Source organism: Pyrus communis, chromosome 2 (assembly GCF_041283825.1).
Source record: "Pyrus communis isolate YQ-2024b chromosome 2, ASM4128382v1, whole genome shotgun sequence".
Taxonomy (NCBI): Eukaryota; Viridiplantae; Streptophyta; class Magnoliopsida; order Rosales; family Rosaceae; genus Pyrus; species Pyrus communis.
The window spans coordinates 18,967,937-19,091,647 of NC_142566.1; the positions used below are offsets into that span (position 1 = coordinate 18,967,937).

The 123,711-nt window shown below is 36.8% G+C and overlaps 7 protein-coding genes and 1 non-coding gene across 21 annotated transcripts; 3 read left to right on the plus strand and 5 right to left on the minus strand.

Moving 5' to 3' along the window:
• Positions 1-30,103: 30,103 nt before the first annotated feature.
• LOC137747053 (protein transport protein SEC24 C) lies at positions 30,104-43,754 on the minus strand. Of its 2 annotated transcripts, none has more exons than XM_068487056.2 (25): positions 43,302-43,754; positions 42,194-43,137; positions 41,319-41,552; positions 41,017-41,091; positions 40,772-40,870; positions 39,787-39,898; positions 39,276-39,403; positions 39,034-39,153; positions 37,833-37,913; positions 37,354-37,431; positions 37,124-37,216; positions 35,788-35,842; positions 35,109-35,185; positions 34,159-34,230; positions 33,930-34,013; positions 33,529-33,648; positions 33,352-33,420; positions 32,942-33,019; positions 32,605-32,743; positions 32,120-32,284; positions 31,394-31,542; positions 31,139-31,318; positions 30,706-30,794; positions 30,580-30,611; positions 30,104-30,478 (listed from the first exon to the last, which is right to left on the minus strand). In XM_068487056.2, exons 2-25 carry the CDS (start codon positions 43,121-43,123, stop codon positions 30,369-30,371), a joined length of 3,369 nt encoding a protein of 1,122 aa, XP_068343157.2. In that variant the 5' UTR covers positions 43,124-43,137; positions 43,302-43,754; the 3' UTR covers positions 30,104-30,368. The 2 variants fall into 2 exon arrangements, with proteins under 2 accessions (XP_068343157.2, XP_068343158.2); XM_068487057.2 differs by having other exon boundaries at positions 41,319-41,516; positions 43,302-43,731.
• An 11,324-nt stretch (positions 43,755-55,078) lies between these two features.
• On the plus strand, positions 55,079-60,574 carry LOC137748831 (uncharacterized). Of its 7 annotated transcripts, none has more exons than XM_088685477.1 (4): positions 55,079-55,306; positions 55,849-55,950; positions 56,088-57,912; positions 58,441-60,574. In XM_088685477.1, coding segments are annotated over exons 2-4 (3,939 nt in total). In that variant the 5' UTR covers positions 55,079-55,306; positions 55,849-55,948; the 3' UTR covers positions 60,553-60,574. The 7 variants fall into 7 exon arrangements, with proteins under 7 accessions (XP_088541603.1, XP_088541609.1, XP_068345121.2 ...); XM_088685483.1 differs by having other exon boundaries at positions 55,081-55,306; positions 55,843-55,973; XM_088685479.1 differs by having other exon boundaries at positions 55,087-55,306; positions 55,843-55,950.
• A 15,971-nt stretch (positions 60,575-76,545) lies between these two features.
• Positions 76,546-80,618, plus strand: LOC137748519 (uncharacterized). 2 transcript variants are annotated; one of them, XM_068488684.2, is made up of 10 exons: positions 76,546-76,928; positions 77,439-77,546; positions 77,663-77,779; positions 77,924-78,460; positions 78,541-78,902; positions 78,994-79,093; positions 79,259-79,318; positions 79,509-79,592; positions 79,736-79,852; positions 79,957-80,618. In XM_068488684.2, exons 1-10 carry the CDS (start codon positions 76,857-76,859, stop codon positions 80,260-80,262), a joined length of 1,863 nt encoding a protein of 620 aa, XP_068344785.2. In that variant the 5' UTR covers positions 76,546-76,856; the 3' UTR covers positions 80,263-80,618. The 2 variants fall into 2 exon arrangements, with proteins under 2 accessions (XP_068344785.2, XP_088541627.1); XM_088685501.1 differs by lacking the exon at positions 76,546-76,928 and adding an exon at positions 77,081-77,165.
• A 1,361-nt stretch (positions 80,619-81,979) lies between these two features.
• LOC137746772 (uncharacterized) lies at positions 81,980-95,382 on the minus strand. 2 transcript variants are annotated; one of them, XM_068486778.2, is made up of 25 exons: positions 95,237-95,382; positions 94,894-95,039; positions 94,415-94,524; positions 93,337-93,502; positions 93,015-93,115; positions 92,803-92,875; positions 92,524-92,659; positions 91,767-91,927; positions 91,348-91,472; positions 91,163-91,262; positions 90,039-90,135; positions 89,291-89,342; positions 88,924-89,025; positions 88,699-88,845; positions 88,402-88,564; positions 88,075-88,302; positions 87,829-87,983; positions 87,144-87,272; positions 86,907-87,024; positions 86,622-86,817; positions 86,326-86,437; positions 86,094-86,248; positions 83,379-84,816; positions 83,093-83,287; positions 81,980-82,821 (listed from the first exon to the last, which is right to left on the minus strand). In XM_068486778.2, the coding sequence occupies exons 2-25, from the start codon at positions 95,024-95,026 to the stop codon at positions 82,345-82,347; spliced, it is 4,869 nt and encodes a 1,622-aa protein (XP_068342879.2). In that variant the 5' UTR covers positions 95,027-95,039; positions 95,237-95,382; the 3' UTR covers positions 81,980-82,344. The 2 variants fall into 2 exon arrangements, with proteins under 2 accessions (XP_068342879.2, XP_068342877.2); XM_068486776.2 differs by having other exon boundaries at positions 95,228-95,379.
• A 5,799-nt stretch (positions 95,383-101,181) lies between these two features.
• Positions 101,182-101,380, minus strand: LOC137749077 (U2 spliceosomal RNA). Its single transcript, XR_011070154.2, has one exon. It is a non-coding gene; the product is annotated as a U2 spliceosomal RNA (small nuclear RNA).
• A 3,970-nt stretch (positions 101,381-105,350) lies between these two features.
• LOC137748553 (uncharacterized) lies at positions 105,351-107,256 on the plus strand. Its single transcript, XM_068488722.2, has 3 exons — positions 105,351-105,954; positions 106,313-106,406; positions 106,522-107,256. Exons 1-3 carry the CDS (start codon positions 105,559-105,561, stop codon positions 106,818-106,820), a joined length of 789 nt encoding a protein of 262 aa, XP_068344823.1. The 5' UTR covers positions 105,351-105,558; the 3' UTR covers positions 106,821-107,256.
• A 5,134-nt stretch (positions 107,257-112,390) lies between these two features.
• LOC137748571 (uncharacterized) lies at positions 112,391-116,300 on the minus strand. Of its 5 annotated transcripts, none has more exons than XM_068488740.2 (10): positions 116,004-116,300; positions 115,664-115,781; positions 115,434-115,495; positions 115,294-115,345; positions 115,087-115,192; positions 114,758-114,856; positions 114,552-114,666; positions 113,849-114,404; positions 113,687-113,763; positions 112,391-112,899 (listed from the first exon to the last, which is right to left on the minus strand). In XM_068488740.2, the coding sequence occupies exons 1-9, from the start codon at positions 116,239-116,241 to the stop codon at positions 113,748-113,750; spliced, it is 1,362 nt and encodes a 453-aa protein (XP_068344841.2). In that variant the 5' UTR covers positions 116,242-116,300; the 3' UTR covers positions 112,391-112,899; positions 113,687-113,747. The 5 variants fall into 5 exon arrangements, with proteins under 5 accessions (XP_068344841.2, XP_088541635.1, XP_088541637.1 ...); XM_088685509.1 differs by having other exon boundaries at positions 112,391-112,902; XM_088685511.1 differs by having other exon boundaries at positions 112,801-112,937.
• An 819-nt stretch (positions 116,301-117,119) lies between these two features.
• LOC137747159 (CDPK-related kinase 5) lies at positions 117,120-121,468 on the minus strand. Its single transcript, XM_068487190.2, has 11 exons — positions 120,516-121,468; positions 119,879-120,009; positions 119,740-119,781; positions 119,496-119,604; positions 119,159-119,237; positions 118,777-119,073; positions 118,586-118,698; positions 118,296-118,403; positions 118,153-118,215; positions 117,891-118,058; positions 117,120-117,688 (listed from the first exon to the last, which is right to left on the minus strand). The coding sequence occupies exons 1-11, from the start codon at positions 121,071-121,073 to the stop codon at positions 117,548-117,550; spliced, it is 1,809 nt and encodes a 602-aa protein (XP_068343291.2). The 5' UTR covers positions 121,074-121,468; the 3' UTR covers positions 117,120-117,547.
• Between the last annotated feature and the right edge of the window lie 2,243 nt (positions 121,469-123,711).

Consider the following 123,711-nt stretch of genomic DNA (forward strand, 5'->3'; position numbering starts at 1 on the left):
AGAGATTATATTTAGAAATAGTATTTTAAACTTTAATTAGCACTTTAGAAAAGAAAATATATATTACAACAAGTTGGCCACTATAGACAAAGGGAATCGCAAGATGTATAGAAAGCTGCAGATGATTCAAATTTAAGAGTCAAAATAGTCTCCATGTGCAACTAGTTAGCTCCCAGTTAGTTGTGACAGTCTTTTACAGTTGTGATTACGTATAATAATAGTATTGCGACCTTTATGTAGTTTAGTTTTTATTAATATATAAGAATCTTATGGAGCTAGTGGCACATAACACATAAGGTTAGCAATATGATAACAAAGCTGGTTAAATTATAAATATTTTAGGGTTTGGCCATAGTGGCATAGGGTAGCTAGGCCGAAAGAATCCCTCTCCACATTGTTGGGTCAGGTGGGACTGAATCAAGTACCAACTTGTTCCACCTTTCTGTCAATAAACAACAGTATATTTGGGAGGGAGTGAAGATTCACACTTTCACTAGCTAACTAGCTCCAGCTATATATGTAGTATGTACATATACTTCCCAAGACCAAAAGGAAAAAAAGGCGATCGAAGAAACTAAAATAGCAAATGACCAAAGTAAAAAATGTTGAGAGATGTTAAAAGTAGCAAGTATCTTCTTATTGCAAGAAAGGCAATGGAAACCAACTCAGTATTGAAGGTATGTGGGCGCGCGCGCGCTTACGTACGTTGACAAGCTGATTTTTGAAGGTATGCGGATGCATGTACAGAGGAGTATACTTGATGCGAATATGTCGGGTACAAATGCTTTGAACATAACAATCAGATGCATGTTGCCCAAAAAATATAACAATCAGATGCATTTAACATGCATATTATTTTTTTAATGTTGTCTGTCAGCTAAACATGACCGGCAAAAGTGTTCAGAGACAATGTTTGGAAATATAGCTGGAAAAAAAAATGTTCTACTCATTACACCAGACAAAAGGGTCTTTCAAGAGTGGAAAAGCACGTTGTTAAGCAATTTTACATATACCTTAGAAATCAAGGATACAGAGGTAAGATCCCATAGAACAGATCATGTTAAAAGTAAGGTCGAAGAAATTTTACATATACCTAGAACACAAATATCCTGCTTACAGACCACTTCTCTAAGAAGTGGTAGTTAGTCTATATTAACTCCATCACCCAAATACTCATTAAGGTGATGTTGGGTGAGAGACTTCTAGAGGAAGAAAGTCTTAAAAAGGATTAGAAATGCACACATAATCATTACAAGTCTCATATACGTGTCTTTATAATTCTCATGAAGTACACTTTTTATCTCCTCTATCTAACATTTTCTTTATTAATTTGGCTTCAATTCTCTGAGATTTGGAAGTCTCTCGCCCAAAAAATGTCACAGCATGTGGGATCTTAATTTAAAAGACAAGAACGCACCCATAAAGGACCCTGATAACACATTTCTTTTCTTATCCTTTTGTTTAGGGGAAGGAAGTTGAGATTCCTTTATAAAATCAATTGGTAACATATATAGGGAGCATTTCAACTTTTTATAAATACACACAAGGTTTAGTAAACTTCTAATATGGGGCATTTGTTCACATCCTCACGCACTATCTGGGATGAATTTTCAAGCCTAACATGTGAACAACACAAATTGAGTGACGTGGAGCCCATTTGGCCATTGGTTTTCACACGTGTTTCAACCTACTATATACTATAAGAAGAAAGTTAATTTCATTATAAAACTAATTGTCAACATGAAAACTATCCCAATTTCTTATATATAAATACAAGATTTAGTAAACTTGACATTTCTTTACGTCCTCGCCTTAGACAACAACTTTTGATTTTCGATCCATTGTTTTAGTTGTGGCGCAAAAATTACATTAATTTTACTCATAAAGAACAATTATGACACAAATGCTTTATGTGCACATAGCTTAAAACAAATATGCTTTGAACTCAAAACCTACAACCTGATTCTCATCCATCAAAATAAACAATGTAATTCGAGCTAGAACTTGATTACAAATGTAATTATGGTACACCTACCGTGACAAATACTAATTTAGTAAATGATAAACAGTGAGAGCTTCATATTACAGACAGACAGAAAGAGTTCAAAAACTACAGTAGTATTTAATTTCTTTAGTGTCGTGGAGAGATATTTCAGTGTACCGACAACATGTTCCAGTATACGACTACACGTGGTTGGATACTTGAAAAACATAAAAAATCTTAATTATTTGTATTATGACATTTGGTGTACCGGATTGTTTATAGCACACTGAAACATTTCTCTGAGATTTGGAAGTCTCTCACCCAAAAAATGTCACCAGCATGTGGGATCTTAATTTAAAAGACAAGAACGCGCCCATAAAGGACCCTGACAACACATTTCTTTTGTTATCCTTTTGTTTAGGGGAAGGAAGTTGAGATTCCTTTGTAAAATCAATTGGTAACATATATAGGGGGCATTTCAACATTTTATAAATACACACAAGGTTTAGTAAACTTCTAATATGGGGATTCACATCCTCACGCACTATCTGGGACGAATTTTTAAGCCTAACATATGGACAACACAAATTGAGTGACGTGGAGCCCATTTGGCCATTGGTTTTCACACGTGTTTCAACCTACTCTATACTATAAGAAGAAGGTTAATTTCATTATAAAACTAATTATCAACATGAAAACTATCCCAACTTCTTATATATAAATACAAGATTTAGTAAACTTGACATTTCTTTACGTCCTCGCCTTAGACAACAACTTTTGATTTTCGATCCATTGTTTCAGTTGTGGCGCAAAAATTACATTAATTTTACTCATAAAGAACCCTGATGTACATGCTAATTATGACACAAATGCTTTATGTGCACATAGCTTAAAACAAATATGCTTTGAACTCAAAACCTACAACCTGATTCTCATCCATCAAAATAAACAATGTAATTCGAGCTAGAACTTGATTACAAATGTAATTATGGTACACCTACCGTGACAAATACTAATTTAGTAAATGATAAACAGTGAGAGCTTCATATTACAGACAGACAGAAAGAGTTCAAAAACTACAGTAGTATTTAATTTCTTTAGTGTCGTGGAGAGATATTTCAGTGTACCGGCAGCATGTCCCATTATACGACTACACGTGGTTGGATACTTGAAAAAAAAAAAAAAGATCTTAATCATTTGTATTATAACATTTGGTGTACCAGGTTGTTTCTAGCACACTGAAACATTTCTCACTATCGTGCATCTCACATTCTACAAGGTGGGGCTCTTTTGTTTTTTTTTTTTTTTTTTTTATCTTACTTCTAGGATTAGTTTTTCATTATATTCTTAGATTAGTTGTTGAATCTATTTCATGCTCTGCTTATTCAGTCTATAAATACCCTTCAAGGGAGGGATTCTAAGTATCTTTCTTAAGTCTCTCTCTCCCTCTCAAAAAGCTTGAGCTCATTACAGTATTGTAGTAGGCATTTTTATAAGTCTAATATTTATATACATATATATACACTTCTTAGATCGATCACACTATGGCCAATGCTAGTTATATTTGCTTATTTTTTCTACTAATGATTTTCTCCTATGAACTCACCTGTATTGATGGGAGGAATTTGAAAGTAAGTAAGGAGTTGAAGTGTGTGAAATGCTTGAATCCGGATGCAAAAATAATGGCCGGAGAGACTACTGGAGATCAAAACACTACTCAGACTCAGAGCCCAACCCCTGGTCATGTAGAATCTTTCCGACCCACAACCCCTGGCCACAGTCCTGGAGTTGGTCATTCTATTCATAACTAGAATCATAAACATCATCTTCAAATTTGTACTACATCATTTTCATTTAGGGTTTTCAATTCTCAAACCACAAAAGAAAAAAAAAATTGTATTTGTATTCACTGTGGTTCTTTAGCGAGGTTTGTGGCTTGTATATACGTATGTTAATTATTTATTTAATTAAAGAATCTGCTTGGTTTCTATTGCATTAAACTGTTGTCTCTTAATTAAAAAATATATATATACGTAATATTAATTGCAGAACATAGAAAGTTCTCTCTGTTTATATGTTTTCTGCAACTATATAACGTAGTTATGCAGCTGGCTGGTTGTCTCGGCTTTCTTGACCTTTTAGATTCGATTCTAATCAGAAAACTCTATGTGCATGGATGAATATCGAAAGTTAACAGGATTTTTATCGCAATGAAAAGTTCTATATGAATCATGCATGGGATTCTAAAACCACCACCCTTAGTGCATGTTTGCACGGTGAGAAAGACATGAACGTAGAACACGTGTGAATTTTGGCATAATATTGCTTTTAACGAATATTGTATACTATAAGACACTTAGCATTACGATTTAATGATATTCTTCTTCATTTATAAGTGAGATATTTGAACCACATTACTGCTAACTCATTGTGAGGCTTAGCCCATCTCCTCATCCTCAATGTAAATAATATCATTTGTTAAAAAAAAAAAAAATATATATATATATATATATATATATGTTGTATAATAGAAAAGTTCCTTTCAAATTCTAAATTTCCAAAAAACCCACAAAAGTCAATGGTCAAACTTTTGATTATTTAGTTCTTAATTTCTATTTTCCTTTTAATTATTTAGTTTTAGTGAAACGATAGGAAATTTCATAAATTAGAATTGAAACGTTTTATCGATCTAGATATGGATTAAAAAAACCAATCTGAAAACTTCATATCCTATCTATCCATTATTCTTAGTTACAATTACAAATGCAGCCAACAAGTACACGCTCCGTTGCATCGTCGAGAAGCATTTGGGAACTAATACCATCTATGTTTGTATCAGTCACTCTTATGTTTACAGCATCTTTTTCTATAAACTAACAGTGTCTATCTATATCCATCCTAATTAACACTAGTAGAAAAAAATAGCTTGCGCGACAAACAACAATTCGTCGCACAAGACGCATTTGCGCGACGGAAAAACGTATTTGTCACGCAAAATAGAAAACACTAGAATTTGTACCCACGCGTTGCTGCGGGATTGAAAACTATATGAATATCCATAAACATTTTATTTCCTTGCAACTAATACAACAACATATAAAACACACTACATTCAATTTGGAATGAGAAAACAAATGATTTTGTTCATGCAAAATTCTAATTCCTTTCTACAAATGAAAAATCCAATTACTCTGACTCGAAACAAAAAAATTATACTTAATCATATTTCATCCAAAAATTGTCCACAAAATAAATTTTTTACCAACTCAAAAAGAACTCCGAAATATTATACGAAAAGAAGGTAATGCATCTCAAATTTCTAATGGTATTCAATGTCTTCTAGTTTCTAGTTTCTTGATAGACAATAAATTAAATGCCATTAAATGTGTTCTAGTATCTTGCTAGGTAATAATATATGCATGCATTCATAATATATGTTATCTTTTAGGAATTTCTATCTTTAATTGAAGAGGAAATAATACATGCATGCATTCATGTCAGCATATATATCCTTTCTATAAAACCATGAGCTCCAAATAATGTCAAATGGATTATAAGTAATGTAAGCAAGTGTTAGAATAAGGGACTAAAAGCATTGTGCATAAATATGTAAAAACTATAAACCTAAAACATGTACAAAGTATTTACATAAAATATATAGTAGTTGTTCACTAACTCCATTATATGTTGGAATTAATTATTTGCATATATGTGTAACAGTGTAAGTATGTTTTTGATGATGAACTGAAAGAGCAATTGATGAAGTTGTTGGAGGATGCGTTGGAGGGAGGTTACAATTGGTGGCGTTATGAAGTCTTGCGGAATGGAGCAGGATCATCCAAATTGTAGTTTAAAATTTATGTTTTGTACGACAATATTTAAATTTCAGTTTTTTTTTCCTATTTATTTTTAATTTATGTATTTGGACTTAATTAGGTTTCAATTCTTGTTGAGTTTTTTTATTGAGACCTAATGTAGGTACCTTAGCTATCCTCGATTTATATATGTTTTTAATCTTTAATGAATATCGTACTTATGCTGAAAATAATTGTATGGAATAAGCCATTAATTATTTGTAGAATAAATATTTAAGGTATTAACTATTTATAGAATAATATTTTAGGTATTAATTATTTATAGAATAAATATTTAAAGTATTAATTAATTTCAAAATAAATATTTAAGGTATTAAATAGTTTGTGAATATTTGTTTGTAATTATAAAGTTTACGTAAACATAGATATCTATGTTTACGTAAACTTTGTAACTGTTGCACAATATATTGCGCAACGGCACCTTCATCGCTCAATATATTGCGCAACGATACTTTGTCGTGTAAAATATTTTTGCGCGACAAATCCATGTGGTTGTCGCGCAAAGCACGATCATACTGCGTTCAAACCTTCCAATTTATTGTGTATTTATGACACATTTTGTGCGACGGACTTAGAGGTTTGCGTGACGAAAGGTGTCATAGTGCTATATAATCAGGGTTTCAGAGGCTTAGTTTTCAAATATTTTTTTTTTTCAAAAAGAATGGCCGATTATGGAGAAGTTTCTAACAAAAAGAAAGTTGTTGTGTGATTAAAAAGGTATAGACGGAACCAAGTGCCGTATTTTGAAGGCAAAAATTTGGTTGAGGTGTAATTCGAATTTAAGTATGACATTGGGAATTTGGTGCGGAGAGATTGTTCTGCTAAGTTTGAGTCTTGGAAAAAGGTTCCTAAGGAGTTGAAGAAGTCCATGATGGGAGAGTTATCGGTAAGTTTGTGGTAAATAATGAACAATAATTTTTGTTAAAATGTAATATTTTTTTAAATTACTAATTTATTGTTATTGGCATTAATGTGGGTTCATTGAGATGTTGATGAAACTAATGAGAAGCAACGGATTTATGTGGATAGGCTTTTCAAGCAGAGTTTCTGGTAGTGGAAGTTTGATGTGTTGCGGGTGAGGGAGGATTGAAGTTGATGAGAGTTGTTTTTTATTTTTTATTTTTAAATAAGATTTTGTGGACTTTATATTTAATTTAATGAATAAATATATGTTATGTGGATGAGTATTGATATTTGCATTAATTATAATTTCTATTTGGGATAGTAAATTAGTTTTGTTAATTAACTTAATGTTTAATTAGGTTTGAGTTTTTTATTTATAATAAAATAAAATTTTAAAATACATACAAATAAAAAAGAAAAACATAAAAAATATATATGCATTGTGCGACGAATGTTTCTTTTCGTCGCGCAAAGATATCTTATGTGACGAATTACATGTTTCATCGCACAAAATCGTTCGTCCTTTTTAATCTAGATTTAGTCATGTGCAGAGGTAAACTACAAAAAAATTGCAGATTGTGCCTCTGTACTCATCCCTTCGATTTTGCTCAATCCGACATCCGTCATTTCCATTTTCTCTTAATTTCATCATCTAGTACTCCCTACATCTTTTTCTCTAGGTTGATCAAGCTATCTCGATATGTCTGGTAAGCGGTTTTTGTCGTTACAGTAAAAGTATTAATGTAAATTCATACTAACACAATTAATTTCGTTGTCTATGGGGATATTGTGTGTGATTAGCGATTGGTGGAGAACGATTGAGAAGGTATTTTATTCGTTTTATTTTTTAAACGTATAAAATTAATTAAATTATGTTGAACTTAGTTTGTTATGTTTATATTGTGTTATGAAATTATATTTATATTATGTTGTTAAATTTGTACGTGACGTACAAATATGTGTTGTGATGTACGAAGTTAATTGAAATTAACTTCGTACTTGTTTTTTATTTTTAGTATTTAGTTTCCCATTCGAGGATTAGTTGGATTTCTTGCATGGATGCGAAAGCATGACTGCGGTCCAATTAATTCTTGAATTGTCCCATTATTTGGATAGTTTGGGAATGCACAATTATGACGCGTAGTTTATGGTTGAAGGATTAGGTTTCAGGTGTGGAGATTTCAGTGTCATCTCTGTACGTTCTTTGGGTCGTACACCTAAAGAACTGTATCGAGATGCTGCCGAAATTCATCCACGTCGAAATCTAATATGATGTAGCCGTAAATTACGTAACATGACTATGCATTCCCAAATAGGATAGGGCCCATACCGGAGTCATAAGGTAACATTAACATTTTGTATGAAGTTGTTGTGATTGTTGTATTGTTATTGTGGTTCTAGGAATTATGGACAGGATGTGGATACAAAACCCGAATAAATGCGCGGACGAACACTTGGATGGAATCAAGGATTTTATTGACTTTGCACGTGCACATAACCCAAGTGCAACTAGAATCCGGTGTCCTTGTAGGAGGTATAACCACGCGTTAAGGGAGACAATTGAAAATGTTCGATTTCATTTAGTAAGGAATGGAATGATTGAGACATATAATACTTGGAACCATCATGGGGAACAATTAGACAATGCTTCGTCTTTAAACGTCACAAGAGTGAATAATGTTGAACGTATTGTGGATCCTAATGAACAAGTCAAGGATATTATAAATGATGTTTTTCCATTTGCATTGACAAACACCAATTAGGAAGGGGAAGATGACGTGCCTACACCAATGGACAGTGCAGAGTTCGAACAATATGAAAAACTATTAAAAAATGCCAACCAAGTGTTATACTCGGGGTGCGAGAGCTATTTCGTTCTCACGGCCATTGTGAAACTAATGCACGGAAAAATAAAGTATTGTATGTCAAACCAGTGTTTCGATTACTTTTTGGGGGTTTTCCAAGAGAATGCTTCCAAAGGACAATTGTTTGCCGAAAGACTATAGACATGCGCAAAAGGTGTTGAATGGTCTTGGATTGGGTTATGAAAAAATTCACGCTTGCAAAAGCAATTGTATTTTATTCTACAAAAAGTATAAAACATTGGATAAATGCCCTGTATGCAATGAATCAAGGTTCAAAATGACATCTCAGAATAGAACGACTAAGATCCCACAAAAAGTCATGCGTTATCTGCCCCTGAAACCTAGGTTGCAGCGATTGTATATGTCAACGCATACTGCCACAATCATGAGATGGCATAAGGAAAAATGGGTAGACAACGATGTGATGCGGCATCCTACAGATGGGGAGGCATGAAAAGAGTTTGATCGAACGTTCCCCGAGTTTGCTGCTGATTCTCATTACGTTAGATTGGGACTTGCCATTGACAATTTTTGGTCTCGCAAGTTAGGCCTGGCAATTCCTGACACGACCCGATAACCCGACACGACAAGTAAAATATTAATTTTATAATTTTATAATCCTAAAAAAAATACTATAATAATTCTATATATTTATTTAACAATTTTATACCCCTAAAAACTATAATAATTATAATATATATATATATATATATATTAAATTTAATTTAAAAAATTGGTGACCATTGGATTGGCTTAAATATACATATCATTCAACTTCTTAAGTGTTATACGTACAAAATAAATAAATTTATATCTACTTAACATATATATACACACATACACGCACACAGACCATTGAACTTGATGGGATACGCGTTCTATGAAACTAATTTCAACGATCCAACCACCAAACTTGTTTGTATATGGTTCGAGATCACATATGCCAAAAATCGCAAAAAACAAACATTCAGAGATCAAGTAACGGGACAAAACTTTTCGAAACGAAAAATCACAATTTAACGGTTATTTTAACTCCGATTTTGATGATTTTTAGAGTTACACTCCTTGACCCTATATGGATACAATGAATGAATTAGATCTTCAATTTAAACTATTTACACTAGTGGATACCACAAAATCTTATGTTATACTTAATGAAAGTATAAATAAACTCTAAGTGTTAGTGAATCTATCTTTTTTATGGGATACACATTCTACGAAACTAATTTCAACAATCCAACCGTCAAACTTGTTTGTATATGGTTCGAGATCGCATACACCAAAAATCACAAAAAAAAAAAAAAGCATTCAGAGATCAAGTAAAAAGACAAAACTTTTCGACGGTTATAAACGAAAAATCACGATTTAACGGTTATTTTAAATTTATGCGGGAATATTGCGCGACGAATACATATATTTCGTCGCACAAAGTATATTTGCGCGACGAAATATATGTATTCGTCGCGCAAGTGTTTGAAATTTCAATTAAGGCGTTTTTTTTTTTTTTTCGCAGAAAGTTTAAAAAACTTACGCAATGATTTTTTAGCCTTGCGAGACAAAGGCTCTGTCGCGCAAGATTCAACCTCGTCTCTCCTTCTTCCCCTCACTTCCCTCTTATTCTTTTTTCCCTGCGTGATACCCTCTCTCTTCTTCCTCTGTATCTCCATCTGTTTCTCCGTCCCTCTCTCTGGCCGTCGTGACTTCGTCTCCAAGAGGTAATTTCCTCTTCAATTTTTATTTTCAATTTTCTTTATTTACATATTGGGGGTTAGAATTAGGGTTTTTTTGGCTTTTTTTTCTTTTTCAAATTGAAGGTTAGAATTAGGGCAATCGGGGTTAGATTTAGGGTTCGTAAATTGCAGCTTACATTTAGGTTCTTAAATTAGAGTTTTTAGGGTTCTTAATTGGCGTTAGATTTAGGTCTTAAATTAGGGGAACAATTTTGGCAGTGAAGTTAGATTAGGTTTTCTTAAATTGGGGGTTAGATTTAGGGTTCTTCACTGGGGATTAGATTAGGGTTCTTAAATTAGGGGTTTTATAATTTCAAGTAAAGGGTTAGAATTAGGGCCTTGTCTCACTCTTTATTGAATTTTTCTTATTACCATGCAAAGTGATTCAGCGTGTTGAGAAATAATGGAACTAAATCAACTTACAACTATCTTTAGCTTTGTTCCTTGGTTTTCCAAGTGGGGTTTTTGCTACTTTGTTGTTGGATTTTGGAATTTTTCTTATTAAATTGTGCACATTTGTAAATGATTGTAAACAAGATGAGGTTTGAGAAGCCAATGTTCTTTCCTACAGATACGATTATTCAATAAAGTATCTATCTTGCAGTATTGCTAATTTGGGAGTTTTGCATTTTTTTTGGATTTCCTTCATGTTGAAGTTTATTTGGAATTGAAAATTTTCTGCAGTTAAAAAATTAAGTGGCACTCAAAACGATCTATCTAAGATGGGATACTTGACCTTTGTCAATTTGTGGAATATTTTGAATCATCAAATTGTTTTTTCAAAGGTTCAACCATTTCCTTTCTTTTTTCTCAATGTAATTAAAAGGTTGCCGATTTAGGTTGTGCTTCAATCTCAATTCCCATGTATGCTTTCTTGGCTGAATTTGGATATATTTTAGAAACAAGGGGAGACAGAGTCGGATGGCATTTCTTGTTTTTCTCTTTTGATGTATTCATTGTACGTGATCTACAGAAACCTGTGCGTAGGTCTGTATGACTGTAAACTTGAATTTCTGACGTGTAATTTTGTATCCTAAACAATTTTGGCAAGTGTTCACATTGCACTTGGGGCATACTTATAATATAAATACATGATCACCATCCTTACGTGCTAATTAAGAAAATACTAAGAACTAAATGGATTCCTTAATGACTTCTCCTAAGCTGCTCTTCTCCCTTACTATTCTTACTTTTTTGTTGTCCATTTCTCCTCCGTCTTGCTCTTCTGTTGAAGATGATCATGGCATTGATTTGCTGATATGTCTATTTATATCCAATAGTCATATGATTTCTATATGTAATGTGGATGTTTAAAGAGACTGAGAATCACTTTATATGGTCCTTTTCTCATTACTACCTATGAAACTATTAAGTAATTATGTTGCTTAGTACATACACACACAACACACACACACAACTTGCATACATGAACACACACACACACACACACACACACACACACACAGTACATGGAAAATTAGCATACATCAACACACACACACACACACCCAAAATCAGCATATATACATGGACACACACACAAATAGTATATACACACACCCACACACACAGAGCACGTACATACAGACGGATGCATACACTCATAGGCTATGATTTTGCCTCCAAGTACTCCTTTATGTTAGTTTCTTCTTATAAATTATAATTGATGGGTCTATATCCTATCTGAATTGATTAGTTTATGTATAGTATATCATTTTTAAGTTTTGTTTCTGCCAAACTTGAATTGGGTTTAGAATTAGGGTTTTTAAATTTCGCTTTAAATTTAAGTTGAAATTACTAGCATGTGTACGGTAAGTTAAATCTTTGTGTACAAAACAAATTGATTTTCAATTTTGTAGATGTCTCACCTTATTAGAACCCGGAGGCCGGTGACTTCTACACCTAATCCGACGACTACACCTACTACTGTCGCCACTGCTCCGGCAAAGATTGACCATAGGCCGATCAATACGATTGACCCAGTTGGTCCTCCAGTCCTACAGGCGCAGGCATCGTCGACTTCTTCGGTGTCGTTACCTGTTAGCGCCCTACGTACTAACCCGGGCCCCCACACTACAGACCAAATGTCGTCATCAGGATCCACAACTGATGCATCGGGTACACAGCCAGGTATACAATCCTAATTCACTCCCTCATTCCCATGTTAACTAAGTTTTGTTATTTTAGATTCAATTTGTTATGTCATGTAAGGATTAAAAAGTTGTCATCATTCGGAACCTTTTATTAAATTGTTATGATCATTATGTTGGATACGTATATTGTTTATGTTATTTCCAGGGTTTTGGGAAATGTTTTAATTATAGGGGAGGTTATGCCGAAATTTTAGTAGGATTTGTTATTAGTTTTGGGTTAATGATTTTTTTTTTCATCTCTTTGCAGCGAAGAAAAACACCTGGGGACCTTGTCAACAATTGAAGACGGCGAAGGTCACCCGGGTGACTAACGATCGTATCCCAATCGGATACGATGAACGACATCAAGCAGCGCCAACAACGGAGCAACATAGTGCATTGGCCCATGATGTTGGGCGTGTCATACGGACCTTTTGCCCTATGTAATGGAAGTCTTGGAAGGCGATGTCGGAGGAGACGAAGAACAGGGTGCACGATCAATTATCCGTAAGTAGTGTCGCCTTTTTAATGTTTTTCATATAAAATTTATATATTTATGTTTATTAGTGTCTTTTATTACTAATACTTTCAAAATATTTGTTACATTGCAGACAAACTAAAATTTGGAGGACATGGACGAGGACATGTTCGTGTACCTTAATCGGCTTTTCTCTTAACGCTACAAGTAATGGAAGAGTGACTTGCACCAATGTTTCCAGCAGTTTGATGATTCGTAGGTCACTCTCAAGGAGGGTTGTCTAAAAGAGTTGGAAGACCGACAAAATAGTTGAGTTTGGCTTTGAGGTCATTTTCAGGAGCCGACCATATGGTGCGTTTTTAATTATGACTTCTTTCATTTTACTTTTTCTAATTTTCTTTAAGTATTACAACTAATACGTTTATTTTTTGTATAACAGAAGAAGGTGAAGGCGAACGAGATCAATCGAGAGAAGAAAACTCTTCTTCACCATTCGGGTTCAAGGCCTTTCTCCTATAGGATGGAGGCGCGACGGAAGGTATATATTACAACTTTCATTTCCAATTTTAAAATGTCGTTAATAATTTTTTTTTTTTCGTACTAACATTTTAGGAGGGTTCAAAATTTCCGTAGATCGACATCTTTGCTGATGTTTATGTTCAGCCTGGGAATGAGTTGACTGAGTCCCTTCATGTAAGTATTTTCTTATGCATTAAACATTTATACTAATTATTTCAAATTGTTTTTTTATTAATAATCCTTTTTTTTTTTCAACAGGTGATTATGGTAGAGAAGAGTCAGTTGGTGCTTCAGGAGTCCGCGTCCCAGCTCCCACGGACATGCTGATCGAGTCTGTGGATCCCCCTGAGGATGCAAGGTTTCACATCATCACAGAGACGTTGGACCAGACTTTTGGTCGGAGGCCAGGGACATATTGTCAGGGGATGGGAAATGCTAGGCGGCGAGAGAGTGGAGCCTCTTTATTCTCGCAGTCAAATAGCTAGGTTACGGCTTTGAAGAAGCAAGTCACTGGCCTGAGGAGTGAGTTGGCATCGTACAAGTCTCAAATGTCAATGCTTGTACAAGCCCTTAGTTCCTCCGGAATACATCTCCCCGATTTTTCTGCACCATCGCCCTCACAGCCCTTCCATACCAACTAAGCACAACAATCAAGCCGGTCAACCTCCGGCCCCGTCCCCAACTAGCAACAAGATTACCAAGCACCTCCGAACGACATGCCTATAGATTTTGCTGCTTGCTTTTCATAGTTTTGTTCCCGCTTTAAAACTTTATATTTGTACGTACATTTTTATTTATATTATAAATATAAAAAAAATTATTCAATAATTTGCTTCTTTTTTTTTTTGTCATTAGTATGAAATCTTTTTTTTTTTAATTAACTAGTCACAAAACGCCCTTACACCTGTTTATATCGAACGACGAAAACCTTTGTTTGTATAACTTTAGCGCGATGACTAATAAAGCGTCGTGCAATTGTTTAGAGGTGCAACAAATTTGAAAATGTTCATTGCGCAATGTCTTTTTTCACGTCCTTTGTGCGACAATATCTGCACGACGATTTTCTGGTCAACATAATTTTTCTGCGACCAAAGAATGCTTTGCGCGACAAAATATCCCTCGTCGCACAAAATGTTTATTTTAGTAGTGTAGTTAACCATTTCTTGCAATTTCAATGCTAACTCCAAACAATAATATTGACAGGTATGAAATCATCACATGAAACAACCGCTTTTATTTTGAAATGATAATTAAAAAACATTACAAACCAAATCCTGTAGATCATATAAAAGGAAAACTAATGAAAAGAGTTTCAAATCTTTGCATTTTAATAAAAAAACCATCCACTAACTTTATTTAATAATAAGGGATAAAATAATAAATAAATAAAATATAAAAAAACACCACTTGCGCTAGCATGCATAACCCCTCATTTCCACTATGTTTTCTCCCCATTGTCAGCTATCATTAAGACATTATTATTATTATTTTGGCGCTTAGATTACGAGAAAGACTTCAAATTGAATTACATTTTTCCAGTTTTATTTTTGTGGTGTTGTTTCCCAATAGTGGTCAAGATGACGAGAGATTTTTCAATGTGCCCGAAACACGGTGTGATACACCACATCTCTATACAAATGGTGAGATTCTTGTGTTAACAATAAAATTTCCCACCACTTACATAATAACGCGTGGTGTAGAAAGTTAAGATTGTAGGTGGAGAAGAAGAGGAAGCCGCAAATGGGCGGACAATAGAAGAAAATTAAGTAATTGGTGTAGAAAGTTAAGAAATTGAAGAGATACAGAGAAAATTTGATGAGTATCGAATAAAATTAGAAGAAGAAAATGTGTTTGGAAAGTGAGAATGTGCCAAGAATATTCAAGAAAACAAGAGAGAAGAATGTAGTACCATTACATAAATAGTGTAGTACCGTTAAATTTCATAAACAGTGTAGTATCGTTAAGTTTCATAAACAGTGTAGTAAATTTCATAAACAATGTAGTAAGTTTCATAAACAGTGTCGTAAGTTTTCATAAACAGTGTAGTAATGTAACATCTCACATCGACCAACAAAGATAGGGTGATATGCCTTATATGTACATGCCTACCTCCATATAGCACGAGGCATTTTGACAGCTCACTGGCTTCAGGTTCCATCGAAACTCCGAAGTTAAGCGGAGTCAGGCTAGAGCATTCCCAGGATGGGTGACCTACTGGGAAGTTCTCGTTTGAGTTCTCAGAAACAAAACCATGAGGGCGTGGCCGGGGCCTAAAGCGGACAATATCGTGCAGCGGAGCCAAAACTGGGATATGATAGAATGGTATCAGAGCCACTCTGCCATGTGGTGTGAGTGTGCCGATGAGGATGTCAGACCCCTAAGGGGGGTGGATTGTAATATCCCACATCGACTAACGGAAAGGGGGTGATGTGCCTTATATGTACATGCCCACCTCCATATAGCATGAGGCCTTTTGCGAGCTCACTGGCTTCGGGTTCCATCAGAACTCCAAAGTTAAGCGGAGTCAGGCGAGAGCATTCCCAGGATGGGTGACCTACTGGGAAGTTCTCGTCTGAGTTCCTAGAAACAAAACCGTGAGGGCGTAGCCGGGGCCCAAAGCAGACAATATCGTACTATGGTGGAGCCAAGACTAAGATATGATAAGTAAGTTTCATAAACAATATTGTAAGTTTCATAAATAGTGTTGAAAGTTTCATAAACAGTTTGTGTGAGGACGCGTGGGTCCGCGCATCTGATTTTTTTTTTTTAATTTTTTAATATTAAAACTATGTCATTTTCATTAAAATTTAAGTTCTTTTGTCCTTTTTATTAAAATTTAAGAGGTTTTCATTAAAATTTTAGTTTTTTAATTAAATAAAGTTATAGCATGATTTTTTATGAAAAAAAAATTTAGTCCAAACCCTTTTCATGAAAGTTCTCTATAAAAGGATAATCATAATAACATACAAATTTAATCTACCCAAATGCATTAGGACTTTAGAGTCTCCCTCAATGTTAACTTTATCATACTTCATTCGGATGATCCATTGAAGAGCTCTCCTTAATGTTGTAGCTTCAACCTCTAGAACAGAAGAGAAACCTAAAGGAAAAGCACTTAATTACTTATAACATTGTATGACCTAAAGAATTTTTTATTATAAACCTTGCAACAAAATTACAATTAGATTTTACACTTCCATCAAAATTAATTTTAACAAAATCATTATTTGGCGATTTCCAACCATATTCCTAGAGAAACCTAAAGGAAAAGCACTTAATTACTTATAACATTGTATGACCTAAAGAATTTTTTATTATAAACCTTGCAACAAAATTACAATTAGATTTTACACTTCCATCAAAATTAATTTTAACAAAATCATTATTTGGCGATTTCCAACCATATTCCTTATAGTTTTGCTTTTTCCATCTAATTAATTTTATATTATTAGCTTTTCAATATTCGCCTAAAAATCTTCTTGTATGTGTAACGACATCAGAAATTTGAGGTGAGTGATTTTGAAATATTAACTTATTTTGTTTATCTCAAATTTTTCAACATATTGTAAAAACTCTTTTCAAAAATAAAGAAGTTGTTGCAATCCTATTAGAATAAGATTGTGATTGTGTAAATCCCAGTAGATATGAGAATGTATCTTATATTCCTAGTAGGAGTAGATTACCTATTAAATGTTGTAATCCTAAAGGGTAAGGAATTAACCTTCCCTACTACTATAAATAAAGGCACAATGGGGTGGAATAACACACACCTCACAATTTCACATGTCTCTCTTTCTCTCTACTATTGCCACACCCCTCTCTCTATGGCCTCCATAATTGTTCAGTAAATTATGCCTACAACACGTTATTAGCACGCTCTTGACGCTGCGCTAAAGAGAGTTTGATCTTCAATCAAGGGAGTAATACATTTTAATCATTCTTTTTATGATTAATCTATTACTTTATTGAATTGATATACATGTTATTGATTCAATTTAATTTTTCCGTGTTAAACGTGATACAACACATTAGAGATGCAATTCCGGCTTTCCGAGAAGGATCTTCTACAAATTCAAAGGATTTTGTTGTTTTCTGCCAATCATGTACGCTTAAAATAAAGTAAGATATTTGAAACGACCATGAAGCATGAAAAAATTCCCATGATGCATGAACCCCCTATGTTTATATTTTCCTTCCGATATATATATATATATATATATATATATATATATATATATATATTTGTCAATATATTTATCCCCCTATGTTCATATATTTGTCAATATATATATATATATATGTATATTTGTTTCATGCATCGCACAATTAAATTGTTATGTGGAATATGTGAGTCAAAGTATCAAATTAAATTAGAAGCAATTCTAGGGTTTCTTAAACCCTACCCATATCGAAAAAAATTTGAGAATTTGGATTTCGTATGGCACCACCCCTTGCGGCATAAACTGGGCAGCAGTCTCTGGGCTTTGCTGCATTTACATGGACCTTGACAACAGCCTTGCTGGGAGCAGATGGTCACCCCAGGCCTTCGGCCTGGTTGGGATGACTTGGGCTCGTAGCCCACATTCATCAAGGAAACCTGCAGCTTTCTGATAGGAGCATATTCGTGCGACTTAAATGGCTTGTTCTCGTACATTTACGTTATGTTTCTTTAGTTATTTTAGTCCTTTATGCTTCTTTTGTGTGTTTTCAGGATAATAAGACGTGTTTGACAAAAGGGTGCATTGTGGAGTGTTTTGGAGCACTATTGGGCTAAGGATGGATAGCTTATACTTGGAGCCCAAGTGTTGGATGAAATTAAAGGCCTTGTATGCACTTGAGGACACAAAACAATGGCCCTAACCCAATCACATAACACCTTGCCATGGGCTTAACACAAACACCATTCCTTGCCATGCAAGGGGGAGCAATTTGGGTCCATTTCATGCACTTAAACCCTAGCCCAATTACACACCAATTTCAGCCACATGAACACAATCATTCCCTCATTGCCGTGGCCCTTGCAAATCCATTCCATTTTCAGCCATTACATTTAATCATTGCACCACAAATCAACACATGCACTTTGCCTTTCATCATTGCACCACAAATCATCAACACATGCATTCCCTTCACACTCACCCATCCTCTCTAATCCGTGCATCACACCTTCATTTCTAGCACCAATTCCACATGCATTCCCACATGCATTTTCACCCACATGCATCTTCAAATCATTCAACACATGCACCCTAGAAATCATTCAACACATGCACCTATAATCATTCAACCATGCAACCAATCACATGCATCATCATCATTCAACCAAGCCTAACCCGTGTATCCCCTCCTACATTCCACAAACAAGCCACATGCATTACACCCCACATGTCCCTTTAATCCTTCAAACATGCACCCTTTATTCTTTCATTAATTAAACCACAAATCAGCCACACATTCACCCCTTTCTCCACACCAAAACCGTGCATACACACTTCATTCCATTCATTCATCATCCCATCTCAGCCGCACCATTTATTCCACCCTAGAGCCTCATTATTCAATCTATCATTCAGCCATCTTCCACCCCCTTTAATCATTTAACCCACATGCATTCACACACACTTCACACAAACAAAATTCACATGCAAAACAGCAACCATTCCATGCAAAACAGCACCATTCACCCTTTGTCGTGGAATTCATTCCCCTTTCCAGCTTTCCCTTTCATTTCCAGCTCTAACTCTTCATCATTGCAGCCACCTACATATATTATTTCTTAACTCTTCATCATGCAGCCAGAAAATGAGCAAGAAAGCTTCCCACACACATGCAATTCCAACATCAAAAACTGTCAATGTCGTGGGATCCTTGTGCTTTCCAGCTTTCCTAGCTGTTTTCCACCACATTCCAGCACATGCATGCTTAAACAAACAGCCATTTGCACCTCCATTTCTCCTATAAAAGCCCTTGCATTCCCATTACCAAGACATCTCATTTCATACACAACACACCACAAACACACCACCAAACTTCCTTTGTCGTGGCTTCCCATCTCTCCCTTATAATCCAAACACCATTCCTCTTCCATTTCAATCATTCCCCAATCCATTCAACACACCAACAACATCCCTTAGACCTTATGCTACAATAAAGAGGAAGAGAAGAGGGCCTAAACGTTCATACAATTCAAGTTTGAGTTGTTGGAATGTTTAGGTGTTTCTTTGATTTCAATGTTTAATTTTAATTCTCTTTGTTTTGTATGAGGAACTAAACCCCCCCTTGGCTAGGGGGTAATTCGAAATATATGTTTATGCTTGCATTTTGATTTGATTACTTCTAATTGCGTTTCATAAGTTGTGGATTCAATTTGTTTAACCGTTTGATTGATAACTTATTTATGTATGTTTATTGAGAATGCGCGCTTAATTTTCATGCATGAATATGACGCTAGAATATAAGTGAGTTTCACCTAATAGTTACGAACTTATATTCACAAGTAGTGGAGGTTGCTTATAAACAATCGCGTTAAACGAATTTTTGGCATAAGTTTCATGCAATCATAGTAACGAATGCCTCGTCAATACTTATAATTTTCATAGAGCGTAATGATTCTTGCTTGTATCTCTATTATGCAATCATGTAGGGGACTTGTGAGGAATGTTTTGGGTTGTCGTATGCAATCATCCAATTCAATAACGTTAGGAAGATTTGAAGGTTAATTAGTGCATCACGGTTAACTTGGAGTGTTGAGAATTAATGATTTATTGAAATGCAATTGGAAATCGTTTTATTATGCAAGTATAATATATATGGAGATGAACCCCGTAGCTAACTTTCCATCCATTTGTTCTTTCTTTTCTTGTTTATGTTTTCATGTTTAATTTAACTTGTTATTCAATTATGTTAAACATGTGGAACTAATTTCTTTTTAGTTAGAGGCGAATTTGAAGCCATGGACATATGTTGGTTATGATTTGATTTACTCCAGTTATGAATTCATGAACTTTAGATGTGGTTTACTTTTCTGTTTTTCTTAAGAACTTGTTTATGTATGTGGGTTGAGGGTCGACACTTAATTTGCATGCCTAAACTTGATGCTAGGATATAAGGGAATTTCACCTAATCGTTATGAACTTATATTCATGAGTAGTAAAGATCGCTAGTCAGAATTTTGTTTAGTAAACCCTAGGCTGGATTAATATGCGTATTCCATAGTTATGAATGCCTAGTCGATGTTTATGATTTCCGTTGAACTTAATGATCTTTGTTGAATGTCTCTATCATGCGTATTCCATGGTTAGGGACTTTGATTAGGAATAATTTGGTTGTAATGCGTATCCCATTCAATCCAATGAATCTAGGGAAATCTGAAGGTTAATTTAAGCGGACCTAATTAACTTGGAGCATTGTCATTCATCGTTTGTTGAAGTCATAACTGGGAGTCAAATTATATGCTTATGTTCATGTGTGGATAAGGAACCCTCTAACTAGTTTTTCATCATTCTATTCCATCAATTTCGTTTGTACAATCTGTTTTGTTTCCAAGTTTCTGTTTTAGTTTTAAATTCGTCAAAACCAATCCCCCATTTATTTTAAAGTGTTACATTAGTTAGAATTACATTTAGTTTGTGTTTTTAAGAGTCTTGAGTCAAGTCATAACTTAATTTCGTCCAAATTTGTGTTTGTACTCAAATCTGCCCAGAAAGTGGTTTTTAGGCAGTGTTAAGTGTTTTGGGTGATGTTTGAGTCTTTTGGTTTGTTTTAGTGTTTTAAAGTTTAGTTTTACATTCTTTGAGTCTAGTTTAGTGTTTTATATTACGTTTTTACATTTTTTTAGTCAGTTTCCAAGTGATTAACAATCCCTCCTAATCCCCGGTCCAGAACGATCCCTACTTATACATATACTACAATTTGACGAAAAGAGGGTTTAATTTGTGTGCGTATAAATCTCGCATCACTTTCCTTTTTGGACATTCATATGCTTTCGGCTCATGCCAGCAAGCTATCATGCTTGCTGGGCCCTTGTTCCGCTCTCCACTGGACTGCCAGCAGCAAGCCCACGCTCTGGGTCATCTTTACGGCCCAATTTGATGCTAGCCATTCGGCTGGGCTTCCCGTGCATTATCAAGCCAGCAAACTTGGTAGGCCTTACTTTCGTACCTACCCCCTTGGTCCAAAATGCCGCTTTAATGGTTGGGCCTATACCCTCTGACCCGTGGCTTGCAACCTACATCCGAGGCCCCTTTTGGGCCCTACCTTTCACTCAAGGCACCTAACCCGAGCCCAAATATTTTTTAGGGCTATATTTTCGAGCCGATAATATTATTTAGCTTCTGCAATCGACCCTGTATGACTCGATTTATTGAATTAATTAAAAGTGACCTGTAGTCCATTAATCTGATAATGAATCCAAAATTATTGACTTGCAGATCACTTTTGGACATTAACGATTCAATAATTTATTTTTATACTTTGAACCGTCACATACTTTCGTAGTAACGAAGCTCTCACACTTGAGTTCCCGAAGAACCTCAAATCTACTACACTTAGTTGTATATTGCATTCTGTGTTCCTTGCATGAACCTCTCTTTTATGAACTAAACGTTCATAAACTAAATTGAACTTGTAGTTTCAAATTTAGTGCCTTTGAAACCCGAAGTTTTCATAAAACAATACACCCATGAAAACCCAACGTTTTTCATGAAAACCATGTCTTAGAACTTGAATGTTCTATCTTTGATGCTTATGGATGATTCATTCTCATAGCACCAATCACAATCTTGTTCCCTCTAATTTAATGGATTGTCGAACTGTCACAAGTTCGATTTTTCTTATTTGGACGTTTCTAAGAGAAACCACTTTAGGTGGGTTACAAGACGTGAATCTCCACTTGACTATTAAGAAGCTGAGAAACCATTGACGCTAACAATGGCATGGAAGAGCTAAATAAGCCTCCACCATGATCTTCATTCGAAGACTTATGCTCGAAGCATTACCAACTGAAGTACGTCATGAACGAGGATTCCATGGCACTTTGGCTCGCTTCTATGGATCGTCTAATCATGAAAGATATTGCCTGAAGCACACCATGGTTACGTCTATAAATGAGTACAATTCTGAATTTTATAAATCCGATCAAATTTTGACTAGAGAATACTTTTCTCGTCCTTCATGTTTCTAACTTGCCCATGAAGCAGCAGTGTAGAAAAAGGAAGTTTACCAAATTCTCGGATCTGATTACTACCGCAAATGTGAGAGAAAGGTATGGACCCAGTTCGACTGGAGTCTACCGAATGGCTCGACCAGTCAAAGCCTGATCGAATGGTGATACACTGCTTCGACAGGGATACACCATTCGGCATACTCTCTCACAATCCAATTTCGAGTTTGTTTTTACAACATATGGTAGAATCAGGGCCTGCCAAGGTGTGGCATCATGCCTGAAGCATGATCCTTGGCACCTAAGACCTAAAACTTCAAGAATAAGGGATAGTATTCCCAAACGTTAACCCTGCAGAATCTACTTCCATTTCAATTTAATAGATCATTGGTTATACACCTGTTTGTGCCCCTACCAATGTCGTTGAGGAGTACCATTCTAGTAGTCAATATGTGAGATTAATTTTGCTCCACCGAACACCGTTGGAAGAGCAGAATTTTGACATGGATGGCCTTGTTGGCTAAATCCCTTTAGTAAACCATTTACTTTGTGAACATTTTTCCATGGTCTTGGATTCAAGTTTGGTGTATGTTTTACTTATGGATAATCTCATTGATACTGTCATCGAATAATTGAATCATGTTTCTTAATACATGTGACCAATTCAATTAAACATGTGATTAGGTAGGAATGTGGGGAAGTTAGTTGTCTAGATGAATGTGTACTACGCACACTAACTTTACACCTAAATCACATCTCTAACAACGACTTTAGGTCTATCCAACCTGATTAAGAGTATTGGCACGCTCATCGTTGTATGAATGGTACTGCATCACCATTTAAGGGACCTTAAATTCTCCCTGACGTTGAGTTTTTAAGGATATTTGAGATGACAATGATCATAAATGAAACCACTAAAGAAAATAGAGTGAAATATCTTTGCACCACCTCCAAAAATGAGCCTGAAGCTTTGATCTGGGGCCAATGGATTGTCTCCCAACTGGGAATACACCACATGCGGCCAGATACTACACGACTTTCTTTTCACAGTGGATTCAAGGGAATATATGTGGACTATCCAACCAAAATGTGGACCATATAAATACTTATGGTTTTGGTTGATGAATCGACAAACTGGTCACATGTTTGTCCACACACATTACTGCTAAACCTCATGGCCAATTAAGGGTTCACCACCCTACTTATCCCTTAAAGTCCGGGAGACTGGATAATGCCGGAGAGTTTATATCAACGATTTTTGATAAAGTATTGCATGTATTTTGGGTTTATAATGGAACATTGAACCCCATGTTCACCCCAAATAGCATCGCCTAGCGATCAAAAAGCGTAAATTTAAATGATCGCCTGAATTTTGGTAAAAGTACCAAGTTTTCAGTTTCTACTTAGGGCTATGCAATCCTTGTACGCAGTTATGTTGGTCCGCCTTGAGGCCCATTACCACCCAACCTATATGACGTTACAGTTGGTTACTGGGTACGAACCTGACGATTTTCGTATTTACGCATTTAGGTGTGCATTCTATATGCCAAGTTGTGTCATCGCAACATACCAACATGGTTTCTCAAAGAAGGATGTGTATCTTTTGTCGATCATGACTCTCCTTCACACTAGCTCTCTTAGAGCCCTTGCACGCGATCTCTTTACCGCTTATTTGTGGGTTGTCACTTTAATAAGATAGTCTTTCCGCCGTTAAGGGGAGATAAGAACGTCAACGTTCCTGTAAAACGGCGTAAATTTGCATGGATGTTGCCCACTATGTCTCATCTCAATCCCCATACCGCACAAGTGTGATAAGCAAGTGCGATGAATTCTAGTTTTCAAAATGTTGCTCCAGACGCATTTCTCTGATCTAGCTAAAGTGACGAGATCATATACCAGTTGCAAACATGTATGTAAGGATAGACGTACTTAATGAACGTTGAGTCAACATCCCTGGAGGATGTGCCGCCTCTGTTGGACGGTTTAGACGCCCCTATTAGACGATCTGGTACACCGACAGATAGCCAATCAATATGTCTTGGCCTGGAGCATAACAAATCATTCGGTTCGTAGGATTCACTTCCCTAGAAAAGGAAGACACATCACAACAATGAATCTAAACTCGATCGTTGTCTTAAATCATTTCCATCTCATAAGATTAATCTGGATTACTCCCGAGACTTGAAGTTCTTGGTCCAGTATATCAGTTTGGATGAGTTAAATGGAATTGAAATGAGATTATTATCGATGATATTTTCACTTATATGGTAGCTACCGACATAAATGAAAAGCGACGATATCGAACTGTGTTCCGTTAATTAAGTGGCAACGTAGAACTGATTGGACAACTGAAATTACAATCCAGATCAAATTTCTTACCAAAGTGTGTATTAGATCTGTTGTTCCTACACTGCCCAAGGTAACCCTGTTGTGTTACAAGTGGGAAATGAAGCGTTATGAGATGAATGAAATAGTACAATATGATGCATGCCTTACAGTGCAAGATTTCTCTCAAAACGTCATGTGATTGATAGCATCATTATGAAATATGGTTAGTGTTTTCTCCATGGGGATATACATATGGAGATTTACATGTAAGTTCCCGAAGAATTACATGGACTAATTCAAATAGTTCCAAAACCACGGAACACCCTGTTAACTCGTTTTGAGACGTTCACTTACAATCTGATGGATGTGGTATACCAGTCTAAATGATTATTTGATCACTTAGGGATATGATTTATGCCCTTGCGTGTTAAACTATGAAGTCTTATTCCTAATTGCTAGAGTTACAGTTTATGTCGTTAACATGAATCTCAGTAAGACTCCAGAAGAGCTTGAGAAAACTGCCTTGCACCTAAAGATGGAATTTGAGATGAAGGATCTTAGGAAAAATCGTTTATGCCTTGACCTGAAGTTGAAGCGTTGTTATGACGGTACCTTGGTCTACCAGTCGAACTACACCCCGAATATGTCACTTTTGAGTATACCTTTGATCATCCAGATGTTATATGCAAATGAAACCCTTGAAGAGGTTATAGAATTCGAAATTTCATCTAAAGTTCAACTTTGCGCTGCGTTGTACTTAGCTCATTGTATTTAGACAGGACATCTCCTTCACTGTTGATCTTAGTAAAGATGCAGCACCGCGCCTACACGCAACCACTGAATTGGTATCAAAGACGTACCCTTAAGGCACTACAAGGGCAAATCCTAACACATCTCGAGCGGATCCAACCCCTGATCCTCGAAATGATGCTTGCCTTATTGTTATGCTGACGCAGGTTACTTATCAAACCCGCACAAGGCAAAATCTTCAAATGGTTATGTCTTTACTGTTAGGGATATCGCAATATCTTGGAGGTCCATGATATGACCTTAGTTACGAAATCTTTGAATCGTTCCAAGACTCACCTCACTTCACTAAGCCACAAGTGAGACATGGTTAGGAGTTCTTGTTGAGCATATTCGAAGTACTTGCTGTGTTTTCATCCATTGTTGAGTCCCAACGATGATCCATGAAGACTATGTTGCATGTATCCACCCGACCAAGACATGATACATCAACAAAGTCAACGCCAAGACATATTGCGTCTACATCTACATCAGCAGAGCATCAGAAGATTGAAATCATGCAAGCCGATCCCAGACAACCTTGCCGACCTCTACACGACGTCACTACCGAAGTCAACCTTCCAGAAGCTTGTCCGAGGAATTGGTATGCCTAACTATCATATGCAATGCTTGTAGTTCTCATTTGGAAGTTATGTCAAACTCAAGGGGAGTATCCAGAAGTATACTCACTTGATCTTAATGTACTTTTTTTCCCTACGATTAGGAGCATTTTTCCTACCAGGTTTTTGCTACCTAACTAGGTTTTAACAAGGCACGCATCCTGGGCTGATCATTCCCTTGAGAGTTCTTCTACTTGCGTCAAAAAAACGTATAGTTTTGACTTAATGCAACTTCTCACTTTTCTCCTTAGTCTATGGGTTTTTCTCTCACCTTGGGTTTTACCATAGCAAAGGTTTGTGAGTTTTACTTTTTATGCATTCTTCTATTGATTTGAGATTCGCATTCGCTCATTGTACCGACGACTTCATCAACTATACTTGCTTCATCACTGAAGACTTGATGCATCATTTACTTGAGTATTTACACACTCAAGGGGGAGTGTTGCAGTTCTATTGGAATAGGAATGTGATTGTGTAAATCCTAGTAGATATAGGAATGTATCTTATATTCCTATTAGGAGTAGATTACCTATTAAATGTTGTAATCCTAAAGGGTAAGGAATTAACCTTCCCTACTACTATAAATAAAGGCACAATGGGGTGGAATAACACACATCTCACAATTACACATCTCTCTCTTTCTCTCTACTATTGCCACACCCCTCTCTATGACCTCCATAAGTGTTCAGTAAATTATGCCTACAACAGAAGTAAAATTATTCCAAATAGATAAAACCTAGTTGACAAATACACAATATCAAGCGGTTTAAATGGTCATAGTCGATATGATATTGAGTTTACACCTATGCGTCCTGAGTTCGAAACTCTCCCCTCCCCTAAATTATTGTAACCCTTAGTGTTTTCATGATTTTAGTTATGCGGCATTTCCCTTTTAGGATTTATTAGCCTTTTACTATCAATATCCTTGATGTCTTGTGGATATTTTTTGTGTACAATTAAGTTTGTCTAATGAATTTCGTATATATAAAAATAAAATATAAATAAATAAATAAAAACTACCAAAAATAAAAAATATAGAGTCAAGGAAAAACCCTAGTAGAAAAAAAGAGGAACCCCTTACTGATCCCTTGTCATTGGCTCATGGCTTTGACTCTGGGTCAGTGAAAACCCTCACCCTCCTCCCCCTTCCCCCTATTTTTTGGGTTGCAGCAGTGATATCTACTTCAATTGCGGTGTCCCTCTCGTGGTTGACAACAGGATCAGCTCTTGATGGCAACAAGGGTGTTCTTGGTCTTAAGGCTAGGACTTTTTTTATTGCGGGACCAAGTACTTTGGGCATAATTTTTTTGGATTTAGTTTTATGCTTTTATTTTAATTTTTACTTTGTCTTTATAACTCCAGCAACTCGGTATGATAGTTGACTGTGTTTCAGTCTTTTTTTAAACAATTTTCTCAATATGTTTATGGTATGAATATGTCGAGTTCTAACCATTTGTGTTCACTCTGTATTTTTTTTTTTCTTTAAAAAAGACCAGCTAGTGATTCGCCACGGCAATCCACTATTTCGGAAGTCAAAAAGACTCACAGAGGTATTTTAGTATCTCTCTAGCCACCATCTTGCAATTCACTAATGCCAAGAATCGAACTCAGAACATACTGTGTAAAATACGGGTCTGGAATTCATCCCAAACCACTTAACCACCCCATGGGGGTTGTTCAATCTGTATTTTTGGCATGTGTCATTTTTGTGGCATTTGTCTTTCGTCGTGTTATATTTATTTGCTTTTCATTTAAATGTTTCTTGAATTGATCAGTTGACTTTTCGTTGAAATTTCAAGTTGTAATGTTTGAGAATTGTGATGTTTTTCTTACAATAATATATTACTTATTTTAAATAAATAAATAAATAAAATGTTGTCACTTAATATTACAGTCTAGTGTTTTTTTTTTTTTTCACTTGTAAGTAAGGTCTTAAGTTCGACTTTCGTAGATCAAGTTTGGTACAAATATTATTAGGGAGGTTTAACAAAACACTCGCAGTACTATTCACTTTTAACAAAAAACCACATTTATACATTTCCCTGATACTATTCACTATACCTTTAAAAATGACTTTTCATTAAAAGAGAAGTTTTTTTAGATTTTTCGTTAGTTTTCCTATATTATCATGCCTACGTGCACTCTCATAAATAGACGCTCGTAGATCAAGTTAGCTTAATCCAAATCTCCCAACTCTTAATATAAATAATATCGTTGTATTAAAACAAGTAATAAAAAATGTTAAATCTAGAGAACATTCATGCATGATCAATCATAGAACAAGAGCAGCGGCATGCATGACTGAGTTGAGACTATTGAGATGAGTGTGGATGGTTATAGGGACATGTTGATGTACAATATTAGAACTCTTATTATGTGGTTTTACAAAAATAATCTCAGGTTGTAATATGTACAGAAACAGAACTATTGGGATACGAAGACGAAGATGCATTTCACTTAGTTATTCCTTTAATTGTTGAAATGATCAGTTTTTCAATATGTTGTCGATATTTAATCAATATGTCGTGAATATTTAATCACTAAGTTTGTCAATATTAAATCTCTACGTCAACCATATTGGTTGAAATTCAATTTGTTCATAAAGTAAAAACATTATTAATTTTAGTCCGTACTTATTATAGGAATTTTGACAAATGTTAGGGTAATTATACTAAATTATCTAAACTACGAAAATGAAGATTTAAACTTGAATACATAAGGTGGAGTGTACTACTATAGTCAACTTAACTAAACTCATATCTGTAAATTTGAACGATTATAGTGTAACCTTACCTTAGATCTTGTATGCTAACATCATGTTGTAACACGATTACGATGTTGCGTAAGTTAATGTCACTGTAACAGTACATCATCGGTATAATAATAGGTGTTAATTTTGTAATTCAATCATGTGGAAGTACAAAAGCCTACCTTGACAATGTAATAGAACGTCCACAATGTAACTACCAACCTTGTTAGAGTAGTAATAACGTCATATCTTGTCATTTACTTGAATATTATCATAATTATGTAGCATTGGAGTGTTTGGACCATCATATGGATCTTTAATTGTATCGAGATCTTATTAGAGATCTTTGTTTTTTTTTTTAAATTACCGTAGAATCTAGTCGCCAAAAATATAACTTGAACAGTTGAACAAAGAAAAACAACTCCCCCCCCCCCCCCCCCAAAAAAAAAACAATTTGGCCTTAAATTACTGTAGTACAACTATTCATCCATGAGATTAAGTCACTTCAAAAACCACAAGAGAAGATCTTCAGCATCAACAGCGCCAGTTTTAATCTTTCAATAGAACGACATATTTACATTAATAAGTAAGAGAGTTGTTTTAAGCTGCAAATAATAAGTTAGTCATAATAATTTGATATCAAGCTTGCTCTCTATGAAAATCAAACCAAAAACCGCGTACTTAAAATTAAGAGAGTTTTAACGAAAAGCCCACGGTACTGTTTATTTTAACGAAAAACCACATTTTTACACTAAAAAGTCAATCGTAGTACTATTCACTTTACCTTTTATTTTGTCCTTATCATTAAAACTCAAAGTTTCAAGCATGTTTCATTAGTTTTCCTTAAAATTAATGCTAAGTAGATTGGAAAGTCGACCATGAGAACTGCAGGATACACACAATCCCCTAGTACTAATTGCTCTAGCTGAGTTAGAGCATCTCCAGTAGGGATGTCAAAACAAAATAGTCAAAAGTAAATTTGAAGGCTTATTCAATTAATATTTATAGGAGCCCCCACACTTCAAAACAAATCAATCAAAACGAATTTTCATAATCGATGATTGGTGCATTACTAGGACCCGCACAACAAAACATTTAAAAAAGTGAAGACATCAGATTTTCTCACATGTAAAAACAGTAGCAAGCTTTGTAAATACTAGCCGTAGCGTCTATTTTTCCTCGAGTAGTGTAGCAAAAACTTGTCGTTCAATTCCAACCTGAAGAAGCAAAGCTAGTTACTTATGACACCATTTTCATCTGTATTTGCCGATGGACATGTACTAGAAACTCAACATAGGAGGGGCCATTCGGACTCTGGTCTTCGACCAAGCATGACAAAAACAATGCTCCTGCAACAAAAGATAATACGATACCTAAATCAAACCAAATTCATAAGCTTTCTTTAATTTATTGCCGTTCTAGTGAATCAGATATTCGGCTGCGTTCTCACCTGACGGATCTCCTTTCCTACACAATTTTAACCTGCAAATAAACGAGACGAATTGGAAATCATTGCCTTGGATGAAACCATCAAAAAGTGAATACAAGGCACCAGTAACAGAATATAATATCATACCGAAGGTAGGAACATCTCTGGCGCCGTATTTCATTTACCACATCATTCAGCCTCTTCGATAACGGATTATCATACTGCTGCAGCACAAACTGGGGGAAAGAACTTACGAGTTAAATAATGATACGTTGTACAGCGAGAAAGTGTCCGAGATAATGAAGTTATTTAACTCATGCACCCTCATTTATCATCAAAATCTTGACAATCATATAAATATAATTAAAAACTTGAAAACAACCAAAACAATATTAGAGTACGAATTAAGCCTCAGTAAAAAAATTAATTAAGCACCCAGCCCCATCATTCTAGTGAACTGAAACAGGATCCGAGAAATCCAGTTCAGATACTGAACGCCTGTGGCTTGAGGCCAAAAGTGTATTTTACAATTTATACCAGGCAGAAGACGAGTAACCAAAGTGATAAAGGATGGGGCTACCTGAGTAGGAAGTTCATTAGCAGAGGAGATTCCAAACAGTTGCTGCAAAATTCCAGGATCCACCGAATTCCCAATATATATTAAACAGTCATCACCATTCTCGAGAAGATAAATTCCTGCGTCACTCACATGTTCGCTGGAAAGTGGAATCACCGGAGGAAATGGAGATTCATCACCCTCCTGTCAATTAACGAATGCCACCGGTGATATAAAATGCATATCTCAAAGGGTTGAATAAGAAGCTAAATGACACACCTTATTGGATTCGAGATCATGAATGGCCACCATTCTGGGGTACACCAGTGGAACTGCCAAAGGAACAGAAAGGGAAGAAACATGGTTGATCCAGAAGGACCGCTCATCTATTTTTCCATCACTTCGTAGCCCTGTACTTTTGATTAATGCTGAAAAAGGAACACAAGATAAATATATCAATATACGTACAAACTCTTCTAAGAAGCTGAATGATAATTATGTGCAACATGTTTCCACAATGGAAGAGGAATGTTTTTCTTTAACATTCTATCAATCAGAACAGAAATTCGTTTCTGGGTGATTAGCAGTCCATTTCTGTGCTGCATGGAGAAGTCTAGTGTTCCTGCTAAGGTTTGTCTTTTAGCTTGGATCGTATCTCACAGTCCATGGGAATGAGCTCTTGAAAAAAAGTCAGGTTCTGGGCATCATTATGGGCTTCTGTGTCTCCAGACTTTAGGGATGTTTCATTTTGTGTAAATTGATTAGAGACATTAGGCTGGGGAGCTGCTGTAGGGTAGTTTTAGAGTTTTGACTTGTATCAAATTATCATCGACCTCTTTTTCCCTAAGTTTTTATACTATGCTCTGGTTGTTTTTCATACGACTATGTTTCTCATGAAAACAAAAATAAAAATATCAGAACAGGAGAAACCAACAATGAAAAAAAATAAAAACATCATAAATTCATATAAACTAGTAATGGATATATTAGTAAATAATAATATACCGAGGGTGTATAGAGGCAGAAGCTTCAGTGCCTCCGGAAGAATAAGCTGTCCAGAAGATGATACAGTAGCACAAAATTTACGATATGACAGAAGACTACTGATGCACAGATTTGTAACTTGTTCCCGTACACGCAAGAGAGCACTTGAAGGAATTTCGTTTGCCGCTGTACACAAATATTAAAAAAGGACTTACAGTTAGAATTCGTCCAAAGGAAATTAGACAGAATGTCACAAGAAACCGCAATCCTAAGAAATAATAAATTGGCGAGATGCAGCAAGTGATTGAAAAGGAATGTCAAGAAAGAGAATTTATATCATCATTTCAATCTATCAGAGGTGAATGATGAAGGTGTTTTTAAAGACAGTGAATTCATAAATAAATTCACAGATTTAAACACTGGGTTTAACCGAGGAAAACAAGCATTACATAATGGGAAAATGAGGATAACAAAAAGAAAACAACAAAGAGCATACAATAGCATACCTTGCTTCATGAAACATGCAAATTGAGTGTCCAAATCAGCAGCACGAAACAGATTACTTAACATACTTGTGCATGGCAGAGACAAAGTTGTAACTCGAATTCTCCGTTGGCCATACACAGTTGTGTATAAAAGGGCACACTGGATAATGCAAAATATCAAAATAAATTAATAATGAAATATATAAATATGACTAAACATTGAAATGAACATTCAGTTGCAGAGATGGGGCGACGTCGTAAAATCAGTAGTGACAGATACAAGAAAAGCTCATAAGATAGTATATCAAAATTATTGCATTAGAAACCTTAGGCAGAAAAAAGAGAAATTAAAATTTACCTGGAAACCACATTCTGAGCCATCCTGTAATTTATCATCATGTTTTAAGGTCACCATAATAGTTTTATCAGAGTCAATCTGCAGATAGAAGCGACCGGTTACGATTTCAACAAACAGTATAAGAGGCCATATCACTCTTTCCAAGGCAAAATGAAAACGTAAAAAGGAGATGGAGAGAGAGAGAGAGAACAAGGAGAATGAAACCCACAAAAAAGAAAATTAGATAAACGGGCTATGACTAAGCAACAAGCGCTAAATTTTTCAAATTGCAAAATCTTGATTTTACTGTCATTGTCGGTCAACGCAATCAAGGGGGTAGGGGAAAATTTACTTCCATGGAAGATAAATGATAAGTAAGAAACATAGTCTGATGTACTAGTAATCAGGGATATTCTAGGATATGTACAAACCCCAGGTACATCAACATCCGTAGGGATACGTTTGCAAAAACTCCCATGGTACTCTTGAACTTGAATACCCTGCAAATAGTGAAAACAAACTTATCTTACTAGAATAATTAATTTAGAAAGTTAAAAACAAAATCCACAATCATTGTATAAAACAGAGAATGAGGTTCAAGAACTTGCCTGGCTGCATCTTACACGCATCACCCCCTCAAAACCTTGAGGTCTTGTGACATTCCATCTAAGATCATTGTAGAGCTTTGCAGGATCAGAGACAGCTGAGAAGGGGTAATAATAGTAAACCTGGGAGATTGAGGAAAACAGAATGTTAATACAAGGAAAATTAGGTAACACATATAGTTACTTCTAAATGTGGAAATGATCCATAGTTATGAGTGGCAGATGCTTCTCAAATCTGATTTCACAGTTTGATTTGAGATGGTGGATATGTGGATAAAGAAAAACAAAAAAACAAAAAGATGAATAAACTAGAAAAGTCAATTAGAGAAAACCCTAGGCAAATCATAACAGAGAGAAATTTGATGCCCGAAATATGGGTGGGGATAGAAGCAAATTCATTGTACCTGCCCTCCAGTTGTTCTTGGGATGACAGAGATAGAAGCAATGTCTATGTATGACTGGGTAGTGATAAATAAGTCGACACACACCTGGAACATTTCATGAAAAAGGAAAAATAGTTTAAATAATCAAGAATTTGTCAATTACCACTATAAATCTACGTCAGTATAGAATTCACACCAACATGTTAACTGATCGATCATCTATGGGGAAAAAAATTAGTCAAAGGCTTACCTGAAATTCAGCCAATTCAATTGCCATTGCCTTTAAAGTTTTGTCTGCTGGTTGGAGTAATTTATGGGCCTCCTGAAATGCAGTTAAACAAAGAAAACATAATGCCAAGACTACAAGACGATCAACGGAACAGACTACTCAACAGATATAAAGGGATGACAGTTATGGCCACATAGCATATGCAAATTGACTCTCCAAAGCTGGTTGATATCACAGTTACAAAGACCTAATATGTCAATTTATTTTGTATTAACCATCCCAAGTCTATCTACACAGCCACCTAATTCGCCAAGTCTTCAAGTGGGCCAGAAATTTGAGAAAAGCTCTTTCAAAAGGTACGCAATTCATCTTAACTGAACATACATAATTGAAAACCAAGATCTTATAAGTGGGACAGGGTCCAGAGAAAGTGAGGCCTAAGGCAAAAATATACATGAGGGCTTCCTAGTTTGATATGTTGACATAAATTACAATAAATAAGTTGTTTCTTATTCTTCTCGTCTTTTGTGAAACAGTTTTCATAATTAAATTTCCAATTTAGAATATTGTAACATACGTTTTCAAAATGAGAGAATGAAGCAACAATTTTGTTGTTCTTTGTCCAACATTAAACAATAAAGCAAAAGACCACCACTTTTTTTTTTTGGCCTACAATCCATTTTTTATTTCCTTCCAACCATTGTTGTTACTTTTCCACTGTTTAGAGTGGCCTTTGCCTTACAGCTTTATAGGAGCGTTTCAAATTTCACCAAAGAAATAACTCAGTTGAAAAAGAAAAGACCAGTAAGGTCTTCGATGGGAAAGGACCATTTGGCTATTGGGGCTTTCATAACTACAAGTTCCCATATAATTTCATGTTTGTGGCCTCAATCATGTAAAGGGCTATTTGCTTAATAGTACTGCTATAAAGCACACAGATGGCATACAAGAACACATATAAAAGGTATTACCTTCTCAGCTGAAGATATATTAGCCCTTCCTTCAGCCTCTCTAGCAGAGAGGGCTCCAATTCCAGTTGAGGCCAGCACTGCAGACACATAAATCATTAGTATACTCTGAGATGCCAATAAACCAGGTATACCTGGTAAAGGAGAAAGGAGATGTCGAATGTAATAAATATGCATACAAATTCTCTTGGAAAATTGGTCTATAGAAGTATACATGACCAATAATGATACCGGTGAAAATATCTCTGAACCATTTATATGTAATTCAAGTTGACTGATAGCATGAATTGAATACTTTAGACATGACGACAAGGCAATGGTGAGAATTTAAAAATTCAGAATTCTAAACAGAGGGAAAGCCATGATAACTGGAAACACTGGCAACTTTGAAATATTTGTTCTAGGTCAGGTTTTTTTCAGACTAGATAGGTTGTTTATCTAATTATCTTTGGACAATAAGAAAAGGTAATGTCAATGGCTGAAACAACACACAACAGATAAGCATTTCCAAATATTCTTCTTATAAAACTATTCATGATAAATTCTCCACTGTCTCTTAAGACGTGCACCCCAAGCGTGTTGTTTTTCATTCTTTGCTTGCAATGATATATAAACATGTTTAAAGGAGGGGAGGGGGGGAACATGAAGGAGCACATTAAGTAGATATGGGATTCAAGCTTGCCTGACTGAAACACCAAAAGTTTCCCTCCGGTACTCTTCATTGCCAAGAAAGCAGCCTAGACAAGGAGGAAAAAAAAAAATGAGATAATGAATTACCCACAATGAATTTACATATCAATCTTTTATAAAATAAAAATATGTGCAAATCATATTTTAATGATTTTGTTGCTAGCCGCAACAGCAACAAATAAGAAGAGAAATATGTATCAACTAAATATACTCGATGAGATTGGATACAAAGTGCTCCTCACAGGAAAGCAAGTTTAAATCCAAAGATAGGGCTTAATTACTGGGCTGGTTGACCAGCCGCAATAGTGTTAGATGTTTTGATCATCTATACATTATATTCATATATATATATATATATATATATATATATATATAAGTTCAGATATTATTGACAATTAGATCTATTTAAATTATAATACAATTCTATTATAAACAATTAAAAACATAAAGTACAAATACTATTATACAACTATGTTACAGGTTTGATAAATTTTAAAGTGGTAGCTAGAAGAGAAAAGCTGAGAGTTTGACTGTCTAGATGGAATGCAGGATGTAGATTAATGCCATAGCTCTAGTGTTCAAATACCACCAGAAACGAGGTTTATCAATTTCAACGCTAAGGGCTGGTTTAACAGCTCAAATAATGGGTTAACTCCACATTTTGGTTTGACAACTAGTCAGCAGTCATAGTGGGTTTGATTGAAATCAATCCCAACGTGTTCAGACAGTAAGTAAAACCCAGTTGGCAGCCAAATAAGGCAGACATGATACACAAATACTGAGGCATGTCAACAGCCAAAAGGAGGAAAAATAAGAAAGTTGATCAGCATGTTGGCAAGAACAAAACGCTGATCCAATCAGCTTTCAGGTGTAGGCAAGCATCTACAACAACAACAACAACAAAGCCTTATCCCACTAAGTGGGGGTTGGAAAATGAAATTATTCAACAAAACTTTTAGGTGTATGCAAGCATCTACACATATAGGATTTTCAATTTCTTGTATTTAATAAAATTATTCCAAAAATTTCTTAAACTTAATGTGTCGGAGAATGATTTTAGCCCACCATTTTAATTCTTAAATGTTCTTTGCCTTAAGTTATTCAACTAATATTAAAGAACATAAGCATCAATAATCTTATTGCCCTTCTGATTATACTCTGCTCCGGACAAAAAACCTAAATAGAATAGATGAACAAAAATGACATGCACAAGCATAACCAACTCATAGGAGTTATGACCTCCCGATATTCTGTATTTGGAAATGGAATAACAAACCCCAAACACCATAAATATTTCGGTACACAACAGTGTCAGGCTATACGCATACCTTGATTGCTGCACCAAAGGCTGATTCAGCAGTTTTACTATTTTGAAACATGGTGGGAATACTTTCCAACAATTGCTCCAAATGTTGACGGCACTAAGTACCCATAAAAGAAAGTATTAATAAGAATCTGAATTTGATAATAAGATGACAGACTGACTTGTGAATGATTGTTGTTAAATCAATACTAGTACGCAATACATTTCATGAAGGGAAAAGTAGCAGCTACTGACCTCCGAGAGCTGAACAACCACATCAGTCTCCAGAGGAGTGTAAACATCTTGCACATCAGGAACAATAAGCATCAAAGGCTGAAAAGAAATATTGGACCTCGGTGAGAAACCATATCAAATAATTGTTTGGTAGAATAGAAGCCAAAGCCATAAAAAAAAAAAAAAAAAGTTACTGGTTATATAGCCTAAACTTATAGACCAGAAAGAATACGACTAAAACAATTAAATTCAGATGGTCAGAGATAAAAAAAAAAAAAAAAAAAAAAAAAAAGAAACTAGCTGCAAATTTGCTTGTCAGAAATGAAAAATTACCACAAATATTTGCTAATCAGAATAGAAGCCAAAACCAGAAATATTACTGGTTCTATATATCACTGACAAAAAAGAATTCACACAATATTCATAAACGCAAAGACAACTATGCTCTTTAACTTTAATAATGAAGTTTTTTATTTCGGGAAAAAGAGAACTCATTTGACCTGCTGCAGTGCACGTTTCAAATTGTAAAAATGGATTGTTGCGTCAAATGTTGCAACTCCCACCATTGTCCGAGGACCTTCCTGAAATAATAAATACATCAATATGTGAGTCAATTAAATTCTAACTGTCATCGTTTCATTTACATGTATGACTAATGACTACAGGCTTTGGGAAAATGAACCGTGCAAATATGCATGCATACGCATTCTCCTAAAAAAGAAAAAAATATATACATACAAAATACATGCACACACACACACGGTCACATACATAGAAACATATCTTGTTAAAACCGGGGGAGATCATAAGGAATGAAATATAAAAAAATAAAATGCGCATGCAAATGAGTACATAAGATAATTAACTCTTTTGACAAAACAAAAAACAAAAAAACAAAAAAAAAAAAAAAAAAAAAAAATGCAAATGAACCCTAGCTAATATTTATTCACCATTAGAATTCTTGCCTTTTCCTTGATCTAATGAGATTGGTTTTGAATCATGTTGTTTCTATGTTTACTTGAATGGCATTTTGATTGACTGGCTGATGCAATAAATAAGCAGAAATTGGAGTTTACCTTAATAGTTTATTGGAGTTTGCAACAAAAACAGATATGAGATATTAGTGCCCATAATAAACTCTTGCACACTTTGTCAGGCATGCTTTCAAATGTGTCTGATAAATGATTTGTTTACTTTTGGGGGACAATTATGTGAGGGAAAGAAAAATTGTAACCAAACTATACAGATTCGAGATAATGCAGTACATTTACAACTCCAAACTACATTTATCGATTTCATCTTTTATTCAACCAACCAAACAAAAGGGATCGAATGGGCCTCAAAGAAAATAACACTACAGTTAGCAAGGATTTAAGTTTTCCGTCAGATTCAACGACGTTTTATCTGCTCAAGTCAGCCTTAATCCCAATTCTTAAATGTCTTGGGTTAGGCATCATGGACCCTAATCTAAAATGTAGTCCGTCTATCACACACAAAAAAATAACAAAACTCTATTAAAAGAGGAGGGGGGATAAAAAGGCAAGTGCAAACGAAGTTCATTAGATTTATGTCTAAGCATTAGCATTATGAACAATAAATGCTGAGAAACAGAACCGTCAGGACAATGTGACATTATGGACAGCACAATCACATTTTGTATAACAAAATAGGAACATTATGCATACAGACAAAATAACTCACAGGAAGGTCAGCAATAACTTGACTGATTGCACTGCATGCTGCAGCAGTTGCACCAGTTTGAATAGCATTCATGGACACATCAATGAGAAAGAAGTACACAGCTGGCATGGGATCACGCACCTGAATTATAAAAGCCAAATAATAAAAATGAAATGACCAAGAGAAGACAGAAAAATGATTTGTAAGTCTGCTGAACTATGCAAAATTAGTTCAGTTATAACTGCATCTCATAATCAACAAACCATGTATTCTTTTGAAGCAACAAATTCAACTGTTCCCCTACATAGCTCAGGCCTTTCATCAGCATCTCTACGTCTACCATCTGGACCAAGATTGCAGTGGTAGTCATGAGGAGTCTCATCAGTAAATCCTGCAGAAGAAAAGTCATACGTTGTAAGGTCACCTCTTTTGCATAAATAGAAACAGTGAATACTACACCCTTATCCAGAGTCCAAAGTAGAGACCTTAAAGATGCCAAGAGAAAAAATAGAATGGTAAACAACATACTCTCAAGAAGGATTTAAACTTAACTAATGACCTTCTAAAATATTTGAAAAGATTGCTTGAGAAAAAGTTCAATAACCTTTCCAAGCCAAATAAAACAGTGCACACCTAGAAACAAACATGAATAAAAAAAGAAAAAAAGAAGAACATAGACATTGCTTTGAATAAGTTTCGGGACTGCAAATTCGTCCTGTTGCATAAACTGACAGATGACACAAACAACACAATACAGACAGAAATTTTCCTTACCACACAGGTTACAAATGAATTTCCTGCCCTGGTCAATGAACTTCATGAAAGGATTTATGTAGCCTTTGCAACGAGAGCATCGAACAGGACCACTTTCACCAAAATCCACAACCTATAACAAAATGATTCAGTACTAACATAGTAGTTCAATTAAAATGCTGATTGTTTAATTATTCAGAATTTGGTCATTTCCGCATCTTTTGTAACATTATTCATAGGGAAGCATCATGAAAGTGTTGTGTGTTATCTTCTCTCTTCTTCTTTTTCTTCCAGGTAGAAAGAAATCACTTTTTGAAGTGAAGTTGGTGTCCTGGCTCTTTGAGAGCTCCCATTAAAGTGGTTGGTGTCCTGGCTGGTGGCTCAGGGGAAGGTGAAAACTTGTGATACGGTTCAAAGGAGACCGATGATCTGTTTATCCCCTCATCAGTGCATTTTGTGCAAGGAAGATTATGAATTGGTGGGTCAAACCGTCCTCCAAGGCCCTGTGATGATGGGTCTTTGGTTGAAGCTCTTTAAGAAGGCTGATATAAGCTGGTAATTCCAAGAGGCTGCTTCTCTTTTCTATGCAAGGCTAAAAAGGCTAAAGTTGTGTGGGGATAGATGGTTCTTGCTATGCTCTGGGTGGTCGTGTTCAAAAGAAATTGAAAGGTATTTGAAGATTAAGTTGGATCAGAGGCTGAGTACAGTTAAGGGACAAAGTTCAGTTTTGGATGCTCTCTGGACTTCGGTCTCCACAGAGTTTAGACATACTTCTTTTTCGAGTATTGGCTTAGACTGGCAGGGTGGGGTGATTAAGTTCTGCTTGGGAGTTACATGTTTTTATTAGGCTTTTATTGGTTTTTTATTTCTTCTCTCTTCCCAGTGGCCTTCTTGGCCACTTATGTTGCTCATTTGATGTATTATTGTCTAATTTCATTAAAATAGTCTCTTTCTCAAAATTTATATATATCTGCAAGGAACAGTAATAATGTTATAAACACATTACTTGGATTGGTTCTTCATCTGGATGAGGAAGGGCAAATGGTTCAACCAACAAAGCTAAGGGCATCCCTGATGTTGTCAAAAGATCAGCCGTGCATGGTATCTGGTAAATTGACAAAACATGATAACATTACTAGACTTTTATTGGAAAAGAAAACAACAAATCAAAACTGCTCCATTGAAATTGAGATAAAAAAAAATGTTTAACTACAGTAATAAACACTCAATCCATGAAAGTTAGACCCCAACCTGATTGATTGTACACCTCATGTAACGTGGACTGCAATTCCCATTGTCTCTGACAATATAATCACTTGTAGCAGGCTTCAACATAATAAAAGCAATCAAAAGGATGTAAATGATAGACAATATCTAGTTTTTCACCATGCTTAAGTGCACTTTGCAGCATGAATATGAGCAATGACAATTAAAGTGAAATTACACATGTAGAAAGATTAAAGAGTAGGGAAGTCAAAAAGTATCAGGAAATACAGCTAAAGCAACTATTGAAATCATTTTTTTCCTCTTGAAATTTATGGATGAATAAATACCGGAGGTGGATTTGCCTGATTGCCCTGACGAGTTTCATGGATGAGCACCGACGAACCTGGTACAGGCCGAGGAATTTGATTCGGATCTATCTTCGATGACCCAGTCAAAGGAGATCCAGTTTGACCAACTGCAGGTGAGATAGTGGCCATGGACTGATTTGGTAGTGGTGGGGGCGGCATTCCAAACATTCTGGGTGACTGAACAGAACCAGGAAATTGGGAAGGTGGAGCCACCTAATTCAAGTCAGTATATTTCACAAACCAAATCTAAGTAGCAACAAACAGAATTCATGCCTTCATCCTGTTTCCCTCTATCAGAACACTATCATCTACCACTTTGCATAAGTGTAGGTGGAAACAAAAGAAATTGAAATCTAATAATTTAAATGGCAAAGAAGAAGAAAAATAGTATTCAAGGTTATACTTTGCAACTCGCGATATTATGCTTAAACATGTGAAATCATGTTTGAGACTAAATATTATAGGAAATAACTAATATTGATGCTTATAAGAAAGCATTGTGATTATACTATTGTATTAAAGATGCTGCAACAAAAACCTTGAAAGCATCCACTAGAAAGCGTGTTCTTCACTTAAACTGAGGGCGGATGATTTTGATGATACGTGAACTGAAGCAGGAAAAAAATCTATCTGGTTCCAGTTAACATATATTAGATTGTGTTGCCTTGCATAGAAACAAGTTTCAATCACTACAAAAAACAAATAGTAGTTGCCAGTATACCTGGGTAGTTTTTCCGTTTGATATACACCTTAGCTTTTTACATCACATGCCCACTTTGGATTATCTTAGTTGACTCAATAATATGAAATTTGGCATTATCCATAATACTCCAAAAACAATACAAGTCACTAACCTGCCCTTGTTGCATTGGCCATGTCTGTGAGCCATAGGGAGAAACCGGAGGTGCCTGCATGCTTGGTGGTGCCGCTGAAAATGGTGGTGCCACTGAAAATGGTGGTGCTGCTGAAAATGGTGGTGCCTGCTGAACAGGACCTGGTGGAGCACTAACTGCTGGAGTGCCTAGCATAGAGTGCATGGTCGGCGTTCGAGGAGGACCTGTTGCCGTTGCCACTGTTGGTGGATGTCCAAAAGGTGGTTGAGGTGCATTTCCACTTGGAGGGAAACGAGGCCCACCCAACATAGCTCCGGAACCAAACACCGGTGGCCCATTACTCATCAATCTACCTGGTGCAGTCGTAGGAGGCATGCTCTGACCGCTACCCAAAGGAAAAGAACCAGGACCTGGGCGAGGACCTGATGCTGGTGGCGGTACTGAAACTGGACCGCTAGGTAAACCTGACGTATGAAAAGGACCAGGTGATGGCCCAGAAGCTGGAGCTACCCCACCCACAGGGGGAAACGACCCAGGAGGCGGTCTAGACACAAAAGACAAAGGCTGGCCAACAGGCGGCCCAGTTGACCTTACTGGGGTGGTGGCAGGGGATAACGTTGGTTGTGGGGATCCTGATCGAGGTGCCGCAGGTCTTGCAAAGGCAGCGGGGAGAGGGCCAGGCCGCGAAAAAGGGGGAGGTGCAACGGGAGCCCCAGCAGGAGGGGCTGACGAAGGCGGTGCTTGGCCAATAAGGGATGGTCTAGAGGCAGAATTAGGCATGGAAGGCTGCCTATTAAGATTCAAATTCTGCATATTTCCAGCTAACGAATCGGGATCCCTCTGAGCATTGTTAGGACTGTAATTAGGGGGTGGGTAATTAGGGGGTGGTGGGGCGTTAGTGTTACTATTATTGGGCCTAGGTGCCCCTGTGGGACGCACGAGAGCCGCCATTGATCACTGGAAGTCTGAAATCAAAAACCCAGATCCCTTTTTCTTCAGAAAAATTCTTAAATTTTACCAAATTCAACAACCCAAAATCCAAATCGACAACAGCAAAAACAAAATTCAATTTAACCAAAATTCAGAAACTCATAATTCAAATCAAGGTCGCACAGTTCGTCAGATTTACCTTCCCACTCGCGATCGAGATCCCACCAGAGGGCTCGCAAGATAGGTCACTGGAACGACCGAACCGGCTGCCGTCGCCGATCAGATCGTCAACTGCAAGCAAAACGAAACGAGTCGAACCCTGCTTCACAGCCCAATTGTTCGCCTACCCAACGGTTCAATTTTGCATTTCAGTAGCCAGTGATGATACTCGTCGTACTATGAGCAAGTTGCAGGCAGGTAGTGAAAGTCGTGATTTGGCGAATGTTTGTTCTCGTGATGGAGAAACGGAAGAGTGGAGAGAGAGAGAGAGAGAGAGAGAGAGAGAGAGAGAGAGAAGGGGGGGGAGAGGGAGACTTTGGGAGAATTGGCAAAAATGATAACAATCAAGGGTATCTTTGCAAATATTAATTAGTTATGGTTATTTCTGAATCCATGTTTGGCTTCGGTTCGTTTCTGGGATTTGTGTTTGTTCGTTTCTTTTTACCCGCCAAAAACAGAAGTATATCTATGTGTACTTTTATTGAACAGTAATTATCAAAATCGTTTACGCATGTCCTTTAGTCCCGTGATATAGAGTTAGTGTTGGGTCTAAAGATAAATGGGCTTGTAAAGAGTCCATTGAAGGATAGGAAGATCAGGATATTAGGCCTGCAAGTCACCAGGTAGTTCAGATGATAGAATACCACCACAAGAACGAAAGAAACTATCATTAACGACCACCCATAACCCTGAATTGTCTACGGACAACAAAAGATGAGTTCGGAACTTAAAGAACTTTCAAATCGCTCGAGCCAGTTTGCAAACCTAATAACTTTTTGGCACGAAGCTGCAAAAACAAGTTTGTCTAGATGTCAACTCACAATCACGCGTTGGCTACCAAAAAAGTCTATGAAGAAACACAAAGGTAGTTAGACTTAGCGCTCAGCTAAAGTATTGGATGATGGAGGAATATTTTATAGGTCGTGTTGGAACTAAATTAGCGCACCGCCGTGAAAGGTTAAGATGCACAAACTCGAGTAACCTGTAAAAGAACACACAACTGTAAGTAGTCTAGGACTGGGGTATGTCGGTCAAAAGCTCTATGATGGTTAAGTTAGTAAGCAGTATTATGAGACTCGAGCAGTAGGCAAGAGAACAAGTGAGCGTTAATTGCGTTACCAAAGATGAAGACCAAAATGGTGTATTTATACTAGTCGAAGTAGAGCCATATTAAACTAGGAGAATCTCATAGGATACCTAGGAAATAGATATTGCATCCTCTTAGGATTATAATTACTTCTGGCGCACGCCAATCCTTAGATTGTAAAGACTCCAAAAATATAGGAAACATATTGATTCTTTGTTGGATTAGGTTTCCAGACTTTGCCTACTGCTCCGGAACAGGATGATGGTGGCTTCGCTGCTCCGTCTGTACAACTTCGCTAAGAAGTTGTTGAGTCCATAACTGAACTTCTGAAGTATTCGTATTTTAATTCGTCTTACTCAAGCTCTGGAAAATATTGGTCCCATAATTTCCATTAACTATGAATCTGGAAATGACTTGTTCACCTTGAGAATGGATAATTATTCAAAAACATGCCTTTTGGAGTAAAATGGAATACATAATGTTTCAAATCTTCTGTCACGTTGCTATTCAGCCTTATGAATGCTGCAAAACAATCGAGACATTCCAGATTTGGGCGTGTTGTCTTGATAATTGTTTTATCAATATCACAACACTGAAGATGTCTTATTTGCATGTGCACGGAGAACAAAGGATTGTCCGTTGCTTTCTAATTAACTCTAGCTGTCACATTTGTTGATCTTGAGGTGAGACGATCTGAATCCCCTGGTGAAATGATTATGAAATATCTTCGGCTATCATTTTTTGCCTTCTTCAGAATTTTCTTAGTCTTTTGCTTAAGAAAGTTCAGAGTTTTTCCTTCTATTTTCGCCTGAAGTTCCTGACACCTGATGCTATACAACTCGAAATTGCCAAACATTAAGGGACCAGATTGAAAAACTCATCGACCAGGGGCACTGCTGAGAATTCATCAGAAGCAAAACAAGGGAGAAGGGACACGTTAATGAAAAGACAATGATAAGTTCGACAGGTACAAGCTTACTAATGATAAAGATGACAGACGTCTAGCAAATAAGCTACCCTTTACACCAATTGCATTTACAAAGACAAAGGCTACTTAAAGAAAAGAGAACTAGCCAATCCAAACGAAGAGGTTCAACTTCTCTGAGGTGGACCATTCTTAAAAGTCATCAAATCGACTAAAATAATTCCTTTTTCCGAACATGTCGGCCCTTCGTTGCGGATTCAACCACAAATAATTTCAACTCTGTAGCCTGCATAAACACAACTATATGGAGAACTCATCTCCTTATCACCTCACCATGGGCCATTCGTCAAAGATGATCCCCTTTTGTAGAACTTACGTTGTATCATCTTTTAACTAAAACTACATCAGTGATTTGATTCTCTTGCCTAGAGATATGCATGCAATCTTATCCAGATTTAATCACACCCTTTATCAAATTCTTCATTCTACTATGATTAAGAACTTCAACGTTTAATTATGCAGTGACTTTCGTTTTGCTTGTTTGTTCTTTTCTTTTTGCGGTACTGGAGATACTCTAAAATCCCAAATAGCACACAGCTTTAAAACTTCGCATAATTGCAAGTCTAAAAGTTCAAAGTGATAGTGTCAAAAGAGTTTCATTTAGCCCACCCGTAATGTTTAGTTAGCAATTTGGGAGGCTCGAACCGTATTAAGCACGATTACGATAATCGGGCTACGAGCACGGGAACATAGTCCCCTGACCCGGAAGTTCAATGCACCATCCAGCCTCCTAAAAGTCTATGCAACCTAAGGGTTGTAGGTCAAACATGGGCTCTACGCCATTCAAGGGAATACTCAAAAAGACGATTCGGATATCATCCGCATGGTGACTCTAATTTCCGACCCTAAGTAAGATTACTTAGATTGCAAACTAGCGTATTAAATCAAGTACATTATGGAACACCATGTGCTTAAAAAAGTCCTAAAAAGGCATCCAGACCAAAAAGTTCTCAAGAGGAATTTTATTCCTAATGAGCTCTAATACACGAAAGTACCTGGTGTTGGAGGATACTCATCAGTCTTGCAGCTAGAGGGAGACATCTTGAAAATTCCTACATAAAAGCTCAAGAGAAATATTAAAAAGACTACTCGATAGGTATATGAAAAATAAAATGTACGGTTGGAATGGGGCAAGCACAAAGGCGCACACCAACATGTCATACCATGGCCCAAAGTATTAACACACTAAGGCCCTGGTCGCAGGATCCCAGTGCCCCAGTACTAGGCCCCACATACCATTTCTTTTATCTTGCACTAACTCGCAGGCTTGCCTAAGAGGAAGCCCAGTGCCCTGTGCCAAGCTTTCATCCCTCTTTTCTCAGCCTACATAGTACAAGCTCAAGCCTCTTTGTTCTTTTCTCTCGACCTCGACAAGAGGTCCGCCTCTCACTTAGCCCAACAGTAAGTCAGGCTGCGACCCACTTTCTTTATAAGAAGTCCAGTGGCCTGAGCCAATACCTCTCTCTACTTCCATATATGGCCCACACGAAATATGAGCCCCAAATTGGTTGATCCTCAACTTACCTAGTTCTTGGCCCTACTAGTCATGCATCTGGCCCCAACCAGCCATGCACCGAGCTCGTGTTCGATCACGTTGCCAATACCTCAGCTTCAGCCGAAAGATAGACATCTTGAAAATTCCTACGTAAAAGTTCAACAGAAATATTAAAAAAAACCTACTCAATACGTATATGAAAAATAAATCATATTGTTGGAAGGGGGCAGGCACAAGGCCGCAGACTATCATGCCATACCACGGCCCAAAGTAGCAGCACACCAAAGCTCTGGTTGCAGGAACCCAGTGCCCTAGTACTAGGCCCCACATCCTATCTTTTTTATCTCACACTAGCTCGTAGCCCCGCCTAGGATGAAGCCCAACACCATATGCCAAGCCTTCCTCCCTCGCCAAGCCTTCATCCCTCTCCTCTCAGGCCATAAAGTACAAACCCAAGCCTCTCAGTTCATTTCTCTTGGCCTAAGTCGACAAGAAGTCCGCTTTCCACTCAGCGCAGCAACAAATCAGGTTGCGACCCACTTTCTTTCTAGAAAGTCTAGTAGCCTATGCCAATACCTCTTTACTTTCATGTATAGCCCGCACCAAATCAGAGCCCCAATCAGGCCGAGCCTCAGCTTGCCTAGTTTTTGGCCCTGTTAGCTGTGCATCTGGCCCCAGCCAGTTCTGCGCGCGAGCTCGTGCTAGATCATGTTGCTAGCACCTTAGCTTCAACCGAGCCGATCCTTGCCACACTATACCAGCACCTACACTCCTCACTAAACTGACCCACCACGATGCCAAGCCAACCAAAGGTTCTAAAAGAAAAAAGGGGGAAGGGGAATTATAAAGTTTTCCTTACCTTGGTGCGGCACGAAGAAGAAGGTGACGATGATGCTCAACTCTTCACAAGGGCAAACAAAAAATTAAACTCGGGAAGGGGGTACAATTTCCTCTTTCTTTTTTTTTTTTTTGTCGGGAAACAAATTGCTCTAGGAATTTATTTAAACCTCTACTTAAGGTAGACTTAAATAAGTTCTAAAGGTAGTTGGTTTCCCTTTCCTAGAAGACTTCAAATCCAAATTAAACTCAGAATCTCAAGCAAATTAGGAAACAACTTTCGGCTTTCCCATTTGGACTTCTACATTTTCTGCCTTTTTTTGCATGGAGTACAGCAGGTGTGGGGGCATATGTGGAGCGAAAAACAGTCCCAAAAATCCTAGAGCTGCCACATGGACTTTTTTTCAAAGAAGACAAGAATGCCCTCATTAAATGACAGCCCACATTTAGTCCACTCGCAATTCAACCTCTTTGAAGATATGAGCAGCTGACTACAAACATCACCAAGCTCTTAAGCCCATGGCAGGAAGAAAGGTCAAAGGAATTAAGAATATGATTAATTAATAAATTTTATCTTTAATATTCTCCTGATTGAAGATCAACTCAAACAAGTAAGGATTTCCAATCTCAAGTTATTATTCAATAATTTAATATCTTTAGGATTATTCTTTTCTCATCCATTATACGGATGACTCACCTTGGTCAATGAAAAACCTCTATGCATAGGGCAAAACCTATGGTTGGCTACCTCCATATAAATACTCCATCTACACCAATTTTTGGTAAGCTTTTGTATGCACTTAAGCCTTGAACTCTCTCTTTTCAAAGAAGCTGACTTAGGCATCATAGATCCATTGATCAAACTCCCATCCCCCTACTTTGTGGGCACGCATGTGCCTTTGGCCTTGATCAAATGTGATTTGTTTTGTAGGTACAATTTCGTCAAGACTGAAGACGGTGGAAATTTGCTACCACAACAGTTATCTTGTAAACTATTTTCTTTCTAACTTTTTCAAATGACAAAGGTCATGTGAAAATATAAAATCAATAAGTCATCATCCCCTTCATTTAATTTAAGAATGAATCGGTATCAAACTTGTACTCAACGAAAGTCAAACTTAAAATCTTCTATTTACAAATCAAGAGAAATATCATTAGACAATAGAGCTAATGCCAAAGATTTATACTATTGATACACTTAGTATTTATAGATACATTTTTTTTTTTGGGGGGGGGGGGGACGAAAGATGTGAAAAAAGAGAGTAAATGGTAGGTTCATTAATTGTGACACGTCCCAATCCCGATATTCCCCCGAACATCAGGATATGTACGTGTTGGCCGACACCTGAGGGTGACGAAAGCCATTTATTGAATGCAAATACTGAGAACAATAATTAAATAAGACTTATAAATTTACATATAATGAATATGAAAATGAGGAATGTGTTCAGAGCATACAACTGATCTAGAATACTAAAAGAAATAATATAAAATTGAATAAACAAGGAATAGATCCTACTCCCAAAGGACTCGAAGATACCGATGCGGAAGTGCCTTGACACCGAGATTGTACGCCTCGAAGTCTTGAGGAGGTGCAAAACAAATATGAGTGGACCAAGTTGATATACATAATACTAAAATAGTTATTAACATACTAATCCCCAAAGTTTTATGAAAGCAATAGCATAATATGTAATAGGTTTTTCCGAAAAATCCTAGCATGCCATAAAACATCTCATAAAACATATCTCGTATATAGTGTGCTAACTAGTTGTATCATAATCGCCCGAAGGCAGAACATAGAACTCTTCCTTCATAACACTTCCTTCATAAGTATCAATCGCCTGCAGGCTCCTACAACACCCACCCAAACTCGAAGGCATATATAGTATCAATCGCCCGAAGGCTCCTGTAGCACCTACCCAAAGGCATATATAAGTATCATCGCCCGAAGGCTCCTGCAACACCCACCTGAAGGCATCCTGCAGCACCCACCCGAAGGCATATATAAGTATCATCGCCCGAAAGCTCCTACAACACCCACCCGAGGGCATATATATAGTGACCACTAGATACGCACAAAACCCTTGAACATAGTCTTTCCAAACATAGGGGTGTGTGTGTGTGTGTGTGTATTTCAAAAATATCTTCATAGTATAAAATCATTCATCATCTATACTATAAAGAAGTGTGTGAAAACTTGTTCTAAATAGTATATCGTCATCCATCAGATACACTACAAGAACATGGGTTCGATAAAAAATATAGTATTCCAAAATAAGCTCAGTATAGCATGATAATCAATTTCTCATAAAGCGTTCCATAAAACGTAATCATTAAATCATGCTTTTGATGTATACATTTCTACTATTAAAATATGCATTTTAGAAGGGGTCCACTCACAGATACTCCGCCGCCAAAGAGCCATGCAAACTAATGAAGACGAAATCGCCACAATAATTGTCCCTAAACACATAAAGGGTACAATTAATAAAACTATACTATAACGATTGAATTTGGGAAAACGGACATCAAAATTAGCCTAGGAGGGGTTCCAGATGAAACCAGAAAAAGTCTACAAAAGTCAACGGTGACCCATCAAAAGCAAAGTCAACACTGACCATTGACCAGGTCAAAGTCAACGGGTCCGGGTAAATGTCGTAAAAATCAACACAAAAATTATTCCCTAACGGAATATTCTCCATAAACGGTTTTGGGCCGGCTAGGGTTTAGGGTTTTGGGCTTTAAAGGGTTAAAAGAGTTTTGGGTTAGGCCTTTGGGCTTAGACTTTGGGAATTTAGGCTTAGGCTTTGGGCTGGGCTACTTGGCCCAAAGGAAATCTGGGTTGGGATTCGGTTCTCAGGCCAAGGTTTTGGTTGGTTTTTGGCATACTTTCAAACACTCATAACTTCTTCGTTACTCAACCAAATCAAGTAATTCAAAAATGAAAATCATAGTTCTCGACGAGACGAAGAGAATGGTGCCTCACATGATGGCTAACTTGCTATGGTTTGGCTAGAAAACGCATCGAAAGCCTCGGAGATTGGGTGATTCAAAAAAGGAAAGTTGTAGTAATCAAATGGATATAACTTCTTCAATACTCAACGAAATTGGGTGATTCAAAAAGGAGAGTTGTAGTAATCAGCGAGACGAAGAGATTGATGCCTTAAACGCCGGTCAAATCATCGTGATTTGGCCGGAAATTTCCTCGAAAGAGGCAGTGCTCGCTGGAAAACTAGGGAAGTTTTCCACCGTGAGGTTTCTCAATCCAAACATCGATAAAACTTCTTAAAACCACTTCAAACATACACTAAGACATGATCTACAACTTTTGGACAAGGTTCAAGGCTTACCTTCACCGGAGGAAGAGGAAACTCGTCTGGGAACTTCGGTGAACAGTGTAGGCCAAGAGAAAGGGAAGGGTTCGGGGTGTTCTCTTTCGATTCTAAGCTCGCTAGGGTGTTAATGGAGATGTTGATGTTGTTGTGGTATTGTTTTGGTGAGAAAAACCCTCGAACGGGGCTGAGATAGAGAAAGCGAGATGAAGTTTAGAGAGAGCATTTTCAAAAAATAAAAGGAAATGGGAGAGGGGGACTCACGGGTCCAAAAAGGAAAATAGGAAAGAAAGGCCGGGGGACCAAAGTCAGGGGCGAGCCTCTTGGGCACACAATTTAACACCGAAAAATATTATTTTAAACAAATTAAACCTATCCAACATGAAAATACAAATTAATTTTGTGTGGGGTTTCACAAATTGGCCTTTAACCCACTACATAGGATAAACAAAACAAGTTTATCTTGCAATAGATTTTGATGCATGGCTTGGATTTTAGCAAGTAGCATTATGGGAGATGATATAATAAAAGGGAAACTAATCAACCAATAAACTAGCTTCTCTTGTAATGAATTAATTACATGCTTTAAACCAAACAAATTACAAACACTTGAAATAAGTTGCGACTAAAGGGTCTTCTAAAAGCACTTCCAGTGCTTCCCAAGAGGCACCGGTTATGTGATTCGTGCATAACGCACTTTGGATGTTTTTCCAAAATTAATTTGCATTTTTACTAAGAATTGGTTCTAAAAACATTTTATCCAAAAACGTTTTTAGTAATTTAAAAGCACTTTCCAACACAAATCTTAACATTGTCACGTTGCCTCCAAAAAGCTTTCATACAAACATTTTGCATGGTACAATGCTCAAACGTTAGTTTTTATTATTGTTGTGCCCATTTTGGGTAAATTAATTAATATTTATATTTAATTGGGATAATCTTAAGAGAACGGTTTGCAAGACACAACACCCTTACATAATATTATGTGTCAATAAAATAAAAATATTAAGTAAATTACACGTATATTTTTATTTTATTAACGCGAAATGTCGCCAAAACACAAAGTGTTTTTGTTTGGAAATTGTTCGATTCAATTTCGTTCGAATTGGCAACCGATGACATGCAGGGATGCACCGTGCATAGAAAGAAGTGTGTCAGTAGGACTCATGACCCCACTAAAACAAAGCCACATGTATCAATAACATCGTCTTCAAAGGAAAGGGATCCTTTTTGGATCTCTTCCTCCTAATCCGCCAAGTTCAGGAATCTGAATTATTGAAATTTGATTCAATAGCTAAAATTATTATAACTTTTAAAGTGAGTTCTTGTTTGTAACCGTTAAATCAAATTTTAATAATCCTGATCCTCGAACTTAATGAATTAGATGGAAGAGAGATCCCTTTCCTAAAACAAAGCCACCTGTATAAATAACATCGTCTTCAAAGGCTGTGGCCAATTGGGTCCCGCACATAAACCCACCTGGCATATTCCGAATCTTACCCATCAATTCTATACCGTCCATATTTGATCCCCTACAATGGCGTGTCCTGCGCGGCATGACAAAGCTCATTGGGCCCCACGCTACGTGGATCCAACGACTTTGGAACGCCAATATTGAAACAACGGCGCAGATTTGAGAACAATTTGAAGGGAATCTGAGGTGAGTGTGACACCGTTGCCAAGCTGTGCTGTATTGCTTGATCTTTTCTGCTAGACGGCGTCCTCGCGAGTAGTACGGGTGGGCGTGATTGTCACTCGCGCCTTCAGACTTCCTTATGTGGAAATTAATACTCGCCCACGCGCAAGAAGTCAATGGTCTTAGAGAGTGGGGTACACGGATTGGGAAAGCGCATGAGGTAGACTTCGAAGGAACAACGTGCCTAGGTGATCCACTCATGGACCTAATATTTTATGTCATTATTTATTTTTAATATATGAGGTGTTTATTAAAAAATAAGATTCCTAAGCAAATATTATTGGAAAATTGGATTCTTATTGATTTCTTTACTAATATTTTCCTCGTGTTTCGTGACAATGTAGTTTAGTCTTCTTTTGAAAACTATAGACACGTTTGAATGTGTTTTTAAAATAACTAAAAACGCTTTTAAAGAAAATATTTTTAGGTTCCAAAAGCACTTGAAGTGATTTCTACAAGAAGCATCAATTATATGCTTCTTTCATGAATCACTTTAAGTGTTTTTCCAGAATTTACTTACATTTTTATTAAGAATTGGCTCCAAAAATATTTTTATTAAAAACGTTTTTAGTCATTTTAAAAGCACATCCAAACAAGCTCGTTAGCACTTAAATTCAAAAGAAAAGGGTATATTTGAGAAATAAGGATTTTTTTATAAATAAATTATATCGAACTTGATATCTACGAGATTTGAAATTAGTGGTATCCTCCTAAGTTGTAAGTGAAAAACTATGAGTGCTTATACAAACTTTATTCGCATATAACTATATCTTTATACTACGTATCACGTGATTAATACAATGTGATTGACACTTTGAATGACTGTTATATAAAGTTGTTGAATGCATTTTCAGTTAATGTGACAATAATTGAATGCTAGATACAGTTTGACACGTTATACGCATACAATTGTGTAAATCTAAATCTAGACACGTGATGCTCTCGTAAAGTTTGACTATATTTGCCTAAAATCAGATATATCACACACACGTCACGCGCATGCAAAACTAAAACAAGATGCATATCTTGTGCACCTAGATGAACAAAAGTGCAATAGAAGTAAAATTAAGCAAGCTAGGTTAATATTCATTTTATTCCAAAATTTGAACTTATTTCCAAAATTCAACAAACTATCAAAGATATTATTTACAATTCACATAATTGTCAAATAAAACAACTTGCCTATTTATCAGTCAAACTAAAAGTCGGATAACATAGGCTATAACAGAAAAATTAACATGCCACGCTGTATGACAAAACAGAAAATTACAATGTACCCCATAATTTCTACAATCTTTTCATCCTATAGGATTAGGATAATCACTAAAATTACCATTTTGGTTGGGGGTTATAAGGAAAATTAATGAAAATGACTTGAAAACTTTGAGTTTTAATTAAAATGACAAAAATGTGTTGTAAGTGAATAGTACTAGGAGTGACATTTTAGAGTAAAAAATATCATTTTTGTTAAAAATGAACAGTACTTGAAGTGTTTCGTTAAAACTCCCACCAATTCGGACCATTGAAATTTAATCTAACAGCTAAAGTTATTATAACTTTTAAAGTGAGCCTCTATTTATAACCGTTGAATTAAATTTCAATTACTCGAATTGATGGATCATTATGATTAGGATGTATGGATCCGCAGGGATCCATGTCCATTTAAAACAACGCAAACATGCACAACAGCCCGCGTGCCGAAATTACATCACCCTTGCCACACTACAGTTTTCCAACTTCCATTCAACCCGTATCTTGATTTTCCATTAATACCCTCCAAGCCGTCTAATCATTAAACTTACCTGCTAATCACAATATTCACAACGTGTTAAATAATGAATATTTTTGTACTCTCTTTCTATTTTTCTATATTTTTTTTTTAATTTTTTAAAAGCTTGAACTTCTCTAACGTTGCTAAAATAAAAAAGCGAGTCATGCAGGTAGAATTCCTTTCCGAACCACGAGATTATTCGTGACGTTTGAGGTTTAAAAGGAATGCAGACAACGTCGAATCTCTAATCATTTGTCACATGTCATCTTACTTAACTTTCATATTAAATATTATTTTTTAATTTAAGATGATACCTTATCCACCACCCCACTTGCAACAAGTTTCAGTTTTCAAATTTTCAAACAAAAAAAATAAAAAATAAATAAATAAAAACTTAAAACAAATAGTTAAGAAACGGCCTCTTAATTTAATCGTAAATCATCCATCATTTTCCCTTCCTTTTACTTCATAAAGGACCCACGAGGGTATTCTGGTAAATTCACCCTTGGTCCAGAGCCCGATATCTGTGGTTTTGTTGGTGCCCTGTGACTCTGTCTCTGGCCTTTCATTCGCTCATCTCAGGTGGTTTGGCGCTGCTGCTGCTTTAAGCATATACATATACTCTCCTCCAAAAAAATCGAAAACCCAAAAAAAAAAGAAAGGAACTCTGCTCAAAATCCTTTGCATGTTCATCTTCTTCCTCTCTCCTGCTCATCCATGGAGTCCAAAACCCTAGCAGTCACAGCTCAGAGCCGCCAGCTCGCCGTCGTCAACTTCCGGTAAAAACACTCTTTCACCTTCTCTGTTCCCCCGTTTCCTTTCACTTTCGATGTTTGCAATAACTATTTTAGCAAAAGAATTAATTTTTATCTAATTTTTTGAGTTTTCTGCTTTACTTTCTCGTCATCGCCTCTGTCTTTTCCTTCTCGGATTCTCGATCGTCAAGAAGTTCACAGCTTTTTGGCGTTTTTGGAGCTCCGGTAGTCTGATAGATGACTCTCTGGTTTCCATTTCCGACTTCGTTTGGTTCCGATTGTTTTGTCGTCGTCTTCTTTCTGGAAATTAATAATTTTTCGTTAATTTTAATTTTTTATATCTTGAGCTGAGTCGTGGTTTCGGATGAGTTATCGGATTAAAATTTTTCCGTAAGTGGTTTTAGAGCGATGGCGGGTTTTCGGGTTTTCGCATGCGTTTGTTGTTAGTTTGGAAGTTTTAGCTATTAATGGTGAGGTTTAGAAATTTCCGAACTTGTTGGCCCTACTTTCTATTTTCTTCTCATACTTTTCTGCTCTTGTTTTTGTGATTTGTTTAAAAGAAACAGAAGGATATTTGGCCCCAGCAGCTTTGTATGACTTTTGACTCTGTTTGGCTGCTCAGAAAATACGTTTGTGTAACTTTGACTCCGTTTGGCTGCTGAGAAAATGTTGGTAATCAAGTGTTAAAAACGTACAGTAAATGATGATTACTTGTCCCACCTGCATTTTGTAATTGTTCAGTAAATATTTTCTTACATGTTAAATTGTAATTTTATGATGTTATTTGTGTTGCTCAATTGTTCAGGGGATTGTCACATGCAACCAAAGCATTCCGTTTACTTGTGGTTTTAGCATGCACCCTCGTTTACCTTACTACGTGTGGGCAATGCTCTGGGGATGGGTTGCAGATGTTATCGAAATATGATGCTTGTGGATCATATGGAGGTGATTTGGATGTGGCTTTGGCAGATAATTTTCTCGGTGACACCAGTTTGGACTGTGGAGTTCCAAGAACCCACTTCAATATTGATAGGATTTGTACTAGCTCCCGTTTATTCTGCTTTCCGTCAACGTTACCTGGTTTCTTGGGGCATAAACTCAAAGTGGCTGATTTTGGAGTTTCGGGGAAACAGTCTGATGATATATCATCTATAGGATCAACTGAAGATAGCAAGTTGACAAATAACAAAAGTTGGTCATCGGACAATGGTGTGTTTAAGTTATTTAATGGAGGGATTGTTTCTTGTTCTTTGAACTCCAAAGAGGCTACTAAAGAGTTTTCATCTATTCAAGCTGATAGATCCAATCAAAACTATCTTTCTTCGTGTAGAGGATCTTTACTTTATCAGAAGAGCACAAATTTTAGGCCAAACAAGAACATTGAGATGACAAAATTTAGTTCTTTCACTGGTTCACCCTCACCCCACGTAGAAATTAGCCCTGCTATATTAGATTGGGGACAAAAGTATATGTATTCTCCGTCATTAGCTTTCTTAACTGTGGCAAATACATGCAATGACACCATTTTACATGTTTATGAGCCATTCAGTACTGACATGCAGTTCTATCCTTGCAACTTTAGTGGGACTACGTTAGGACCTGGTGAAACAGCTTCAATTTGTTATGTATATTTACCTAGATGGTTGGGCTTGTCCTCTGCTCGCCTAATTTTGCAGACAAGCGCCGGTGGTTTCTTGGTTCAGGCGAAAGGTTTTGCCATAGAGTCTCCTTACGGGATTCATCCTTTATTAGGCCTGGACGTTTCTTCCAGGGGAAGGTGGAGTAAGAATTTGTCGTTGTTTAACTCCTTTGATCAAATTTTCCATGTGGAGGAAGTAACAGCATGGATATCAGTGTCTCAGGAGCATACCTCCCATCATGCAGAGGCAACATGTAGTACTGAAAAACTTCAAGGTTCTGATGAACTTGGGTTGCTGAGTGTTAATGAACGTCTGGTTGTCAGTTCTGGCCAAGTTGGTTTGCCTTTTCTGGCCATGAGGCCCCTTAGGAACTGGGAGATTGGTCCACACAGCAGTGAAACTATCATAGAAATAGACTTCTCAATTGAATCGAAGGGAAAAATTTTTGGTGCAATTTGTATGCAGTTGCTAAGGCCTTCTGAGGACAAGTCTGATACTATTATGCTTCCTTTTGAGGCTGAAGTGGATGGAACAGCGACGAATGATGATCTTGCAGGACCTATCTCAGCATATCTTGAGGTTTTGGTCCCCTATTCTGCCAATGAGACTACTGCTGTTGCTATATCTCTGAAGAATTCTGCTCCTCACCTCTTGAGACTTCTTGAGATTACTGAAGTTGCGGATAGTAGAACTTTGCAGATTAAGTACATTGAAGGCTTGCTACTTTTCCCTGGCAGTGAAACATATGTTGCTGTTGTTGCTTGTACTGAGCCACATGTTGAATTAGATGGACACTGTAAATTACTTATACAGACAAATGACTCAAGTAGCTCGCAGATTGAAATTCCTTGCCAGGATGTTATTCATATATGTTCAAGACATTGGAATGATTCCACCATTGAATATGAACATCAGTCTGAAAGTAGTGAATCAGGTGATATGCAGACAGACTCCTCTGAAAGTGGCACGCGGTGGCCATCACCAATCAAGGTATGCAAATTTTACATCTTTCTATGTAGGTCTGTGTGTATATGTATTCTCATTTGTGTTTGAAGCTGGATTAGCTTTTGAAGTTTGATTGCTGTATACTTCTTGCGGTGCCTTTATTTGTTGTCTCTTTGTCTTTTGACTAAATGATCAAGTATATTACCTTTCATTTATTAGTATAAAGCATGCTCTTTAGTTATTTGTAAAAGTTTCATGTTGTCAAGGTTCCTCATCTTCAGGGCAGCATTGGAGTCGGCAGGTGTCCATTGATCAAATCGCTTTAAAAGATATATATAAAAAGATTGCATGCTTGTCTCTTACAATTTTATTGACTTTTTAATGTACAACATGCTTGTTACTGTGGCTGCATTTGTTCTGTATATTTCTGAATCAGTTTAACTCTTTTTTGTGTTGTTCGAGGTTATTTAGCCATGAACAATCTGTAACCAATTATGTAATGTGATTTTTTTTTTACCCACAAACATCAACATCCATAGTAACCAAAATGTTATTGTGAACCTATACATGAAGGCAATGGAGGCAGCAGAAGCAGATGAACTGGTGCTACAAAACTGGAAATCTCAAGATACCAGAAGTGGCATGTCTGTGCTAACTGATCATGAGGTATTCTTCCCAATGCTTCAGGTAGGAAGTCACAACTCTAAATGGATCACTGTAAAGAATCCTAGCCAAGAACCGGTAGTGATGCAGCTTATACTGAACTCAGGGGAGATTATTGATCGATGTAAGAGTCCAGATGGTCTTATACAGCCTCCTTCATCTGGTAGTGTGGTTTATAACGGATCCACTTCTCCAAGTAGGTATGGGTTCTCAGTAGCAGAAAATGCACTGACAGAGGCTTATGTTCAACCCAATGGTAGAGCATCTCTTGGACCAGTATTGTTTCACCCTTCAAATCGATGTGAATGGAGAAGTTCGGCCCTGATAAGAAACAATCTTTCTGGTGTGGAGTGGTTATCTCTGAGGGGATTTGGGGGGTCGCTATCCTTGCTTCTCCTTGAAGAGTCTGAGCCTGTTCAGAGTGTAGAATTCAACCTCAGTTTACAAATTCCTCTTAACTTTTCTCCTCCAGACATGTTTCGCATGGAAGATGTCACTCATTCTTGTTTACAGCCATTATCAAGGCAGCTCTATGCGAAGAATACAGGAGACTTGCCTCTGGAGGTTAGAAGAATCACAGTGTCTGGAAAAGAGTGCCGGATGGATGGGTTTATGGTACAAACTTGCGAAGGTTTTGCTCTTGAACCTGGAGAATCAACAAAACTTCTGATATCATACCACACTGATTTTTCTGCAGCCTTGGTACAACGGGATCTTGAGCTGGTCTTGAATTCTGGTATTCTGGTGATACCCATGAAGGCAAGCATCCCTTTGCATATGATCAGTATATGCCAGAAATCAGTGGTCTGGATGCGCGTTAAAAAATACTCCTCAGTAGTATTTCTTGTTGTCTCCTTGGTGTTTCTAGTATTTTGGTATACATTGCCCCAGGTACCCGCCTTTTGTTCCGATGACTGTTTCTGCACAAGCAGAAAATGTTCCTTGGTTACTTCTAAAAGTAGTTCAGGAAAATCGTCTCATGTGCATAACTATAGAGACGGTAGATTTTCTGTGTCTGGTGAGATAAATAGTTTGGTAAAATCAGTTCGAGAAGATATAACCTCAATGCAGGCATCATCTGTTGGTAGGTATCCTGATGACCAGGCTGGTGCCTCAGAGCAGGAAAGATTTGCTCAACATGCAAATCAAATTCTTCAAGGTCATGAACAAACTAATTCTTTGTCAGATACAACAAAGAACAAAGCCACGGCCTTCTCATTGGTGTCTAAATCCATGTCAGCTGGGAATCCCGATGAACTAGAAGCATCCCAACCTGGTAACCTCACAGTCAAAACTGGACAGGAAAAGGGTAGAAGGCGTAAGAAGAGAAAGGGTTCTGGTGCTAAGTTAACAGGACTTCTTGAAGTTCCAAGTAGTCAAAGTGGAAATTCTACACCTTCATCACCCTTGTCTCCAGTCACATCTGTAACACCAAAACAGACCTGGCCGCTATCAACTGATGTGAGCCAAGCTGTAGAGGCCAGGAATCCATTTACTCAAGTGGCTCAACAACACTTCCAGAAGAGTCATGTCCTTAAATCTGCTTCTAAGGCGAACTTATCACAGCCCGAGGTCTCTCTAAAATATTGCAATAACCATCCAACTTTTGCTTCTCAAGTGCAGCCACCAGAACCAAGAGAACCTCCGGCTAGACCTGTTTTGTTGCCTTCTGCCACCTTTCCTGGTTCCAGTAGGTCTGCACCTAATTTGGCATGCTCAACCTCTTTTCTGGCCTCAACCTCACCTATTTCTCCACATGCTAGAGCCCCTGGGTCCAAACTCTGTGATCGGAAAATTGCTGAAGAAGAAAAGGCTCGGCTTGGGGATGAATATACATATGATATCTGGGCTGATCATTTTCCTAGGCTTAAGTTGAACGGTGGTAGGTCAAAGGATGTCACTTCTCTGACCTCCAGCACTACAGAGAGCGACTCTAATAGCTTCTTTGTAAAGGGTCCACAAGCCCTCATGGAAAAGTCTCCAGCGAGATCTGTAAGTTTTTTCCATCAAGATGGTTATTGATAAAAAAAAATCCAAATAAGTTTATCATGTTTCTCTGCTTCTGAATCTCGTTTAGGTCTGCTTGTCTATAGATTTCTTCATTCATAAGAAACATGGTATCCATCACCATTGTCATCTGTTAATATGAAACTGAAAAAAGTAGCCCATGCTGTAAACGATGAATGGCTTAACATGGCCTAGGAATTACAACAAGAGCACGACTATTCGCTGTTATACTCTGAACTTATCAAAATGAAAGTAAAGATGAAAATAGACATTAAACACTACCGATGAGGTAAAGATGAAAAGAGGTCAACTGATCGTTCTTAATGATAAGCTGTTATACCCTGAACTTAACAAAATTCAGAACATTAAAACTCAGTAAAGAAAAGAACACCAGAATTTGGTTGTCTTTGTCCAGGAAAGTTTAGTTAAGAATAAGCCAACTGATGTGTGACACTATTATTTTCTAATGGCATGCATGAAGGGAGGGAAAAAAATCTTGACTATTAAAACTTACGGTTGTAGAATAGTAAATTAATAGTCATGGGTTTGCAGAAACTTTCTCGAGTTTGAAATTGCAGATCACTATGAATGAATGCTACATGGAAGTCCGACTCTTGAATCGTTTACTCTTTTTAACAATTTGGTAAATGACTAGTCGTTTATATGAGCTTGATTGTAATATTCTGATAGATTAATGCATGGAGAATGTGAACTTCTGCGATAACAGTGCGTATCAGTTCTTGAAATTAGTAACGTTTAGTATACGGTTTGTGAAATATTCAGTGAAGGCATAATCAGGTGACTTATGCAATCTTCAATAAATTGCATATACAGCAACAATTCGAGCCTCTCAGGAGCTTACTTGAGTTGAAAGGCAAGAGAGGCACGGTGGGAGAATAGATTAGTTGTCATCCATATGTATCTCAGATCACATTCTTACATTAATGTGTCACAAATACTTATTTAACGGGCTTCACTTCACTGAAATGGATGTGCTATTCCGAGGCCCGTTAAATAAATATTGTCCATGGGGTGGAAATATTGCAATTTTGTGATGTTGGGCCTTGGATTCCATACTACTAAACAGAAATCTCAGCCCAAAATAAGATTTTTTTCATCTGAGCTCTGATATTGCAACATAGACATACCGGGAAGTTTGGATAGTGATGTCTCAGTGGTCGAAGTGATGTATCAAATATGCTCTTGTTTTTTTCGTTCGTTTTGCACACACCCATACAATAGGTAAAATGGAAGTTCTGCTGTCCTTTCCTACCATTCTTGTGACACTGACAAACAGGTTTTTACCTTCTGTATATTCACCCTCGAGTTTGCATTTTCCCGTCGAAGTCCTCGATCGAACGGTCCAGTCTAACAGCCTAGTCACTTGTCCATGCATGCCCCATACGCAGGCACAGGCATGTGGTTGCTTTGGCAGACATTTTGGTATGAATATTGCAACTTCACATTCACAGTATTCATCACATCTCCTGCAACTACTTCTGTAAGATTGTAACTTTCACATTATAGTGGCTGCCTAATCAGGGCGCTGCATTCAATTACTGTTCCTACATTGTAATAAAAATTAGAGGACGGACATGGATAAGACGGATTTCCAGTCCGTGAATGGATGTGATGATGATGGTTGAGAAGGATGGCTCGTGCGCGCCTGCCAGCAACGGAGGAAGATAACCCCACAAAATTGGTCTGTTTGCCGAAACTCATCCATGGAAAGGGACTTTTTGGGGACCATATTTGGTCGTGGAGCTGGCATCGTGTAAGTAGTGTATTTTTCATTAGAGCTGCCATAACTACATGCACCTAAAGTGACCTTGCCGATCAGTTGCTAAGCCAACAAAATCTTCAACATGCCCGGCGGTAAAGTGAGGACGGGCGTAAAATCACCCTAGTTTACTTAACATGAGATAGTTTGCAAGTGATTGTGCGAATCCTTAACATGACATTTTGTTTAATGAGAGATCACTTTCTAGAAGGGTTAAGAGCGGCTTAGGAGCTATGACAACCAAAAGTGCTTCTGATTGCAATTGATAGAAAAACTTATAAGTATTTTTTATTTATAGCATTTTCTGGAAAAACGTCTATCAAAGACTTCTTCAAGCAACGCATAAGCACTTGGATTTTTAATAAGAAATTTCAACATGTACATAATAAAGCACTTTTAACATAAGTGCTTTTTGGATAAGCAATCTCGTACATGAGAATGTTTCTAACTATATGCTATTGAAGCTAATTGATGAAATGGGGATCAGATGCTCTACCACAATGCTAAGGCTTTGCATTTATTCATTCATTCTTCTAGTTAGTTTTGGCAGAAGGGTACTGAACATAAGTGGTCCACTATTGGACCATGTCTGATCTACAACCAAGAGGACCAACACTGTCCCTCTCTGTCTCTTTGGGTTTTCACCTTTGAGACCTCTTTCTGATAGCCTAACGAATCATATGGATTCTTAAGTAGGTTGACTTTTAGCATGCTTATGCTAACACACATGGGAAGATGAACTCCCAACTTGAGTTGGTATCAAATTTACACAAGTTGTAATTTCTTTTCACCAATTAATGTCTTTTTGACAAAGTGCTTTTCTGCATTAACATGGTATGCTATCATGGCTAACTAGAGTAATGCTTGCATCTAAGAATATATGTTATGTTGTTCGACAATGAATATTGATTGTAAGAATTCACCTCCTATACATTAAAAAGAAAAAGATAGAAAAAAAAGAACCGATTTTTGCACATTATTTTTTGCAATCCCCTTCTTATTCACGGTCCTTGATTGTTTTTTATTTTTATTTTTAACAAACGATATTATTATCTACACTAAGAGGGAGGGGATGGATTTAGCCTTACAATGGGCTAGCAATAATGTGGTTCAATATTGCCTTTGGCGAGAATAGAAGCTAAGAGCTCTCACTTATAAGTGAAGAAGAATATCACTAGACGGTAGTACCAAGTGGCTTGTCCTTGATTATTTTGACTTGGTTACTTGAATGGTAAAAAAAAGTGTGTGCAAAAAATGAAAAAGGATGTCGAAAATAATTTCCTGATTTATAATATTTATCTTCGTGAAATGGCACGTGCATGAATCGTTTCAAGCTAAATTTTTTTTTGAACAAAATAAAGCGAGAATAAGGTTTTTGTTGTAGTCATATTTAGAATAGGAATGTGATTGTGTACATCCTAGTGTATCTAGGGATATCTTGAATATTCCCTTTAGTAGTTAATATCCTATTAGAGTTGTAATCCTAAAAGGGTAAGGATTTAACCTATCATACTACTATAAATAAAGGCATAATGGGATGATACAACACACACCTCACAATTAAATCTCTTTCCTCTCTCTTATTACTGCCTGCTTCCCTTCTCTATTTCCTTATAATAGTTCAGTCAAATAGGCCTACAACACGTTATCAGCACACTTTTGCTAGAAGCTAAGGAGCTGAAGGATTGTAGGAGGAGGCTCTCTTCTACAAAATTCAAAGGCTTTTATTTGTTTTCTGCCAACGTACACTTAAAAATAAAGTAAGATATTTGAAACGTCCACGATGCATGAAAACATTCCCCATGATGTATGAACCCTTTATATTTATATATTCCTTCCGATATATAAATTGTATACGTTTCATATATTTGTCAATATATATATGTTTATGCATTACGCAATTATATTGCTATGTGGAATTTGTGAGTCAAAGCATATAAATAAATCATTAGCAATTTAGGGTTTTTCAAACCCTAAGGATGTCCCAAAAAAAAAAAAAAATCTGGGAATTATAAGGTATGGTCACTGCACTGCCGACCACCCGTGGCTAGGTTGTGCTGGCCTGCAACCCAGCCGTGTGGAGCAAATTATGGAACGACATCGTTTGATGCCTTGGACCCCACGGTAGTAGCCCTTTGGCTTTTATGCGTCTACTCGGACACACCAGGTCTTCGGCCTAATAGGGTTACATGAGCCTAAAGCCCCCAACCCAAACCTAGAAGGCCTGCAGCTCTTCTTGGCCTTGTCCTGCGTGTCCCTGGCCCAACTCTTATAGCCCAGAGCTGCTGGGCCTTTATTGACCCATACCCAGGCCTGTTCACAACAGCCCGTTGCTCGCTAAGCTTCGTTCTAGCCTTCTGCCCACTCGCCCGCAGCTTTTGTTGCTGGGCTTGACCTGGCCCAACCCAAAACCGGATCCCAGCTTTGGCTGGGCTTCAGGAGCGCTAACCCGTAAGCCAGCCTTCAGTTGGGCCTGTTCCCGCACACCGTTTTGGGCCCAAACTAGTAGCTTTTGCTACTGGGCTCACCTAGACCTCACGGCCTGAGGCCTACAGCCTTCCCCGAGGCCCAATAGCCTGTAACCAAAATGTAGGGCCTATCCCCGTGTTGTTACCAGCCCATTTTTGGCTGGGCTGCGTTATTTTTTCGACCCAATGCCGATCTATTGAATTAATTAAAAGTAACATACAGTTCATTAATCTGATAATTAATCCAAAATTATTAACCTGAAGATCACTTTTGGACATTAACGATTCAATAATTTATTTCTATACTTTAAACCGTTAACATCCTTTCATAGTCCTGAAGCTCTCACACTTGAGTTCGTGAACCAACTCAAATCCATTACACTTAAATCAGCATATTGCATTCTGTGTTCTTGCAGGAATCTTTCCCTTATGAACTAATCATTCATAAAACTAAATTGAACCTGTAGTTTCCTATTTAGTGCCTTTGAAACCCGAAGTTTTCATTCAAAACTTACCACATGAAACTTGTAGCTTTCATGCTTAAATTAAATCAATACATGTCTATATAACCCGAATGTTTTACGATGTATGTTTATGGATTACCATATGACTAACCACATTTTGTTGTACCTCTATATTAAGGACATGTCGAACTTAAACAAGCTCGATTTCGTCACTCTGGAAGCATCTGGAATAAACTACTTGAAGTGGGTTCAAGACGTGAACCTTCATCTTACTGCAAAGGGTATTAGAGTCACCATCGAGGCAACTACCGACGACAAAGCTCAGAAAGCTACTGTAATGATCTTCATTCGAAGACACATCCATGATGCACTGCAAACCGAGTACCTCGCTGAGGAGGACCCACACACCCTCTGGCTTGCTCTGGCCGACCGTTTTGATTACCAGAAAGACATTTACTTGCCTGAAGTAAGACACGACTAACAACATCTACACTTCCAAGACTTTAAGTCCGTGAATGAATACAACTCTAAAGTTTGTAGAATTCGATCACTACTTAAGTTCTGTAAAGTGGACTTAACAGAAGCAGATCTCCTGGAGAATACCTATTCGATATTCCATACCACTAATATTGTTCTGCAGCAACAATATAGGGCATATAAGTTCACCAAATTTTCGGATTTGATTTTTGTTTTACTTCTCGCTAAAAAGCCTAACCAACTTTTGATGAAAAATCATCAAGCTCAACCCACTAGCTTGAATGCCGCTCCCAAAGCGTATGCGACCAATTATAGCAGCAACAAATGACAAAAAAATTGTCGTGGCCATGGTAATGGGCAGCAAGCCTAACCATGAGCCCAAGGTCAACAGAGCCAAGGCCCACCCAAGGGAGGAAATTTGACACATAAGTGTCAATCCCTTGCCCCTAAGGCCCCAAACTTCAAGAACAAGGGAAAAGTTACCGTTTAATCAGTTTCCACTGAAATGAACATATGCTACCGATGTGGATCAAAGGATCATTGGTCATGCGTATGCAGAGCTACCCCTGAGGCCATTGCCAAGTATCATTCCCGTCGTGAGTCTAACTTTGCCCATGTGGAACATCCCGAAAATGCTGCTACATCCATAAAGATATTAGATTTTCAGGAGGCATGAGCTCTTATGGACGAATAAGTTTTATTCTTCTAGACATGTTTTTAGGGTGTATTTTTTACCCCTAGTGGCTTAACCCACTAGGAGTGGCCGGACCCCTCTTAATTTTTCGGTTTATGGTTTAGTTTTTGGACAAATTTTCTAATTATTTGGAATAATTTGTTTGGTTTTGGTTTGTTTTGAATTATCAATAATTATTTTATAGATATTATTTCTCGAATTGATTAATTGAATGAATGAAATTATATTTATGCATGTGACCAATTCAATCAATTTATTTCTAGGTATGTCTAGTGGGGAAGTTAGTTGTCTGGCTGATAGTGCTACCACGCACACCATATTGTGTGAGCGACACTATTTTACTAACTTTGTACCTTAGAAAGCACCTCTGACAACTCTCTCAGGCTCATCTAACCTAATTGAAAGATACAGAAGTGCCCATATCATGTTGTCTAATGGTATTGTCTTAACCATTAAAGATGCCCTCTATTCTCCACATTCCGGAAGAACGTATCTGAATTTTAGAGATATTCGAGATAATCAATATCATATTGAAACCACTGAAGAGAATATATCTAAATTTCTTTGTATCACTTCTTACAAGTATGGCCAGAAACGTATTTACGAGAACATGGAACGCCTCTCGAGTGGATTGTACATCACAACCATTTGCGGCATAGAAGCCCACCATGTGGCCGGCCTTGTGCCTGAGTTCTAGAGCACTTTACTGCTTTGGCATGACCATATGGGACATCCCGGATGTGACATGATGCGCCATATCCTCAAATCATCACTTAGGCATCACTTACCTCCATACGTTGGATTCCCGCCATGCAAAGCGTGTTCATTGGTGAAGTTGAATACTCAACCCTCAATTACAAAGATTATTCACAACCCTCCTAAGTTTCTTCAGATGATTCAAGAGGATATTTGTGGACCTATCCAACTAACATGCGGACCATTTAGATACTTTATGGTGTTGGTTGATGCATCGCCACAATGGTCACATGTTTGCTTATTGTCCACACACAATGCTGCATTTGCGAAACTCTTAGCACAAATTATTAAGCTTATGGCTCACCATTCTGATTATCCAATCAAGTAGATTCGATTGGATAACCCTATGTCACAGACTTTTGACAACTATTACATGTCAGTTGGGATTGAAGTCGAACATCTTGTACCCCATGTTCACACCCAAAATGGCATGGCAGAAGCTTTCATAAAGCACTTTCAATTGATAACTCGGACTTTGGTTATGCGAACCAAACTGCCGGTATCTGCCTGGGGCTATGCAATATTACACGTAGCTATGTTGGTTCGTCCAAGGCTCACCGTTACACAACCTCATTCACCTTTACAATTTGTTACTGGATACAAGCCTGACGCCTCACATTTACGTGTTTAAGTGCGCAGTTTATATTCCAATAGCCCCGCCACTACGTACCAAAATGGGTCCTCAGAGAAAAATGGGAATCTATGTCGATTATGATTCGCCATCAATTATTCGCTATTTAGAAGCCTTTGACAAGAGATCTTTTTACCCCACGTTTTGCGGATTGTCATTTTAAGACAATCTTCCTGTCGTTAGGGGGAAATAAGCATGTTAACGTTCCTCGAGAACGCCGCGAATTGTCATGGTATATTCCCACTATGTCTTATTTAGATCCCGCATTACCCAGTCTGAAACTGAGGTACGAAGAATTATAGATTTTCAGAGCATTGCTCAAAGCATGCCAGATGCTTTTAATGATCTAGCTAAGGTGACAAGATCAAATATACTATACCTGCTGCAAACGCACCTACAAGGATATACGTACCTCAAGTACGCCGTAATACTACCTAGGAAGGCCGAACCATCCCTGAAGATGGGAAGGATGCACCTTCCACACGACCCGGTACATTGGCGGCTAGCCAATCTTCTGCTTCGACCCTGAAGCGTGGCAGACCCTTTGGTTTAAAGGATTCACAACCCCAAAAGAGGAAAATAGCACAAACTAGTGACCTTAGTTTGAATCCGACCATCACTCACTCATCTATTCCAACGCATGAGGTTATTCAAGATTACGGTGATGTCTTAGATGAGACAACACGACCTCCAGATAATCGCGAGATTTCGGTCCACTACGCAGTATTGGATGAGGTTTGGAATCGGAATGAGATGATCATCGACGATGCATTTGCGTACACAATAGCTACTGACATCATGCTTAGCAATGACATTGAACCACGTTCCGTTGATGATGTCAACATAGAACAGATTGGTCAAACTGGAAATAAGTAATCCAAGTCGAACTCGATTCGCTTGCGAAACGTAAGGTGTTTGGACTTATAGCTCCTACTCCACCACATATGAAGCCTCTGAGCTACAAGTGGGTTTTCGTGAGGAAGCGTAATAAGAAAAATGAAATAGTGCGATACAAAGCACTCCTCGTAGTGCAAAGCTTCTCTCAGTGCCCTAGGATTGATTACGAGGAGATGTATTCAGCCGTAATGGACGTCATAATATTCCGCTACCTTATCAGTTTGGTAGTTTTTGAAAAACTGAATATGCAGCTTATGCACGTGGTAACTGCGTATCTCTATGGGGATCTAGATACAGAAATCTACATGAAAGTTCCATAAAGACTTCCATTGACTGGTTCAAATAGTTCTAGACCACAGAACACGCTCTCTATTAGATTGAGGAAATCATTTTACGGATTGAAACAATCCAGGTGGATGTGGTATAACCGTGGAGAGTTGCAGTCATATTTACAATAGGAATGTAATTGTGTAAATCCTAGTGTATCTAAGGATATCTTTGAATATTCTCTTTTAGTGGTTAATATCCTATTAGAGTTGTAATCCTAAAAGGATAAGGATTTAACATATCATACTACCATAAATAAAGGCACAATAGGGTGATACAACACACACCTCACAATTAAGAGTAATGTTATTCATACCATGTTTTTATACCACATTTCTATACCACCTTAGGTGGCATTTGATATAGACAGCTACATCATTTGAAAAATATGCAAAACCCAAGGAAATGAAGGAGAAAGACTCCTTGTATACCACAATCATCATTTAATTAACTAGTTTTTCTTAATTATTAGTTTATTAAACAATGAACTAAATTTAAAATTTTGATTAATTCAAATGATGTGACTATTCACATTAAATGTCACCTAAGGAGGTATGAAAATGTAGTACAAAAGATGGTATGAATAACATTACTCCAAAATTAAATCTCTCTCCTCTCTTTCTTATTGCCGCCAGCCTCCCCCTCTTTATTCCTTAAGAATAGTTTAGTCAAATAGGCCTACTACAGTTTTTTTATTTTTTATTTTTGTAACACTCAAATTATAAGATGAATCACTTGAAAACAAATATACCACGCAGACAGAGAAACAAAATTTTATATTATAGTAATTTTATTTCAGCAAAATGATTATGTATTTCTTGAAGTGGTATGTTCACTACTAAAATTCTAAAACCAACCATTAAAAAAAATTGAACGATGAACGCCGTGGGGATTATAATTTCTATAAAAGATTAAACCAAAACAGAAAATGGTGTAAAATGTATGGTAAGAGATGTGAAAACTGCAGTGAATGATGTCCTCCCACAGTCCCACTAGAAAGTGGTTGAGCCACTGAGCTCAAATGAGATGGTGTCCTTAATTGGTATATATGCACTTTAAATGGTGGATAACCAAGTTAAGGCCTCAAGAGTCAAAACCAATCATACTCATATAGTGCCAAATTTACCAATATCTTCCACATATTCTCAGCTACCAAAAGGTTGGGTTTTCAATATCTGCACTCAAATTAATCTTACTTTAGCTCATGATAGCGCATACCCTTAGGGTTAGCCAAATTAAGTGGCAAATGATGTTAAATAAAGAGTTATGATTATGATAAGTTTTAAATTCATTTCTTTTCAATATAATTGTAAAATGTTTTCTAGTGGCGCGTAACCATAATCAATAGCGTCGAACGAGGGTTAGGACCACTATTACTGAGAGAATAAAATTTAGTTTCTTTTGATGTATATGATGTTGTAATACTATATAATCAAAGCTTTCCTAACTAAGCCCTACAAAAGAAGTATTAGTTGTCACAAAAATGGGATATTGGTTTAGATGAGCTTCCATGAATAGTCAATTTCTTATTTGGATCGGTCTTCCTTGCCTAATGACCCTTAAGTAACAAGTGACACTGTGACAACCAAAATCAACACAAATCTTTTAATTTGACAAGGTTTCATTTTTTTTCTTTTGCGATTTCCACTCTAGCACTCTAAATAAAAATCCATTTGCATAGTTACATGATCGTCTTATACATAGACGACAGCATTTTGATACGTTAACTGCATTCATGATACTAGGGTGTAAGAGGATAATGCTTTCTTGTAAGCTGTCAAATAAATAGAATATGTTGCTGGTTAGACAATGAATTTGGGTCGATCGCATGCACGAGATCCTATATATATAGCTATGTCAATATGTAAAACTAATTCCCTTCAAAATTTCACCACCTACGTATGGAATATTATCTAAAAAATCTAAAGGGGATGATCATTTTGTGGTTGGTTGATCAATCCACGAAGACAAAAAGTTGGGTTCTTTCATTTCTTTTCTTTTATGAATTGTCTATACATACATACATACATACATATATATATATATATATATCTATATATACATACATATATATATATATCTATATATACATATACATATATATGTATGTGTGTATATTTATATATATGTGTGTGTGTGTGTGTGTGTGTGTCTACAGCATCGCAGTCAGTGAGTTCCTAGACCAAATCTAGAATTGAATCTCACCACTCACCGGTACTGAGTGGTGGAGAAGGGATTAGATAAAGTTTATTTGCATGTGCTGCATGCTTTTCCCTTTTTTTTTTTTTTCCCTCAGTCTGCATCAACATCTTCATCAGCAAATGTTACAGTTCCTTTTTCTTTTTTGTTTTTGCTTTCGACCTCACCTCTCAATCTTCAGTATCTTTCACAGTTACACTACTGCTACATACTGATGAGCTCAAAATTTTATGGTGGGTCTCGGCCATCTTGCTCCCTGTATAAATTTGGGACCGCTACCTTGCTCCTCAGATCAACCTCAAATACAAAACAAGGGCCACGTTATATAGGACCATCTCGTGAATTTTTTGCGGGTTTTGGATTTAGAATTTGGAGTAAGAATTGTACAATGTCAGTTCCAAGTTCTTTTTCTGTCACAGAGGCTTAGTCAAATTGGTTTTAACAATGTACTCATCTTCATCCATTTGAATTCCTTTTTTCATTGTTTAGATTAGTTTAGCGTAGACGAATCCTAATCCTTGTAGACGAAGGCTTGTGATGTATATATAAAGGAGATTACCCTATACATGGAAATCAACCAATTCAATTCAAGATTTCTATAGTATTGTCGCGTGTTACAAAAGACAACCCCTAAGTAACCATAAAGAAACCCTAAAACCTCCTAGATGTTTAATTTAGAACACCCCCCCCCCCCCCTCCTTTTTTTCATGTTCTTTCTACAGTACTATTTCGCCATTTTTATTTAAACTCTTAGCATGAAATGAATGTAGAAGTAAGCCACACTAGCTGCTGCACATTTTTCATGTTCTTTGGTATATTACTATATTCTAATTTTAACTAGCTGCTGCACATTTTATTAAACATGGAGCAATCATTGATCATGGCGTTTTAATGAATGATTTGGCAGACGTTTAGACATTCCCTCTTTAATTGAACATGGTGACATGCCACCTTCACCATATAAGCCAAAGTTGGCTCAATTAATGCCAATATATGTACCTAAATGATGTTTGAATTCTCTTGCTAAATTATACAAACAAGATACTCTCACCTATATTACCAAATCGTGGGAATATATAGGGCTACCCTAGCTCATGAGGCAATTTAGGGTTTTTCTTTGGGGATATATATTCGTTGCATATCAGCAAAAAGATTAATATTTGGTTCTTCATAGTCTTGACATAGACCCCAAAAAAGTAAAATAGAACTCTACGTAGAAGGAAATAAGGTAGCTAGGTGAGGGCTGAGGAATTAAGGTCGTACGCACAATTATTTCTTTGGCATGAATACATGCCTGACTTACCATTCAACATGTTCGACTTTACGGAATGGTCACTTCCTCAACTTATGATTACAAAGAATTCATTTGGACAAGAATTTTTTTCGATATATCCTTGACACACCACATACGTTGTTGCAATTCATTCAGTTAATAACTTTATAACAAGTGGTGTTATGATGTTGATACATGAACTTTCCAATTAAATTAGACATAAAGTTGATCTGTTTTGTAAGTTATAAAATGCTGAGGACATGCATGAAAAGTAAAGTAAAACTAACAAGTATTTAATTAAATGTTTAGAGTGGAAAGTATTGATGCTTCGATTAAGAAAATGATTCATTGGTTAAGTTAAGACGAGAAATTTCATGAGAGAGAGCTTTTGCTTTTCGCCCGACCAAAAATTTAGGGAATGATCATGTTGAATTAGTCGGTAGATCGATCGATTCGAGCTGGCGCATGAGACTGATGACTGAGAGAGACTGATAAGTCACTGAGTGAGGGCATGCTCTTGCTTGCTTTGCTTCCACAGTTGAACCATGCACGCACATGTATAAATGTACACATGAATGAATGAAGCGCACGCTCACGTGCTTCTACAAATAAAAAAAAGGAAAAATGCAGATGAATCATTGAGACCATGTACCTAATCTTGTTTTTTTTACCATGTCCTATTATCATGCATGCTTGTTATACTATTTATATATGCATATATATATATATATATATATATATATATTGTTTATGCAAAAATGCATTGGGAAGGTCTCTCAAAGTTTACTTCTAATGCTACTCCTGTGATGGTATCACTTAAGAATTGTGGCTACCTTTTAATGTTCTCTTTAAGTTCATGTTGTTCATCCAGATTGAGAATGCAAATGGTTATATATTTGGGTTCTGAGTTTTGTTTGTAATTTTTCTTTCCTTTTTGAAGTTTATATAAATTTAAAGGAAGTGATTTACTGCCTGTTTGGACCTTGGAGTTGAGTTTTTGGGACAGCTTGTACTCTCTTTTTTGTAACTTTTAATTGCTAGAGTGTTTGGTAAGGTGTGGTGTGAGAAAGTTGTGGTGGGAAAAAATTAGTTTGAAGCTCAACTTCAAAAGCAACTATATTGTTTTCGTTGCTTTTATTTTTTATTAGGTAATGTTAGAGAGAGCATATATTTAAAGCTATATGCATCAATGTTTGCAATACATTGAACAAAGTTCAAGTTCCTTCAAAAAACCAATTTGGCAATATGGGGAGCAACTCAATCTCTTATAAGCACATGTAAGATCTCTTCTTTTTTCGATGTGAGATTCACTCTCAACATACATTAAAAAAATGTATGGCTAAGCTCAAATGTTCTAGATAAAACTATCATATCTAGTGATTTAAGGAATGTCAAACCATAGTGTATACAACATATTGAACTACTACAAAATTTCAACCTTGAAAATTTTGCCACTTAGAATTGAGGTCTAATGATATTTCTCTATACTTATAAGTAAGAGGTCTTAAATTTAACTCTTAAAAATAACAAGTTTGTATAACTTAATCCAAATCTCTTACCCTAGTAAATATGTCGATTGTAAGAGACTCTAATTACCTAATACTCTTGCACGATGGAGAAGATAACAACTGGCTTTCTCCATCAGTAATTTGCAAGTTGGTTTTTGCTTTGCTTGAAAAGCATTTAGTTAAAAGCCAATTTATTGTGCAATCAATAAATCTTTCATATATAAACCAAAACAATTAATCAATAAATCTTTGAGCATCTGAGAGCTATATTACAGCACTAAACATGGGCCAAGTACATCAACAACTTTATTAATGATAATGATAAGATGAGTTGTTTATTGTCCCTATACCTGCTGGTAACTTGGCTCTCACACTTGCAGATGTTTAGTACGTTGTAGTTGTCATCACAATGTAGACAACTTCCTAATATTTATTTGTCTACGATTTAGACGCAAAACTATTGTATGATACTGAAACACTACAATGTAGCATAAATAATTCACTTATGTTATGATATGTGAATTGGTTATTAATATTATACCCTAAGGTAAAAACTCGTTGTCTATTCATAAATTTACACGTGAGTTGGTAGCGATTAGTGTTTCGGAGCCAGAATTTTCAAATGATGAGGTAATTTTCGACAAAAAAAAAACTTCATTGGACCATTTCGTTGAGAACTTGATGTGAACAATTGATTCTTGCCAACATTTACTAAAGGTTTATGCCAATATATATCAACAACTACTATGGTATACAAACGCTTCTTTGTCAAGCGTGGCTATAGGAAACTTTAGAGTAATGTTAAAGATTGCCAAGACTTTTCAACTAAGGCATTTCATCAATCACTTGGTGATCACAATAGAGCTGCACATAAGAAGAGAGAAGAGGAAGATATGGATGATAAAACAATAGAAGAAGTAGGAAGGATGTTGTAATTATGGATGATAACAAAATAGAAGAAGAAGTAGAAGGAAGTTATGATTTAATTTGCCCTAGCCGTTTATAGGGACAAATACACTACACATACAAACATACATAGAGTTTTTGAAGTTGTTTAGGTTGTGAACAATCAATGACCCTATGCTAGCTTCGGCACTGATAACGACTATATTCTAGTATACCATATACCATACATTTTGAGATTATAATTATTACCTTAATGAACCGAATAGTAATATGCATCTTTTTATCTTAGAAGTGTTTGCTACCATATTATACCTCCAAAATGCAAGTGCCTTTTTTGTAACCATAATTATTTTCAAATGACCATGGTTTATTGGAACAATATCATTCATGCATGAATTATCCTAGTAGGACACGTGTCTTGGAAAGACAATTAGTTGCCAATTAAATAATTAAAACAAAACCAGTGCAGTTGATTAAAGAATTGAGTTCACGAAAGGAATCCAAAGACAGAAGATGCAAAAAAATAAAAGGTAAAAAGAAGGGAATGGTTGGTCATGAATTATAGTTAGTAGGAATCAAAAAGATTGGAGTGGGAGAGTGCTTTGTGCATGTTAATCCATCACCATAGATTTTGGGTTGTCACACAAACAAAAGCTAAAAGTTGCAAGTAGCACGACTCAAATCACATTCTTGTTCCTCTCACTTTCCCAAAAGAAAAATGGTAAGAAGACTCAAAAGTGAGATTTTTTGCCGTGCATCTCATGTTTTTTGTACAATTTTTATGCTAATATTATAAAATATTGTGCAAAAAACATAAATTGATGGAAAATCTATGAATAGTCTAAATTTAAGAGAATTTCCTAAATATTTTTCATAAGAAGAAACGCTCAAAAGGGTTTCAAAAAAAAAAAAGAAAAAGAAACGCTCAAATTTTAAGGGAGAGGAGAGAGTGTGTTTTTTAGTGCTTGTCCCTATCTCTCTCTAACTTTCATGTTTCTTAATTTAATGTTACTTAAAGAAAGAGAGGGAAAGAAACCTACATTTTGTAACCTTTTTTTCTTTTGCAAATTACATTTTATAACCTAATAATATAAACATTGCTTGCCAATTTAAACTTCAAAAATTTTCCCATAAACCAAAGCATGACATGCACCAGAACAAATATAAGATCTAACAATTAAGGACATTGATAAGATCTAACAATTAAGGATATAAGATCGCACGTTTCATTTTTCCAAAAGAATTAAATGTGCGATAAAAAAATCTTATGAACAAAATGTGTGATAAAAAATATAATGAACAAAACTCTAACGGCTAACAATTGTGATGTATATTATACATCGATACATATTGAAAAACCTCTAAACTTTGGCATACTAAAAAACCCTATAAACTTTCGACAAAAAAAATAAAAAATAATAATAATAAAAACCTACAATCTTTAGCTTCGATTGTTTGTTTGAAATCGATTAGAAAAAATAGATTGGTTTGTATGAAATAATATAATATAATATAATATTATATATAATAATGGCAGTAGGCTTGTTGTCCATCTTGTACGCTTTTCTTGGACGACGCTTTATCAAATTCAAAGGTCTAAAACCTCGTCGTTTTCTGCTGTTTCCTTCAGAACTCTGTCATCTGTGTTCTTTTTGCTGCTTTCTTTTACTTCCCTCTGTTTGAGGGGAGAGAGAGAGAGAGAGAGAGAGAGAGAGAGAGAGAACCAACAAACAACAACACCAAATGCAAATGTAGCCATTTCCTTTTCTGAGCCTTACCCACTTCAACTTTCCCGCTCTCTTACCCATTTATGAAATATAATCTCTCTCTCTCGCTCTTTCTCTCTCTAGTTGTCATCCGTCTCTTCATCTTTTCAGGATGCATTAAATTTGCATCATAGTTTAGTTTTCTCTGTTTTTTTTTCCAGAATAAAAAAAAGATGAATACCAGAGTACGCACTAATCTGCAGACCATGAAAGCTGCTGCTGCTATGAACCATGATATTAATAAAGTAAGTTGCTTTTCTTTTTTTATTTTTGGGTTGTAATTCTTCTTCTTTCTTTAAAGCTGAGAGGTCGTATAATTGACAAATTTCGAGGCCAGTGTGTTTGTTTCTCGAGAAAAAAGTAAAAAAGAAAATTCTGTGTTCTCTTCTTCTAGCCTTCTAGACCTTGAAACCTTTCTGAAAATGGAGTTTTGAATATGGGCAACAGGCATCTGAATTGGGTTTTAAAATTTACTTGAAAAAGTAAAGGCTTTTAAATTTTCTTGTCCATTTTTTTCATTTAATTTCATAACTAATGAGATATTAAATATTCTTTACTTCCAAAATATTCTTTCCATTTTTGTTTAATCTCCGACTGATCTGTGAAAAGTGAGGCATTTTTTATCCAAAAATTCTTTTACTTCTCAAGAAAAGAACAGTTGTTGTTTCTCCCTTTGGAGTCCTTTTTTCTCAGACACACTGATCCCATTTTTTTGCTCATAACATTGATATTGTTTTGGTGTTGGATTTGTAAAGAAGGAGAAGAAAATGGAGACTCAGAAGAGCAGAGCAATGGGAATTGATAGAACTGCAATCAATTGGCGTAAATCGAACCGAGAACGAAAAATGGCATTGCAGAAAGATGTAATCTTCCAACATTTCCATTGGGTTTCTTAATATCTGCAAAATAGTTCTTCTTTTAATGTTGTTGTTATTTGATATGTGTTCGTTGACTTATTGGTTTGGTTTGAAATATGCAGGTTGATAAGCTGAAGAAGAAGCTCAGACATGAAGAGAATGTCCACAGAGCATTGGAAAGGGCTTTTACAAGACCATTGGGAGCTCTGCCTCGTCTTCCTCCTTATCTCCCTCCACATGTTTGTACAATTATCTCTCTCACTCCCTCTCTCTCTCTCTCTCTCTCTCTCTGAAAACCCAGAAGAACCCTTTTCCAAGATTGGAAATTGATGAAGAATGCACATCATTTGGATTGATGCAAATTGCGATGCTTTTTGTTTCAGATATTAGAACTTCTGGCTGAAGTAGCTGTTTTGGAAGAGGAGGTTGTTCGGCTCGAAGAACAGGTTGTTAATTTTCGACAAGGCCTATATCAGCAGGCCGTGAATCTGTCCTCCAAGAGTAGTGTCGAAACTTTGAATGATTCGATTGAGCAGACCCCGATTCGAGGCTCTAAACATCAGAGGTCAAAATCTTTGTCACACAATGAGTTCATGTCAGCAGCATCAGCCAGCAGGCTTCAACCTTCTCTTGCTCGCTGTGCTTCGAGCAGAAGGATGATGTCCACTGATCATATCGTCTCTGATCGAACGGGGAATTGTTCTACCAGGCAAGTCAATGGAAAACAAACTCCCAGGAAACCCAATTCCTTCACACCTATTGCAGAAGATGGTAGAGGAAAAGAGAATTGGTTATGTCCTAATGCAGCGAAGGACAAGCAGTCTCCTGACAAGAAAACTGCTAAAATTGTAACCCCAGTGAAAAAATCTCGTATGAAACATGAATCCGTGGCAAAATCTTCGGACTCTTTGAAGTTAGAGGTATGTAGTACTGTAAAAGTTGTAATTAGACTCAATCTGTTACGCATTGTGGTTATTTATTTGTGCCTGTAATTGTTCAGCCAGAGTGCAGATTAGTAGACCAGGAAAGAATACATGAGAGTTCATCTAGTTCTTCGGATGATAGGGTTCTGGAAGCTGATAACACTCCTAACAAAGTGTCTGAGGACATTGTGAAGTGTTTGTCCAGCATTTTTGTGAGGATGAGCAGTTTGAAGGACAAGGTAGAGGAATTGGGAAGTTCTAGATCAACATTATCTGCTCATGCATCAAATGGAGAGACAGGGTTTCGAGATCCTTATGGTATTTGTTTGGAATTCAGAGACATAGACGTTGGCCCCTATAAACACCTCCGTTCAATTGATATTGGTTCGATTGATCTCAACAGAACAACAAGGGCGTTGATTCTGATGCACAGATTAAAGTGAGTTTTTAGTCTGTCTAATCTTGGTCCTCCAATAATCAAACTGCTTGCGATTGTGTTTAATTGATTTGTCTTTTATAAAAATCAACAGGTTTCTACTTGGAAAGCTTGCCACAGTGAGTCTAGAAGGTCTTAACCATCAGCAAAAGCTTGCATTTTGGATCAACACTTATAATTCCTGCATGATGAAGGTAATACTGCATCTCTCTATCCAAAATACCGAAAACCAAATATTTATAGTCCCAACTGCAAGTTTGATCAATCATTTTTTTCAATACATTGAGAGATTGTATCTTTCACCTTTACCTGGTGTATCTAATACGAAAACAACGTACTTGAAACTGTTTGTATTGTAGGCATTTTTAGAGCATGGGATACCTGAGACTCCTGAAATGGTTGTAGCACTAATGCAAAAGGTAAGATCAATCCATCTCTACCGATTTCATTGGACATGCACGCACACACGAACACACATTGGATTCCTTAACCTTATATGCCCATAGCATCATGCACAGTACTTCGTTATGTGATGTTCTGTTTCTGTTAGTGTCAACTGCTATTGTACAATAATTTTTCGTAAATTGACATTGGCTGTGCTTGCATCAGGCAACAATAGGTGTCGGGGGGCACCCACTGAACGCAATTACAATCGAGCATTTCATTTTAAGACTGCCTTATCACTTGAAATTTGTAAGTATATTCACCTTAAATTCATTATCCTTTTAGGTTATGGTCTACTGACTTTTGTTGAGTGACTCAAGTTACTCTCATCTAATGCATATTGCCTACAAAATGCAAATTAAGTTTCACAATCTTCCTACTCTTAAAAACAGACATGTCCAAAAGCTGCGAAAAATGATGAGATGAAAGCTCGCAGCATTTTCGGATTAGAGTGGTCTGAACCCTTGGTTACATTTGCACTTTCGTGCGGAAGCTGGTCCTCCCCTGCAGTAAGTTAATCTCAAACTTAATTCAGATTCGAAACTTGTGTGAAATCGTCTGTATAAACCCATTCGGTTCGTTCTGATATGCAAAAATTCTTGTGAAACAAAAGGTGAGAGTGTACTCAGCAGCTCATGTGGAAGAAGAGTTGGAAGCAGCAAAAAGGGAGTATATACAGGCAGCAGTTGGCATTTCAAGGACAAACAAACTGATCATCCCCAAGCTTTTGGATTGGTATTTACTCGATTTCGCAAAGGATTTGGAATCATTGGTGGACTGGATTTGCATGCAGCTACCAAATGAACTGAGAAATGAGGCAGTTCAATGCCTTGAAAGGAGGGGAAGGGACGAACCCATTTCACAGTTGGTGCAAATAATGCCATACAATTTCACCTTCAGGCTGCTCTTACAGAAATGACAGACACGTTTTTTTTTTTTTTTTTTTTTTGTCAAAATTTTTTGGTCCAATTCTTTAGTATGCATAGTTTTGTGAACAGTGGTTATGGTGGTGGGTTTGATGAGGGAAACTTGATAGGGTCCGGTAGCTCTCACATCGGATAAGACCAATGTACTGGTCGAGTGTGACCAAAATACAAAAGGTTTGTGCTTTCCTGAGTTGCCCTGACGCGAGTTTTTCTCGGGTTTGTATATTGGTATAGTAAACAAGGTACTGAAGTACATATAAAATTGGGTTTGGGAAAGAGGGCAATATTTTTGAGTCAATTTTATGTATCTTTGCAAGATGGTGAAGCGAAAACTATGAGGATTAATGCATGAATGCGGACACGAATTCTGATTAGTCGAAAAGAATGAATGATTCCTAGCATGTAAAAGAGGCAAGCATTTCTGGTATGCTAATAAGCTAACCCACCCCACATGACCTGACCAAGATGTCTTTTTGTTTGATTTTTGTACAATAATTTTGCATCTCTAAAATGATATTTTTGGGTGAAAATTAATTGCTAGCATATCTTTTTTTTTACCTTTTATACACCCTTATTATTTTTTGTTCATTGATCTTTAATTTATTTAACCCGACGGCTAAAAATTGATAAGAGTGATAAAATTGGGTGTGTGGATAACACTACCCAACAAAATAATTCAATCCATTGAAAAAAGGGACCTCTAGGACTCTAGCCCTTAACTCTGGTTGACAAATTGGCAGTACATTTTAGCTTCCAAGGGAGAAATAAAGAGAAGTAGGGAGAGAACTGTTTCGGAGAGTAATGTACACAGAATGTGTTCACTGTCATGTGATTGTATAATGTAGAGTTGTGGAGGGGAACCTACACACAACATTGTATTATTAGTTTGAGACGTCACTGTGACAGTGAAATCATTCCATGTAAGTCTTTTTGTTGCTTTTTGGGTTTTCCCTTCAGCCCTTGACAAACTTGACACAACGGTTGGTAACAAAATTGGCCAATCAATTAACGGGCTACTCTATAATGCAACTCAACAATTGAAACCGTTTATATTTTAGGTCCTCATTCAAATTGTTTGGTCATCTACGACGTGCAACAACCAAAAACACAATTTGGTAGATGAAGCGGAAATGAAATTTTGATAACTAAATGGCTAAACAATTACTAATTCGTATGATTTTTGACATTCGAAATGAACGGTTCCAATTGTTGAGTTACACCTCGGAATAATTGAACGGAAAATAGTAGTGTTGTGAAGGGATTCCCGCTTGCCAAATTATGAAGCAGGTGAAGTGAAACAGTTGGAATCTTGCTTTGCAAAAGGAAAAAATTGCTGAGGCCCCTCTTGTTTGCTTTTCTAACTTCAATCATTTGCTTTACTTTGAACCAAAATGTACAATACATACACATACGTACACACACCTCCCTTCCGAAATTTGTATTATTTTGCTAAAAGTCATCGCTTGTGGGTTGTCACTTGTCAGCTGCTGAAGACTTGGATCAATAGAACGAAATATCAAAACGCGTAAACTAGGAGATATACTTACATGTAACTGGGTTTATACCTCTGCCTTTTTCCTCACTTGTGTCACGAGAGGACAGAGAGAGGCATAGGATATACGCTGCTATGCCATGTGTCAAGTGAGGAGAGAGACAGACACAAATTCACGCATCGCATGTAAATTCTAGAGCCAAATGATGAAAGCATCATTATTCACACAGAGCAACTGAATTTTGGATTTCATAGGATCCAGTTCTTTACAAAGTCAGAGGGAAAGTAATCACAAGACTGGGAATATCAATGATTTGGATAATGACAGATAAAAAATGGGAGTAAACGCACAAAAGAAAAATTAAGGCATGGCAACAAACTTAAACTCAATTACAAGAAAAAATAAACTTGATACGTTATATACCTAACGGGAAGTGGTATGATCTCTTCGGTGTGGGTGAAGCCTCCTCCGAACGATATTCTATGGCAGCAACTACATTGAAGTGAAAAGTACTTGGAGTGTTTTGGGGCTAATTTCCTCAAAGTTGTGCCCGTATGGGAACACATTGCAGAAATTTAGACCTCAACCAAACGGTGAAGGAACAGGCCCTGGCCCTGTGAGTGCATCTGATCTTTTAATGCTTCCCATACCGCATATAATGCAACCGGGTGATGAGAGAGCGGAAAATTTAGCCCCACAAAGATCACAAACGTCATATCCAATAGTTGACAGACGACTAAGTGTGGCGGCACAGAACTGGGAAGGATCTTCAAATGGATCAATGGATTTATTGGACAGACCCCTTTGCACACACATATCAACTAAGCTCCTCAATTCTTCCTGCTTACTTGGAGGTGCTTTGGATAGCAGGAGTTCGAGCATCTGCTTCGAATAAGCATAATTCTGCACCTCCATATTCCGCTTAATTGCAGTTCGAATACAATTTATCCTGTGCTTTGCCAGAAGAGGCAAAGAACCCAGGTGGCGTGAGAGTCTTGCCATCTCGTCTTTTGCACTGATTGCACTAGGACCTTGAACTCTTTGCAGCCGCCCAATTTCCTGCAAATGAAAACCAAATTCAAGATAAGTTATGTGCCACTATTCAAAACACAAGGTTTCAGATCAGTTTTTTTTATGGGATCTTTGATGACCAATAGAAATCAATCTTTTTTATGGGATCTTTGATGACCAATAGAAATCAATCCCGCAAGAGTTTTTAGTCCCATAGTGTTAATATATTGGCAAAGGGTTGTATTGTCCATTCACTCAGCCTCAAAATAAGAGCACACCCATCTTTCTTTCTTTTTCCCTAGAAGAATGAATAAAATACCCGAAGAAGAGTGACTGCTATCTTATATTGAGCACAGATGGTCCCTTGCGCTTTAATATCAGCTCCACGAGACTGATCCTTAGCCAGTGCAAGAAAAGCTTCATCAAAGCAAGACAACGCATCTGAAAGTTGATTTTGCTCAAGGTGGGCAACTCCAGTCTTAAAACATACAGAAGCAGCAGCCCCACGGGGTACCTGTTACGAGGAAAGCCAGGAAATAAAAATGGATTGCGGGAATTCGAGAAATAGTTATGGAAGCTTGTGTACATGTACATGTATGTATTACCTGTCCAGGACGCACAGAAGATGGTGGAGAAGGAGGCTGCGCTGAAGGTTTTCCAGAGTCAGCAGAAGTTGGAACCCCAAGGACACTAAGATCAAGAGGCTGAGTAGAAACTGGGAACTGAGTTGATTGAATATGAGATTGATGCTGCGCGGCAACCTGGCCTGAGGATGGTGGGACACCACCATCAGGAAGTCCAACAGGCTCGAATGGAGCAGAAGCCAGCTGACTAGCTTGAGGGGGAACACCAGCATCAGGAAGACGAACATTGGCATTGGATGCATTGGCCTGGTTAAATGCTTCCTTGTTGCTTTCAAACCCTTGAGAAGCTTGATCCATTTTTGAAAGATAGGTCCCAGGAGGGGGCAGTGCGGCCGCAACCTGAAGGGATGGTATCGTATTCTGGAAAAAGTCCTCTGGAATAGGCGCAGGACCAACCCCCTTACCTGTTGAGGTAGGAGCTTGATGTGATACTGTTGCAGGTTGTGTAAACGAGTCCATACCAAATAGATCACCAGGGGCAGAGCCTACACGAGGAGCCACTGACCCACCGTTAGCTGGAGGAGGAGGTTGGGATAACATCTGGCTAAGGTCCTGGGATCCAATAGTCAATGACTTGGTCCTGGTCATGGGTGGACCCAACCCTTCACCGAGTTTGAGCTGCTTTGTGGCTTCTTTGATTTTATCCACGTCCACTGCAGTAGAAGCAATTGGCTTGTCTCTTATTCGAATGTGTAACTTTTTAGCTTTTGAAGTTCCCTCTTCATCACTGCTGCTACCATCAGCTGCACCGTACATTGTTTTCTTGAATTCTTCTTCAGCTTTAGCCTGTTCATCTGCTGCAGAGGAACTGGCAAATTGTTTGTTGTTAAGTGTTTCCAGACCCATCAGCGAATCACCACCGGGCACTCCCTTGGACATATTAGATGTGGACATAGACAACGGCAGACCATTTGGCTTGTTGTCACCACCTGCTGATTTAAAAGCTTTGACCAAGCTATCTTCCCTTACTTCTACAATGTTGCCTCTTCCTTTGATTGATCCCAAGTAAACACCAATATGATCAGCGATAATGGATGGAATGGTGCCATCGTCAGTCTTCATGTATGGCATCACCTCTGCAGCCAGTTCCCACTGAGGTATAGCCTTCATGTTTGTTGGGGTTTTGATTTCCCAGTTCCCACCACCCCATTCAGGACCTTTAGGGACCATACTCTCAGCGGCAAAGTTAGCAAAAATTCCTTGAGTCCACCCAGTAGAACGGGCTCTTAAAATTCTTTCACAGTATCGTCTTAATTCTGAATCTGTGCCATCTTCTTCCAGTTTTTGAGCCAGACGCCGCATGGCACTGGGGTTTAGGTGGCATATAAAGAGGTCAAGCATACTTTCATAATCACCTATAACTTCAAAGGTTTCTTTTGCACTATCAAACTGCCCAAACCTGCCAAGTTTATCTTAAGTTATAAAACAAAAGTTGCTTCAACGAAAACCAAGTAACTGAGAACTATTTTTTCCCAGAAAGTAACATGAAAACCATCAATCCATCAGTTCTTTAGCAATGAGTTGGAACCATGGATGGAGCAATTTAAATAAACGACAAAAAAGAGAAACCTTCAATGCCGCTTGACAAGCATAACTCATGAAAAGGGATGTCAAATATAAGCTCAATACAAATTCAAGTACATAAGCATGCACTTGAAAACGAATTTTGATCTACCAGAACAACTTTTGTCAAGCATTATCACAGATTGAATAATTCCTCCAAGCATAGGTAGACCAACAATCCTTCATGCACAAGGTAAAGATACTACCAATTCCTATTTTAACCACTACAACAGAGTCAATCCCCTATAAAGTAGCAGGTTTTTGAGAGTTTTTGAGTTTCTTTTATTATTTATCTCCTGCTATGTTCAGGGACGGATCCAGGATCTATATCTGGGGTGGGCTGAACTTTGAAGCCAAAAATCCAAGAACAAAATTTAATGCCGTTGTTTAGGGGAATTGACCATTTAATGGACTCAATGGTGTAACTAAATTTGGGCAAAAACAAGTGAGAAAAGAGAGACATAAAAAGATTGATTTCAGGGTTTTTTCTAGTACTTTTCAATAAACTGCATCCATGAATTTTTATGGGTTAGAAGTTAGAACTTAGAAGAGATGAGCATGTATATTAATTATGAGGAGGAGAGAGAGTGAAAGACTGAAGGGGTAAGTAAAGAGAAAAGCTGATATCTTTAATATTTTTTAGGCTGAATGGGTTGGATTAGTAGAACTCAGGTGGGCTAGATTGGCTAATGTACCTAGGTTATTTCTCTTGGGCTCAGATTCGGTTGGGCTACAGCCCACCTCAGCCAGCCCTAGGTCCGTCTCTGGCTGTGTTCCACGTATTCATTTCATAATCTTGTACAACATGCAAAATTCAGAAAACTCTCACAAGTTAATTTTCTCTTTTCTGATACCACTATTAGACACCATTTACTCATCCGTCTCTGGTTGTGTTACACATATTCATTTCATAATCTTACGCACTATTAGATATGTGAGAGTATGATATCAGAAAATTTAAAATTGAGCGGCAATCATCAAAGAAAAAGAGACCTAATGAGTTCGTTGAATAAAACTGTTAGAAACATAGAGAAATAGAAAAAAAAAATATATATATATATATATATATATATGGAATAAAAATAAAAAGAACACTTTGTCATATCTACATACTTGATACATGCATAACCCAACTGGTGGAACCGGTGGAACAAATGAGAGGTTGGAGGACATCTTGGATAATCTCTGGAGCGCAGAAATTCATCTTTTAAGACAGACAAGGCAGTCGAAAAACGGAGAGCTTTGATGGCATAGACACCCCTCAACACCTAAGTTATTTCACACGTTCAGTAACAAAATGGACAACTACCAAAATTTGTTAAACACCACATTGTTTTTAACTCACCTGAGTAAACTGGGGTCCAGCTTGAGATAGTGAGACAGAAAGATCTCCACAAACAGGAGAGCCTCTAGCAAGAATATCAAGAGACCTTGGAGTGATACGCAGGCTGTCAAACCTTCATTTACAAAGTGTCATCAGCAATTATTCAAGGAACCATATTTATTAAGGTTCAGAAAAGAAGCAACTGACAGTACAATCCATAATGTTATACTTCTTTATGATGTAAAAAGCATAAAAATACTTTTGAAAACAGATAGCATGTGTATAAGATGAGATAGATCACTGGAGAGAAAAGAAACCTTGATGTTATTTGATATAATATCTCTGGAAGGTCAAGTTTCTGCTCAAATCTCTCTTGCATTGTGGCAAATCCAATAAGAAGAGGTTCAAGGAGCCCAACAAGACAGCTCTTAATCTCAACTCCCTTCTTTTGTCTGGGGTTTATTTCTGTTGGGGTAGCAAGCAACAACCGATCATTCAGCGCACCAACCAAAACTGCAAAGAAATACATCATAACGAGTCAGAAGGATACCAGCAGAGAGATACATTCCCGTATCAGCATAAGCAGCCACAGAGATACGTACCTGCATAAGGCATACTGATAGAGAGAATAGTCCTTACTTTCCCGTCCCAGCCAAGCACGCTAATTGCAGTGGTAGTAGAAAAGAGAAGTGCAGGCCCAACCCATAAAAGTGATCTAAAGTGAATAGAGGTCAAGTGCTCAAACAAGTTGTAACAACCTCAATAACTCAGTCAGATGAATGATTAGCAAACAAAAAAAAAAAGTAAAAATTTTTACACCAAAATGTTGTAAAGGATATCGAAGGAAGTCCTTTATCAAATTTTGCGGAACTGCCTGCCAGTATATCTAGATCTGCCGAAACTATAAGCACCCTGTGCGTTGTTAATATTCCAGCTACATAGCCCCTAAGAGTTTCTTGCCAGTGAACCTGTCAAATTATAGCAGCTGGAGCCTTGAAGGGGCAGATTAAAAATGTTTTGCACATTAAAAAAATTAAAGTCCACACAAGTGCGGTCTATCAAGAATACAGTTCCAGAAGAATATAGTTGCATGTCTTGTGAGAAAGATGTTTCTTTTTTAATAAGTAGCCGACTATGCATTAATGGATATACATACAGAAGAAATATGGAAGGCTATGTGTCAGATGCAACCATAGCGAACAACAATAAAGTTCTCTATTTTACGAACACAAAGAAAATTTGCTCTAGTTTTATCTTATCCATGGGAAAACTGTAGTCTGCATGTAAAATACACAAACTTGAGACTTCATTAGCTTGAAACTGAAACTTTCTTATGAAATGTGAGAGAGGCAAAAGGGAGTGGAAAGTTTTTACCCTCCCCACCATATATTCTTCTTGAATGGTAGTTTCAAGTTTCAAATGAGGAAGTGTAAAGGAGAAGAAAAGTTATGCACTAAGCAGCACACCCTAATTACTTTCTATTGTTCAACAATAAGTATTAAACCAGAACGGTTATATGATCACCTGAAGTACAATCTCATTTAGTTTCAACTTAATTGACTTTTTCCCTTCACCCCTTGTTGCTATATAATGACCACCAGAATTGGAAAGCCGGTATCCCTGAATCAACTTTGCCAAGCCAATCTGACTCCCATGAGAAGCAAACATCAATGTTGACTCTACAATCACAGAATACTATGATTAGCACATACTATTGATGAAAACTTTTTTACAAATTGAACATGATAATAAAATTCTTCCCTCAAATACCTATTGGAGTTGAAAAAAGTCGATCCACTTCACTTTCAAACATAAATTGCATTGGACCCTTGGGACCAGCGTCAGTATCCACAGTTTGGCTTTCCTCAGCCAATAGATTCTTCTCATTAGCTTCGGGAGAAGCCTTTTTAGGCAGAATATACAAAACCAGTCCAGTCTTATCATCATCAAGAATCGCAAACTGATTTTCATTAGGTCCAATAAATGCTGCATCACGACCTACAAAACTCAAAGATGAAATTTGTGAATGATTACTAGATCTCTTGCATGCACAGTAGACATTTCAGGGGAATAAAAGCATCCAATACACAGACAAACCTTTTATTGTGGTACACTTGCTGTTTGCTGCCTGAGTATTGGTATTTTCAAAATAAAGCACCACTTCATTTGTAGCACCACTAAATTCATAGACAACAAGAAATAGACCCTGTTTTTTACCGTAGGCCATGTACTTTGGATGATATTCCACATTTCCAGGAACCTATGAAAGAGAGGCGAAAAGGATTATTTCTCTATCATTAGCACCACCAAACAGGAATCCTCATAAAAGCTAATGGGAAAGTTACAATGACGTCACACTAATTCAAATGATAGCATATCAAGTCAAAATACTACCGTTGTGTAAAGTTTTTTGTAAATGCTGTCTGCTCCAGAACAAATGTTATATGCCGTAAGTTGTAATCCATCAACATAAAAGGCCCTGACAGGATAATGAAGAACCCGGTTCTCTTTATTGAAGAAATTTAACTCCAGGTGAAATGGCTGCAAGTGAACCAAAGTTTTTACAAATTAAGGAAAAGTAACACAAGACACAATCAATCTTTTGCTAAGACAACTTACCTGAAATACAGGAAAGTCCTTCAGATGATGCTTAGTGTCTATAATAGTAATGAGGGGCAGCCGAGATATTGGGGCACTTTTGGCATGACCTTCCATAAAATGCTATAGCAATAATGCAAGGAACTGAGTCAACAGTAAACTGAATTATAACAACTTAGGAAGTCAGATTAGATCAGACAGGAAGTTCCCAAGAAGTGTTCTAATATAAAGGAGTGGGACAGGACAAAATAAACTAGACTATGTTTTATGGCCTGATTACATAAAAACCTATCCACGGTCTCATAACATTACAAGCCAAATTAAAAAAAATTAAAAATAAAAAATAAAAAAAATTATACATCGCATATTTAAGATAAAAGTGACATACGCTGTGGAGAAAAGCCTTCCGAGCAATGTCTGATATTGTAAGCTGACTGTGGCTGCAATAAATGAAAAATTATTAGGCAATATATAATACTAATAAAGTTCAACATTGTACAAAGCAGCAAACAAATTCAACTCGACAAAGCCTTTAATCCAAATGACTAATTTAAGAGTGCAAGTCTAAACTTGAACCAAGAAAAGCAGTAATATCACACACACACACACACACACACACACACACATGTACACAAAACAAAATTTAACTCAACAAAGCCCTTAATCCCAAAGAAAATTTTATGAGTGAAAGTCCTTTTTTTTTTCTTTTGTTGAAAATGATTGAAAGTCTTAAGATTTGAAGAAAAGCAGTAAAATGATTAACCAAAAATTCAGTTAACAACTGCAGGTGTGCCATTAGTAGTAACCCAAAAGAAGTAAAAGGTTAAAAAAAAACTTATTCCACCAGTAATTTCCAAAAAAAGAAATACGACTAAGCCTAGTGTCAGTATCTCAAATTTGACATCTTTTTTTTTTTTTTTTTTTTTTAATGAACAAAAAGCTGAAAACTGTAAATGGGGAAACACTTTACAAATGTAAAGCATCCGAGGTCAAGACAGCTGACAAAAGATCCTGAAAACAACCTAACAACATTGTAGGAATAATCACCATGTAATTTTTATGTTCTCTAAATTTAAAATCAAACTTCTGCTGATGGCCAGGACAAAAAATCTGGTTTACAAAAATTCTGATCTCACCCTTTCAGATGATGTTCTTGCAGTTGAGCTTGAAGTTGATGTTCGGCTAATATTCCAGATGAACCCAAAGCTGAAAGCTTTTCTTTCAAAACAGATGCTGCAAAATACCACGACAATTAGCATATCTGGTCAATAAGCGCAGCAGAAACACAAGAACTGACAAAGGTTCTATTCATAACATTACAAGTTTCAAAAAAATTTGCTATCTTAAAAACCAAAATATCAAAAGGAAAAAAGGTACAATATTAATGTAAAAGTAGCAAAACTATTCAGGAGAAAACAAATCATGAAATGCTACTTCAATTATGTTTCTCGTCAGAGACACCATGATACATATACAGAGTTACAGAACGTGTAACTGTAAAAGTCAAAGATTAGCAAGCTTACACCCTAAAGTTGTCTACAGATTGACCAAGAAAATGCTGTGTCATTGGCACGTAAAAGGAAATAATCAACTTTGTATCTTAAGAAGTACATAATAAATACGAAAATTGAAGATTTTATTTCCTTGTCAGAATTGTCGATGTCACTAGAGAAGATAAAATACAAGAAAGACGAGCAAAACTATTTAAGCATGCAACAGAGTAAGGTGCCACTAAAGATCTTTGGTGTACTATATGCTACTCAACACGCACTTAATTAGTAAACCTTCCACTCCCAGATGGATCTGAATGCTCAGCTTGTCTTGTTCCACTCTCAGGCAATGCCAAGACAAGTATACAGTCCATTCCAATTTAAATAACCAAAATAAGAAGCATAGTAGACAAATAGAAAATAGTCGGATCAGGATAACTTCTTCATGGTATGTGAAGACCACCTACTAATACATATGATCAAGATATTAAGAATTTCCAACATAAAGTGTATTATCTACCACCAGAACCTTGATGAAATAATTTATTTGTGGAAATTACTGAAAACATTTTACTTAATGATGTGAAAATTTAGATATGATATTATTTTGCTATAATTATCTTTAGACCAAATTATAAGTAGATTCCTTAGATTCCTTAATAAAAGGCATTAGTAAGTAGCATTTCCCTCAGGATGCTGTGGAGTTAACAGGGAAAACTCGGTTGGATAAGACCAATAAATACACTATATTGTGCAAATTTTATTTTCACCTGAAGATCCTCTTGCACCTTGCAAAACTGCAAACAGTTGTTTCCTTCCTTCCCTAGTGTATGCAGCCCGATTTTTCACATTGTCTCCACCTGTCATATTCTACAACAAAAATATAACATTAAAAATAAGCACTTTTTGATACGGGTGCAGTAAGACATGTGTTATGTAAGTGGTTGTGCTTAACTGCAAACAGAAGTGCTGCTAAATTTAATTTTGAGTGAACTTCTAGAGTTTTAATTCGCGGTAAAGGGTAAGCTGCTTCTCCACCCTGCTGAGAAAGGATGCGAGGGATATCAAGTGATTCAATCGCTGCATAACAATAGGAAAACACGGAAGTCAGTGCAAGCTAGGAATATATCAAGTCTTGGTCAAAACAAAGATGACCCCATTGGCGTCTATGCAAGCACAGCATGCCATGTACAATAATTTATAAATATTGCTTTATATTATAAGCAAACATCATATACATATTGCTAGTTTCCTTGTGTTGGTTTTTTTTGTTTTTTTTAACACTATTACAATAAAGAAATGATGCCAAAATGTTCAGCAGAAACACATCCTTAACATGGTAAAGCAAAAGAGTAAACGATAATAATAACTAACCAGCAGGCTCAAAGAAATTTGCTTGCATTGGAGGTCTATTAGGATTAATTATAACCCGTGTTTTCCACACTTGAAGAGTTCCATCCTTGGACACAGTTACCAGTAACCGCAACATTGGGAGCCAGGAAACTGAAGCTATTGGTTGGGAACCCACTTGTGTACTGAATTGCAACAAAAGGTCAAACTTATTATATTAATTAACGCCAGCATGAGATTGGCAAAAACAAGCAAATTTCAAACAAGAGTAGATCATATAGGCAGTAAATATGACATGCCTGTAAGATCATATTGACAGCAACTTAGACATGCCTCTTGTATCTGAAACTATGAAAAACAATCTATTTCAAGCAATCCTATTCTACAAAACCAGAATCTATTGGCCATTACAGCCACCGACAGTATTCCATGGGAAGTGTAATCGCTATTGGCTTGTGGGCAACAACTTTTTTTTATTCCACTTTACAATCTTTCTAGTATTACTACCATAAATACTTAACATTCCAATCATGCTAGGTCTCTCAGTTCACAAAATTTACTATAACCTTAAATCCATTTCTCTAAAGATAAGTAAATAAATTTTGGAAATCTAAACTCAAGAAAATGAAACAAGAATGAATGAATGAGTAATAGAGAAAGGAACATGAGGCATTAATTCATTAGTTTCCACAGGGAAATGTAATCTCTATTGGCTTGTGTTCAACAATTTTTTTTATTCCACTTTACAATCTTTCTAGTATTACTACCATAAATGACTTACATGCCAATCATGCTAGGTCTCTCAGTTGACACATCCCATGCAAGCAGCGTACCCCGTCTATCCCCAACAAAGATCCACTCCAATGTTGGGTGAAAACCAAATGCACCAGCACCAATAAGCTTTATGGTGTTATCGACTGAATGACAAGAACAAAAGATGATGAAACACGCGAACCATTTAAAGGATACTAATTTATTACTCTCATTGTCTCAGACACTCAACAACAAAGAATCGGGTTGCTCAAAATAATAATAATAATAATAATTGGTCTCATCTTACTTTGTAAGGTGTAATGAACCGCATATGTGTGAATGTTGTAGGCTCGAATCAGACCATCGGCATAAGCTACATACTGAAATCGGGAAAAAGAAAAAGATGATTGTGATATCAGAAAACAAAAGGACTACGCATATTACACATTTATCCAAAAGCCACAAATGTATTCTGACTACAAGGACAATAGGAAGAAATTCAACAAAACAACTATATACCAGGACAGGGAGGCGAGGGTGGCAGGCAAGATTGACAATCGGTTTCTTCAAGTCTGTCTTTATTTTTGTCGGTGCTCTTCCTCCTTCAACAGTTCCAACAACTTCATGCATAATGAAGCAGTTCCAAGAATTAGAGAAGCAGTATCAAGAATTAGAAAAGTCGGCATCATTGAACATGATTGTGTGTGTGGGTGTTTATTTATTTTTTTTATTTTTTTTTGTTTTTTTTTGGGGGGGGGGGGGTGTGTCTGTGTGGTTGTAAGGCAGTTAACAACGGAAAAAAAATCAAAAAAACAAAAAAACAAAATACAAAGAAGAAAACCTGTGACACTCATTTTCTTGTGGAAACCGAAAAATACTACAGGCTGGAGAGGTGTCAAAGCTAGATGAACTTCTGTATCAGAAGAAATTTGTTCTGTCTTCTTCTCAGGTGAATGCAAGACGCATGTTTGCTCAGCATCAAAATCACAAGAGCGAATGGTACAGTCCTACAAAAATGGGGGGATAAAGATAAATACCAAATCAAATGTAATACTACATAAAGCAACAAAAACTTAACACAAATTGAATGAAGTAGCAAGGAAACCGACAAATTACATTAACCAAACAAAGAGACAACAAATCTGCTCAAACTATATGTTGTGCTTTGACTAATCTCTTCAAGACTCGTGTACTGGAATAAAATGATAAATGAAATTGCACTGGTTCATGCTACAGCACATATCTTTTAACTAATAACCACTGTAATGCATAGATCTATCTGAAAAGTAATCATGTGGAGTTTCTAACAACATGAATATACATAATATTTGTCCCAATGATCAAGACAGTAAATCACATATCTTCTATAAGTCTCGCAATCAATGAGCACAATCTATTATAGTGACCAAAATATGTAGTGAACATACCGATAAGCACACTTAATGAACAGAAAATACACAAATAAACCCAATGTTGAAACATTGAAATTAGATTTTAGAGCTTTTGATTGGAAAATTGAATGGTGCACAGAAAAAAAAAAGCCCTTCTTCGCAGTTATAATGTTACAAAAAAAATGATTTAGTAAGTTTGTTGGTTTACCATTGGTGGTCCCAATAGCTTAAGCTACTATGAGACAAACCTACAATCATGAGAACAAAAACCTGGAATTCAACATAAACCAGATAGGTGTAGTGAAAGGATTTTTGTCCAAGAGCTAAGATATCTTTATATGATACAATGGTAAGCATAATGTTGATTTAACTTTGTTTCAAAAATACTTGCTGTGAGAATTTGGGCCAACAATTAGTCATAACATATTCAAAAACTAAAACTCGCATATTAACCTTAAGATGAGATCCAAGAAGAAATTATCTATATCTATAAACATCCAAACAGACAAGGGCTTATAGGGAACCAACCTCAAGGATCGCTACCACAGAATGCCCACTTGTGGGGCTATAAGACATGCGGACAATGGGTGTACCAATATCAATAGATGAAATCTTGCTTCCTGTCAACGCATCCATTTCTGTAAAAACAAAAACATTATAAATTGAAAATCACCAAAGTGCAAACGGAGCAAAAATCGAATAAGGACAAACATGTATGTGTGGCATATACACGAGAGCACATTCAATCTATCAACTTTTATGCGGTATTTGGGTTTCATGGAGTCACTGAGTCATCCATGTGGTCATTCCTTAAAAGAAACTAATGATTGATCACGAGCATTACATAACACCTCACGATTTATCGAAGTTTATAACTTTAAACTAATGATTGATTAAGTATGTCAAATGCACCAGTTACATCATATACATGTATAACATATTCAAAGTAGAAAACCACAAGCTATAGGTATAATTACAAACAAAAAGGGGGGAAGGGAGGGTGTTACCAATGATGTAGTTTCCAATGGCGACTGCGACGAGGGCCTGATGGGGATGAAAGGCAGCAGCATGAGGCTGCAACGGTTTTGAGCTGCGTCCGACATGTCGTAGATCCAGGTGCTGCACCGTCGTCCACTCCATCTTAGAGTTTCACCTGAAACTCCAGCATCAGAAACCTATAGATACACACGTACATACATATATATATATATATATATATATATATTATATTGCCCCAGAAATCTCAATTTTTGTTCCGAATTTGGTAGTTGTAATGAAACGAGTAGATCGATGGAGAGAGAATATAGATAGAGAGAGAGAGAGAGAGGATTTGGATCTTACTTCAAATACCTGATCAGTCGGAGATTCAGAGAATCAAGTGAAATGCGAGCTCATCGATTTGACGAGGAAGAAAAAGAAGATGGAGGACTGGGCTGACGAAAAAGGAGAAAAATACAGACAGGGAACACAGCACAGAGACGGAGAGAGCGCGCTTTTGCAACGACCGAATCACAAGGCCGTAGTAGTAAGCCACTTTGGGCTAAAGATGGGCCAGGACCCCCAATGTTCGCTTTTTATTGGGCCTCATTTTTGCAATTGGGTGTTCCATGGACCAAACTATTCGTTACAACTAAAGGTCCGCTTAGGACTTATTCTATGAGAAGCTATTATGCTCACTAGTGCTTTTATTAAAAACACATTTAGAGAAAATGATTGAAAGCGTTTTTAAAGAAAATATTTTTGAGCTTCAAAAGCACTTAAAGTGCTTTCTACAGGAAACACCAGTTATGTGGTTCTCTTAGAAAGCACTTTGAGTACTTTTTCAGGATTTACTAACATTTTTACTAAGGACTGTATCCAAACGTGCTTTAAATTTTTTTTTGAAAATGTGCTTTTCCAAAAGCCGCTTCTATGATTTCCTAAATTTTTATGCCAAGAATAGTAAGAATGCTTATGATTGTCAGAAAACGACTTTTAACACTTCAATAAATAGTCTCAAACAACCCTTAATTTGAACTAGAAGTATAACCTTTCTTTAACATTTTACCCACTTTGAATCGTCACCCAAGCACCATCAAACTTTTTGATGTTATCATCCCAGAGTAGTCACACTGCTCATATAGAGAATAATCAATCGGCAAAGTCTATCAAAATTCGCATAATCATTCTAAAAGGTCACATACTCACAGTTGTGACTTACGACTCAAGAAATCTTCTCATAATTCTTAATATTATTCTAATTCCATGTCGTGTTTGTTTCATAGTATGCACCAGATAGTTGGTCTAATTTAAAACAAAACACGAAAGTTCTTATTTTACGTTAACATGTCGAGGAGGGTGCTATTAAATGGTAACAAGGTGTTAATTTAGAAATACATCTCTTTTTAATGTTGAAAACAATTTCTAATTTGAATCTCTCTACCCACTAACGAGAAAAAAACACAATATCAAGCGAAAACATAATTGTAGACCATAGTAAATTGTGCAAATAGTGCCATTTGATTCCTAGCCGTATGTGTCACCATATATATATGTAGAGCTGGAAAAAATTCCCGAAAATCCCAAACCAAACCAAAAAAATCTCAAACCCAAACCGAAAAATCCCAAACCGAAACTATCCCAAATTTTGGTAATCCCATACCGAAATATTCGGTATGGAATTGGTTCCCAGATTTCTTTTCTTCGGTATTCCCGAAGTCCCGAAATCTTTTCTTGTTTTTGGTTCCTACTTTCCAAACAATGAAAAAATAAAACAAAAAGCAGAGCCTTTCGGTTCCACTAGCAAAGGAACAAAAATAAAATAATATGAACAAGGCATGTGATGGTGATGCCTTGTCGGTTTGGGATAAAAGCACAAAGCTTTTTGGGAAACTAAAAGCACAAAGCTTTTGTTTTGGTTTTGAATCTTGATAGTATCATTGTCTGCCATCTTCCCACTCCCACTGACAGCCATCCTCTACCTCTTCTCTCCCTCCACCGACTCCCTCAAATGAACAGAAGGAAGAAAGCCCAAGGCACTCTGTAGCTTCTCTTTTTTCTTTTTCTTTTTTCTTGTTTCAGATCTAGAAAGCTTCACGAATTCAGGATTTGGAAACAACCATACATTGATGTCATGGCATCAGAATTCTACGAAGCAGTGCCATCGCTGCAAAGCAGAGTAGCCCTCCGATGGCGATTTCGTTCGGCAAAACATGGAAAAGCTCACACATCGACGAGGATGGGTACCTAATTATGTTCGGTGCACGTCACAAAGCTCTCCGACTCCCGAAGGCAGCAAAGACAAACCCAGGAATGAGAGGGATGGAGATAGGGGTGGGTAGGTCGACAAATCTGGGACGAGGTGTGGCCGTGTGGGCTGGTAGGGGAGTGGGAGGTCCATGAATCTTTGATTTTAAATTGGGGTTTTAAATTTTGATGCAGGTTCGGTTCGGTTTCGGGAATCCCGAACTTCGGGAATACTGAAATTTTGGTTTGGGATCGGTCCTTAGATTTTCATCCCGAAAATAAACGGTTTGAGACTGGATGTGCCGTTTTCGGTTCGGTATCCCATACCGAACCAGCCCTATATATATGGAAGGGTTCCTTAATTTGGATCAGTTGACGAAAAGAAAAAAGGCATAAAGAAGAAGAGAGGAATAAAATAGGAGAAATTAAAAGCTATATTGCGTCACTTAGTACTACAGTTTTATGGTATTTCTCTTTGAGATGTCTTGGTTCGATTTTCATCAAAGACGAATTTGAACTACATTATTACTAGCTCATTGTGAAGTTAAGCACATTTCTTTCTTTTAGTATAAATAATATCATTTGTTAAAAACTGCATTGCAAATCCATTAAATGAGATGAGACCCAATAGTTCTTCAAGATTTGATGGGGTCGTGACGGATCGCGAGACCCAATAGTTATTCAAAATTTGCAAAAATACTCTCTCGCATATGCAAAGTTCTATTTTTTTGGTCTTTTTCTCTTGGTACATTGCAAAAGTTATACTGGTTATTTGGTTTTATTTTGCTACGACCCAATAAGAACTCAAGTACTGGAATTTATCTAGTTGCTGCTAATTAGTGCGTACAAAAAGTTTAGTATTATTTGAACTCTTATAAACCGTTGTAAACAAGTGCATATGTATTCACATTACAGTGTCAAAACTAGTATACATATGGCTTTTATAAGCTTGTTTCAACTCATGATATTAAAGTGATGATTAAATCGTAAGTAATAGGTTGAGGGAGCGAATAAGAGGAGCTAGAGTATGGCAGAAGGAGTTTGATTGAAGACGCTGAAACTATGGTGGTTCAAACCAATTACCTAGTTTTGGAATACAAAATAATAGTTACCTAGTTTTCTCTAAAATAAATAACGCATTATATTCAAGTTATACTGAAAGCAAAAACAAACGGTTTTTCATTCTTATGTGATTAATTAGACATGACACAAAATGTGCCCTTCTAATCCTAACATTTGAAGGGGATTGAAATGAATAAGTTTGCTTAACAAGTAATAAATCTTCCACTTTCAAGTTGTACGTTAACTTCTTCCTCCAACTAAAACTATAAAATTTTGAGAAATCCAATCCAATTCTAAATGCCAAAAAGTCCTGAAAGTGATATATGGTAGCAGTATTTGACTTTGAATTACTCCCTCATTAAGTCATTACATAGATCTCCACCATCACTGCCACCCAACAAGACTAGTGGCGACTCAAATATCCACCAGCTCCGCCACCGCCATATCTGCCACTGCCACTAAACATGTGAGCTCATTTAAGATGGTAGACCAGCTTGCTTCCCTTTCCTCCAATCCAAATTTATCCACAAACCAAAGTATTATCTGACAGGAGCCATACAATATATACAGCTCGAATTAGAGCTATAAATTTATTAAAACTCTGTTTTGTCTTCATCTATATATACTCTAATGAGGATATTGATACTTGATATAATGTGAAGAAAATGACAATACGTGCACTGATATTATTTTGTTCGTAAATTTACCCTATGGATTATGAAAGTGACAGTTTGCCTGCATATATATCTTGATGCTAATTTGCTTAAAGCATTTGCTTCAACAGGAAGCAGCTGAAGCAATATTGGGAAGCTCAGTGCAAATGGGTACCAACGCAGAGGCAGGGTTACGGTTTAGAGGAACATATATATATATATATATATATCTCTTCTGCCAAAGAATTCACCCATGGAATGCTAATACTATTTAATAAAATATTTCTCTTTAAGTTTACCTTCTTTTTTTTTTAGGGGAACAAAAGTTTGCCTGCGTTCTAGGCCATTTATTAACTTGTACCCATAAAACACAAGCCATTATAACATAACCAGACAGATATTGATACATAGATATATATAATTGGTATAAAGGTTGAAGATGATCCGATAAGCTTTCTCTAAAGCTCAATATTCAGCTGGAAAGAAATATAAACCGCATATACGAGCTCAGTTAAGTTAGCTAGAGTAGTGTGCTTCGGATGTACCAAAGTTTAAATACCTTTTCTTATAACTTAAATGAATTTGGTGCAAGTGCCCTCTCAATCCAGCACCAAAGATATATACGAACAGATTCTAATAATTAGTAGGGTCTTTCCCTCGTACGGTCCCCCCAATTCATGATTGAAATTTAAGATGGTACATTCATATATACACATTTTTCTCTGAGTTTTTCTCGTACGGCACCCTTTCTCTCTCGAGGTTGATTAAGTATACGCAGGGAAAGGACAACAAAATTTTTGTGGTTGTGGGGACTGTCGTCAATGACATTAGGGTTTATGAAGTTCTGCAATTAAAGGTTACAACACTGAGGTTCACTGAGACTGTGGCAGTGGGAGAGTGCTTGACATTTGATTAGCTTGCTTTGAGAGCACCATTGGGTCATAACAGGGTTCTCCTCAGAGGTCTTAAGAATTCTCGTGAAGCACTTCTATGTAAATGGTTTTGAATTTTGAGGGTATTTAAGTTTATTCATGTGTGTTTTTTGATATATTTGAAATTTTTTATAAAAAATGATATTTATAAATTTAGGTGTTAAATTTAGATTATTAATGATAAATACTCTTTTTCTCTTCACATCAAAGATAAAGAGTAGCTGGAGTCCTTATCTTGAAATCAAGTTTTCTTTGTTTTTTCCCCTCCTTGCGTGAAGCGCCGGGACTACTAGCTAGGGTACCCTTTGGGTATGCCAAGGTTGTATACAGGTATGCATGGGAAGTCTCAGTTAATAGGGTGCCAAATTAGGGCTCTTTTTTTATAAAATTGGAGTTCCACCGTAAAATCAATTGATTATATGGAGAGTAGCCAAAGACCATATAAGCCCTTAGCTAGCTAGCCTTGTCTCTTACCGATGTGGGACAAACTATCCACACATATTCAACTCCCTCAAAACTCCCCCGCACGTGTGGCTGATTTCGAAGCCGGCACGTGGACAACAAGTGGATGACACGTGAGCACATGTGGCCCTCTAGCTTTCATACAAAGGACAACCTACTCTGATACCATGATAAAATTGAGGTTCTACTATAAAGCCAATTGACTAGCTCAAGACCATATAAATTCTTAACCAGCCTTGTTCCTCACCGGTATGGGACAAACTGTCCACACATATTCAACTGTCAACACTTCGAGTGTAGGAAAGCTGCTACTTGACTTCAATTGAGGTTGTGCCTCTTTTAATCGAGAACAATTTACATGCACTGTAATATTCCAATTAAATAATTCATTGTCATGTGTAATACATTAATGGATCGTAACGCTTGATGATGGTGAACACGCTATACGCATGTCTTTCTTCTTCCAATCACCATAGTTAAAATCCTAACTAATTACATCTACATAAACATAACTTACTAATTTATCATTTTTACCTTCACTAAAAAAAATTTCTCTCACAATTGTCTACTTTAGTTTAATCTACTATCTATCTTTAGAACATGTATATCAATTGGTAGAGTAGATATAAAATACAAGTAATCGATATGCACAAATGAGTAAATTGGGTGAGATTAATCTTAAGACAGTTTTTAGTTAAGATTAAGATGGATTTGTGATGGTGCAAATAAACCGCACGTACTAAATGCTCAATCTCGGTCCAAATCAAATTTATCAAAATTAACATGATGACAAATTTACTTATTATGAATGAGAATTCAAGGTATGTGTATCCTTATCTTTTTATTTTTAAATTTTATTATTTTAAGAGGAAAGAGAGGGTTCGAAATTATTACAATAATTTAGAGGATGAGAGTTTCAAACCTGGAACTCGTATGTGGAAACCCAACACCCTATTCGCTAAGACATTGGACTACATGCTTCTGTAGTGCAACTTATGGACGACACACAAGAACTCCAATAGCAAGCTATTGTAATGCGCTCTTCCCCTAAATTAAAAAATTAATTTAATATTACGTGAATCATTAGTCCACATATCAGATATTAAACTGATAAGAACAAATACTGCATTTGATCTTAGCCAAAAAGCTGAAAAAGGTATGTGTATCCTTATCATTTTTAATATATCCTTCGTTTGTGTTCATTTACCAAAATTAAAAAAGATATCCCTACCAAGGAGGTCCATATATGATTCTCTCATGCATAAACAATTAGATACGAGTTCCACATTATCTAATATCATTTCCGTCCCAAAAATGTAATTAAACATCGCAATGTTTACCTTTTTTTAAAGAGTGAATTTAGCTTTAGCTCAACTTATCTTGACCGAACAAGTCAAGATTGGGCCAGCAAAATTGGTCTTAAATGTAAAAGTACCATAATTTGAAATTGCTCACAAAATTTATGAGTTGAGCACTAAAGTGTCGAGGGTTAGATAGACATCAATTTCTACATTCAATATACGCTCAATTTAGTAACCGTCCAACTTAATTTTGTCTTACAACCAATTGAGGTGATTCTTTTTTTTTTTTTTTTTTTTTGGAATAAACGGTATTATCTACGTTAAGAAGGAGGATGTGAGCTTAGCATCACAATGAGCTAGAAATAATGTGGTTCAAATTTATCTTTGATTAGAATCAAACCTAAAACCTCTCATTTACAAGTGAAGAAGAATATCATTAGACCATAGTATTAAGTGGCCCAATTGAGATGATCGTAAGCTCGACTCTTTTTGTTCATGGATCTCAGTCTTAAGCTCGACATGGTTTAATCATTGAGTTTAATGTTTTGCTTGAACTTTTAGGTTTTCCACAGTAGGTTGGAAAATTCTATGATTCTAATAATTTAGGAATCAAATTCCTACAATGGATTGAAAAATCTGAGTATTGGGGAGTGATTCTTATTTTTTAATTCAATATATTAAAATCTTCAATATATTAAAATCATATATGTGATTCCTATACAATATATGACAAAAGAGAGAAGATAAATAACTAATTATAAAATATAAAAAAAAGAAATATTTGACGAATCCTACATTTAATGCTCACCCTTATCAAATCCACATCACTTCGACAATAATGTAGTACAAAGCAAATTTACGGTGCTTGATTTTTATAAATACACATTACGCTCATTTAAACCATTGCAAAATACCTTATTAGGATCATTTTCTGTTTTTATTATCATTTTTTTACTCTAGTCGTAAATCGTTTGTGTCTCACTTGAATACCTAGAAGTAGAAGGCACAGATGTACCAAAGTCACTGGTGTGCTGACACAGGATGAGTAATGGAAGCAAGCTTTGTACAGCTAGAACTAGCTCAGTCATAAATGTGGTATACATGCCCAACTCTAAATGACCTGGATTCTCTGTCATTCCCATCTCATATATTTTCCATTCGTTCTTATTTTTGTGGTTATGATTAAATCACGTTAATATTTTATTTTTTCATTGCTTTTTACCTTATTATTTTTATAAAAAAATATCAATATAAAATATTGACGTGACTTAACCGTAATCACAAAAATAAGAGGGGATAGGAAGAGTATGAGATGAGGAGGGCAGACAATCTAGATCCAACTCGAAAACCCTTTGCCATCCCAATTAATGATGCCTATGCCACAAAGTTTTCTCAATGTGTCCAAAACATAGGACGGAACACTATATATTATTATACAATTAGAGAAATTTTTTTTAAGTATTCCTCCAAATATATAATAACACGTAATGTTTCACTCTGTGTTTCAGACAACTAAAAATCTCTCCACAAAATAAGCACAGGTCATATAAAATTTTTATATTCATTGTATAAGCTTGGTAATGTAAAGTGAATTTTAAGTTTATTTCACTCTCTTTTTCATGTTCACCCCTTTCATTTAGGCTTATGTTTATTTCAAGGGAAATTTGACATATTACCAATTATAAATTTTGATTGGATGAACTTATTCTAAAAAATAAAATAAAAAAGATAATGTAAAGTGAATTTTAAGTTTTAAGAAGTAAAGTGGCAAGTTTCGAGTTTCAAGAACTAAAGTGGGATCGTGAGATCAAAATCAAGTACTAAGGAATGAAATGGCGATTTTTGAGTTTCAAGGGGTAAAATAAGATAAAAAATCGAGTTCAAGGGACTAAAGTGATGACTTTTGAGTTTTAAGGAACAAAGTGAGCTTAAAATCGAGTTTCAGAAAACATAACTAAAAATAACCCTTTCATTTATGATCTTTGATTCAAGCAAAGAGCTACATATACATTTGGAGGTTGTTATGATCTTCCAATCTCCACGATTTACCGGTATTATGGCATTTCGATTTCTACGCAATATCATGTAAAAAAAAAAATTTACCCTTAACAATGCGTTAGTAGATTAGATCAGTACCACTTTACAGTGTCATGTGAATATACTAGAAAATGGTTGTAAATGTGTGATTAATATTAACCCTCTTATCAGTTTCTTTAAGTCAACTTAGACTCTGTTTGAATTGACTTAAGTATAGGAAGATTAAAAGACAAATAGAATAAGATTTACAAAAAGGGAAAATGATATGGATAAATAAATTCGCAATATAATTGATACTTTTGTTTAGAGCATTAATTAGCGTGATTGAGTTTTTTAGAATGTCAACAATGACTTTTAAAATATTTTATTATCCTTATTTTTGGTACAAGTCACCGTTTATATAATTTTTTTTATTTTATTTTATATTAAGGTTTTATAGATAAAATGATTTTTGAGATTTGCATAACACATCACTTTGATCATTGAGATTGAAAATCAATAGAAATGATCCCTGAGATTGTCCACCATCCATTATTTTGGTCATTCCGTTAAAAACTCTGTTAAGTGTCTCAAAGCTTTTGGTCAGAAGTTTGGGCAATTTTCAAAGCTTCGTAATTTCTTAACCAAATTTGACCCATAATATATCAAAATGAAGATAAGAAAGTGTAGAATAAGATTATACCTATTTGAAAACCCAATGATTGCTGGAGATGGCTGGAAAGTAGCCGGAGATGGTCAGAAAGTAGCCTGAAATGTGATTAGTCCTCAGGAAAACTAGAAAACTCGCCGAAACTGAGTAAACTTTAAACGTTCATAACTTCTTCAATACTCAACAAAATCGAGTGATTCAAAAACGAAAATTAAACTTCTCAATGAGATGAAGAGAATGGTACCTTTATCGACGGCTAATTCGCCGTAGTTTGGCTGGAAATTAGCTCGAAAGTGGCTAACTAGAGACCAAGACAACCCTTTTTCGAACCGTTTTCCAGCAAAACCACGGAGAGTTAGCCATCAAGAAAGGTACCATTATCTTCATCTCGTCGAGAAGTATGATTTTCATTTTTGAATCACTCAATTTCGTTGAGTATTGAAGACGTTATGAACGTTTACAGTTTACCCAGTTTCCAAAGAGTTTTCCAATTTTTTCGTAGTCTAGTCACCTTTCAGGCTATTTTCCAGCCATCTCTGACAACCATTGGGCTTCTAAGTATAATCTTGTTCTACACTTTCCTATTTTCATTTTGACATATTATGGGTCGAATTTGGTTAAGAAACGATTGAGTTACGAAAATTTGAAAATTGCTCAAACTTTCAGCCAAGAGCTTCGGGACACTTAACGAAATTTTTAACAGAATGACCAAAATAATGGATGGTGGACAATCTCAAGGACCATTTCTATTGATTTTCAATCTTAGAGACCAAAGTGATGTGTTATGCAAATATCAGGGATCGTTTTGGCTAAAAAGCTTTATATTAATTTTGTACATATAACTTATTCATAAGTTTATTTTTACTTTTTATATACTCTCGTTATTTTCGTATGTTGATATTTTTCAATTTATTCGATTCGACAAACAAAAATTAAGAAGTCTGAGAAGTAAAAATAAATTTATGGATAACACCGCCTATAACCTTAACATGTTTGAGAGTTTTAACGAAACACTTCCTATAGTGTTTACTTTTAACGAAAATGACATTTTTATTCTAAAAAGTCATTTCTGATATTATTCACTTATAATACTTTTTTGTTATTTTAATTAAAACTTAAAGTTTTGAAGCATTTTTCGTTACTTTTTCTAATGCTTAGGCAGGGAAGGCAGGGAAGGCTGGGTTATAAAAAACGGATCCAAAAAGCAAGGCAGACGCCTACAGCTACAAGGCCGAAGGAGAAAAATGCTATGCCTCTCACAAAGGAGGCAAGGAACGACTCATGACCTAGCAGATCCTAGCCCAGCCAACCCACAACCCCTCCTCATATTTCACCACCTACACCGTGAAAAATGAAGAGCATGGCAAGCTCAGCTCCTCAGCGTATAGCCGCCATCGTAGGCGTCGGGCCGAAGCTGGGCCGCTCCATAGCCCGCAAGTTCGTCCACGAAGGCTATACCGTCGCTATTCTCGCCCGCGATCTCGGGAGGCTCTCGAAATTCGCAGACGAGATCGCGAGGGAAGAGAAGGCCCAGGTTTTTGCCATTAGGATAGACTGCTCCGAGTCTAGAAGCGTGAGGGAGGCATTTGAAGGGGTTTTGTCTTTGGGTTTTGTGGAGGTGCTGGTCTACAATGCGTACCAGCAGCCGCCCAATTGGCACCCCACCAACTTCACCGACATCCGCCTTGACTCGTTTGAGAAGTCCCTTACCGTTTCTTCCGTCGGAGCCTTTCACTGCGCTCAACAGGTAAGACCGAGCAACTCTAATCAATGGTTCAGATTCACGGACAATATAATTTGACAGTTTGAAAAATAGATAGCTAGATTCTTATGCACCTGAATATAGTTAAGAACAAGTTAAGTTCAGATTAACACTTTGATAATATATATTGTACGGACTACGGATATATGCTACTTACTGTGTTTATAGTACATAAAATTAATAGTATGTTAAACATGGTATTAGTTCGAGGTAAGAACAAGTTTAATTAATTAGTGGTTCAGATTAACAATTTGACAATATATTTTGCATAGCGATAAGCGTCTTAATGCGTGTTTGATGTGCTTCAAATTTATATTAATGTTAAATATGCTATTAATTTAAGGTGCTTCCGGGAATGGTGGAAAGAGGAAGGGGGACAATTTTGTTTACGGGGTGTTCAGGTTCACTCAAGGGCATTGCTGGCCGTTCTGAACTCTGTAAGTACAAGTTCTAGTTTTAACATCGATTTTCTAGGTGTAACTATTACTGCACCGTCTTAAGATGAAAAGAGTTTTTCGCGTGACGGTGACACCCATGTGACATTATGACTAGGTTGCGGAAAATTTGCATTGAGAGCTTTATCACAATGTTTGTCGATGGAGTTTCAACCGCATGGGATACACATAGCGCATGTAATCATTGACGGTGTGATTGGCCCACCTCGAGGGGGCCAATCATCATCGAGCGCTTCACAGAGGACGACGACGTTAGGTACAACGCCGATAGGGGTTGACGTGATAATGGATCCCGACGCGGTGGCTCAAACCTACTGGCAGTTGCACGTCCAAGACCGGAGTGCTTGGACCCAAGAAATCGACCTCCGTCCATCTAACCCCCCCAAATTCTGTTAGCCAATTAATGTCAATTATTAAAGGGGTCTACATAATCTTGTGATCATAATTACTTAATCATGATTATGTTATAATTCTTTTTATTTCCTCAGCCTACTTTAAGAAGAAAGAGTTATGAAGCCAGTTTCCAGGAGCCACTTGACCTAGCAAGTAGCAAGGGACAAGCTGGAGAGGGAGGTCCTAATCTATCTTCCAAGTGGCCCGGAAACAGTAGGGTCCAGCTTAAAGATGAGAGTGGGGCCCCTCATGTTTCTCTACCATTCCTCCCCTCTCCCTTCATAACCAAACCCTAAATCCAGTATAAGAAAAGCGTGAATAAGAATATTTTCTGAGACCGCGTTTGGTGTCTGGGATTGAATTGCTTTCGTTGTGTACAGCGTGTGATAATTTTGTAATAATTATATTTGTGTTAATGTGATTTATGAGATTATACGTATGTGATTCTAGTTCTGTCACTGAAAAATGATTGAGGGGACCCGATTGTGTTCCTATATTTCCAGTGTTGTTCCTTGTCAATTCCTCAGCACAAAATAAGGAAGTGTAAAAGAGGCTACTTTCTCAGGTGATGTTTGGTGTTCATGATTGAATTGGTTGCATTTTTGTATAGAAAGTCATCTTTTTTCTTTTTTTTGTTCGTAATGGACTGCAACGATCATTCTCTAAATATCAATTCTTGGATTAGTCAAAATCAAATGCAGACAAGATATCTAATCCAACATCAATACAAACAAGATATCGATCAAATACTGAAGGCAAACGATGCAAAAGCTAGATTGTAAAGAGGAGGAGGAGGCAGACAAGATTTCTAATCCAACATCAAATACAAACAAGACATCGATCAAATACTGAAAGCGAGCAATGCAAAAGCTAGATTGTAAAGACGAAGAGGAGGAGGTGGAGGAGGGGCCATCTTTGATGTATCCGTGGAAGGAATTCGCCACGATATTCGCACGTATTGGCCTCTCAATCTAGTTATATTTTGAAAAAAAATTATTGAAAAAAATTAAGATCATCTCCAAGAACCTTACTTTTATGAGGAGTGCTAAGGGAATTCTCTAAAGATGAGACAATTAGAGTTTAAAACATTGAAAGACATTATAAAACATACAAAATTTGATCTCTCTAGTTTGTTTAACATAAAAAATTAATAATTAGGTAGAGAATTTAAACACTATTTGTTAAAATAAAGAGTGTTGTTGGAAATACTAAGTTAAATTGGATAGCTAAAATAGATTTTAGACACTATTGACTAGCGAAACTGACAAAATTTAAAGTAATTGTTGACGATGCTCTAAGATTTGTAAATTGATCATTTTAGTTATTTTTCTTATTATTTGGAGTTGATGTAACCAACGGTGTAGCTCACCGCCTTGCCCGTCTCGATCTTTCTCTTAGCCATTGTTGTGAATTGTTAGTTTCCCCACCAAGTGTAATCATAGATTTACTTGTTGAGGATACCTTATCGCCTTAGTTGGTTCTTTGTACTCGCCCATTATAACAACTTTGATCCTAATCTACTATCGTTTCTTTCAAAAAAAAAAAAAAAAAAAAATGTCAAGGTAGTGCTATTCACATATCTATTTTTACTTCTTACACGCTCTCTTAATTTTTAACCGTCGAATAGAATGAATTGAAGAAAATCAATTACCAAAAGTTAATCAAAGTTTGTAACAGATAAAAACGACCATGTGAATAATACTATCATTAATGTAATTGAAGAGATTTGATGTGTGTGATTGTCATTCCATAAATGATACGGTCATTCTATAAATGAAAGGACGGTTTTATTTTTAGTACAAATGAAATGATGTTTTACGATTGAAAGATTGAAGGTGAATCCGTTGTCGGCTTGATGCAGAATTTTGCATTTTGTATGTGCGGCCAGGATATGAAGTATCTAGTTGGAAAGGCACGGAATTGGAAAAGGTAGGGGGAGTGGCGTACTAGGCTAGGGACACTGGTTCCATGGACAATATTACGACTTCGTGTCCCAGCTAAGGACACACAAATTCTTGGATTTCCTTTTCCTAAAGTTTCCGAAATACTACTTCACAAAAAAAAAAAAAAATTAGTTTCTGAATCTATATATTTTGTACCGGGATCAGGATCCTCTCATGATCTAAGAATAAAGATCCTCCTGATCAAGGAATATGGACCGTTAAATGAAAATCTAACGGCTACAAACAGGGAGATCCCTTTAAAGTTATAATAATTATAACCGTTTGATTTTCATCTAACGGTCCACATTCATTGATCAAGAAGATCCTCATCCTTAGATCAGGAGAGGATCCTGATCCTTTGTACCGTACCACCGAATTTGATGAGGTGAAATACATTATTGAAAATAAAAGATATTAAATACAAGAGCCTAAGAGGTAAATAAATAAATTTTGTTAGCTAAAATGGTACATGAAATTATATAACTCTTCATTTTGGTTCTTAAAATTTGAAATCAATAGAAGTGGTCTTGGAGTTTGTCCATCATCCATCATTTTTGTCATTCCGTGAAAAATCTCCTTTAAATAAGACCAAAATGATAAAAATACCTTAAATTTTGTCAAATCATTTTAGCTCATTGTTTATTAACTTAAGGGTACTTTTGTCGTTTTGGTTCTGCTTAACATAGATTTTTCATGAAATGACAAAAATGATTGATGGTGGACAAACTCAGAGACTTCATCTATCGATTTCAAATCTCAGAAACCAAGGATAGAAGTTATGTCAATCTTATAAACTATTTTGGCTCAAATGCCAAATGAATACCGGAAGTGGAAGAGTAGCCAAATTTGGCCTAACCGCCACTCTTGTCAACCGAACACAATCTCTTTGAGTGCGAGTTTTTCTCTCCTACTGAGAGTCTTTCTCACCTTCTAGTGTGAATCTTCAAAAATCAAGAAAACCCCGTGACGCCAACCCTAGCCGCGGCTGGGGTTGGTCGCCATTTCCTCCTTTCTCTATTTCTCTCCTCTGCTCTTTGTTTCTACTGCACTCTCCCCCTTCTTTTAACCCAGATATGGTTTATCCCTCTTGCCCAGTTGGTGTCCCTCTTCTTAGTTCATCATTATTTCGATTTCCAGCCATGAATATCGTGGAGATTGTGTGTAGAGCTTCGGTGTTTTCACCGGCTCGGGTGTTTCCAACACCACCACCACCACCACCACCACCACCTTCTCCTGATTATCTGCCTTTACCGGCAGCGTTGTTCGTGGGCTTCCACAGACTTCATCCTGATAGCTGGCTTTCGTTGTGCTATTGATAGTTATCCATTCTTTGTGGTTATGCTCGTGAAGCAGATCGGGGTAGGATGCTACGTCTGAAAAGGAGATACTCGGCTGTGGATGAGGAATTGGACGAATCAAGGTTGCTGTGGCGACAACAGTTGCAATGGATGCTTCTAGAGTTTGTAAATCCGTCTATGTGTTTGGGCCGCAACAGTTGGTTGGCCCTATTGTACTTTGTTTTGTCTTGGCCCATTGTTTGCTCGTCCATGTGTTAGCTTTGGGCCTTTAGTTGTATTTTTGTTTGCTTTTGGTCAGTAATAAAAGTGGCACTTTGCCAAAAAAAAAAAAAAAAAGGGTACGATGTAAGTCAATTGCGGTGGGTGGTGGTGGCGACATTGCATTGGAGATGTCAGTTGTAGCGGGTGGCGACAACATTGTATGAGAGATCGAATCTTAAACTCTAGTGGACTGAACAATAATATGTATTGAGAAACTTACACATGTCATTGGTTGATCGGAAAAAAAATGTTACATTGACGATAACACACGTTTCATATCAGTCTTTCTCGTCAAGAAAAGAGAAAAAAAAAATTGTGCAAATGATACTAATTTCTAACTATTGATGCATATAAAGTTCCTATAACAAAAAAAATTGTGCAAATGATACTAATTTCTAACTATTGATGCATATAAAGTTCCTATAACATCAACTGTCGTAATTGGCCATACACGTTGAACCATCCCACCTCTATTAATCCATTTTCCAGTATACAAGTGAACGTGAATTATGCTACGAGCAATTTAATTCTAATCACTAATGCATTCAACGCCCGCAATACATTTACATTCATGATTCATAACTACTGATGCAGATATGACAGATATGAAAGGGTGGAGGTACATACAATACAACTGTACCAAAATGTCCCATCTCAAAAGTTCCTTATAGCAACCTCCGTCCACTGTTGACACGCCACGTTTCTTACAAATCCCGTGACCCCAATCTAATTTCTCAGATTTTATTTTACAGTTTAGACTATCCAGTGAGCTAGAAACGAACGGTCAGGATTACTTTTTGTTACTTGACAGTGACATAAAATCAAACCACTCAGTAGTTCAAATTATTAAAGATTTATCCCAAGTTTCTTGTCGTCTTATTATAATCATTCGGTATGAATCATTACAAAATTTTTACTAGGGAACTTCATTCTGATGCAACACCAAATTTACCTACAACGGACTCTTGAAAGGAGAATTTCTTGCGTAGGCATGCTTAATGTATTATAGATTCTTTAGAGTTAAATTACATTTTATCCCTTCAGGTTCAGGATCGATTGTAACCTCATACAATATCTTTAAAATATTTCAATTTCGTACATCCGTTTCCGTTAAATGATGACGTAGCAAATATAAGATCCATATTTATGTTGTCGTGGCTGCTAAATTTGTGCCACGTAACAAAATAAAAAAGTTTCTTTACATTTAAAAAATAATAATTTAATCAGAATATTAAATGCTAAAATAATTAATTTAAAGAAAAGTTTTTTTTTTTTTTTTTAAAGCCCTAAAAAGCCCATTTATGGAGACGAAGGTGAAGGCGAGATCCATCACCTCCTCCTCTCCTTTCGCTGCAACATCTTTCCCTCCAATAACTCACTCGTACGCCGCCACTTGCCTCACCCCCTTCGATGCCCAGAACTCTCACTCCATCAACAACTCCAACGTCCTCGACACTTGGCTCAACACCCCTATCAAATTTCCTATCCGACCTTCAATTCCAAACTCTAGCCGCCTTAAATCAAGTCCTTCCACGAAAACTCAATCCAATGCCCAAAATTGGGGCTAATAAAATTTTGGGGATTAGGGTTGGGTGTAGGTTGATCTAAGGAGAGAAAAGGGAGGGGAGGTGACGAGAGTGGAGGAGAAGGAGAAGGTGGGTTGAGGAGGTGAAGATGGAGGAGTGTGTCTCTGGGGAGAGAGAAGGGAGGGTAGGTGAAGAGAGTGGAGGAGAGGGAGAAGGTGGGTCAGGGAGGTGAAGAGGGAGGAGTGGGTCGGGGTTTTAGGGTTTTTTTTAAGTTTTTTGAACTTTTCATTAATTAATTATTATTTTAGTATTTAATATTATGATTAAATTATTATTTTTTAAATACAAAGAAGAATTATTTTTTTCCACATGGCACAAATTTGACAACCACGTTAGCACAAACGTGGATCCCATATCTATCACGTCTATCACTTAATGGTTTACTTCACAGATTTTCTAACGGATGTATAAAATTGAAATAAAATGATAAGTAAATGTTTTTAAAATGCCATATGAGGTTACAATCGACCACAAACCTGAGAGGGTAAAATGTAATTTACCCATTCTTTATTGCCATTAATTCATCACATGACAAACATTATTTTGATGAACAATTCACTTTTCGAACACAAGACAAATATCTATTGAACAGATATGCCAATAAGATGTTGCATTGGTTACAAAACAATTTATTCCCTGATGCAACTCTCACAAGGGGTGAGACCTGCACGTGGATTCCATACCCACGGTCAACAGGTCCCGCCCCTATGTGAGGTTGGGGGGCGGGGGAAGAAAGAGACCTAACTACCTTTGGAAAGCATCAAGCATTTGTACTGGAGCTACCAGGAATGCGAGGCTAAATTACACCAAAGCTACGATTCTCAACTTATACCCATCACCAATTGCCATAGAAAAGAAAGAAAACTAATACAGTCGCCACCTTGAAAAGTCCACACCGCTACTCTAGTGATCTTTAGTTTCGTGCACCTCATCTCATGGCTGCACCGAGTATGCCTTCGCAGTCAAAACCCTCCTCTCGTCTCACTGTCATCGCCTGCTATGTCATTTTCAGCGAAAGATGAAAATCTGGCACTGTAATACAATGCTTTATTGATGCTTTCTCTAGCAACAGGCAAAATAGCAACTAAGCAACTACAATTGTAAAGACTACTACTTTCAATCTACCAATAGTAACTCGCACAATTATAATGAAGAAAATTTTTGTTCAACCACAAAGCGGGTGTTTGAAGACTTTGGGAATGAAGAAAAAACATAATGCTAAATCAACGTATAAGGAAACACGCATAAACTTCAACTCCGTACGCTCACACAGCAATCCCAGATTTTATCATGCCATGGTTCACTCTACAAACATTAGAATGTTAATTTTAAGGAACCTGCAACATGAAGGAAACATAAAACTGAAGAATATCTGAGTCAAGTACATGGAATACAAGAGGCGTGTACTGACAAGATATAATTCGGAACTGAAAAGAAAAGGAGAATAAAAGAGTACCCTTTCTTCTTTTTTTGTTAAAACATTAATAAGGAAAGGTTTTGGAGTTTGAGTGTGGTGGCGAAGGCAGTACTTTTGGTTCAAGTTAAAAATGTGCGCAGATAGGTAGTAGGTACATACATTCATGGCACACATGAAACATACATCAATGAAATAACAGTCTAATAGTTGTTTATATGAAAACAATTATAGGTTGAAGCTTGAGAAACAATCCCCACATGTAAAATAGTGACACATAATTATTGTATCCACACAAGGATGCAATTGTAGTTTCAACTTGCAGAGTTATCATGAACAGATCATCGTCAAAAGGAAAAGGAGTTACCGAATGAAACGCTGCGAGTTGAAACTAATTCCAACAGTTGAGAATGTAATAGGTGCATAAATCATCTGTGCCCTGTCCTGTAGTAACCCAAGGAGAAGAAATAAGTCGGCATACAGAGCTTCAGTAATAACATCCTATTGTAGACTAGAGCAAACCCTGTACCTCCATTCCCCATATGTCTCAGCTCCTGAAACATACGGATGAAATGGCCTGCCGACATTCACGCCAGATAAGTGATTCCGATTCGTGATATTGTGTCCAGGATCTATATAACCATGGTGGCTACAATTGCTGTTATTGAGCCTATGAAATTGTGAGTCAGGTACAATAAATGTATCAAAATTAGGTGTCACAGGATATCTCAACATGGTTGAAGTGGAGCCCATGACATGACCGAAAGACTGGAAAGGTGCACTTCTGTGTTGAAATTCTAGTTGAGATTGGTGAGGAATACGAGGGACAGACTGAGAATGAAGAGCGGGGACTCTATCAATATTTGGGCGTGCTGATTTTTGATGCCTCCTAAAAGGTTGAGAGGCTTTACTCGTCATCTCTTTTGATGGTAGGGCTGCTTGATGTTGAGAGAAACTATTATGCTTTGCAGATCCACAGGATGTCTGTCTTTGGAGTCTGTCAAAATGCTTCCCCTTCTCTGATTCATTGTTCTTTCTAATTTGATTTGGTCTGGTAGAATGCGATTGTTTCCGACGCTTCCCACCTTATCATTAAGACATAATCATGACATAAAAATCCCCATCTAAAACAAAGAAATACATAAACAATCGCTCACAGCTGGAGCAGGAGAAAGATTGATGATGTAAAAGAAGTAACATGCAAGTAAACTGCTTTGTTTTCTTCCTAATACCTCCATTTTCAGTCCACTTCCTTGATTTTTTATTCGCTTTAACACGCCTTGCTGCTTCACCTCGTCGGTGCTTCTCAGCAAGCACTTTTGATCTTTCAGCTTCATTACTCCAACGCTAAACGGTGGTCAAGAAAACATGCAAGCAACCAAAACCTTAATACTTTAAAGATAAAAGAATAAATAAAAGACACAATATTCACAGCTACCTGTCTAAATGTTCTCAATTTGTAGAGATTACGACCCTTCACAAGCAAAGGAAATAGTGGACACAGCTTCTTTATTCCCCTGCTCCATAGCACTTCAACCTTGCACATCAGGAACAGTGGTTGGTTAAAAGAGTCACAAACAACTACACAGTACACTACGAGTCTACAATACAAAACAACAGGTTACTTAAACGCAAATCTTCATTTCTCCTTGACCCTACTCTCTTAACTTTTATATATGAACCTAGAATATTGCCAACTTCCAACATGTATACCCAAAATAAACTTAAATTTACAGCCAGAAGAGAACCTTCAGCCTCAAGCCTCACCGTAAAAGTATGTTGCTGCTTGGCTGCACCATAGCTTTCTTTAACAACCCAGCCAGCAACAGTTCTCTTCCCTAGAACCCTTCCATGCCTTGTCACTTTGTCAAACCTGTTTGAAATCAAATGTTTGAATTACACTACCAAAATAATTGAAGAACGAGCATCACATGACAAAACTATGAGATTAAAAGAACCGGGATAAGTGGATACTTCTCATAAACTTTCTGGGTGAAGAGCACGACATCTCCCTTACAGACATCACCTGCAATGAACTGCAAAATTTCAGCAAAAAATGGTGCACAGATGGAGAACTAATGATACAAATTAAGAAAGTAAAGAAAGATATTAACCTGTACAATTAATTACGAAGGATGATCTCGGATACAGTGCTTCCCCATTTCCATCCTTCAACCTAAAATGATAAGAAGCAATCATTCAATAACCAAATCAATATGGAATCAGTACCATTCCTACTCCAATTCCCGATCGTTTAGCAAAATAACTTCCGATTACAGTTTAGCAAACATGCCATGAAAGTAACAAAGAGTTGAATAATGACTTGAAACTCGAACGAACTCACCTCCAATGCTCTTCAATTCTCTGAATACAAACCGCTTTGGTTCCGGAGATTCTGAGGCCGTGCCTCCGCAAATACGCCTTGCACTCTTTGAGATTTAAAGAAACCAAATCACTCCCTTCTGCCAAACACAATAATTCAAAGCAAATTTATCACACGCATTGCGTTAATCAGGGTTTAGGGTTCTTAATCAACACTCAATCAAACAAACTCGACTCAGATACTCAATTTATGAAATCAAAATCAAACATTTCGAACATCGGCAGCTGAAAAAAAAAGCATCGAGACAGAGAAACGCTTGTGGAAATTGAAAATTCGAAAAATTTCTCAACGAAAAACGAACCTTGGAGAGAGCGGATTACGCTGTTGCAGAGAGCCTCGTCATCGCCCTCCTCAATTTTCTCATCGCTGTCGTCGTCCTCCTCCTCCTCATCATCATAACCGCCGTCGTCACCGTCACCGTCTTCATCGTCGTCATCTTCTTCTTCTCCAAAGTCGCCGTCTTCCGTTCCGTCGTCGTCTTCTTCTTCGGAAGACGAAGAGATACAAATAAAAGCGCGCTTGCCTTCCCTCCCTGCCATTTCCTTTCAACTCAAAAACTAACAAATATTTCAAACACCGTTTCAGAAATTCAGATACCAATTTTTTTATTTTATTTTTTTTAAATTTTAAATTTTTATGGAGGGATAAAATGGGAAATTTAATAATAACTGCTGGGGGCCCATATGAGGCGCTTTTGCTACAGTAAACATAAATACCGTTACTTTTAACTTAAGCCATTTAACAGGTTGTGGGCCTTGCAGCAGCCCAATACTCTGAATTTTAGCGGGAAGCTCCTTGTGCATAAGCACTTTGATAGTCAAATATTTCTTTTGTTCTTTTAAGAAAGTTAAAAGTGGTTTTCACCCAAAAAAAAAAAAAAAAAAAAAAAAAAGTAGAAAGTTAAAAAGTGGAAGCTCTCTTTGCCTTCTTCGAGTTGTTTATGGTTGGAACTTTGGTGATCCAGAGCTAACGAGTATGTTTATATTAAAGAAATGCTAAGTACAACTATTTATGTAATTGGCTAATAGCCGGTGATGCATGCAATGCGAATCTTGCACTACAAAACATTAGAAATTGACGATCACCCGCACATGCATAGATGATTGTCACCACTTAGTCCATCTTATTGATGTTAGTCTAGTTTGAAAGTGCTATTAAAATGATTTAAAACGTTTCTAAATCACCAAACTCTTCTAATCATGTTTGACAAAATAAGTTAGAAAACTCTTTTTGAAAGATGCACTTCAAATGCTTTATCGGAAGCACTTGAATGCTTATTAAAAATTTCAATCCGCTTCTAATTTAAGCACTTTTACTGAAAGTGCTTTTGTCATTTCAAACATAAATGCTTTTGTGAAGAAGCAGTTTCAGACGAGCCGTTGTATCAAATTTTGGCTAGGAGAAAGATATAGGCAAGTTAAACAAAGATATGATGCTGATCAAATAGTAGTATTACAAGAGGAGGGATGGCACAACCCAATTGTGGCCATGTCCCGCCCCTCTAATGTCAGAAACATCGAAGTGCGATCGTTTAGAAACAAGTAGAGAACTATTCTAATCTGCAACTAGACACACTAAACTAATACTACAAATTTACAGTGGAAAAACACGACTGATAGCTTCATCACGCGCACGCAGAGGGGTCATATCACTCTAGTCCCAAGTGTACACACAATGCCGAAGCTTCATCAAATGACGATTCGCTCGGTTATAAATTGCAGCTGCTGTGAAAATATAGAGTATTTGCATTCAGGAAACTTAATCACACTTCCAAGACCATGGTTTTATCGGTCACGAGTCAGGACCACATGGGCAATCTACACTCCGTGGATCTTATCAAAACTTTTATTGAGCTTTTGGCACAGTCCGGCTAGATACTCCATGCAACAATTTGACAAATCCAAGGAAACTTAGCTTTCCATCAGTGTGCCTAATCCAATCATGAAGAACGGCATGAACTGGGACGGAAGGGCTGAGGCCAAGTTCCTGAAATACGTTCACATAATGCCACATATCAGTGGACAGAAAATTTTATACCACGACGAAGAATTTAATGTTCTTTCCAAGTGCATAACTACTACGAGGAAGGGGAGAGTGAATCAGTGGATACAGAAAGCAATTGGATGGTAGGAGCAATCAGTCAACTATAGATGAAAGAAAGGCACAATTATCATGCATCCACACATACCGAAGCCAGTTCCTCAATCATAATAGCCCTGTTGCCATCCTTCTCAAAAATTTCATAGGCAGAACGAGCAAGTTGCTCCCATCGATCAACAGCCTCAAGCTGGTGCACACTCAGTGCAGCTGTACAAAATTCCTCAAAATCCATCCTTCGGTATTGCAATGCATTAAGCTGCCAAAGGGATGAAAAATAATGTACTAATAAGAATTAACAACATACCAAATAAAATAACCTTCCACACCCATTCAAGAGTCAAGGCACCTACCGATGCTAGAAAATCAGCAATTCGAGCCTCCTTCATTGCATCAGTTGCATTTTTCATCAATGTCTGATAACATTAAGAAGTTCAGGAACATGGCTAACCGTAGATCAAGTTTAAAAGGTAAATAAATTTTGAAGGAAACACACCGTTTTAATATTTTCTAAGCTTATTGTGCCATTTTTGTTAGGTTCCAACAGCGCAAACTGCTCCTTCAAATAAGAAAGCTCATCCACAGTCAATGTCTTGGAAAGAGCCTGCCAAAATGCCAATGTTGAGAGAACCAAATAAGCTACTAGAAATTACTAAACACAAAACAAACAAGCAAACTGATGCACAGAAAAGGGTGGCAAGACAGAATTTGAAGGAATAATACCCTCTACTAGTCACCACAAACATATAAGTATATAGTTTCAATTGAAAATGGATATATACACACCCTTAAAGCAGCTTTTCGGAGAGGTGATGAACGCATATAGACCTTCATGAGTTTGAAAATTAATATATCCAGAGGCACTTTAATATCACTAGAATTTTTAAGCCATGGATGACCTGCAATAGAAAGTAGTATGTGAAAATTTGATAATAGAACCATGACCTCACAATTTTTAGAGTGAATAAGGCACTCACAGAGGGCTTGAGCAGCAGTCATTCTTTTCCGTGGGTCTTTATTCAATAGTCGCTTGACAAAATCTCTTGCTTCTGTGGACAGAGATGGCCAAGGTGGTTCGTCAAAACTTGGATCAGCTTTTAGAACAACCCGAAAAATGCCAGACTCAGTTCGAGCCCAAAATGGACGGCTGCCACACAAAAGAATGTATGCAATCACGCCTACACTCCAGACATCGGCCTCTGTAGCATAAGACCTATGCAGAACTTCGGGGGCTACATAGTATGCACTACCAACAATATCATTAAGCCTCTCATCTGCAAGGACAATTCAACCATATGAAACTATTGGCCAAAGCAAATATTATAGTACAGACTATGTACTGAAGAACTGTCAACCAACCTGGTTTGACAAAATCTGACAATCCAAAGTCTATCGCCTTCAACTGTGAATCTTCATCCTTTGACGTAAACAGAAAATTCTGATCCAGAAATTAAGTGCTTAGATACGTATACATAAATGAAAAGAAAGCAAAGCTACAGCACCCAGAGGCTGGAAGAGGAAAAATGCAGTTATTCTTCTTACTAGACAACAAAGGAGATAAAAGAAACAAAAGGGAAGCAATTGCATGCAATGATATATTCTCCCCTTTAAAAAATGTAAACATCTACCACATATTAGCGACTTTCAGTGTATCGCATCAAGTTTAATTCAATCCAGACGAAAACATATATCCTACCTCAGGTTTAAGATCCCGATGCACCACGCCTTGGAGGTGGCAAAACGCAACCACATTTAATATCTGTGTCATAACGGTCCTTGCATCATCTTCTGTGTATTTCCCACCCCTGCAAAAGGAAAAGGAACATACTTAATATGACACCAGTTGCTATCGAACCACTTCCCAGTTCATCAAGAACAACGAAAACATAACACATTCAAGATACTCGCTCTGAGCTCTAACAGGCACCAAAAAAAAATACCTGGCAAGTATCCTATCCAAGAGCTCCCCTCCTTCACATAATCTGAAAAACACAGACAATTGAACAACAGAATCCGTAAGAAAGAAGGTTAAGTAAACAGAAGAACATGAGCAAGAAAAATGCAGCGATCAGGACTTACTCCATTACAATGTAGACATTTTCCTGGTCTTCATACGCATCATAAAATTTCACTAGATTGTCATGTCCACTTAAAGCTCTCAATATCTTCACTTCCCTTCTCACATCCTCAATTGCGATGGCAGTAGTCATCTACCAACAAAAGCATAAAACAGAATCAGAAAATACGACGAGTAATACAATCGAAATATACAAATCCAGAAAACAGCAGAAAACAAAGTATAGAAAGGTACTGGAACAAAACCAACTGCCAAAACAACAGAAGTTGCTTCCCGATGAAGGTAAAACTAGCAAATCTAGAGACAAACTAAATAATTTCACCAATTCATAGTTAGACCGTGGACAACATTATCAGGACTAAATTTCAACCTACTCATCCACAAAAAACTATTCTTGCAAATTAATATGCATCTCTATTGTATAGAGAGTATACAATTACGCATCCTAATCGCTTTTTTCTTTCCTTTAATTCAAGTCTCTGCCTGCAGATCCAATTCAAACGATGTACTCGAAAACTCGAAAAGCATGAAGGACTCATATCAAATCACAGAGGTCACTCATCATCAAAATCCATACAACCCACTAAAATTCACAGCTTAATTGGTCAGTAAATCCATTCAAACTAAGAAATTGCAAACCTTGGCCTTGGGGATGACTTTGACGGCAGCCTGCTGGCCCTTGAGCTCACCCTTCTTGAACGTAGCTTTACAAGTGTACCCAAAATGACCACGCCCAACCTCTTCTCCCATCTCATACTTGTTCCCAATATGCTTGGAAAATCCGAAGCTCTTATCCAAGCCAGTGGGGCCCTCCACCTCGCCGCCCTCCGGTATCGCAGCCTGGTTCGGCTTCACAGACCCGTGCCTCCTCGCCAAAACCGCCCTTATATGCTTCGCCGGGGACGGCGGCGGGAACGGCCGCTTGAAGAACCGCTTCGGCGTCGAATTTGAGCTCACATTCGCCGGAGATCTCGCCGGAGACTTCTTGGAGAAGAAGTAGTGCGCCGGGCTGGGGCTATAGAACGGGAAAAACGGAGACTTCTTGACGTTCTCCTCCTCAGCCTTCTCACCTCTAGGGTTTTCCCCATTTCCGGCGGCGTTCGGCAGCGGAACGGAGCTCTCCTTGGTTATTGGGGAACCGGATTGCGGCGAGTAAGTACGAGAGTTTGGGGAGGGTTTGGAGGTGCAGAGACCCATTTGGTAATCGGCGATTCCTCCCCAAACAGACCGTGTCTGGGGATTTCAACTCCCGATTCCGGAGGTCAGAGCATCGCGTTTGGGTATCGGATTCCCGGATCAAAATTTTCAAAAACCCCAAACACTTTCCAAAACTCTCAAGATTTTAAAAGCAAAAAAAAAATATATATATATATATATATATCGTTTCCAAAAAATCGTTTTCTTCTTTCGGATTTTTAAATTTGAATTTCCGGGAGTTGGTTTTTGTCTCCGGCACTTGGGAAGAAGAAGAGAGCGTGGGTAGAAATCCACAGAGAAAGCGATAAAAAGGAAAACGACGACCCGTTAGCTTTTTTTAATTATTTATTGAGCAACTAAAACTAATTAATTTAATTTAATTTTGATTACGGATTAAGCTTCGAGCTCGTATTAACTCCTTGTTAGCTTCTGTTGGAGCAAAAAGCAGGTAGTGTGGTCCAGCCTGTACGTATGGACGTACCACATGGCGTGCGCCGGGAGGTTTGTTAGGATTAGTGATTAAATATTTGATTAGTTTAGTTAATTAGGATTTTGTGGTGCCGTTTATTTAGGGGGTTGAGATAGAAATGAGTGCGAAGTTTCTCGACTTTCGCTTGCAAAAGGCATAAGGATGAAATGGACGTTTTGAAATAGAGGAAAAGGAAAAGGATCCGGCGAGGAAAACCGGATCCTTTCCCCAAGGATTTTGGACATCGTATAATTATGATTATTCATCGTATATTGTGCTATCAAAAATTATTTTAAAATTTAAAATTAAATATAAATAATATTTAATAAAAATTGATCGCACGATGTACGATCAATGGGCATGATTACACGATGCATGGAATTCTTTTCTTAAGGATTCTAGAAATCTCCTGATCATGATCTTTCATCGTACATGGTGTGATCAGAAATTATTTCAAAATTTAAAATTTAAAATTAAATATAAACAGTACCTAACGAAACCTAATCACACGATGTACAATAAACGGTCACGATCACGAGATCTCTAGATCCCCAGAATTGATGCTCTTCCTGAAATAGAAACGCCCTCCAAAGTCAAAACTGCGTCGTTTCTGGCTGCCTTTCTTCTTGGACAAGATACCTTTTTGTATTGGTCAAATATTCACTCCCCATTTGTGAACTATAGTTTGGTTTTTTTTAATTTTATTTTATTTTCCTCTCAAAAGAAAAGAGTAAGCAAATACGCACTGAATTTTATTTAATGTTTTCAAGGAAAACGGAATTTCAACCAAAGTGTACAAGAAAAATACGATACATGATAGTTTAGGAAATTAAAAAGTGAAGTGTTATTGGTACTCTAAAAATCTCATTTTACACTCCTTATAAGTGTATTTTTCTCAAAGTTCTAAAAAACGCTAGGAGCTAGTCGGGCTGTAGGCTGGGGCCTAGCGCCTAGGCAGCTAAACGGATTTAAGTAAATCTATTGTATTTCGTGTAAATAAGTGTCTATTTATACTTAAAATATATATAATTTCAACATAAACTAGAAAATAGAATGATATATATATTATGAAGTATTGAAACATAATGAAAACATGGGGAGCAAACATATAATGTGTATTTATTTTAAGTGTACAATAAGTCTCTTACAATTTATTGAAAACAATAAAATGCAAAATGAAAGTTATTTATTTTCTATCTAAGTGAGTTGCAACCTAGGCAGGTGTCTAGTCGGGTCTAGGCAGGCTAGGCAGGTGCCTAGGCGGTCTAGGCGGGCGCTTTAGCAGGTCTAGACACCTTTTCTTAATTTTCAAGCGCATAGGCACTAATCGGGGCGGTAGCCAGCCGCCTAGCGCCTAAGCGGTGCTAGACGGAGATTTTTAGAACAGTGATTTTTCTTTCCTAATATAGAAAGTTTGGAGTGTAGAATGAGATTTTTGGAGTGCTAATAACAATTCCCATTAAAAATAGTCCATGTGTTTTGCATTTTTTAATAAACAATAGCGTTAGTAGGTTAAACTCTTAAATGTTAAGAGGGACGAAACCAATAGAGATTGAACCCGCAGTAGAGTGTATATGCAATATTTCTTTTCGTCAATGCAGTAAAGCATCATCTACAGGTGTTGTGCATGTTTACAATAGAAAACGTTTTTACCAAAACTTTTATTAATTTTGTACAAGTTAATGCTTTTTTGGTTAAAAAAAAAAAAATTAGTATTTTATATATAGAAAAAATGGGACAAATAGTGATTGTCAATTTGAATCATTAGTACAGTACATAAAGAAAATTAATGAAAATGACTTGAAAACTTTGAGTTTTAATGATAAGGACAAAATAAATGGTAAAGTGAATAGTACCAGGATTGACTTTTTAGTATAAAAATGTGGTTTTTCGTTAAAATGAATAGTATCAAAAGCTTTTCGTTAAAGTTCTCATCTAAATATGTAATTCTAATTAACGATTATCTATCAACTAACCCCTTAATGCTTCTCGGATTAAAGGTTATCCTCTGATGTGTCTGAAGATACTACACAACATATTTATCTATGAGAGATTCGAATTAGTACCTTTTTAGAAATCTAACAATGGGGTAAAACATCATCTACATGTGTTGTGCATGTTTACAATCGAACGGTTTTATAATAATTTTTATTATTTTATAAGTTAATA

Excerpts from the sequence above, each read along its gene's own strand:
- LOC137747053 (XM_068487056.2), bottom strand. The coding sequence starts at position 43,123 with ATGGCGGCTCTCGTGCGTCCCACAGGGGCACCTAGGCCCAATAATAGT. Across the intron at positions 40,871-41,016 it reads TGAGGTGTACAATCAATCAG|ATACCATGCACGGCTGATCT; the intron begins GTTGGGGTCTAA and ends TCAATTTACCAG. Across the intron at positions 32,744-32,941 it reads GCTCAGAATGTGGTTTCCAG|TGTGCCCTTTTATACACAAC; the intron begins GTAAATTTTAAT and ends TGCATTATCCAG.
- LOC137748831 (XM_068489020.2), top strand. The coding sequence starts at position 55,245 with ATGGAGTCCAAAACCCTAGCAGTCACAGCTCAGAGCCGCCAGCTCGCC. Across the intron at positions 55,307-56,087 it reads CTCGCCGTCGTCAACTTCCG|GGGATTGTCACATGCAACCA; the intron begins GTAAAAACACTC and ends TCAATTGTTCAG. Across the intron at positions 57,913-58,440 it reads GGTGGCCATCACCAATCAAG|GCAATGGAGGCAGCAGAAGC; the intron begins GTATGCAAATTT and ends CTATACATGAAG.
- LOC137748519 (XM_068488684.2), top strand. The coding sequence starts at position 76,857 with ATGAATACCAGAGTACGCACTAATCTGCAGACCATGAAAGCTGCTGCT. Across the intron at positions 79,094-79,258 it reads ATAATTCCTGCATGATGAAG|GCATTTTTAGAGCATGGGAT; the intron begins GTAATACTGCAT and ends TTTGTATTGTAG. Across the intron at positions 79,853-79,956 it reads GAAGCTGGTCCTCCCCTGCA|GTGAGAGTGTACTCAGCAGC; the intron begins GTAAGTTAATCT and ends GTGAAACAAAAG.
- LOC137746772 (XM_068486778.2), bottom strand. The coding sequence starts at position 95,026 with ATGGAGTGGACGACGGTGCAGCACCTGGATCTACGACATGTCGGACGC. Across the intron at positions 92,876-93,014 it reads ACCCTCGCCTCCCTGTCCTG|TATGTAGCTTATGCCGATGG; the intron begins GTATATAGTTGT and ends TCCCGATTTCAG. Across the intron at positions 87,273-87,828 it reads TAAATGAGATTGTACTTCAG|GTTCACTGGCAAGAAACTCT; the intron begins GTGATCATATAA and ends ATAATTTGACAG.
- LOC137748553 (XM_068488722.2), top strand. The coding sequence starts at position 105,559 with ATGAAGAGCATGGCAAGCTCAGCTCCTCAGCGTATAGCCGCCATCGTA. Across the intron at positions 105,955-106,312 it reads CCTTTCACTGCGCTCAACAG|GTGCTTCCGGGAATGGTGGA; the intron begins GTAAGACCGAGC and ends TATTAATTTAAG. Across the intron at positions 106,407-106,521 it reads TGCTGGCCGTTCTGAACTCT|GTTGCGGAAAATTTGCATTG; the intron begins GTAAGTACAAGT and ends CATTATGACTAG.
- LOC137748571 (XM_068488740.2), bottom strand. The coding sequence starts at position 116,241 with ATGGCAGGGAGGGAAGGCAAGCGCGCTTTTATTTGTATCTCTTCGTCT. Across the intron at positions 114,667-114,757 it reads AATTGAGAACATTTAGACAG|CGTTGGAGTAATGAAGCTGA; the intron begins GTAGCTGTGAAT and ends ACCACCGTTTAG. Across the intron at positions 114,405-114,551 it reads GAAGTGGACTGAAAATGGAG|GTGGGAAGCGTCGGAAACAA; the intron begins GTATTAGGAAGA and ends CTTAATGATAAG.
- LOC137747159 (XM_068487190.2), bottom strand. The coding sequence starts at position 121,073 with ATGGGTCTCTGCACCTCCAAACCCTCCCCAAACTCTCGTACTTACTCG. Across the intron at positions 120,010-120,515 it reads AAGTCATCCCCAAGGCCAAG|ATGACTACTGCCATCGCAAT; the intron begins GTTTGCAATTTC and ends TTTTGTTGGTAG. Across the intron at positions 119,238-119,495 it reads ATCGGGATCTTAAACCTGAG|AATTTTCTGTTTACGTCAAA; the intron begins GTAGGATATATG and ends TTTCTGGATCAG.